Source organism: Narcine bancroftii, chromosome 2 (genome assembly GCF_036971445.1).
Source record: "Narcine bancroftii isolate sNarBan1 chromosome 2, sNarBan1.hap1, whole genome shotgun sequence".
NCBI classification, from domain to species: Eukaryota; Metazoa; Chordata; class Chondrichthyes; order Torpediniformes; family Narcinidae; genus Narcine; species Narcine bancroftii.
This window is the reverse complement of record NC_091470.1, coordinates 242,115,966-242,239,229: the sequence shown is the minus strand read 5'-3', so window position 1 is coordinate 242,239,229 and position 123,264 is coordinate 242,115,966. Positions and strand designations below refer to the sequence as shown.

General features: G+C 41.7%; 1 protein-coding gene across 3 annotated transcripts; it reads right to left on the bottom strand.

The window, feature by feature from the left end:
* Positions 1–56,343: 56,343 nt before the first annotated feature.
* On the bottom strand, positions 56,344–113,943 carry LOC138755171 (activin receptor type-1-like). 3 transcript variants are annotated; one of them, XM_069920617.1, is made up of 11 exons: positions 113,835–113,943; positions 108,924–109,078; positions 105,590–105,660; positions 102,315–102,566; positions 92,615–92,826; positions 87,041–87,140; positions 84,108–84,254; positions 74,227–74,502; positions 73,940–74,137; positions 68,146–68,276; positions 56,344–57,381 (listed from the first exon to the last, which is right to left on the bottom strand). In XM_069920617.1, exons 3-11 carry the CDS (start codon positions 105,645–105,647, stop codon positions 57,373–57,375), a joined length of 1,383 nt encoding a protein of 460 aa, XP_069776718.1. In that variant the 5' UTR covers positions 105,648–105,660; positions 108,924–109,078; positions 113,835–113,943; the 3' UTR covers positions 56,344–57,372. The 3 variants fall into 3 exon arrangements, with proteins under 3 accessions (XP_069776718.1, XP_069776716.1, XP_069776717.1); XM_069920615.1 differs by lacking the exon at positions 56,344–57,381 and adding an exon at positions 64,715–66,493; XM_069920616.1 differs by lacking the exon at positions 56,344–57,381 and adding an exon at positions 66,537–66,786.
* Positions 113,944–123,264: the final 9,321 nt, after the last annotated feature.

The following is a 123,264-nucleotide window of genomic DNA, read 5'->3' as shown; positions in this document are numbered from 1 at the left end:
TTGGACGTCTCGAACAAGCCACCACGGCATCATTGGACAAGCCGGAAAGCGCGTGGTTGGCCGTTGTTCGCCAGTGTCAACAGATGTGCTGATCGGATGCCAGCGCAGGCTCGCCGTGCTTGTTCAAGTGTTTGTTTGTTCACGTCGGCTCCGAAGGCGAAGCGAGCCCGTGGTTATTGGTCGAGCGCGATGCATTGGCCTCAGCCTTTGCTGGTTGCCTCGGCCGCGCGTTCTCTCTCCAAAGCTTTTGTACTTGGTGCCTCTCCTGTCATTGTTCCTTTCGTCATCCCGACGCTCCGGCCTGCCTTTCATTCTGGGCAACAGTGAAGCACGAAAGTCTGCGGACGCTGAGATGATTGCAGCCTGTCTGACGGGTCCTAAACATCTCTCGAGGTTTTTAGTTTTCCCAGCCTTTCTCCACTGAATCGTTTGCTGAATGTGCCCCATAAGAGATTGCAGGTCACCACCTTGCACCGTGACAAAGGGAGCGCAGTCCACCAACTATTAAGGCAACGAAAATACCCGGTGTTGTCAATGTCTTTCTCAAGACAGAGGCGGGAACTTGCAGAGCACTTTTGGCACGTTGGGTTGGGAAGCTGGTAGACTTGCACAAGGCACTGGTGAGAATGAGTTCATTCTCATCCAGACCACTCCCATGGACAGATGCACTGAACGTCGTACTGTTTGCAGCCAAACAGGTACTTTGTTTAAAGAAACACAAGTTGCCAAACAGAAAGCGATAATATAATCAGAATTTATTGTCATGAACATGTCGCAAAAGTTGTTGTTTTGCTGTAGCATCACAGTGCGAACTTTTATAGAAACCACCTTACAAAATAGTGACAGGAAAAGACAAAGTCAGGCAGTTTCAGTGGTTCTGGAATCTGATGGCAGAGGGGAAGAAGCTGTCCTTGTGCTGCTGAGTGTTTGTCTTCAAGCTCCTGGACCTTTTCCCCGATGATAGCAGAGTGAAGAGGGCATGGCCTGGGTGGTGGGGGACGTTGAGGATAGAGGATGCTTTCTTAAGACACCACCTCATGTAGATGTCCTCCATGGAGGGAAGTCTGGTGCCTGTGATATCACAGCCCTCTGGAGATTTTTCTTGTCCAGGCCTTAGACACCTCCATACCAGGCTGTGATACAACCAGCCAGAATGCTCTCTGCAGTGCACCCGTAGAAGTTTTCGAGAGTCTTCACTGAAATATTGAAATCTCCTCAAACTCCTCACAAAGTATAGCAGCTGGCGAGCCTTCTTCATGATTGCATCAGCATGGAGACCACAGGACAGATCCTTGGAATGTTGAAGATCTTGATCCTCTCTTCTGATGATCTCTCATTGAAGACTGGTTCATGTTCTCCTGGTTTCCTTCTGAAGTCTACAATCAACTCCTTGGTTTTGCTAATGTTGAATGCAAGATTTTTGTTGTGACACCACTCAACTAGCTGATCTACCTCCCTCCTGTATGCTTATCTGTGATAAAATATTTACAGTTACGGTGTGAAAAAATTGCTCTTGTAGCGTTTGCACTATGCAAGCGTGGAGAAGAAAGACACACACACACCAAAGCTTTGGAAAACAAGACTGGTTTATTGCTCTAGCCGTCACTCTTATGTGGGCCCCAGGCATTAACATCAGGGCCCTGCGGGCCCTGCCTGGGATTGGCCGGTTCCTGCCAGAGTTCCCCATCTTCCTGCCATGTGGGAGGTCACCTGGGATGTGGTCACCATATTCATCAGACATTTTATGGGCCGGTCCGCATTGCCAAGCGCAAGCAGCTGTATAACCACCCGCCCCCCCACCCCCCCCCCCCATTACTGGCGATCAGGCTATTGTCTGTAGCCTTGTACGGTCTGACCCTGCATCGCAGGGGAGGAGTGGAGACTGGCTCATTACAGTCCAGATATGCTGGTTTCAGGTGGTCGATGGTAAAAGTCTCCTCCTTACCGCCAATATCGAGGATGAAGGTGAAGCCGTTGTCCCTGACAACGCTGTAGGGCCCCTCGAAGGGGCGGCCAGTGTGTGCCCCTTCTCATAAATACATACTGACAAGTCTTTAAGTCCCTTGGGACATTATGTTTAGGCTGGCCATGTGGTGGGGGCTGCACTGGGACCAGGTACTCCAGTTTTAGCTGCAAGTTCTCGAGGGATGCCGTGGGGTCTTCTGGGCATTTATCGGGGGCTAGGAACTCCCCGGGAATGATCAAGTGCACAGCATAGACCATCTCCACCACCAAGGCATTCAAGTCCTTCAGTGCGTTACAAATCCCCAACAGAACCCAAGGCAGTTCGTCCACTCAGTTGGGACCCTTGAGCCAAGTCATCAAGGCTGCCTTGAGGTACCTGTGAAAGCACTCCACCAACCCACTGGCCTGAGGGTGATGCACTGTAATGTGGTGGAGTTGTGTCTCCAGGAAGTTAGCCAGCACAGCCCAGAGGTGAATTGTGCCCCCCTGTCTGAGGTCAGGTGCTCTGGGACCCTGTGCCCTGATGTAGGTTTCTGTAGTGATATCAGCCAGCAGGGTCACCTCAGGAGTGATCAACCATGGTCAAGAGGTATCTCAGCCCACAGGAAACTGGTAATGGCCCCACTATGTTGATGTGTACGTGGCTGAATCTGTACCAGGCTGGTTCAAAAGTCGGTGTGGGCACTCTCACGTGAACCTGCTCTATGGAGGACTGACAGTTCATGCAGGTCTTGGCCCACTGGCTGACTTGTTTATGGAGGCCATGCCAGACAGACCTGCTAGTCACAATTTTGACTGTGGCTCAGAATTCAGGGTGCGCCAGGCTGTGGATGGCATCAAAAACCTGGCTCCTCCATGTGCCTGGAACAATGAGGTGGGGGCTGCTGATAGAGACGTCGCACAGCAGTGTCAGGTTACCTGAGCCGACGGGGTCATCCTCCACCCCAAGGCCAGAGACAGCTGTCCTATGCGCAGGGATCTCAGGGTCCTGCTGCTGCATTTTGGCGAGGGCCACGTAGTCGACCCTCTGGGACAGGGCATGTACTGACTCGATCACAGGGCATGACAAAGCATCAGCTATCACGTTGCTTTTCCGTACAATGTACTGTATGTACTTGGTAAATTCAAAAACGTAGGACAAGTGTCTCTGTTGTCAGGCCAACCACAGATCCGATTCTTTATGGAAGGCAAAGGTCAGCGGCTTGTGATCAGTTAAGACCTTGAATTGCTGGCCTTCCAAAAGTAATGGAAATGTCTTACCACCAGGTACAGTGCCAACAGCTCTCGGTCGAAAGTGCTGTATTTGAGTTCTGGGGGGCAGAGGTGCCTGCTGAAAAAGACCAGGGGTTGCCACTGGCCCTAAATGAGCTGTTCCAGTATGCCCCCCACCACTGTGCTGGAGACGGCGACTGTCAGGGCGGTAGGTGCTTATGGTCTAGGGTGAAGCAGGATGCTTATGGTCTAGGGTGAAGCAGGAGGGTGGCATTGGCCAGTACATCTTTGCATTCTGGAATGCCCTTGAAGACTCATCATCCCAAGTAATGTCTTTTGGCTTGCCCACCATCAGTGTGGAGGGGGTGCAGGATGTGTGTCATTGCTGGTATGAACCTGTGGTAAAAGTTTATCATACCAGCGAATTCCTGTAGCCATTTTACAGTGCATGGCTTAGCAAGGTGCTGGACTGCCTCGACCTTCTCGGAGAGAGGTGTAGCCTCGTGTCTTTTTATCCTGTGCCCTAGGAAGTCAATGGTGTCCAGGCCGAATTGGCACTTAGCAGGGTTGATCGTTGGCCCGAACTCACTCAACCGGGTGCACAGTTGTCTCAGGTTGGCAACGTGGTCTTTGCGGATATGGCTGGTGGTGAGGATATCGTCCAAAGAGATGAACGCAAATGGGAGATCCCAGTCCACTGCTTCCATCAGCCGTGTTCTTTAGACCTAAGGGCATGCAGAGATATTCAAACAAGCCAAAGGGGGTTATAATTGTGGTTTTGGGGACATCCTGGGGGTGAACTGGGATTTGGTGCTATCCCCGGATGAAGTCCACCTTGGAGAACACCCGTGCCCCGTGCAGGTTGGCAGCAAAGTCTTGGATGTGAGCACGGGATATCTGTCGGGTATGGTGGCCTTGTTGAGGGGCTGGTGGTTGCTGCATGGTCTCCAACCACTGCCCCCCCCCCACTGACTTGGGCACCATGTGGAGGGGGAGGCCCAGGGACTGACGGAGCACCGCACAATCCCCAGCTCCTCCATTTTCTTAAATTCCTCCTTCGCTAGGCTGAGCTTCTCAGGAGGGAGTCGGCATGCTCTGGCTTAGACAGGAGGCCCTCCCTCGGTCAAAATATGGTGCCTTACCCCTTGCTTTGGCTCGGCTGTGGAGAACTGTGTCCCCACTATCGAGGGGCACTCTGTCAGGATGCAGGCGAATTTGTTGCCTGGAAGTGTTATAGAGTTCAGGTGGGGGACAGGTAGCTTGGCTTCACCCAGAGGCAGAGAATGAAAAGTTCTGGCAGGCAGCAAGCGCCATCCCTTGAGGTCAACAACCAAGCAGTGGGCATGAAGGAAATCAGCCCCCAAGATCGGTTGAGCCATTGCCGTGAGGGTGAAGGTCCATATAAAGCAGCTGTGGCCGAACCAAAGGGGAATGGTGCAGGTCCCAAAAGTTCGAATGGAGGAGATGTTGGCTGCCGTCAGTGCTGGGCCCTGCTTGCCATTGTGGGTGTTGAGGCCTGCGGGGGGGGTAGGATGCCTATCTCGGCGCCAGTGTCAACCAGGAAACACATGCCTGACAAGGAGGCCCAGACATAGAGGTGGCTGTCACGTGGGCCAATCGCTGCAGTCATCGATGATAGTTGGCCAGGATGTTTCCTGGAAACCTGCAGAGTGGTTAGCATCGAAGGAGCTCTGCACCACATCGCTGATGGTAGTAGCATAGCTGTCCTGGGGTATTAACTTGCCTCTCCGCTGGTCTTAATCTCACAGGTGGCAGTTTGTGGGGTTTGCTGATGTGGTCTACGATGGCACTGGTGCCCTCCTTTGCTTGCCAGAGCACGTTCACCCTGGTCGCTGAAATCCTCATCTGTGAGCAAGAATCCAATATCCTTGAGCAGTTGCTCCAGAAAGATCTCCTCAAAGAGCAGGCAAACTTTGTGGTCCTCAGTTAGAGTGAGCATCTCGCTCATTAGGGCAGATGGGGCCTGTCCCCCAGTCCATCCATATGCAGCAATCAAGCAGCACGCTCGCGCCGGGAGAGCCCAAAAGTGCAGGTTAACAGCTCTTTGAGGGCCACGTATTTGTCTTGCTCCGGAGGCTGCTGTAGGAAATCTATGACCCTTGACACTGTGTCCTGATCAAGGGCACTCACGACGTCAAAGTAGCGGGTGTCGTCGGCGATGATATGCCAAAGCTGAAACTGAGCCTCAGCCTGCTCGAACCACATGTGTGGCTGTGACACCCAAGACATTGGGTGGTCGCTGGCTCCGCTTGATCCGTCATCTACAGGTCCAACTGCCAGTTGGATCTGTCGGGGTCACCAGTGTAGTGTTTGCGCTATGCAAATATGGAGAAGAACAACATGCACACCAAAACCTTGGAAAATAAGACTAGTTTATTGCTCTGGCCATCACGTTTATATGGGCCCCAGGCAGTGACATCAGGCCCCCATATCAACGTAGTGCTGTCCTGGGTTTGGCCAGAGTTCCCCATCTTCCCACCATGCAGGAGATTACCTGGGACAATGCCCAGTGTCACCTCCCAAGTCCATGCAGTTGCCATGTTTGTCAGCCATTTTGTAGGCCGCTCTGTGTCTCCATACGAAGGCTGCTACAGTCTTTCCATTGTGCAGACAGGCCTTTTTGTCGTGCCAGAGAGATTTATGATTAGGGTCATAATGGGACGTTCAAGAGCCTGATAACCATTTGGAAAAAATGCTCTTGAACCTAAAGGTAATGGACTTCAGGCTTCCAAACCTTTCTAAAATTCAAAACTTCAAAGTTCAGGTTTATTGTTAGAGTACATACAAGGTATCAGATATAATCCTGAGATTCTTTTTCCTGTGGGCCAGGCAGAATTTCTACTTATCAGTGTACAAAAAACAGTACTCAAAAAACAAATAAAGAAATCTAAACAACCTGCCTGTCCAATGCAGAATGAAAAAATAAATATTCAGTAATAAATAATGTGCAAACCAAAAGTACTTAAATGAGTCTCTGATTGAGTTTGTTGTTTCAGTGTCTGATGGTGGAGGGGTAGCAACTGTCCCTGAATCTGGTGGTATGAGTTTTGTGGCACCTATATCTCTTTCCTGATGGCAGCAGCGAAACAGAGCATGTCCTGGGTAATGTGATCCTTGATGATTGCTGCTGTTCTCCAATGGCAGCATTCCATGGAGATAATCTCGATGTTTGGGAGTGTTTTGCCTGTGATGTAATGGTCTGTGTCCAGTACTTTTTGAAGGACTTTATGCTCAGGGGTATTGAAGTCCCCATACCAGGCCGTGATGCAGCCGGTCAACACACTTTCCACTACACATCTGTAGAAGTTTGCCAAGGTTTTCAATGTTGGGCCAAACCTCTGCAAATCTATGAGGAAGTAGAGGCACTAACATGCTTTCTTCACGATGACATTAATGTGTTGGGTTCAGAAAAGTTCATCCAAAATAGTGACTCACAGGAATTTAAATTTGCTCCCCCTCCCACCACTGATCCCCCTATAATCACTGGATTGTACACCTCTGTTTTTCCCGTCCACAATTAGCTCTTTAGTTTTGGTGACATTGGGTGCAAGGCTGTTCTTGGTGCACCATTCAGCCAAGTTTTCCATTTCCCCTCTGTATGCTGATTCATTACCCCTTTTTATACAATTTACTACCATGGTATCATCAGAATATTTGTTGATAGTGTTGCTGTCACACTAAGCTACACAGTCATAGCTGTGAATTGAGTAGAGCAGGAAGCTCAGAATGCAGCCCTGTGGTGCTCCGGTACTGATGGAGATTGAGGAGAAGATGTTCTGACCAATCCTTGTAGATTGGGGTCTGGAGGTGAAGAAATCCAGGATCCAATTACACAGTAGGGTATGGAGGCCCAGGTCTTGGAGATCAGTTTTGAGGGGATGATAATGTTGAATACCAAACAGAAGTTGTTAAAGATCACCCTGATGTATGTGACTTTGCTGTCCAGGTGTTCCAGAACGTTTTGAAGAGCCAGTGAGATTTGGGCAGCATCGGCTCATGGGCCAGAATGGCCTGTTGCCGGAAGTATCTCTAAAATAACAAAAATCAATGATAAACTTCAGGTGATCACTTTCACTAATGTATCAGAATTGGTCATTTCTGCTGCAAGTTGTTCATGCACGATATTAACTCCAATCTAATCTCTCTATTATCAGTGTCCGACTACTTAGTAAGTACTGCAGCCCTACATTTGGTATTTTTTCACATTGATTTGGTCATATTCCCCAACTGACCTTGGAGCCTCTGTTTATATAATTTCTCTAACTGTTCCTATTAACCCATCACCCTGACGATCTTGATAACTTATCCGATTGTAGAGCTCGTCGAATGAATCAAAGACTTGTTACACAGGCTTTTATTAGCAAAAGACAGGAGCTCTTCACAGGTGGCCGACCAGTCCGGAATGATCCGACCTGGCTAGGGACACAACCCTTTAAGGCCCAGACAGTAGGCGTGGCTAAGCTCTCAGCCAATCGCTGTAAGCACAGTCTAGATACTGTAACTATATACCTCACTGACAAAAGACAAAGGAGGAAAAACCCAACACCCAACCCCAACCAACCAATTTTCCCCTGCAGCCGCTGCAACCGTGTCTGCCTGTCCCGCATCGGACTTGTCAGCCACAAATGAGCCTGCAGCTGACGTGGACATTTACCCCCTCCATAAATCTTCGTCCGTGAAGCCAAGCCAAAGAAAAATACACTATATACATTGGTGATAGATCTGTACTATCACATTCACCCTTTCTTGGAGAACTGACCCTGGAGAGAAAACAAAAAAAGAGGGAGAGAATGAAAGGAAGGAGTAGGTTAAGGACTGTAGCGGTCAGGGGGTCTGACCATCCGGCGTAGGGTCGCTGGAATGGGGTCGCCAGCGGGCTCGTCGGGTGCTCCTTCGCTCAATTCCCCAGTCGTGTTGTCGGCAGGGTGGCCCAGGTCGTTGGGGTGCTGTTGGTCCTTCTGTTGCGGCACGGGGCCTGGGGAATAAAGAGTTGGGGAAGGTTGGGTTGGAGGGTTTGCTGGGTCTACCGCATCCTGAGCTAGGTCCCGCACCGAAACAGTGTCCTCCCACCCGTCTGGGAACTCAACGTAGGCGTAATGCGGGTTCGCGTGGAGTAGAGTCACTTGGTCGACCAAAGGGTCGTTCTTTGAGTGCCAGATGTGGTGTCGCAAATGGACGGGGCCAGGGACGGTGAGCCATGCTGGTACAGTGGTTCCTGATTCAGATTTCCTCGGGAAAAGGAACATCCTTTCGTGGGGGGTGGTATTTGTTGCGGTACATAGGAGGGAGCGGATGGAGTGTAAGGCACTAGTGAGAACCTCCTGCCAGTGAGAAGTGGGGAGACCTTTAGACCGGAGAGCCAGTGTAACTGCTCTCCATATGGTGGCATTCTCCCTCTTGATCTGGCCGTTACCGCGTGGGTTATAGCTGGTGGCCTGCTTGAAGCGATACCACACTCCAGAAGGTACTGTTGCAGCTCTGCGCTCATGAATGAGGACCCCCTATCACTGTGGATGGAATTGGGGTACCCGAAAATTGAGAAAATACTGTGAAGGGCCTGTATCACTGAGGTGGCAATGGTGTCTGGGCAGGGAACAGCGAACGGGAAGCAGGAGTACTCGTCGATGGCTGAAAGGATGTAGTTATTACGGTTGGTCGATGGTAGGGGCCCCTTAAAGTCTACGCTAAGATGCTCAAAGGGGCGGGTGGCTTTGATAACGTGGGAGTTATCCGAACGGAAGAAGTGGGGCTTGCATTCAGCGCACACCGAACAGGCTTGGGTCATGGAGCGGATCTCCTCAACTGTGTAGGGTAGGTTGTGCGCCTTCACAAAGTGGGCAAACCTAGTGACCCCTGGATGACAGAGCGCCTCATGGAGTTTCTGTAGTCTGTCCATCTGTATACTGGCGCACGTCCCCCTGGAGAGCGTGTCAGGCGGGTCGTTGAGTTTACCAGGCCGGTACAGGAAGTCATAGTTAAAGGTGGAGAGTTCAATTCTCCATCTGGCGATTTTTTCGTTTTTTTATCTTACCACGCTGGGTGTTGCTGAACATGAAGGAGACCGCACGTTGATCGGTCAACAGTGTAAAGCGCCTCCCAGTGAGGTAATGTCTCCAACAACGCACCGCTTTAACTATGGCCTGGGCCTCCTTCTCGATCGAGGAGTGTCTACTCTCTGGACCCTGGAGGGTTCTGGAGAAGAAGGCTACAGGCCGACTGGCCTGGTTCAAGGTGGCTGCCAGGGCGAAGTCGGATGCATCGCTCTCGACTTGAAATGGGACAGACTCATCGATCGCGTGCAGCGTCGCAGCAGCGATGTCGGATTTGATTCGATCGAAAGCCGCTCTGGCTTCGGTCGAGAGGGGAAAGGAGGTGGTCTTGATAAGAGGACGCGCCTTGTCGGCGTAGTGTGGAACCCATTGGGCATAATATGAGTAAAGGCCCAGGCAGCGTTTGAGCGCTTTCTGGGTATGGGTGGGGGGGGGGGGGGTAAGTCCATTAGGGGACACATGCGGTCAGGATCTGGCATGACTATCCCGTTCTCCACCACGCAACCTAGAATCGCGAGTCGTGTGGTCCGGAAGACACACTTGTACAAATTGTGTCAGGTTCAGCCAATGGGCAGTTTGAAGAAATTTGCCTAGGTTGGCATTGTGGTCCTGCATGTCGTGGCCGCAGATGGTGATATTGTCCAGATACGGGAAGGTAGCGGTTAGCCCGTTCTGGTCCACCATCCGGTCCATTTCCCATTGGAAGATCGCGACACCATTCGTGACCCCGAATGGTACCCTGAGAAATTGATACAGCCGCCCATTTGCTTCGAAGGCCGTGAATGGTCGGTCCTCACAGCGGATCGGGAGCTGGTGGTAGGCCGAACGTAGGTCAATGGTGGAGAATATGCGGTATTGGGCGATCTGGTTCACCACATCCGTGATGCGTGGCAGGGGGTACGCATCCAGGGAGCGTGAAGCGGTTAATGTTCTGGCTATAGTTGACCACCATCTGTAGCTTTTCCCCGTTCTTGACAACCACCACCTGGGCTCTCCAGGGACTTGAACTGGGTTCGATGATGCCCTCATCCAGCAATCTACGCACCTCACTCCTAATGAATTGCCTGTTTTCGTAACTATATTGCCGACTTTTGGTGGCCACAGGCTTCCAGCCAGGGGTGAGGTTTGCGAAGAGTGCTGGCGGGGCAATCCGGAGTGTGGAAAGGCCGCAGGATTGGCCCTGGGGCACGGGTCAAGTTGCTCGGGTGCTTCGGGGGTGGGGCGATGGCAGACCAAGAGGGGGGTGTGGGTCCCCCAAAGTGTAGAGACACTGTTCGGAAGTGACACTGAAAGTCTAATCCCAGCAACACTGGGGCGCACAATTGGAGAAGGACGAATAATTTGAAGTGGGTGACCGTTATGCCCTGTACTTCCAACGTGGCGAAGCAATATCCCTTTATCCCGGTCGAGTGCAACCTCGTCACTAATGAGATCTTCTGGGTAGTGGGGATAATGCCAAGTCCCCAACGGAGGGCCAGATCTGGCCGGATAAAACTCAGTTGACCCAGAGTCAAATAAGCAATTGGTGTAGTGTCCATGCACTTTAATCAGTTCCATTGCTTCAGGTGGCCGACCAGTCCGGAATGATCCGACCTGGCTAGGGACACAACCCTTTAAGGCCCAGACAGTAGGCGTGGCTAAGCTCTCAGCCAATCGCTGTAAGCACAGTCTAGATACTGTAACTATACACTATATACATTGGTGATAGATCTGTACTATCACACCGACGCAAACCATAAGATATTACTTATCCCCTCAGTATTTTCTCTGCAACTTAAACTTACTCTGCTTTTTCTCATGTCCAATTTTAATGAACATTTGCTACTCTCCAGTCCTTATGAACCACATCCAAAGAACATTTCCCCTTTACATCCCCCAAAATCTTGAATCCATCTTGTTAGGTCCTGGTGAAAACAAATACAAAGTATTAATTGAATACCTTCATAATGCCATTAATGAGTCCCACTCCACCACAAATGACTTGATCATTCTTGTGCCTATAGAACAATCGTGGATTCCTATTTATGTTGGCAGCAATATGTTCTCATATTCTCTTTGCCTCCTACTTTAATTTTCACTTCCCTCAGATTGTTTTGTAATCAGTCGGTTTCTTTCTGATGTTTACAACCTTCCACTTGTCATAGGCTGTTTTTCTTTGCTGTATCATTCATATAAATCTCTTGTGTCACCGCACGAGCTCTGAATTTGTTTGTTTTTCCTTTACCCTTCTCAAAAAAGTGCCTCGATCTTATCTGAATCGTCCCTTCCCTAAAGTCAGTCCATTGTTCAGTTATCGTTTAGTCTGTTAACCTTTGGTTCTATTTCACTTGGATCAGGTACACCCATCCAACTGAAATTGGCCTTCCTTCAATTGATTATTTTTACTTCAGATAACTCCTCGATTTTTTTTTCACATCTTACACTGTTGTGAATATTATCTCCAAAATATTCCCCAGCCAAAATTTACATTTGATTCAGACCCAACAGTTATTTCTTCCTTGATGGACCAGAAACCTGCTGCTCTCAGCATAATATATCGTGGATATATTTTAAAAATCTTCCACTCTCTCTGCTCTCAGCATAATTCTGACTACAGTTCACAATAAGATAATTAAAGTCCTCTATTATTACTCTGGTGTAATCATTGCATTTCTCTGTAACATCCATAAATGTTTGTTTCTCTACATCTCTCTCATTCAATGGTGGCCTATAAAATGCACCCAGCAACGTGAAGTTTCCTCTATTGTTTTGGCTGCAAAAAAGGTAAAGGTCCAAAGAGGTTCTATCTTTGACCCCTCTTGTACACTAATGCTCTCTTGTCTTTACTGTGTGAGCAAGGTATAAACGATAAAGGTGACCACTTGACTTGACATTTGCTCTCTCAGTATTTTGATTTTGATTTTTTTTAACCAATACTGTCACCCATCCTCCTTTTTTTTTCTTCTTAATCCAAGAATATTTGATACAGTTTTGCCCTTCTTTGAGCCAGTATTCTGGTATCACCCTCACATTACGTTCCCATTTGTCTACCAGTCCTACGATTCACCAGACCAACTTGCCATATTCTACATGTTCACATAGAGTAAACCATATTTAATTGGCATTTTATTTTCATTCCGACTCCAGCTAAAATTTGTGTGCTAAAGTAGTGTCAACTGTCGTCCTAGTTTCTTTTTACCTCTTATTTTATTTCCTCATGTTTCTTTACTCACTTATTTGCGAGTGCCCTTTTATGCTCTCTCCAGCACACTATGGTTATCATTATCCTTACGACAGAAGGTATTTCCACAACATGCTAGTACTAGTTTAACAGAACTTACCCAGTGACCTATATATTTTAAAAGGACCATCAGAAAATGATCTAGAAATATTGACATTTCCAGGTCATGAGACTTCATGTATTATTTAGATCAACCTTGCCTTTTCTTCAGAGAGACTACATCTGTCAGATTATGGGACCACTTTTTTTCCAGAAGAATTACAGCACTTCTCAGGGAAACTATGGATAAATAATATCTGACAAGAATGGTATTTTGGATTACATCATACAATTCTTAGCTTTGGCCTCATCAGCAACAATGATGAGTCACTCTACAGAGGAGAGGTGGAAAGTCTCGTGAAATGGTGTGAGAGTAACAAGCTGAATGTCAATGTGGACAAGATGAAGGCGATGGTCAAGGACTTCAGGAGGGCCAGGAACAAACACTTCCACTATACATCAACAACTCTGTAATTGAGTGAAGAGCACCAAGTTCTTTGGAGTTCACCGATCATGAACACTCAGGATCTCCTCACTTGTCAGGAAGGCACTACAATGACTACATTTTGTGACAAGACTGAAGCAGGCAAGGCTATCAGCCACCATTATGTCAAACTTCTATAGAGCTCTATCGAGAGTTTCCTGGCCGGCTGCATCATGGTTTGGTTGCTGCAGAGAAACGGATCAGAGGTCAATCCAAAGGACCATACGAGTGGCCAAGAGGATCACTGGAGTCTCTCTCCCTACCATCGATGTGATCTAGCAGGAATGTTGTCTGAAGAGGGTGTGCAAAATCATTGAGGGTCCCTTCCACCTTGCATATAGCATCTTTCAGCTGCTCCCATCGGGAAAGAGAAAGAAGAGTATCAGAGCTGTGTCCTATGAGCAATGAGAATGTTGAACAACCAAAGGAATTGCGCACACTAACCATCCGTGACTCTCATATTCATGAATTAGCATTTATTTGTATAGATAAAGTACTTGTCCTGCATATGTGTAGTTTGGCCATATGTGTGTTACGTCTGGTTGTATGGCTGCAGATTTTGCACCGAGGATCGGAGTACGCTGTTTCATCGGTTGTACATGTACAATCATATCACAATAAACATGATGACTTGATTTCAGTTTCAGCAGAAGCTGTATTCACACAATTGTACAGTTAGAGTTTACAATTATAGCTGTCACTCGCAACTGAGAATTATTTACATGTTCAGCTACAGCTGTTGATATGGTGCCATATCAATTGCAGCTGAAACTGTACAGTGCCTTTACAACTGAGTTGTAAAAGTTCAGGTAAGAGCTATTTAAAATGAACAGTTAGCTAGTGTATTGTGTGGCTTTCAACAGAGTCATAAACTGTGTCCTGCATTGACTATCCTGACCTGGGTGTATCATTCTTCCCCGCCCGTCATGCACGGTCAACCTTCCTTCCCAATGCCCAGTGACCACATAATTATTCTCCAATGTCCATTGACATGTCATACTTCTCCAATGTCCATTGACCATGTGATTATTTCCCATTGCCCATTAACCACATTAATCCTTTGGCTCTCTTCCTTTCTCAGATTGGATGGGGCTCCCCATGATTGGTTCTATTCTTATCCATCTAGTTCAGCAGTGGTTTTCAAACTTTTTCTTTCCACTCACATACCACATTAAGTAATCCCTATGCCATAGATGCTCCGTAATGGGTTACTTAAGGTGGTATGTGAGTGGGGAGAAAGGTTGAGAACCACTGCTCTTGACCCAATTGTTACTGAAATATTTTGCTTGAGAAAAATTCTCATTGGCCCATTTCCTTTGGAGTTATGAAACCATGCACATAACAAGTTAATTAAGTACAATTAAAACAGTGGTTTTCAAATGTTTTCTTTCCACTCACATACCGCCTTAAGCAATCCTTTACTAATCACAGAGCATAGGGATTACTTAAGGTGGCATGTGAGTGGAAAGAAAATATTTGAAAACCACTGATCTAGTTCTACCTACTAGCAAATCACCTAGGACACTTTATATTCACAATCCCATGCGATTAATTTAGGTATCCTCCCACTCCCCATGCAACTGTCCCTGGCTCCTCTTATAATCTACATGCTGCTCCTCTGAGTCCCTTAATATTATCAGCCAAAAACCATGCTAGGTTTGTAATGAGTTCTGTTTTTTTTCCAGCAAGCCTATTTTCATTCATTGAGTATAGCCACCACCTTTGATTCACCACGCTGCTTATCCAATATTCAGTATGAATGAGCTGAAATTTCACCCATTCAGATACCTGAAATACTTTTAGTTATTGTCATTAGTCAGCGTCACATGCTTTCAATAGCCGTGGACTCCATTCCTCTCTCTCTCTGATTTCTTGCAATGTTCATGTGACATTGACATGGGTTTCTGATCACCTATCCATTTCAATCCAGGAATACTCTTTCATTCTCCACAAAATTGTATGACTCCACCTGGATATCAATTTATCTTCTGATGTAATCTCTGTGCCTGTCTTTGGAATTCACATATTTGACTATTCCAATGTTCAACTCTTTCACATAAAAAACTCCTCCACTATTCTGCTGCTCCCATCTTAGGTGACATAGTATTGCACACATACACTGGCTCTCAATATGACTACCTTGCATCTTTCCTATCAGTGAATTTTCTTCCATCCATGGAAATCTAACATTCTTCATTCTTCATTCTTCCAAACTATCCACAGTAATATTTGCTCTGATATTAATAATCATGCCTCCAGCTATCTCGATCTTGAGCTCTAGAATTCTCCTTTCAACACTCCCATGTCACTACCTGCCTTCACCTTTAAACTATTTCTTTAAATCTATCTATTTTAATAGTATTTGAATATTTTTGAATGCTAGATCTTTGGTTAAACTACAGTTGGAGTCCTGTGTACAGTTTCAGTCTCTGTGGTGAAGGAAGTTTACACTTTTGTAACATTGGTCGGTCAGTTAGGTAATGATTCATCAGCTATTTCATGTTTAATTTCCAGACGGCTGACTTTGCCCAACTCGTAGGACTTCCACATTTGAGTAATTTCTTTTTAGACACAATAATTGTTTACTGAGTGGATGGTGGTGGATGCATTAAGCAGAGTGTTAGTCTTGGATTATCTATGCAAATTATGATAAGCTGCAAAGAACCACACTTGTCTCTCTCTATGTCAGTATATTCTCTTAATGACAAACTAACCATTTTCGGATGAATACTGGATGCATGAATATTTACAACCAAAGTTTTCAGTGGCTTCCAAAAGACTCGGTGCATGTGTAACTTCTGCATTTCTCAAACAATTCTGGAACATGATTCTGGAAACAGAAAATGGACATGTTCATTACTCACAAGAAAGCCACTGAAATACGCAAAGTAGCATTGTCAGAGGGTGGATGTGCAGGTTTGTTTTTCATATTGGAGGACTGTGACCATTTAAGTGTCTTCGCGATTAGTCCTGGGTCCACTGTTGTTTATCATCTTTATTAACAATTTGAATGACAAAGTAGTTAATATGGTTAGTTCATTTTTGACACCAATGTTTGTCACATTATGGACAGTGAAGGAGGTTATCCAAGAATATAGGGGCAAAGAATGGCAGATGAAATTTAACTCAGAAAAATGCAAGGTGTTGTACTTTATTAAGTTACACTAGGGCAGGACGTGCACAGTAAATGGTGAGGTCCTGGAGTGTATTGTTGAACAAACAGACCGAGGGGTACAGGTATATAGTTCCCTGAAAGCTGCAAAAACAGGTAAAAAGGATGTTGAAGAAGGCTTGTTTGCCTTCATCAGTGAGGGAATTAAGTGCAGGTGTTGGGAAGTCATGTTACAACTGCACAAAAGTCATTGATGAAACCACATGGAGTATTTTTTGTAGTTCTGCTTGCCCAGTGTTTCGAGCCCAAAGGACCCCAAAACCCAGCAGCAATAGATATTCACCACGACAAATAGTTACTTAAATAAAAGTTGTTTTTATTTATCTTTAAACATGAAAACAGAATCAAACTTTAACTTAACTCTATTTTTAACTTACTTAACCCAACTTAACCTCCTTCTAATGTGTGTATAAATTTAAGAAAGTTCTTTGGTCCACAGTCCAATCTCACTTCTCATTCCTCCAAGTTCACTGGTTGCAGGCTATTCTTATACTGTGCACAGAATTTAACATGTATAAAGTTCACCAGGCTTTGGTACTCAAAAGGTAAATGGTTACCACTCAGGAAGGTTCTTGTAGGTTTTGTAGAGAGAGATGTGTTGTTCCAGGATTTCCACCACTGAGGTACCACCATTAGTCAACTCAAGGTCTCACTGATGAAACTTGCCCCATCAGGGTTCTCCAGATAACAATCTTTCTTTCAGGCGACCACAGAGTTCTTTTCTATTCTACTTATTCCACTAGACAGCTCATTTTCTCCTCTTGCATGACACACAAGAGTGTGCTTCAGTTCCAACAAGCTTCTCCTGGCTTACACTGTTCAGTCTCCCTCTCTCTCTGAGACACTCACTCTCAAACTGCCAGAAAGCCTGTGTGACCCCCCCCCCCCCCCTCACTTGTAAAAAAACACCTGACCTTGTCTGGCAAACAATAGAAGTCAGTCTTCTGGTTCATATGTTGTTTTTAAGTAAACAAGAACCCTTTAATGACCTTTGAGCACTTTTGTCAAAAGGTCTGCAAAGAGGTATCAATAGACATCATGACTCCTGCTTGTTGCTGTAAAGACAGTAGTTCATTCATTCCACGTCAATTCAATTAACACCTATTTGTGAAATCTCCATAGACATTCTTCACAATTTCTGCAAATTCACTGTGGATATAAATTCTTCAGTATTTCATATAAGATCTGTTTTAAAGTGTGTGTATGTATGTAACCTACTCTACTTTTCCCAATTTATCTCCCAAAAATATTTCTATATATTCTGTCACACCAGCTATAGGGAGCACATCATTAAGCAGAAAAGGATTTAGAAAAGATTCATGAAAAGGGTGCCAGGAATGGAAGACTTGAGCTATCAGGAGAGACTATTTAGGCTGGAATTTTTATTTCCCCTGGAGAATAGAAGGTTGAAGATTGACTTTATGAAGTGTGTTTGAAATCAAAAGGGACATAGATAAGGTGAATTGTATGGAAGCCTAAAATTAGATGGCATAGGATCAATGTGAGAGGGAGATAGATTTAAAAGGCACCTGAGGGCCAACTACATATCATAAAATTATTTCCACGAGTTGGAAGATACTTAATAAAATTAATCTGGAAAGAAATGTGAGGGAAATATTCAGAAAGCCTGTGCATGTTTCTCTGATTCTATAAACAATTTTACAGACATCTGAAAGCAAAGGTTCAGCTGAAAGCCCATGAGCTAAGAAACACATGATGGATGAAGAGAGTGAAGGAGTCCAAAGAAATCACCGACACTCATTGATTAACATGGGTTCTTTAACCTTGTGAAAACATTTTTGGCCAAATATCCAAGGCTGAGGACCAATCGGGAGAAAGAGGCAATGAACACCTGCTGGAAAGAACATCTCAAAGACCTGCTTAAATTTGTCAATAATCCTTCAGTAACTTATTTAGGCCTTTGGCAATGGACACCACTCTCTAATCTTGTGTCCCTCTCCCCACCTGACTCCATTTTTTTTCTCATATGTTTCCACATATCACCCACTTGTCCCACCCCTCCCTCTCCTTATAGTGACCTTCCCTATCTTCCTTTTACACTTCCAGTCCTGATGTGGGGTCAAAACTCAAAATGTTGGCCATCCTTTGCTTCCACAGATGATGGTCAACTCACTGAGTTCCTACACCAGTTTATCATCCTTAGGTCCCATTGATGATTTGTATAAAGCTAATGTCTTTGAGCCTGCCATTCAATTTACACCTGTCGCTCCTCACAATTTTCTATGCTTAGATCAATGAAGAGTGACAGAAAATATATTGTAGCTTTACTACCATCCCTGTTCCCAAAAGTAATTCCCCCTTTTTCAGTGCAAGAGAATTACATTAACGTTTACTTTTCTTTTCCTTTTGCATATCTATAACAGCTTTCATTGTCTTTTCATACTTTTCATTTATGTTAATTGAACATAAATCCTAATTATACCATATATGATATTTATTTTGATTGGAAATACTATATCATTTGATCTTACAACAAACTTTTATAATGATCTTTAATCTTTGCACAAACACTGAATGGTTCTATAAATTCCTTCAGCAGAGGCTTAGAATAGCTGATCTGGGACAAGAAACTGAAGGTGAAGGTGTGGCTAAAGTTAGGGATGGGTGTAGTGTAGTGCCTTTTCAAGCATTCTTTTCCATCAACAAAATAATCTTCTCATTAGAACTCTATGAATCACTCTCCCTGTCCTATATGTGTAATGCCAACAACCACTGGCATTTAAGCCGTTGTGGCGGGGTGGGGGGGGGGTGGGGGCTGAGACTTGAAAGCAGACAACCACTCCAGACCTTCCAGGAAACCAGGCTGCAAGTTGGGAATGCATCTAATACAACCCTTGATAAAATATCCCTCTGGTATTCAAGTATATTCACTTGCAAGCTATTTACTAACACTAAAAATACTCAGGGACTGGAGGTCTGAAATCTTGAGCAAACAAAGAATTGTTGGAGAAACTCTGTGGGTTAGACAGAATCCATTGGTATAAATAGTCATCGTTTTGGTCTGGACCCTTCATTGATGCCTATTACTTCTAGGCTAGATCTTATGCAGTCCTAGGTGCCCTCACACAGTTTATTTTCCATAAATTTGAAATCATCCAAATCTTTGTTCCTTATGTGGTAATTCAAACCATCCCATTCATCTGTCTGCGCTGATATCCATTAAAGCAGCATCACAAGTCTCACTCTTATTTTCAAATTTGATCATTGTATCACCTTTTTCCATGTCCATGATCACGTGGCCGAGGGTGCCCTGGCAAAATCAATCAATGGACATCAAGGAAAAAATATTTCAAAAGTTTGAATCATACCTCATGCAAAGAAAGATGGTTGCAGTTGTTAGAGGTCAATCATCCCAGTATCAGGATATTATTCAAGAACTTTTCAGAGGAGTGATGCAAGGCTAACCATCTTGATAATGTTAATATACATTATTATCATACACATTGTACAATGTTCATACGTATGCATCAAAATTCTTGCTTGCTGCAGTCGAACAAGTACTTTGTTTTAAAAAAAACTACAATGGTATACATTAGGTTAACTGACAAAGAGATCATAAATACAAAAGATAGATAATAAATATTCATAGTTGTGACTATGCAATAAAAAAGTTACAATGGTGCAGACAGAGCTTTTTGTGTAGTCGAAGCAGTCCATGATTAATGTGACAAGAGGGAGGTTCAAGAACCTGATAACTGTTGGAAAGAAACTGTTTGTTTTTAGGCTTCTGTACCTCTTTCCAAAGATAGCAATGAGAAGAGGATGTGACCAAGGCGATAGGTGTCCTTCATGATAGTAGCCATGAGGCAACACCTCACATCCTTCCTATAATGAAGAGCCCAGAACTGAACACAATGTTCCAAGTGTGGTCTTACAGAGATTTGTAGAGTTGCAGTATAGTCTCTCTACTCTTGAACTCAATCCCCCATTAATGAAGCCTTCTTCTATCAACTTGGGCAGCAACCTTGAGAGATGTATGGATTTGGTCCCCAAAGTCCATCTGTTCCTCCACACTGTTAAGTATTTGACCATTAACCCTAAGTACTAAGTCCCCTACTACTCTCTGCTTTCTACATGCAAGCTAATTTGTAATCCACACACCCAAGGTTCCATGGATCCCAAGCCTCCTGACTTTCTAAATGAGTCTCTCATGGGAAACCTAGTCAAATGCCTTACTAAAATCCATAGAGATCCCATCTACCATCCTCCCTTCATCAAGTTATTATGTTACCTCCTCAAAAAATTCAATTAGGCTTGTGAGACTTGATATTCTCCTTTATCTTTAAACAGCCCCACCTTCACTGTCATCATCTTTCTGTTCTCCAAGTACGCATAGAATGCCTTGGGGTTCTCTTTAATCTTACTTGCCAAGAGCTTTGAGCTCTCCTAAATCCTCTCTTAACTTCCTTTCTGGCTACCATATAATTCTTTTTTTTATATTTTTATTGAGTTTAACATATAAGCATACATAATAAATGATGATTACATAATTAATCAATTGTATACAAATAAATATATACAAAAGGGAGAAAAAAGTAATGGGTAAATAACAAAATAAGCATAACTACATTAATAGTTACTTGTAATAACTCAGTCTAGTGATAAACATAATGCATGCAACCATGTCAGACCCATTTATTGGATTGTTATATTAAAAAAGATATAAAAAGACAGAATAAAAACTAATGAACTGATCTAATTAAATCTATACCCTCCCTCTAAACAAGGTTACTTTTTTTTAAATAAAAAATCAATAATGATGTGGAATCACTGGCAACCCCCAGAGAACTACCATATAATTCTCGTGAACCCTTCCATTTTCCTGCCTCGTAAATCTAATCCCTGCTTCCTTCTTCCTCTTAACTAGCTGTCTCACCTGTTTGGACAACTATGGTTCCCTTTTCCTACCATATTTTTCTCGTCTCAGTGAGACAAACCTATCCAGAACCCAGCACAAGTGGTCCCTAAACATCCTTTACATTACTTCTGTGCTTTCTCCCATGAAAGTCTGTTCCCAATTTACTCTCCCTAGTTTTTGCCTCATTGCATTATAATTATTAGCCCTTCCCCAATTAAGCACGTACCCATTTTGTCTGCTTTTATCCTTCTCCACAGCTATGCTAAAGCTCAGGGAGTTATGCTCACTGTCACTGAAATGTTCTCCCAACGAGAGGTCTGCCACCTGACCAGGTTCATTAACCAGTACTAGATCCATATGGCCTCTCCTCTAGTCAGTTGGTCCACATACCGTCAGGAATCTTTCTTGGACTCACCTTACAAATTCTGCCCCATCTACCCCTCTTGCAGTCAGGAAGTGCCAGTCAATATTTGGGAAGTTGAAGTCTCCCATAACAAGAACCCTGAGATTTCTGCTCCATTCCAAAATCTGCCTACTTACTGTATCTGTTCTTTGGTTATTTGGGGGCCTAGAGACTACTCCCAGTACAGTGATTGCTCCCTTCCTATTTCTGACTTTCACACACACCGACACAGTGGACATTCCCTCTGCAGCATCCTCCCTTTCTAAAGCCATGATACTATCATTCACCAATAATGCCACTCCCCCACCCAGATCCTCTTACCTCCCATTCTATTCCTTTTAAAAGACCTAAATCCCAGTGCCTGCATCAGTCAATCCTGTCCATCCACCAACCTCTGAGATGGCCACAACATTGTAATTCCACATATTGATCCTTGCTCTAAGTTCAACTCTTTTATTCCTGTAAAGTGTCTGATTGCACTCAAAGACTTGAGAGGAGTACAAACATGCTTTTAATAGCTTACAATCAATGGCCGGTAGATACAATAGTCCTCAGGTGAATCTGAGATAAGGCAGGAAAACCAGGGTTTATATTGGGGTAGGTGAGGGTGGAGCCAAGGGAGGAGCCAGTCATCTGAACAACACACAGTGAATTCCAGTTCTCTGCATTCACCCCTTCCTTCAAAATAGAACCTGCAGGTGAAAAACAGAGACCATACATTAAAAAAAAACTAATGGTTTACAAATATTTACAAGTTGAATCTGTCAGGAGGTCTGATTATTCTGGTTGAGCGTCTCAGTACTGGAGGATTTTGGGCTTCAAGAACTTCCTGGACCCTGTGGTGCAGAGATACTGGATCACAAGGGCTCTGACTCTGATCACGGAGTGGATTGACCCACTTCCCAAGCAGTGTCTTCTGGAACCCTGGGTGGGGTACTTGGTAGCTCCTGGCTTGTTTGAGTCGTCAGATCCTCAGTTCCGGGGGGGTGCCAGGTCACTGATCGAGACGGTGTCCTCTCTGCCGTCAGCGTATACCACGTAGGCATACTTAGGGTTGGCGTGCAGCAGGTACACCTTCTCGATCAGGGATCTGTCTTGCTCGTCCTTACATGCTTTCTCAGCAGGATTGGCCCTGGTGCCTTTGATTTCAGTGACATCCTCAATGCACGTACTGATGTAACCAGTCACTGAACACATGACCATTGTAGGTGGCTGCCTTCCTGAAACAGCTCCAGTCTGTGGTCTCAAAGTAGTCTTCTAGAGCTTCTGTGCCTCTCCTCCCACCCTGGCCATGTCCCAATCTCCCTGCAAACTTGGTTTCATTTGTTTTGCTAGAGGTCTGTATACCTGGGTTAGCAGGATGGCTATGTGATCCAAGTAACCAAGGTGGGAGCAAGGGGCAATCTTGTTTGCCTCAGAGACATTGGTGTACATCCAACCCAGGGTGTTCTCTCCTCTGGTGGGGAAGTTGACATACTGTTGAAACCGTGATAGAACAGTTTTCAGGTTGGTATGGCTGAAATTGTCAGCTACAATCATGACACCGTCAGGGTGGGATGTTTTGGCTTTGCAGATGGCACCATAAAGCTCTGTCATTGCTTCACTCTCATTCGCCGAAGGTGGAACGTAAGTTGCAGTAATCTGCATGGCCATGAATTCCCTGGGCAGGTAGAAGGGTCTGCATTTCACATTCAGGTACTCTCTCTGCTGAGTAGAAGGTCTTTACCACAGGGACATTTGTGCCCAAGTTCTCACTATCCACAGACTCCACCCCCTTCCCCTCCCCACCTCAAGCTTTGCCAGAAGCAGCAGCTTCTCTGTTTGCTCAAAGAGAAATAAGGCCACTGAGCCTAGAATGGAATCCTTTCTGTAATCACCAGAGAGAGCACAGCAGCCCTGCAGTTCTCTGGCTCAGATGCAGTCCCATGTAATCCATTTTCTTCTCCAATGATCTTACATTTGCGAGTAAGGTCATTGTCAGCATGGGTCTGAAGGGGTTAATTCTTTGTCTAACTCCAATGCTGGCCCGCTTGCAGCACTTCTGCCTTCTCGCACAGCAGTTCTGCCGGCCTTCTTCACATCTTCAATGGCCTATCTCGTGTCTCCAGCAGTTTGTTCCGCGATTAACCACAGACCAGCTCTCTTGCTTCAACAAGTTAAAACCACTCAATATCTTGTCAGTCCAATCCTCAATGCAGTGATTCTACTTTTCTTGAGTTTTTGATGTTCAGAAACAAAACTTGGAGGGTAGGGGATTTTACCGTTAAATGTTTACCGCCATTTTGTGTGGCACCATTTAAAAAAAAAGATTGAGAATGGAGTTCCCGAATTGTGTCCCAGTTACAATCATATATGATGTGTGATTTGGAGGGGATCTGTAGGTGTTGGTGTTCCTCTGAATCTGAAGTCCTTGCCCTTCTTATGATAAAGAGGTCTGGCAGGGTAGCCGAGCTGAGCAAACGCTGTGCATTTGTGCATGGTACACATTCCAGCTACTGCGTGTCAGTGGCGAAAGGAAGTATTTGGTGTGGTGGATGGGTACAGCCAAGTATGTTGCTTTTTCCGGAACAGTGCCAAGCTTCTTGCTGGATCTGCTCTCATCTGGGCACATCGAGAGCATTTGATCATACTTCTGACTTGGGTCTTGTAGTTGGCAGAAAGGTTTTAGGCTGCAAGGAGTTAAGTCACTCACCACAGCCTACACAGTCACTCACCACAGCCTACCCTGCCACTGACCTTCTGCTGTAGTCAGAAAATATATATGTTAGTACTTTTATGAATTTTTCTGAAAAATGGTGGTCCTCTCGAGATGGAGGTGGGGGGTAGAATCTGCAGCAGGCCACGTCACTGAATGTCAAGAATTGGTGGTGAGACTCTCTTTTATTGCAGATAGTAACTGCCTGGCACGTCAGTTACTACTTACACTGGATAATGAAGACTTTGCTTCCTGAACACTTTTGGGTGTATAGTATCGAATTTCGGCAGTTGATCATGAAAAATCACCATAACATTTTTCTATCATGTGCTGATGTTTAGATATAACTTATTTTTGTGATTTTCTGTCATATTCCTTGACAAAACTATGAGGTGCAACATTCCATTAAAAATTCATTTTCTGCATTCACACTTGGACGTCTTCCCTGCTAATCTTGGTGCAGTCAGTGACAAACACGGTGAAAGGTTTCATCGGGACATTGCGACCATGGAAAAGTAGAATCAGGGCAAGTATCAGGCCAAGTATTGTTGGAAAAATTACACACCGAATAGCTGAAGGATCTCGGCCAGTCTTGTCAACGTCCATAGGAACCTGAGCCCTTCTTCAAGAAATAAGCAGAATGAGAGAGAAGCAGGAAATCTCAAAGTCTCAGAATTCAGATGGTGCTGGCTGGGGGAGGAATCCAGACCAACAAAAGGTGTTAAATAGATATGATAAGGGACAAGATAAGAATTGATCATGTTTGTGCAAAAGGAGGTAGAATGGAGAGACAGCGATCGGAAAAGGCAACAGGGAAAGGGAGGGGGGGAGTTTTTACAAAAGCCAGAGTAGTCAAAATTAATGCCATCTGGTTAGAGGGTGCCCAGTCAGAAGATGAGGAGTTGTTCTTCCAATTTGCAGGTGGTTTCAGCCTGGCAGTGCATGAAACCATGGACAGACATGTCAGCAACGGAATGGGATGGCAAATTGAAACGTGTGGCCACTGGGAGGTCCACGCTATTGCGGCAGACAGAGCCAAGGTGCTCAATGAAGCAATCTCCCAGTTTGCGTCCAGTCTCTCCAATATATAGGAACCTACAACGGAACCCTTGATGCAGTAGATGACCCCTGAAGGTTCACAAGTAAAATGTTGCTTCCCTTGAAAGGACTGCTTGAGGCCCCAAATGGCGATGAGGGAGGTGTGGGCACAAGTGGACCATCTCCTGCAGTCATATAGGTAGGTACCAACGGGACGATTGGTGGGGAGGAAGGAGTGGACAAGAGAGTCACAGAGGGGATGGTCCCTGCGGAAGGCAGAGAGAGGAGGAGAGAAAAATATATGTTCAGCAATGGGATTATATTGTAGGTGGTGGAAATGGTGGTCAAGGATTTGTTGGATGCAGAGGCTGGTGGGGAGGTAGGCCTGTCATGAGATTACAAGATAAAGGAACAGACTCTACCCTCAGCTGAACTATATTCACACCTAGTTCCAATTGCCAGCATTTTCCCCATATACCCTGATGCCCCAACCAATTAGATATTTATCAATCTCCTGCTTAAACTCTCCCAGAGATCGGGCCTCCCCCACTGTATGCAGCAATGAGTTCCACAAATCCACGCCTCTCTGACTAAAGAAGTTTTTTCTCATCTCTGTTTTAATTGGATAACTTCTAATTTTAAGATTGCTCTCTTGTCCTTGATTCACCCATCAAGGAAAACATCTTATCTACATCCACTCTGACGAAACCTTTCAAAATTTGAAATGTTTTTATGAGATCCCCTCTCATTCTTCTATACTGCAATGAATACAATTCAAGAGTTGCCAAACATTCCTCATGCCCTTACATTCCAGGAATCATCTTAGTAAATCTTCTCTGCACTCTCTCCAACAACATCATATCCTTTCTAAGATAAGGAGCTCAAAACTGCACACCGTACTCCAAATGAAGTCTCACCAGTGCCTCATAGCCCCATCCACACCCCTTTACTCATACACTATTCCTCTTGAAATGAATCCCAACATAGCATTCGATGTTTTACTACCAATCAAACCTGGTCATTTCCCTGCATGAGGACACCCAGGTCCCTTTGCACTTTCTGAGGTTTGAATTTTCTCCCCATCCAAATAGTTCTCTGCCTGTTTATTTCCACAACCAAAATGTAGAACCGTACATTTCTCAACATTGTATCTCATCTGCCATATTTTTGCCCATTCCCCTAAACTGTCTATATCCTTCTGCAACTTTTTGGATTCTTCAACACTTCCTGCTCCGCCACCTATCTTGTTGTCATCTGTCCTTGTTGCACATGGGGTTGGAGTGGGCCAGGGCAGATGTGTGGGTAATGGAGAATAAGCAGGTGAGCACTGAGTTGATGGTGGTAGAGGTAAAGCCATGTTGTTTGAAGGAGGACATTTCTGATGATCTGACATGGAAATCCTCATCCTGTGTGCGAATGTGATGGAGACAGAGGAATTAAGAGAATGGAATGGAATCCTTACAGGAGTTAGGGTGGGAAGTGGTGTAGTTGTGGGAGTTTGTGGATTTATAGAAGATGTTTATCAAAAGTTTGTCTCCCAAGATGGAGACAGAGAGATCAAGGAAAGGAGAGTATTGCTAAAGATGGACCAAGTGAATTTGAAGTCAGGGTGGAAGTTGGCAGCAAAATGGATGAAGTTAACGAGCTCATCAAGAGTACATGAGGCAGCACCAAAGTAGTCATCGATGTAACAGAGGAAGAGTTGAGTAGGCTTGTAGCATGGATTGTTCCACATAGCTCACAAAAAGGCAGGCATAGCTGAGGCCCATTCAGGTTCCCATGGCTACCCCTTTAACCTGAAGAAAGTGGAATGAGTCAAAGGAGAAATTATTAAGGGTGAGGACAAGTTCTGCTAGCAGTAGAGGGTGGTGATGGAGGGGGACTGGTTGGTTCTATTGTCCAGAAGAAATAAAGGGCTTTGAGGTCTTCAGTATGGGGATTGAGGTGTATGGGGATTGGATATCCATAGTAAGTATGAGGTGATACAGAGTTCAGGGAACTGAAAGTTGTTAAAGTGATGGAGGGTATGTGAAGTCTCCCTGATGTAGGTGGGAATGGACTGGACAAAACAGAGTTGAGGAAAGTGAAGACCAATTTGGTGGGGCAGGAGAATGCAGAGATGATGGGTCTTGCAGGGCAATTGGGTCTGTGGATCTTGGGTAGGAAGTAGAAATGGGCAGTATGGAGTTGCTTGGAGGCCATGCCAGGGAGGTGACCAAAAAGAGGAGGGTGAGGGACCACACAACTGTCTCTATTGGCACAAAGGCAGTGGAGGGGCTTAGTGCTTTCCTGGGTATCCATATATCAGAGGTCCTCTCCGGAGGCCAGCTTATTGAGGCAACCATGAAGAAGGCACATCAAAGCCTCTACATTTTCTGTGGGGATATGGCATGTCATTAAATACTCTATAAAAAGTATACCGACAGTTACATCACGACCTGGTTTGGAAACCCAAGCAAAAGGCTGCAGAAATTGGCAAACCTAGCCAAGTCTATCATGGGCACCAATGCCCCATCCATTGAAGACATATATGACAGAGATTTCCTCAAGAAGGCAGCCAAATTCATAAAGGATCCCCAGTACCCTCTTCAGAATCCCTTTTTACTGCTACATTCAGGGAGAAGGTACAGGAGACTAAAGTCCGGCACCTCAAGGTTCAAGAATGTTTTTTTTCCCCACTGCTATCAAGCTCTTGCATCTCCTTGTATCACCCAAAAGATCATTCACTTTTAAAACAGTACATTTTTGCATTACGGCAACTGCGAATATTATCTATCCTTTTATATTTATTATCTTTTTCATGACTCATTATGTGCACTTAACATACCTATTACTTGTGATCTCTTGGTGCCTGCCACATTGTCCACCGCCAGTGGGCTGATATCGCCTCAAACCGTGCATCTTGGCGTCTCACCAGTTCGGCGGGCAGCAACCTCCTTTGAAGAAGACCGCAGAGCCCACCTCACTGACAAAAGACAAAGGAGGAAAAACCCAACACCCAACCCCAACCCACCAATTTTCCCCTGCAACCGCTGCAACCGTGTCTGCCTGTCCTGCATCGGACTTGTCAGCCACAATTGAGCCTGCAGCTGACGTGGACATTTACCCCCTCCATAAATCTTCGTCCGCGAAGCCAAGCCAAAGATACTTTATTTACCTGTGTAGTCGTAGGAAACAAGGATTTCCATGTACATTGCACTTATGAATATGACAATAAACTATCACCATCATTGTACTGGTAGGAAAATGGATGAGTGGTGAGGGGTGTCGGAGCAGTTAAAAAGGATTGTTAATGGAAGGTATAATAGCCAGAGTATTGAACACCAACCTTGGTGCCCAAGCAGAATTGTATATACTACATATGTTAATTGATAATGGTAATATCCTTGTTAAAATGAAAGCTAGGTGCAAATGCTTTGGCCTTGATGCCTCAATAAGAATTCTTTGTTTTAACAGACCCCCGCTTCCCCTAATCATACCAACCAATAAGATCAGTAGAGGATGTGTGTTCCTTCATTTCTCCAATTATGGTAAAATATGACACAAAAGCCCAAAGATTTTAAATGTACAAAAAGCATCCTGTTTTTGCCACTGACTTTGAAGTCTGAGCCATTAAGTTTTAGAACAGACATTCATTTGTGGTGCTGTTCATAATGTTTGGTTAATGTAAGGGTTTACACACCAGGACAGCTTTTCCTTAGAAGATTTAGTGGTTACAAATTGATTTATTTCAGTCAGCACTGAGAAATCGATATGGGTGCTTTTTCTGTCAATTTGAAAAGCCAAGCAACAAATATTGACTTCTCTGAGGACAATTGCACAATTTTCTAGTTTGACAGTTCTGTCAAGGTGAAAGTTTTGGCAGCAACATTATGGTAAATACGGGGAAATGTTGAAATCTTTAAATCATTGCAGTGAAATGACAAGATAATGTTATGACACATAGTAAACCGGAGAGAAAATTTAAGAAAAAAATATATTTTGACATTCTAATCAGTTTGGCAGCAATAAGATATGAATTATTCAGAGTCTCTAACAAAATTATTGTTAATTATTATTAATGTTGGATTGTGACCTGCAGTATCTCACAGGGATCTTCATTGTACCCTCAATCTTCAACTATTCAACGTATTCACCGATGACAATTGATCAGCATTTTCAAGTTTTTCAATGGTGTGTGGTATTGTCAAGGGGTAGGGGAGATATGGATGAAATAAGCATTCCTGAATCATTTTAGGGCTCTTGAAGTATTCACATGCAAGGTGAGAAGGACCATGTGAGTACTCCTCCATCATCAATTACCTCTGCCCAATTGCTGGTTACAAACATGCTGTGAAGAGTCAGACTTCAGGCAAGTGAGCTCCTGAATTCAAGTGGACCCTTCACCAGTCTGGTGACGTTGGTATGGGTTCCATGTCACTTTCTTCTCAAAAAGGTTAGTGAGTGTGTTGGAAAATGTGCATTGTGCCTAAATTGATTATACAGCTGTCAATATTTGGAACCCATTGAGACATGGAGAAGTGAAATGAGAGAGGGAGTCACGTGATGGAGTAGTGGTCGGTCGGGGAACTCCAGCCCTCTCCAGAAAAGTAAAAAAAAGACTGAAAAAACAAAGGCACAAACACAAAAACCAAAATAAAGTGAAAGTAAAGGTGTGGAGAAAATGGCAGCGAAGAAAGAAAAGCCAAAAGCAACGGGAAGAAGAGAAGAAGAAAATACGTCAGAAGAAGAAGGTGAAGGCCTTACCTGTCCGAGGAGGCCCGCCGCGGAGAGAGAAGCCAGCTCCCTCAGGTCAGTTGAAGTCCCGAACTCGGGACTACAAAAATGGCTCATGGAGCCAAACAAAAGTGCACAACCGCGCAAGACAAAAATAACACAGGTGGGGGTGGGGGGGGGGGAACACCAGCTGAGGAGTCGATCTCCACAGCTGAAATTGACAACCACAACAAAGCAGCAAGAGGAAAACACAGAAAATAACGAGAACAAGAAAGAGGAGAGTAAAAAGAAATCAAAGAAACAACAGATGACCAACCCAGAGGAAGAAGACCAGCATCAAGACACTTCTAATAAAAATAAGAAGACCAAAAATACCCAACAAAATAAAACAAACAAACCAACAAGAAAACCAGAAGAGACAGAGGTAAAGGACACAGATCCTGGAGTGGACTCAGAAGAAGAAGAGGAAGAACACAGAGAAATGGAAGAAGAAGGGAAAGGCAAGACAATGGATATATTTTTTTTTAAAGAATATATGGAATCAGTAAAAGAATGGCAATCACAAGAATTCAGTGAAATAAAAAGAAGAGTAAAAAGTACAGAAAAAAAAATGAATAGATTAGAGATGATCATGTCAGATATAGGAAAAAGAGTGGACAAGGTGGAAGAACGAGAAACAGCCATAGAAATGGAAGTAGATGACTTAAAAAAGAAATTAGAAGAATCTGATAAAAAAGTTAAAGTGACACAAGAGCTGTTAGCTCAGAAGATAGATATAATGGAAAATTATAATAGAAGAAACAATATAAAGATAGTGGGCCTTAAGGAAGATGAAGAAGGCAAGAATATGAGAGAATATATAAAAGAATGGATCCCCAGGGTCCTAGGAAGACCGGAATTACAGGAAGAAATGGAAATAGAAAGGGCACAGAGAACATTAGCCCCTAAACCACAACCACAACAAAAACCAAGATCCATTCTAGTAAAATTCCTAAGATATACAACAAGAGAAAATATATTGGAGAAAGCAATGAGGAAAATAAGAGAAGACAAAAAAACCACTCGAATACAAAGGTCAAAAATTTTTTTTCTATCTAGATATAAGTTTTGAACTCCTGAAGAAGAGGAAGGAGTTTAATACAGCAAAAATGATCCTATGGAAAAAAGGATATAAATTTATGCTAAAGTATCCAGCGGTACTTAAAATAATTATTCCAGGGCAGCAAAACAGACTATTCTTGGATCCGGAGGAAGCACGAAAATTTGCAGAACAACTACAAAACAGACAGAGAGATGAAGATATGTAACGAGAACAAAAATGACCACAAACCATGTGTATGTGTGTATGTATATATATAAAAAAATAGAGTATAGGTAAGAACTAAGAAGGGGAAGAAAGGAAGTATGGGGGGAATTAAGACAATACCACACACCATTGAAAAACTTGAAAATGCTGATCAATTGTCATTTTCCATTATATCTATCTTCTGAGCTAACAGCTCTTGTGTCTCTTTAACTTTTTTATCAGATTCTTCTAATTTCTTTTTTAAGTCATCTACTTCCATTTCTATGTTATATATGAAGATTAAAATCTTTTCTGGGGGGGGCTGGGTGGGGAAGAGTTACGGTCACTGCGAAATCAGTTGACACTTGCGAGTGAATTTGCAAATCCAAATGGAGAGGGGAGATGTGGTTGCCCGACAAGGGACAGAGGGCAACTCAGGAAGGGGAGGGGATAGTGGGGTTAAAGGAATTTTAGATAGGAGAATAAGGGAAATATTTTATGTTTTAGAAATGATGTCTTATAATGTGTTCAAAAAAAGAAAGCAGTAATGGATAAGAAGGAAAGGTGATGATGAGGAAGCGGAAAGGAAAGATAAACAAAATATGAAATGGTTATGTTGAACTATATGACTTTAAATATTAATAGAATACATAACCAAATCAAACTGAAGAAACTGCTAAATTTACTGAAAAAATAAAAAATTGATATAGCATTCGTACAAGAAACACATTTAACTGAAGTGGAACACAAGAAATTAAAGAGAGATTGGATAGGACATGTAACAGCAGCGTCGTATAATTCAAAAGCCAGAGGAGTAGCTATATTAATCAGTAAAAATGTACCAATCAAAATAGAAGAGGAAATAATAGATCCAGCAGGGAGATATGTAATGATAAAATGTCAGATATATTCAGAGTTTTGGAATTTACCCAATGTATATTCACCTAACGACGAAGATCAAAAATTTATGCAAGATATCTTTTTGAAGATAGCAGACACGCAAGGGAACATACTAATAGGAGGGGATTTCAACCTTAATTTGGATTCAAACATGGATAAAACTGGAAAAAAATTAAGAGAAAGAACAAAGTAACCAAATTTATAATTAAATCGATGCAAGAAATGCAACTTTTGGATATATGGAGGAAACAACACCCAAAGGAAAAGGAATATTCATATTATTCGGGTAGACATAAAACATACTCAAGAATAGACCTATTCCTGTTATCAGCTCATATGCAAGACAGAGTAAGAAAAACAGAATATAAAGCTAGAATATTATCGGACCACTCACCCCTGATATTGACAATAGAGTTAGAGGACATCCCTCCAAGAATGTATAGATGGAGATTAAACTCCATGCTACTTAAAAGGCAGGATTTTAGAGAATTCATTGAAAGACAAATTAAAATGTACTTTGAAATAAATATGGAATCAGTGAAAGATAAGTTTATACTATGGGACACAATGAAAGCGTTCATCAGAGGGCAAATAATAAGTTATGTAACCAAGATGAAGAAGGACTACAATCAGGAAACAGAGCAGTTGGAAAGGGAAATAGCAAATATAGAAAAAGAATTAGCAATGAAGGAAGACACAACTAAAAGAAGAGAATTGGCAGATAAAAAAATAAAATATGAAACACTACAAACATATAAGGTGGAGAAGAACATAATGAAGACAAAACAGAAATATTATGAATTAGGAGAAAAAACGCACAAAATTCTAGCGTGGCAGCTTAAGACAGGACAAACTAAGAGAATGGTATTGGCATTAAGGAAAAAAGACAAGCAAATCACATATAATCCATCGGAGATTAATGAAAACTTCAGAGAATTCTACGAACAATTATATCAAACTGAAAACGAAGGGAAAGAAGACAAAATAGATGAATTTTTAACTAAAATTGAACTACCGAAATTACAAACAGAGGAACAAAATAAATTAACAGAACCATTTGAAATAGTAGAAATACAAGAGATAATAAAAAAAACTATTGAATAATAAAACACCAGGAGAGGATGGATTCCCAATAGAATTCTATAAAACATTTAAAGATTTATTAATTCCTCCCCTTCTGGAAGTAATCAGCCAGACTGATAAAACACAAAGCTTACCAGATTCATGCAAGACAGCAATAATTACAGTAATACCAAAGACAGGGAAAGATCCACTTGCATCAGCATCATATAGACCAATATCTTTACTTAACACAGATTATAAGATAATAGCTAAACTATTAGCAAACAGATTAGCCGACTATGTACCAAAAATAGTAAATCTAGACTAAACTGAATTTATTAAAAAAAGACGAACAACAGACAATATATGTAAATTTATTAACTTAATTCATGCAGTAGAAGGAAATAAAGCTCCAACAGTAGCGGTTGCTTTAGACGCAGAGAAGGCCTTTGACAGAGTAGAATGGAATTATTTATTCAAAGTACTACAAAATTTCAGCTTACCAGAGAAATAGATTATTTGGATTAAAGCATTATATAAGGGGCCATTGGCGAAAGTGACAGCAAATGGATATATATCAAAACAATTTAACTAAAGCAGATCAACAAGGCAGGGATGCCCACTATTTCCCTTATTGTTCGTGTTAGTCATAGAACCACTAGCAGAACTGATAAGAACAGAAAATAAAATAAAAGGGATAAAAATAAAAGACAAGGAATATAAAATCAGTCTATTTGCAGATGACATTATAGTATACTTAGCAGAACCAGAAATAGCAATAAAAGAATTACATAGGAAATTGAAGGAATATGGAGAAGTGTCGGGGTACAAGATTAACGCAAATAAAAGTGAAGCAATGCCAATGAATAATGCGAATTTCTCAAAATTTAAGAAAGAATCACCATTCAGATGGCAAACGCAAGCAATGCAATACCTAGGTATACAAATAAATAAAAACCTCGACCATCTATATAAACTCAATTATTATCCACTAATGAAAAAAATTACAAGACAACTTAGAGCATTGGAAAGACTTACCACTAACACTGATAGGAAGAATAAACTGTATTAAAATGAACATTTTCCCAAGGATACAATACCTATTTCAGACATTACCAATACGCTTAACACAGAAATTCTTCAAGGAGTTAAAGAAAATAATAAGGAAATTTTTATGGAAAGGGGGGAAACCGAGGATAGCACTAGATAAATTAACAGAATGGTATAAACAAGGAGGCTTACAACTACCAAACTTTAAAAATTATTATAGAGCCGTACAATTAAGATACCTATCAGATTTTTACCAAACAAGGGAAAAGCCAGATTGGACTAGATTAGAATTAGATAAAATAGGGGAGAAGATACCTGAACATATATTATATAAATGGGATGAAAAATTGGTACAACGTAGGAATTCTCCAGTATTGCATCATCTGCTCAACATTTGGAAGAAGATTCATGTAGAAAGGAATAAAACAAATTACCAACTACCAAAACTAATACTGACGCAAAATCAGCTAATCCCGTTTACAATAGATAACCTTTCCTTTAGAGAATGGGAGAAAAAAGGGATCAAAAGAATAGAAAATTGTTTTTCGGGAAATAAATTATTATCCTTTGAACAAATGAAGGATAAATATAATATAACTCAAGATACAGTGTTGGCATACTACCAACTGAAATCCTACTTGAAGGACAAATTGGGAGGCAGTCTAAGGTTACCAGAGGGAAGTAATTTTGAATATGTGATTACAGACACAATGATAATCAAAAAATTTGTAACAAACATGTATATTAAACTACAAGAAAAGGAGAATGAGGAAACAAATGGTAAAACTAAACAAAAATGGGAACAAGATTTAAACATAAGATAAAGAATGAAACATGGGAGAAATTATGCTCAGGAACTATGAGAAATTCAATAAACACGAGGTTACGTATGATACAATATAACTGGATGCACAGGCTATACATTACACTTCAAAAGTTAACTAAATGGGACCCAACAGTATCTGACAGATGTTTTCGCTGTAAAAAGGAAATGGGAACAACAATTCATGCAATTTGGACATGTGAGAAAGTGAAAAGATTTTGGGAAGATCTAAACCAGATATTAAATAAAATCACAAAAAGCAATATACCAAAAAACCCAGAGATCTTCCTCCTAAGTAACATAAAAAACAAAGAATTTGGACTCGATTTGGATGGAGCACAAAAAAGATTTGTTATGATAGCCCTAGCTGTAGCAAAAAAATGTATTATATCAACCTGGAAATTAGAAGATAACTTGAGAATACAACAATGGTATGTAGAAATGAATAAATGTATTCCATTAGAAAAAATAACATATAATTTAAGAAATAACATTACAATATTTGAACAAATATGGGAGCCATACATGAAACACAATAGAGAAAACCTACCGTGGACATCTACCACCTAAAATGACAGAAGGAGAAGAGAATGAAAAGAACTGACTCAGTGGAATTTCTTGTTTATTTTTATTGTTTAACGGGTTTAATGTATCTTATATTCTGAACTTTAAATAAATGGGAGGGGAGGTGAGGGAGGGAGGGAGGGGAGGAGGGAAGGGGGGAGAAAAAGACACTATATATTTAAGAAGGAAAATGTATGTATCTTGATCAATATGGTTTATAGTGTGAAAAATAAAAAATTTAAAAAGAGAATTGAAATGAGTGTGTAGCTCATCGTGCTATAAATGTTAAGCAAGAATCTTGACAAATAGTGAGCTTATCTATTCTATACACTTCTATAAGGTTCCTCTTTAGCCTCCCAAGTTCCAAGGAAACTAGTCCCAACCTATCCAGCCACACCTTATAATTTAAGCCTACCAGTCCCAGCAACAATCTCGTGTATATTTTCTGAACCCTTTCCAGTTTATGATATCTGTTTTACAGTTGGGTGGTCTGAACTGTACCCAATACTCCAAGTGCCGTCTCACCATGCACAATTGTTGTCTCTGCTTCTGTACTCAGTGCCCTCCCTGACTGATGAAGACAAGCACGCCAAACACCTTTACCACCCTGTTCATTTGTTTTGTCACGTTCATGGAACTAAGCAGCTGTACTCCAAGTCTCTTTGTTCTACAACCCTCTCCAGGACCCCAACATTAGCCTAAGTTCTGCGATATCTCACACTTAGAACCATAGAACATTACAGCATGGAAAACAGGCCATTTGGCCCTTCTAGTCTGTACTAAACTATTATTCTGCCTAGTCCCACTGACCTGCACCCATTTAATAGCCCTCCAAACCCCTTGCATACATGTACATGTCCAAATTTTTCTTCATGTAAAAATTGAGCCCACATTCACCACTTCAGTAAGTAGCTCATTCCACACTCCCACTATTCCCTATCTGTAGAAGATTCCCCCTTAATCTTTTGCCTGAGCTGTTCCCCTTTCACCCTTAACCCATGCTCTCTGGTTTGTATCTCACCTCTCATCAGTGTAAAAAGCCTTCTTGCACTTATTCTGTCTATACCCCTCATAATTTTAAATACCTCTATGAAATCTCCCCTCATTCTTCTACACTGCAGGGAATAAAGTCCTAACCTGTTTAATCTTTCCCTATAACTCTGTTCCTGAAGTCTGGGTAACATCCAGTAAATCTTCTCTGCACACTTTCAATCTTATTGATATCTTTCCTGTAGATAGGTGTCCAAAACTTCACACCATACTCCAAATTTGGCCTGATCAATGTCTTATACAACTTTGCTATAATATCCTAACTCTTGTACTCAATTCTTTGATTTATGGCCAATAGGCCAATAGGCTAAAAGGTCTCTTTACGACCCAATCCACCTGTGATGTCACTTTCAGGGAATTATGTATCTGTATTTCCAGATCCTTCTGTTCTACCACAATCCTTAGTGCCAAAACATTTACCGTGTCTGTCCTTTCTTGTTTTGTCTTTCCAAAATGCGACACCTCACACTTGCCTGCATTTAATTACATCAGCCATTTTTCATCCCATTTTTCCAGTTGGTCCTGATCCCTCTGCAAGCTTTGAAAGCCTTCTTCGTTGTCCACAACAATTTTAGTGTCATTGGCAAACTTGTCTGAGTTAAATTCCATCTGCCATTTCTTAGTTAACTTTCCAAGTTCATCTATAATCTGTTGCAGGGGACATCACGAGATGCCGTGAGGAACACCACACAACCTACTGACTCCCAAGGGATTTACTGAAAAAAGTGCATATTAAGCAAAGTTAAATTTACAAAAACTATTTTAAAGTGTTTAACAGAAGAAAAAAAGATGTCATCAAAAAAGAAAAAGCTGCAAAAGCTACACTAAAAGAAAAATCAGAAGAGAAGAAGGAAAGAGAACTCGGGCCTACTTCGTCCTTGAAGCAGGCCACTGAAGTTGGTTCTGGATCTACTGGTGAGGGCCCTATTGAAGGACCATCCTCCGGAGCTTTCTTTGCGGTGCCCGCAAAGATGGCAGCACTGGAAAAGTTAAGATTGCACCGCGCTTCCATGAGAAGACAGCCATGTGCGCAGCAGAGGAAAAAAAATTTGGAAAACAACTCAAGTCTTTTAAAGAGCTACTCAGCCATCTCCACTTCTGAACAGGAGGGGATACATCTTCCATGGAAGCAGACTATGGAAGCAAAGAAGAAACAAGTTCAGAAGAAGGATCTAAAGGCAAGAACAAAGACTTAATAAGAAAATGGATAAAATTGAAGTTAAAATAGATAGACTTTCTGATGCTTTGGAGAGTCATTTTAAACTTTAAACTGTAGAACTGAAGCAAGTCAGAACAGATATGACTAAATTGATAAATAATGTTTCACAAAGAGTTGATAAAGTGAAGAGAAAATTCAAGTTAAACATCAATCCAGTCATGTTATGGTTCATCTGTTCAGTTACCTTGGGAAATGTTTATTCAGTTACACTATAGAATGTATCTCTTTGGCTTGGCTTCGCGGACGAAGATTTATGGAGGGGGTAAAAAGTCCACGTCAGCTGCAGGCTCGTTTGTGGCTGACAAGTCCGATGCGGGACAGGCAGACACGGTTGCAGCGGTTGCAGGGGAAAATTGGTTGGTTGGGGTTGGGTGTTGGGTTTTTCCTCCTTTGCCTTTTGTCAGTGAGGTGGGCTCTGCGGTCTTCTTCAAAGGAGGTTGCTGCCCGCCAAACTGTGAGGCGCCAAGATGCACGGTTTGAGGCGTTATCAGCCCACTGGCGGTGGTCAATGTGGCAGGCACCAAGAGATTTCTTTAGGCAGTCCTTGTACCTTTTCTTTGGTGCACCTCTGTCACGGTGGCCAGTGGAGAGCTCGCCATATAACACGATCTTAGGAAGGCGATGGTCCTCCATTCTGGAGACGTGACCCATCCAGCGCAGCTGGATCTTCAGCAGCGTGGACTCGATGCTGTCGACCTCTGCCATCTCGAGTACTTCGACGTTAGGGATGAAAGCGCTCCAATGGATGTTGAGGATGGAGCGGAGACAACGCTGGTGGAAGCGTTCTAGGAGCCGTAGGTGGTGCCGGTAGAGGACCCATGATTCGGAGCCGAACAGGAGAGTGGGTATGACAACGGCTCTGTATACACTTATCTTTGTGAGGTTTTTCAGTTGGTTGTTTTTCCAGACTCTTTTGTGTAGTCTTCCAAAGGCGCTATTTGCCTTGGCGAGTCTGTTGTCTATCTCATTGTCGATCCTTGCATCTGATGAAATGGTGCAGCCGAGATAGGTAAACTGGTTGACCGTTTTGAGTTTTGTGTGCCCGATGGAGATGTGGGGGGGCTGGTAGTCATGGTGGGGATGTATCTACAGGTACATTATATATACATTCTGTAACTGATATATCCAGTAATGCTATGTTATACATGCATTCTCAATCTAGCTAATACATTCAGTTACATGTAGAATTATTGCTATTTTTGCTGTGCGCATATGTATCTATTTATAGTTCTGTACATATAGTGTCATTTATAAATTTTTGCATTATATTTCTAGTTATGCAGTGGTAGGCCTGTGTTCCATTTGTTTACTATCTATTTATATCCATGCTTGGACTAAATAATTTTATTGATACTGACGGAGATATCTGAATTCAATGAAGAAAGAACACCAGTTGATATTCTGAGTGTTACTGTTAATACTGATGTATTATGACGTACTGATCTGCACTTATCAATGACTCCAAAGTCTGAGTGAGGAATGATAGGCTTTAATATACATTAGATTTCAGCTGGCCCGACTCCATGTGCTCGAATGAATGGAAACGGGTAGGGAGGTTGACCTTTATGGCCAGGCCACAGTGGGAGGGGTTACAGGGGATTGAGTCATCAGTGGGCAGGCCAGCCACTTATACACAGGACAGAACAGAACAGTATATACATATCCCCACACGTCCATATCCAACTCCTTCTAGGAGCTTCATCAGCTTGTAGAGTAGAAGAATTTTCAGTTTTATTATGTTTGATATATTGCTTTGGTAGATGTGACCAGTTATTCCCTGGAAAGTAAACCCAGTCTTACAAGGGCAAAAGTCCATTTCTGGAGAGTTTAAAAGTGCAGGGAGGAGTGGTCACTTGAGTATCAAAGGAGAAGTGGGGGAGAGGAGTCAGGAACAGGCTCCAAGGGCACAGAGAAAGGAAACAAGAATTCAAAAGGATGATGGAACAAGAGGAGCCATGAGTTTGAAGAGCAGGAAGAAGTGAGAACCAAAATGCATCAGCAGTGTGGAAGAGAGATCCAGGAGTATAAAGGGAGCAGAGAGGGAGAGCTTTAAAGGAATAATGACTGAAATAAAGAGGCAGCCAATAAGAGGATTACTAAAGGATGAGGTTGCAGAAGATATCAGAGAGTTGCTTTCACAGCCCCAGAAAGTTAGGTTAATGTTACAGCTTCATTTTACTGCATTTATTTGACAGCATTTTAACCAAGAGGTAAGAACCTTAATTTGTTATCTATTTATCAAATTAAGGACTTTAAGTGGAAAAACTGTTTAGGGAAACTGGAAATATTTGAATGAAACTTATTTGATATAATCATTTATACACAGGCAAGTATATCCATTTATAATGCACAAAGTATAAATGTTACATTGTGGAAAATACTCTCATTTGAATTGTGGATAATATTTAACTACACCTGTTCAGTATATCAAATAAATATTGTGCTTATTTCATTTATTTACTCTTGGGAACATTTATCTCTGCACTGTGAAAGGAAAATCCATTTGGAGCAGATTTTTCAAATAATTTTCTTGTCAATTTAAGTGGAAGAAAGAAACATTAATATTTTATATGTATTGATTTGATTCAATGACATACTTATTGATCTATTGTGAAATAAGATATCTATTAATATTACTGTACATTTGTTAGTTTATTCTAATAGCCTGAAGTACGCCTGAGATCGTCTGGTCTTGGAAGCTAAGCAGGCTCAGGCCTGGTCAGTACTTGGAGGGGAGACTGCCTTAGGAACACTAGGTGCTGTAGGTTTCTGTGAGGGGCATTGGACAAAGTTAAAGAATGTATGTTACTTTCTTAATGTGGTATTACTTGACAATAATGGAAACTAATAATGGAAACTTTCCCTTTCTTTATTCTGTGTTACAACCAAGTAAATTGTGGCTGGTCATTCCACTGTGCTATTGATATCCAATTATATACTGATAGGCAATCCAGTAAATAGACATATTGGTGTGTGGATGTTGTTTTAACAAGTTCACATTAAGTTTATTATCATCTGATTGTCTAATTACAACCTGACCAAACAGTTTCCTCCAGTCCTTGGTGCAAAAACATGCAAACATACAGGCATAAAACATGTACAGACAAACAATACATATGCAGTACATAGAAACATAAATAAAAATAAATAACAGTATTTATTTTAAAATAAATAGTAGAGTCTTGGAGGGTTTGCAGAGCAGTTCATCAATCATTCAGCATTTTCAATGCCAGAGGGAAGAAGCTGTTCCTCATTTTGGTGATTCTGACTCTGATATTTTCTGTATCTCCTTCCCGATGGGAGTAACTGGAAGATGCTGTGTGGAGCATGATAGGGTTCCTCAAAGATTTTGTGAGCCATCTTTAGACAACAATCCCATTGGATCACGTTGATGGTAGGGGAGGGGGGTGGAAGGAGACCCCAGTTTTCCTCTCTGCCGCTCTTATGGTCCTGTGGATTGACCTCCGATCCAATACTCTACAGCAACTGTACAGGTACCACACTGTGATGCAGCCAGCAGCAAGCTCTCAATAGAGCCACTGTGGAAAGTTGACAGGATAGCGGTCAATTATAGAGAGGGGTGTTAAGTCCCAGTTTGGGTAGCTTCTCCACTCGTGTCTGGGGAATGATCATATTAAACACAGAGCTGAAGTCAATGAACAGCAACCTGGTGTATGAGGTCACATTCTCCAGGTGGGTCAGGAAGGAGTAGAAGGACAAGACTATAGCATCATTAGTGGAATGGTTTCATCTGTAGCCAAAATGAAATGGGTCCAGTGTCTCTGGGAGGTGTGCTTTGATGTGTTCCATAAATGTTGGAGGTCAGTGCAAAAGGGCAGTAGTCATTGAGACTGTTTCTGTCGCCTTCTTTGGTACTGAGATGATGCTGGCTGTCTTGAAACCCACAGGGACGATGGACTGTTGCAGTGACATATTAAAGATGTTCGTAAGGAACTCCGCCAGTACCTGACTAGGTATGATGTCTGGTCCCGTCGCCTTGTGGGGGTTCACCTTGGATAAGGTTCTCCTCACCTTGACTGCAGTTATGCAGGGGGCCCTTTCATCAGGGGAACACAGAGCTTTCTTCGATGTCAGCCTGTTGTTATCGAACCATGCATAGAACATGTTCAGTCTGTCCTGAAGGAAGGCTGAGATGGTGAGATACATATCAGGTACAACCTATAGGTAACATTTGAGGCATCCTCTGATGGCCTGTAGCATTCTGGAATGTATAACCATGTTGTAGCTGAACAAGATGTTGTTTAGACCACATCTGGAATACCAAATGCACTTCTGGACACCAGCAATACATTCACAGATCTGCAATATTTGTTGAATACAGTATTACCTTTATTTTATTGTCTGATTGAAGGAAGTGATGTGCACTTAGATGTGGATATTATACATTGCTATCTTTATATTAAATTGGTAATTTAAAATAGGGAACTATTCATTACAACAAAAAACAGGCCTTATATATCCATTCAGGTTCTTATACTTATCTTGTTTTGTCATAAAATAATTATATCCATTATGTTGCTGCGCACATTTGATCGATAATGTGGTGGACATTTCCATTTAACCTGTGATTGGTAGAACCAATAACAACTGATTATTTTCTATTATACTTTTGAAGATTTTGTTAGACTCTGCTCAGCCTTTAACGTAATTCTTTTGTCAATGTCCATATATTATCACTTTGTGAGCAGATCATTAAATTAGAGTAGACTGGCTGATTTAACCTGTGGTACATATTTGGTCAGAGCTTTAGGCCTCCGTTGTTACGTGAAAGATGTATTTATGATATTCTATGATATATTTATACTCTCCAACCCTGTTTTTGGTATATTCACTAATACTTTTGTATGCCCAGTTACATTCTGGAATAAGACTTGCTCACATTTAAAAAGCACAGGAAGGTGGGGGGAAAAGGGGGAGTGGGGTTTGGCTGAGAATGTAAGAGTGAGAGGACCCAGTGTTTTAGAAATAAGCATCAGAAAATGGCTCATGAATCAACAAGGTTACAAACAAATTCAAACAATGGAAACCCAGATCAGCAAGTCAATAAATTTTGAAGTGTATTAGTTTTACACTTGTCTCTCTTCTTTAAGGTTAGACGTGGAAGCTACGGCTGTCCCTTGTTTTATTCAAGTAATTACTTAGAAGTGGAAATAAAGTAAATACAAGCAGTTACACAGGGTTGAATCTATCCATTGGTATAGCAATAGCTATACCAAGTTACTCTATGATATGCAGCAACAATTAAACTGGTGATATTATCCAATTTCTTCAGGTGGAAGATGAGATGCAAGGAAGCATTTACATTGGCCTTCCGTGGAAAGTACAACCTGACGAAACAGCATCCTCCGGTCCTCAGTGCAAAACACACTGACATACAACCAGTCATAACACACATACCAACAAACAATACAGGACAAGTATTCATATGTACAAATAAGTTTTTAAAATATTATCTCATGAATATGGGAGCCTCGGATGGTTAGTGCTCACTCACCTTCATGTGGCCCTCATCCATGAGAATGAGTTGCAATAATAGCTATTTTACCTCATCTCCTCCCACCCACTCAGGGACCCAAATGAAATTTACTTGCCCTTCTTCCAACCCAAGTGGGGTGCTTACAATGTGATGATCTATTCTACATTGAAGAGACCAATTGGAGACCGGGAGACCACTCTGCAGAACACTTCCATACCATCTACAAGGTTGATCCTGACTTCTCATTCCCTTATCACTTTAGTTCTCTATCCCATGAGATCATAAGATGTAGGACCAGACATGCCATTCAGCCCATTTAATCTGCTATGCCATTTGAATCATGGCTGATATATTTTTCCTCTCGACTCCATTGTCCTGCCTTTTCCCCATAATCCTTGATACCCTCACTAATCAAGAACCTAACAACCTCCACCCAATGACTTGGCCTCCACAGCCACCTGTGTTAAATAATTTCACAGATTTGTCACCCTCTGGCTGAAGAAACTTCTCCTCATCTTTATTCTAAAGGGAAGTCCTTTTATTCCATTCTCTCTCTGACCATCCAGTCTTGGCTTTCTGGAATCTTCAATCAAAACCCAATGTAAGGTCAAGGAACAGCACTGTATTTTCTACCTGAGCACATTACAACCATTGGGAGCAACAATTTCAAAAAAAAAGCTTTTCCTATCTGTTTCAGATGTTGAATAGATCCTCTGTTTGACTCCTCACAGTTCCAACGTGTTCTTATGTTCTTTTTCTCATTCTCTAACTGTCCTCATTCACCTATTATCTAGATGTTTCCAAAAGTACGCAAGGTACAAAAACACCAAAATTTTTACTTACTGCAGCTACACAGATATACAAGATATACCAACTTTAATAGTACACCAACCTCAAGATGTACCAACCTCAATAATTTGAGCTGCACAGATGGCATAGCGGTTAGCGCAATGGCTTTACACTGCCAGCAATTGAGACTTGGGTTTGCATCCTGTGCTGTCTGCAAGGAGTTCTCCCTGTGTCTGCATGGGTTTTTCCCAGAGGCTCCAGTTTTCTAGTTCAAAACGTACTATAGGTTAATTGGGTATAATTTGGCAGCACGGTCTCGAGGGCCAAAATGGCCTGTTAGCGTGCTGTATGTCTAAATTTAAATTTTTAAAAGTTTAAAAATTAAATTTAAATTTAAAAAGTATAAATAGAGTACCACAATGTGCCAATACAGAAAAAAAGATATTAAATATTCACAATGACAGTTAGTGGACAAAAGAGATGGATTAATAGGAAATTTTTGGTGCCCCCAGAGTAGCTTACAGTTAGGGCATTGCATGGAAGTTCAAGAGCCTGACAGCTGTTGGAAAAACTGTTCTTGAACCTCGATGTGCTAAATATCAGGCTGACGAGAGCAGTGAGAGGAGGTTGAGGCCAGGGTGATGGGGATCCTTTATGAAGTTGGCTGCCTTCATGAGGCACCACCTCAGTTGGACAGGTCAGTGCCCATGATGAACTTGATTAGGCTACAACCTTTTGCATTCCTGTGCATTCAGCTCCAAACCAAGCCGTGATGCAACCAGTGAATCTGTAGAAGTTTGATAGACTATTTAACAATGAGCAAAATCTCCCCAGACTTCTTAGAAAGTAGAGGTATTGATGTGCCTTCTTCATGGTTGATTTGATGTACTGGCCCCAGGAGTGGTCCTCTGATATGGTCTCATAGAATCATAAAACTACTAACTGTTTCTGCTGCAATCCTGCCACTGAAGACGGGTGTGTGGTTCCTCACCTCCCTTTCCTAAAGCCCTCAATTATCTCATTGGCCTTGATGATATTGAGTGTAAGATTGTTGTCCTGGTGGCACACAATGAGATTCACAATCTCCATCCTTTCTCTAACTCATCATTCCCTGTTATTCGGCCAACAGCAGTGATGCCATTGGTGAATTTATGGATTGCACTGGACCCAGATTTGGCCACACAATCGTGAGTGTAGAGGGAATAGAGCAAGGGATTAAACATTCAACCTTCAGCTATGTTGCTGATCAGCATGGAGAAGATGATGTGCCAATCCATACTGATTGGGGTTTGCTGACGAGGAATACAGATACTTAATTCCCTGAAGGTGGCATCATAGATAGACAGGGTTGTAAAGAAAGTTCTTGGCATCTTTGCCTTTATAAATTAAAGTTTTGAGTATGGGAATTGAGATGTTGCGTTGAAGTTATTAAGACATTGGTAAGGCCAAATTTGGAGTATTGTGTGTAATTCTGGTTGCCTAACTACAGGAAGGATATCAATAAGATTGAAAAAGCGCAGAAAAGATTTACTAGGATGTTGCTGGGTCTTCAGAAGTTGCGTTACAGGGAAAGATTAAACAGGTTAGGACTTTATTCGTTGGAGTGAAGAAGAATGAAGGGAGATTTGATAAAGTTTACAAGATTATGAGAGGTAGAGACAGAGTGGATGCGAGTAGAGGTTTTCCACAGATTGGGGGAGATAAATATGAGAGGTCATAGTTTTAAGCTGAAATGGGAAAGATTTATGAGAATATTAGGGGAAAGTTCTTAACTCAGAGAGTGGTGGGAGTGTGGAATGAGCTGCCATCTGATGTGTTAAAAGCAGGCTCAATCAAGTTTTAAGAATAAATTGGATAAATACATGGAAGGGAGAGGTCTGGAGAGTTAAGGAATGGGAGCAGGTGAATGGGACTAGCTGAATGATGGTTGCCACAGACGAGAAGGGCTCAATGGCCTGTTTTCTGTGGTGTAGCATTCTGTGGATCATGATAGAGGGAATTGATCACAGAATAAATAAACATTAACACAGCAAATATTAATAGCTATAATTATTCTACAATAAATCAATACATGCACCACTGAATCAAATGGACATACATACAATATTAATGGTTTTCTTGAACATATAACCAAATATATCAACCAGCAAATGACTTGATACAGCAGCCACAAAATGGATGTGCCTTTCATACCAAAACAAGATAAATGTTCCCATGTGTAATAAATCCAATAACCACAATATTTGTTTGATATACTTAACAGTAGTGTATTTTCATGTGACCCAGGGTTGGACCTTTATTTTTGCTACATTACAGTTACCTGGAGGACGAATGCACACCATGTATTTTGTTTAACATGTTAGCCATTGTCTAATTTCTGTCAACTCTATAGTGTGCTTTCCCCATCACTACACGTACCTGTGCTCAGTGCTGGTTCTGAGACCGCAATCCAATCTCTACAAGAAGTCCAGGTATGACCTGTGGAAGTCTGTATCTCCAGTGGCAATTCCGGAAGAAGCTAGAGAGAGAGAAAGATACACACCAGCTATGGCAGGGAGTGCAGGCCATTACAGTGAGGGCAAACACCATAGAGGGATGTGATGCTTTGATGCTTCATTACCCAATAAACTAAACTCCTTCTATACTCACTTTGAGAAGGAGAACCCAACAGTGCCTATGACATTCCTTGCAAAGGCTGATGACCCTGTCCCTATCACTGAGCCTAATGTCAGAATATCATTCAAGAGGAGAACCCTCACAAGGCATCAGGCCCTGATGGCGAATCTGGCAGGGGACTGAAAATCTGCACCGAACAACCAGCTGAAGTGTTTACAGACATTTTCAATCTCACATTGCTGCAGTCAAAGGTTCCCACCTGCTTTAAAAGGGCATCAAATCCCGGTGCCCAAGAAGAGCTGTGTGAGCTGCCTCATTGCCTATTCCCCATAACACTAATATCTGCTGTGACTAAATGCTTTGAGAGGTTGGTCAATGCCAGAATTAATACGAACCTAAGTAAAAGACTTGGCCCACTGCAATTCACCTATCGTCACAATCGCTTCACAGAAGACTCAATATCACCACCTCTCCACTCAGCTCTGGATCACCTCGAAAACAGCAACTCATACATACAGATGTTCTGCATCAAGTCCAGCTCAGCCTTCCACACCATTATTCCCTCAGTGCTGGTCAAAAAGCTCCAAACCTTGGACCCCTGCACCCACCTCTGCAATTAGGTCCTTGATTTCCTCATTGGAAGACCACAGTCGATATAAATTGGAAATAATGACTACTCCTCACTGACTATCAATACTGGTGCACCCCAAGTATGCGTGCTTAGCCCAGCACTCTACTCACTGTACATCTATGACTGTGTGGTCAGGCACAATTCCAACGCCATCTACAAATTTGCCAATGACACCATGGTTGTCAGTAGAATCACAAATGAGAATGTGGAAGCGGACAGGAGGGAGATAGATCAGCTCATTCAGTGGTGTCACACCAATAATCTTGCACTCAATTTTAGCAAAACCAAGGAGATGATTGTGGACTTCAGGAGTGCAGTGATACACCATTAAATACTGTTACTTGGTTATTGGCACTGTGTATGTGTTTGGTTCATATGTATGGCTAGCCCTCCCTCCCTCAGTGATTCCATCCTGGAATCCCCTAATAAAGGTCATTAAGCAAAGTCCCTCCCTCAGTATGAGTCCTGGGATCGGGCCATAACAAGAATATGGTCCAAGTCTTATGGTATTAAAAGCCTGCCATCCTGCAAATCCAGCCTTTTGGTATTATTGATAGTGTATCAAGGAAGTCAGGAGAACATGATCCAGTCCTCATCGAGGACTCAGTAGTGGAGAGGGTCAAGAACTTCAAATTCCTGGGTGTTCACCAAGGATCTGTCCTGGAGCCTCCATGTTGAAGTAATTATGAAGAAGGCTTACCCGTGGCTATACTTCGTGAGGTGCTTGAGTAGATTTGGTATGTGACCGAAGACTCTCAAACTTCTGGAGAGCATTCTGGCTGGTTGCATCACTGCCTGTTGTGGAGGTGCCAATTGTGACTGTGATAGTACATCTATCACCAATGTACATAGTGTATATAGTTACTGTATCTAGACTGTGCTTACAGTGATTGGCTGAGAGCTAAGCCACACCTATTGTCTGGGCTTTAAAGGGTTGTGTCTCTAGCCAGGTCGGATCATTCCGGACTGGTCGGCCACCTGTGAAGAGCTCCGGTCTTTTGCTAATAAAATCCTTGGTTTGGATCAACAAGTCTTTGGTTCTTTCGACGAGCTCTACAGTGACAGAATATGTTGTGTTTTATATTGTATATAGATATGATTTTAGGAGATAAAGTGTGGCAGGTTTTTTTAGTGCAGATCACATACAAACATTTCAAAACAGATCTCATTTAAAATACTGGAGCTCTGCTCAAGCTAGACAGGCTGGCTCTGAGAGCCTTTGCAAAAACTTTGAAGAGTGCCCAAGGGGCTTCACTAATGTTGTTTTGAAAATCAACAGATGAAAGAACTCAGAGGAGTCGCAGGCTGTTTGAGGGCTTTTTGCTGTTTTAAGAGGGTCATATGGTTTCGCAAGCAGAGAGAGTCAAACAGGCTCTCTCTGGGTAAGTGAGTAACAGAGAGAGAGAGAGAGAGAGAATTCAGTTCTGAAGTGCTCGAGTTCAGCAGCAGCAGTTGGGACTGGAACAGGACAAATGGCAAGCTTGTGGAAAAACCCCATTTGGAAGATGGGTTGTGACTTAGTTCAGCCTGGTCAAAGCCCTTGTGGTTCATACAAGAGGAAAGGACTGGCTGCCTAATGTTTCACTTGAAATAAGAGAAACTAAAAAGAGGAAAGAAAGAGGTTATCATCTGGAAAACCCTGATGGGGCAAGTTTCTTTGGCAAGACACTGAAGTGGCTGATTAAAAGGGATCAGTTTGTGTCCAGGAACAACAAATCTCTCTCTGAAAACTGACAAGAACCTTCCTGAATGGTAACCATTTACCTTTCAAGCACTAAAGCCTGGTAAAATTCATAAATGTTAAATTCTGTGCACAGTATAAGAATTGCCTGCAACCAGTGAAGTTGGAGGAGTGAGAAGTGAGATTAGACTATTAATCAAATAACTTTTCTGAACTTACACACACACATTACATGCACGTGCACTTAGAATTGGAAGAGGATAAGTTAAAGTTTGATCCTGGTTTCATGTTTAAAGATAATTAAAATCAACTTTTGTTTAAGTAACCATTTGTCTTGGTGAATTTCTATTGCTGCTGGGTTTTAGGGCCCTCTGGGCTCATAACACAACACTCAGGACAAAAAAAAAACTCCAGAGGGTTGTTAACTCGGCCTGCGGCATCATGGACATCAGACTTCACTCCATCAAGGACATCTAATAGAAGCAGTGTCTTAAGAAAGCAACCTCTATTCTCAAGGATCCCCACCACCCAGGCCATGCCCTCTTCACTCTGCTAACATCAGGGAAAAGGTACAGGAGCCTGAAGCAGCACAAAGACAGTTTCTTCCCCACTGTAATCAGCTTCCTGAATGATCAATGAACAAAGACACTGCCTGACTTTGACTTTTTGTAAGGTGGATTATATAAATGTTTGCATGGTGATACACCGAATTTCATGACTAGTTAATGACAATAAGTTCTGATTCCGATTCTGAATCCTCAACATGGTGAGGATGGTGGTGGGCTGAGGGAGCATGACACAGGCTCATCTCTATCTATGTAGCATGATGGCGGTGGTAGCGCCTGGACCTGTTCCACCATCAGTCCCGTGGCACTGCTCGGCACTCCTCCCTCCTACTACCAAGATCTTACAGTATGGTGGAGGGATTCAAACTGGGTTTGAGTGGTGGTCTCATCTATGGTGGAGGCTGAAGTGGTGGTGGTTGCAACAACCACAGGAGAGGCAACAGATATTGGGAGAATGAGAGGACCGGGTGTGACAGCAGAGTTCAGCATGGCCAGGGAGATTGTGACACCTACTCAGGTGAATACTGAGACCAGGACAGGTATGGTCTTGCCAGGGCAACAGCAGATGGCCACTGTTTGTGCTGGGTTCCCATTCACCCAGAGACCTGCTGTTATTTTAAAGCGCTGAACCCCAGTTTGACCAATGTCATGTCTAATGTTGTCTCTTTGCTTTTACAAGGTGGTTTCCAGCAGATTTTTAAACGTGGCGTTGGAGCTTGGCGACTTCTTGCAACATCTAGATGGCTCACAATATGAAGCTTTTCACTGTATTTCAGTACACATGGTAATAAACCAAACTAAATGAAACATAGCCACTCTCCAGATGGTCCCTCAATATTCAGATTTAGAAATCCATTTCATATCTATTCCAGGAATTCAACCTCTACATTCTTAAGGACAATTTCACTTACTCAGTCTGCATGAAGATTCAGACCTCCCATGATGACTCTATTATCCATTTACAAACATCTCTAATTTTCTCATTTATTGCCAGCCTGATATCACAACTACTGTTTAGAGGTCGAACAAGAACTCCCGTCAATGCTTTCAGCCCCTGCTGCTTCTTAGCTCCACTAAATTGATCCTAATTATAACTTGTAATCTGCCAAGCTAAAGCCTTTTTAATTACCACTGATATTATCCTTTATTCACTTTGCGACAACCCCTCCCACCTTATCTCTTTTTGCCTGTCCTTCTGAAGTATATACTTTAGAATAAGATAGTTGCCAGCTATATTCAAATATATTGGTGAACACTTATCCATTTAAACTGTGTTAAGTAGATTAATTTTGTGATTGAGGTGCATTGGTATGTATATATTTAACCCTCAGGTTGATACACTAATTTAAAGGTAGGAAGTACAGTACTGATATTTTAACTGTGCCTATCTCTTTATGCAGCTTGTATGTCATATTCAGTGAACAGTACAGCACAATACATGCCCTTTGGCTGATGATGTTGAGCCACTTTGGCCCACAATATATAAAGCCAATCTATCCCTTCCCAACCTCACAGCCCAACATCCTCTAATTTTCTCACATCCATGTGGCTATCTAAGAGTCTTTTACACGTCCCTATTGCTGCAGACTTCATGACCACCCCAGCAAAGCATTTCAGGCACTGCCATCTCTCTGTGTAAAAACACTTACCCTTGACATCCTCCCTAAACTTTCCTCCACTCACTTTAAATAGACGTCCTCTGGTTTTTAAAATTGTTGCCCTGGGAAAAAGATGCTGGCTGTCCACTCCATTCATGCTTCTCATAATCCTGTACACCCCATGTCCATCTTTACTGCTTTAATTTGCTGATTGGAGTGATTTAAGATCAGAAGTCAGATTGATAACTTAGTGTTTATTAAATAAATGAACCAATAACTAAAAGTGCTGAACATTTATCCATTTATGACCTTGTATACATATTGATTTATCCCACTCACGTTGCTCCACATTACGAATGCCTGTAAATATAAGTCCTGTAACATTATTAAATTCAGAAGTCAAGTCCGAAGTGCATTTGTAGTGGATTGTATACAAAAACTGTGCTCTATACTCTATGTCTATTTATACCCATGTTGGGACAATGTGGTTAAACAGTATTGTGGTACATATTTTGATTGAAACAAAAGCCAATATATCCAATTATGCTTTGTTGACTATATCCATGTCTACTCTAGAATTGTTTTTTGTTGTTATACTGTGATTCATATTTATGTTCAACAAGATATATTTATATGTTGAATGATACATTTCGATACACTACGATATCTTTATGTTGTGGTAGAGACGATAATGTCAGTCCTCCCAAAGCACTTGATTCTTCAAAAATGGCTTAGCAGGCAACATAGTTCAGAGTGAAATTAAAATGGGCATGAAATGCTGGCATTGGAAGCAACATCCACCTCCTGTTCATAAATAAAAACAGATAAATCTAGTTATTTATGAATATTATTTACACTTTATTGTCAGTAAAGCTAATTCAGTTGTGAAAGCTATGCCTGTTTATATAGTGTTTTGTTGATCTAGTTATAGTATGGTTGGTATATCTGGCTACACAATGCAAGGTATATCAAGCACTTTGTAAAGATACAAATTAATGAGTACTTTGATATTTATATCTAGTTAGACTATGATAGATGTTATATATTGGTAGGTAGATCTAGTTGTACTGTGGATGGTACATACCAAAATGAACCACCTTTATCCAGTTAGGGTGAAGTAGGAATATCTATTTGCACCACTGTAATGTAGCCTTTGCCAAATTTGCCATTGATTTACAAGACTCGTTTGTGACTACATCAAAACTGATAGACACAGTGATGTACTCAATGCAACAAACTTAAGTCTCTGAGCACAATAGATCAGTTAATTGCCTCCAATACAGAGAAGCACACAAATATTTTAAAAAATTCTTTATCTCTTTTTCTGTCTGGTAGCATATTGCTGTGATTTAATTGATTCTATTGTTGTTGATGCATCTGTGTGGCTGGAGCAGATTTGAACTCATGTATATGACAATAAACTCTCATAATACTCAAAAGAGAAATATCTAACAATGACTGTAGTCACAGTCTGTTCCCTGAAACCTTTCTCACTGAGTGACTGCAGCACTGGCCTATTCTTGCAGTGCCCAGTCAACTGCTTCTGCTCTCGCCTTGCTTCCACTCTCTTTCTCTCTCTCTCTCTCTCTCCTATGGTTGGGGAGCCTGGGACAAGAAGGCACTGCCTCAGAATACAAAAACATGTGGAGGAATTTATTTACTCAGAGAGTGGTGAATTTGTGGAATTCATTGCCATGGACAGCTATAAGGGAGAAGGTAGATACTGTACATTCTTGATCAGGAAGGGAATCAAGGGATATGGGGAAAGGGCAGGAGAATAGGTTTGAAAAGGATACTAATTAAGCCATGATAGAATGGCAGGGCAGACATGATGGGGAAAATGGCCTAAAATGCTCCTATGCCTTATGCCTCTCTTTCTCTCTCTCTCTCTCACACACACACACACACACACACACACACACACACACACACACACACACACACACACACACACACAGTATTTTATACATTTTTCTTCTATTACCTACTAATTACCAATGCCAAGAACTATTTTAAGATTGTTCTTTACCAAAATAAAGTTTTTGCACTTCATTTTATACTTGCCATGTTTCTTCTTTTGCAGTGGGGCCATTCCCTACCATCTTTGTTTACTTTCTTGCAGATTAAGTAATTCCTTCAATACTATTATTCCATTTGTCTAGAAATCTGTGACAAACATTATTTGCTTCAGCAACTTCACCCTCTGGATGTATCAACTGCTCTGCTCTCTATCCCTGAATCATTCTCTGACCATACAATATTGGCATGTTTCTGGTAGATTTAATGTTCTGCACTGCCTCTCAGTTTCCAAAACACAATTGTCCCATAAATGAAAATAACATTCTGGCTTTCATATTTGTCAAGTTTTAAATTAATGTTGGTTTCTGCAGAAACTTTGAGGTTAACATTATATTTGTCATAATTGGGCCTTCGTGTTTTGTTTCTTGATCTTGCACTTTTTTTTGGAAAATTTTATTTACAAACAATAATAAATCCTACAATCAGAATACAGTCCAATACATAATATTTATTCTCTATAAAGCCTCCCCCCACCTCTCCCAACTCCCCTCTAAATGACCCCAAAAAAAATGAAAAGAAGAAAAAGAGATCTACTAAAACAATAACATTCAGTTATTTGCCACGGATTGGGATTGCATCACCAACGTATGGGAAAGAAAATATTAATAATTTAGTCGCATCTGTTCCATATATGGGCTCCAAGTTTTAATAAAAAAGAAATTAATTATTTTGTAAATTATATGTTATTTTTTCCAAGGCAATACATGATCTCATCTCCACATGCCATCGTTGGATATTCAATTTGGTCTCATTTTTCCATGTAAATGCAAGGCATTTCCTAGCCACTGCTAAAGCGAGTCTAGTTTTAATTCCAAACTCAATGTTTTGATATAACCCAACAAAAATATCTTAGGGTCAAGTGAAATTTTAAATTTGAACATAATCTCCAAAAATTCTTTCATTTTGTTCCAAAAAGGTTTAACCATCTCACATAACCAAACCGAATGTAAAAAGGTACCCACTTCCTTATGACATCCAAAACATAAATTGGAAGAAATCTTGCACTATTTTTAATAGACTAAATACAGTACCAGTCATCTTTGTTATAACAATCTTCAGATTACTGTACCATTGAAGAAACAATATTAAATACTGAGACAGTTCAGGAATATTTTAACTTGTCCCTTTGCAAGTATAATACTATTTGCTTCAGTTATCTCTTCCAGTCTGAATATCCAATTTCACTGTTGCTAGTGTGCCTGGATTTGAGAAACATCATGGAGGAGGTGCTGTCACCAATCCTAACTGATTGCAGCCTGCACGACAGGAAATCATGGATCCAATTGTAGAAGGGGATGCTGAGGCCAAGGTCACAGACCTTGGGATGAGTTTTTTTGGCACTACTGCGACGAAGGTGCCTAGCATAAGTGACCTTGTTATCCAGATGTTTCAGGGTCAGGTAGAGCGTCTCAGAGTTGAGGACAGGGAATGGATCATGTGCACCCCTGAGGGCATGGAGAAGAGGGCAGAAATGACTGAAGATTCAACAATGCTTTCAAAGCATGTTTATTCCCTTTCACCATCAACCAGTTATTGTATTTCATCCACTAAAATAAAATGTATTTTGTAAAAGTATGCTCTCCTTAGATTCACCTGGACTCCTGCAGGTGAGAATTTTTTAACAGATGAGCCTCACCATTCTTGTCACCGTTCTCCTGGTGCTGGCGTCTGTCCTTGGATAATGGCTTGTCCGTGCTGCACTGTGGAATAAGTAACAGGCTACTTACGGTCAACTTCCAGCTGGCGCAGGCTGCAACATAGTGTAATGGATGTGTTGGCAATATTTGAAGTTAACATATCTTAGGTTATGTAGTGGACTTGGTTACAGGGATACACACACCACATTTGACAAACACTATGACACTATGAGAGAACAAGAACAAGAGGAGATTCAATGGGCTGAATGGTCTACTTCCATTCCTTTCTCTTATCTTGTGAATATGTTAGTTTGGAAATGCTGAGTATAGCAGACAAGCCAATAATGAAATTAAAATGGATCACAGTTGATGTCAAGATAATGTGTGCTTTAAGGGAACAGTATTGGATACATCCAGCCCTGTGCTGGCATTGCTACAAACCCCAGATCCATTTCTTTGCAAAAATCAAATATTGGAACAGGAGAGGTTTTGTAAAACAGACTGAAGCTGTGTGATGCCCGGTCACATTGGAAGAGAGGCAGAATAAAGAAGGCTGGAGGACATTTTTTTGGAGCTGAGCACACAGACCTGAAGAAAACTTTTCCTTTGTGAAAGGCAGGGTAAAAAGGAGTTGAGAAGAAAATCCTGTGGCACACACAGGAGTAAAACTGTAATCTCGAGAAAGAGAGGGAGATGCCTTCATAAATCATAGTATAGAGTATAGGAGCTGGGAAGTGACGCTCAGCTGTTTAAGGCATTGGTGAGGCCTGGTTTGGAATACTGTGCTCAGTTCTGGTCTCCAAATTATAGAAAGGATATAGATAAGGTGGAGAGGGTGCAAAGAAGATTTACAAGGACGTTGCCTGACTTACAGCATCTGGATTACAGGGAGAGATTAAGGAGACTGGGACTTTATTCATTGGAACGTAGATGACTGAGAGGGGATTTGATAGATGTATTTAAAATTATGAAAGGAATAGATAGACTAGACATAAACAGACTCTTTCCCCTGAGGGCAGGGGAGGCTGGAACAAGAGCACATGAGTTAAAAGTAAGGGGGCAAAAGTCCTTAGTCAGATGGGGGTGAGTTGGAGGCCACAACTAGTGGTGGAGAATGCCTTTGGTCGGCTCAAGGGGCGATGGGGGTATTTGAACAAGTGGTTGGACATCAGTACGTTGCTCGTGTTGCATGTTGCCATTGCCTGCTGTGTCCTGCATACCTTTTAAGAGATTAACAAGGATAACTATGTGCCTGAGTGAAACATCACTCCAGAGCAGGAGCTCCCTCAGCCAAAGAGAAATCCTTTGCGTGGTTCGACAGCGTGAGTCGCCCATGCTTTCCTTGATGTCACTGTGTCAACTATGTAAGCATTGGACATTGCAGACTGTGAGATAATGTCAAAGTTCAGCTTTATTGGATTACGTAGCAAGACGTGTAGTGCCAAGTTATTATGCAGCAAATTTCAACATAACTCAATAAAAAGTTGTACAGGCACGCAGTCTTAAAAGTAACAATGCAAATGTACAATCATCAAGTGGCCTGGCTGTAGCCATTCACCATGAATTACTGCCACGTGCATTTAACATCTGATGTAAACATATGCTGATTTAATACCTTAAATTCAGTACTTGTGCCTCGATAATGTTACAAATCTAATAAAAACATTGTACCTGACACCAGTGCATATCAGTCATTTAACGAGACCAGCATGTGAACCATTTCCTGGCAGTCATGCTCCATGCAGAACATCGGTAAAAAGTAGTAACACAAGTCAAACATAACACAAAACACAGCGTTCATCTGTCAACTGTCCCACTGCAGCAATGGGACATGGCAGAAGAACACATTTGTTTTGCCCACACCCTTGCATGTCTATGTCCCCACATAAATATATTACGTGGTAGTAATGTGCAACACTGTGCGTCAAGCATTTTGAAATGCAAAAATCTAATTTACTGACCACAATGGCACTGCTGAGCGGATGGGGACATAAACAATCTCCCCTTGGGACTAGTGGGTAACCACACTAGTGAGAATGACCTGCTGTGGGGTGGCCTGCAGGTAATGGGTGAATTGAAGTTGAGACTGCCTCGGGACATGGTGGGGGGGCACTGGGAGGGGGCATGAGAAGAGGACGCAGCAAAGATCTGGACATATATGCACTGGAGGATTTCATTAGGCGCAGCCTTTCACATATGACTGAGGTCTGCTCCTGCTTGACATCCTGCAGGTTGGTCAGGATCCCCTCAACACTGTCCAGGCTGCACCTCATCATACCCTGTTGTTCAGTCTGCAGACACCTGTACTCCTGCAGTCTCATCTCCTGCCGTACATGGTCATGCTTCTCTTCCTTCTGCGCCATCTCCCTCACGAAGCTCCGCATCGCCTTGGTAATGCACTGCTCCTGGGTTGTTCTCGTCCTTTTCCCCCTCAAGAATCCTGCAGTGAAAAGGAACAGAATTTACAGAGAACATGAATTGGGTGCAATTAGCAAGGTGACAAACACATCCGAATGAAATACTTGAAGGACACCAGCATGGAATGCTGCACCTGCATGCTCTGTTCAAGCTTACCATGCTGGGACAGCACAGGGTGTCCATGGGCATTTCTGCCTGCAATGGTCACAGCTCCAAGCTCATCACACTGTCATGTGCCTGGCTGCTGGGGTCCTCCTCCATGGTGGCCTCCAACTCACCCACTTCTGACTGAGGACTTGGCTCGTAGGGGGCCAGGAGTGAATGTCTCAATGGGACCTTCCAGCTGGGTGCATGCCTTGCTGGCATGGGGGCTATCAGCTGTTGGTGGGCTATCCAGGTTTGCAATCAGGAAATAGGAGTTGCAGATGGGCTGATGCCCCAGATATTAAATGCCTACTGAATATAGGGTCAGTCCAAGCCCCCTTTTCCACCATGGCTGTTGCGGTCAGTGACCTGCATAAATCTCTTGCGCAGATTTTTCAGTTTGTTTATTACGTGCGTTTTTGTCTTCCCGTAACCAGCCTCTCTCAGCCTCAGCACAATGAGGTCGTACATATGACCGTTTTTCACAGTGCAAGATAAAAGTTGACTTGCTTCGGGATCTCACATAATGGAGAGCAGCTCTCTCTGACCTCAGCTTCCAACCAAGAGCCAGCCATTACGCTAATCAGCAGAATTAACTTTTTCCTGCACAATCCACACAATGATCTGCACTCAGGTGGAATAGACTGCAGGTTAAAGGCTGGAATAAAGTCCCTTTCCCTAAATGAGCACACAACACAATGCCCACGACAGCTGAAACTATCACCAGGGATGAAGTAAAACATTTGAGCCTTACAATTACTGAGAAACATGTTTTAACCACGTTCTAATATCCCCTTTCACTGACCTGCACTTCTGAGTTGATTTTCTACATTTGAACTTGGTGCCAACATGCAGCCTGGTGATGTACGCACGCAAGCGCTGACATCACTGGAACAACCAGGTCGGCCATTTCATTTTCAAGCCGCCGGTGGACTCTTCCTAGGTAAGTTTTTCTGCGTTTCCTGACTACTTCTCAGGTAGGTCAGGGACTCAGTTGGATTTGGACCACGCTGACTGGGTCAGACCCTTTCAACCTGCTGCGTGAGTGGGGTGCTAACCGGGAAAATTGTTTGGTTAACCCCATTTTACATGGCAGCTTGAAAGGGCCTAGTGTTAACACTTCATTACTGCTTTAAGCAACAATTTAAAGGATGTTTCGTAATTCACTTATGAACTACAACTTAATAGACCTTTAAGTTCAACATGATTTAAAACACTTTTCAGACTCAAGTTTAAACTGAAATAGTTTGGACTTTAATACACACACGTTTATACAATTATATTTGCTCATAGTGGGGTTTAAGCTTAGAGTTAAGTAAGTTTAGAGTTAAGTGGTAACTGTTATGTGATTAATAGTTTAAGAAGAAACTATAATTTTGAATTTACCACAGTCTGGCAAATCTTCCATTGCTGTTCCTGTGTTAGGACTCACGGGAATTAGTCAGTTCGTAATAGCCCCAGAGAAGCACATCTAATTTTGGGGAGCCTTCTCATCTTTTCCACTGAGCCCTCAGTGATGCTGATCATCTCATAACGGTGCTCGGTGTGGCACTCTTGCCACTGATGTTCAATTTCATGTCTTTCAGCAGAAGGGTAAAGTGTAAACAAAAACTTTTGAAGCAAAGTTTTGTGCAACAACGTCTGTGAACATATCAGTAAACAACCTCTGTGTAGAATATGCAAAGGGCTACAGAACAGTAGCCCTTTAAACAGTGGTATTCCGAGGGAAACTGTACTGGTAAAAGCTGGTCAGTCAATGAACTGTAAGGCTAAAAACATTGTTACACCATTGTTAATGTCATTGATGTATGTTGAAACTGGAACAACTCTTTCAAGTGCTAATGAAAATCCCCATAGCAAATCATGGGTTAGGGTTAGGGTTAGGGTAGAACGAAGCAGAAATGGTTATAATTTTATTCTGCTCCTTATTAAAGCTATTTTCATCTGCTCTCTGTGGTCAGGACTACCATCAGAACTCAGTTGGCCTGCTGAGCATGGAGTCACCCTGGTTGGTGTGTCCAGCGAAACCTGCACTTTGAAGTTAAGTCTTTGAACTCCTGATTATTTTTGCAACACATGATCTGTGAAACCAGTTTGCCTTTGATCTCTCAGCAAAACTGGCCTTTTTTCCCAAATGCTGCAAACTTTATCAAATCTTTATTGCTTTGAATAAATTGCAAGTGTTTCACATTTCCAATGTACATGTGAACCACAGGATCAATGGCAGATTTGAAAAGTCATAACCTACATTTCTTGTTCCCATGACTGTCAAAAAACAAAATACTGACTTTACAAGGAGATAAGCACAATTTACATTCTTTAATTTTCCTGGTGATATTTAAACTGTTTACGAGTGAATTGAAAAGTCAAGTTTATAAGCTGTGTTTGGTGGGATCTCTGTACTCTTATTGATATTGGAGAAGAACACTTCTGGGAGAGACAGAATAGTTCTTATCAAGGTCAAGGAAGACATATTTGATAATGAACTTGAGATTGCTAATAATTCCTAATACAGCACAAGAACAGGCCATTCGGCCCAATGTCCACACTAACCAAGTTGCCTTCTCAAGCTAGTCCCATTTGCCTGCATTCAGCCCATGAACATATGACCATTTCCTATCCATGTAAATGTCAAAAGGCCTTTTACATGTTACAATTGTACTCATCTCTACCAATAGTTCTGGCTACATTCCATACACTCATCACTTTCTGAATAGGTAAAAGTGCCCCCCCACCCCCCAGTCCTTTTTAAACCTTTCCCTCTTACCTTAAACCCATGCCCTCTAATTTCAGATTCCCCTTCTCTGGAGAAAAGATTATGAACATACTGAATAACAATTTTTTTTTCCAGAAGGATTGCTTCCTAAAACAAAATTGGGGATTATGATAGACAACTTCAATCTCAACACAAAGATCTTTTCAGTTTTGTTGCATCACGTAGGATGACGCAAACACCTTGCGTTAGTTCTTCTGACCTAAAAATGCTCTGCTGCTGGTTTTTGTTTGTATTCAGGATCTGATGCCTCTCATTCAATGACAAATAGTTGGCCAGCATTGATAGATTCCAGTTGCCCTGATACCACTTTTCCATAGTCACAATGTCCTTGAAGTCGTGAACCAAGTTGTTCTGCTTTTGCTTTTGAGAAATCGAAGTCCCTGACCAGGTCATTTAATTCTGCCTTCGTTGTCAGATGAGACTAACCTTGCATAAATGGTTCAATATCTGGTTCATGCATTGTGGCATCTTCATCTGTCTCATCTAGGCTACATGTCACTGGTGGTTTCAGAACTGTCTTCATGTGACACTGGTCTCATGGCTGAAGGAAGATTGGGGTATTCAATATATTTCTTACTTTTGGCAGAGAAGCCAGATACATCAGTCAGACTGAAGTCTGTCACATGATCCTTTTGTTCTCGCCAAATTATTGGGACTGCAAATGGCATCAACTTCCGAGTACCTCGGAGCCAAACTCTCTCAGGTTGACCATACATGTTGCACAACAAATGTGAGGAACCAGGGTTTGTCTTCATCACCAATTTTACAATCTAAGTAGACCTCATAGGCTTTCTTAATAAATGCAGTCATGCCTTGTCTTTGAGCCTTAAACATATACTCACCATAAAGGTAACAGAATGTATCACAGCTGTTGTGACATTGATATTTCTGCAGCATTGAATCTTCTTGAAGACAATAAATGCTTTTAAGTACACTCACTATGCTATTGTCTGAAGAACATGCATTCAATCTATATCATTATAATGTACAGCATTTGTATATGTGGGCTGCTTTTATAGCGTGTCTGCATCTATCCTGACTAAGTATGCCTCGGCCCCAAATAACATTTGCACAGCACCTTTACTGACTGCATGACTGCAAAACAGCTCAATTTGTGGGCAATAGATTTAAAATATGACAGGAAATCTCAAAAATAGGATGTATCTAAGAACAGTGTGTGTTAGGAATATTTTAAGTTGATTTTCCTGATCAGCAGTCCAAACCCATAAAATATTCCCCAGTGTTCAAGCAAAATCTTCATTGTCCAGTGTTATTTATAATGAGTCCCTCATTATTTTAAAGCCTATATAACATCATCCCTCCACCTCTTGCAATCCAGGGACAAAAGTCCTAACCTATTTAATTTCTACTTCAAATTGAAACTCACCAGTCCTGATAGGCATTCTTGTGAATCTTTACTCTCCCTTTTCAGCTTACTATTTTTCTACGTGACCAAAACTGAGTTCAATATTCCTAGTATAGTCTTGCTCATAATTTTGTAACTTGATGTCCCAGCTTCTGCAGTGAACAGTGGAGTAAAATGAACAGGAGAGTTATTTAACTGAATGCATTGAATTGATCAAGATCGCCATAGAAGTATGGGTTATCTTCTTGTGTCATTATTATAGAACTCAAAAATAATGTAGAACAGTAGCATACAAACTGAACTGCAGAGATAAATCAGCTCATTACAGGCCAGTGAATCTTACATCAGCAATATGGAAGTCATAGGTCGAAATTCTGAGGCACCCTTTTAATCTACACCAACAAGATGGGTTAATCAAAGGTTGCATGGCTTTTACTGGGGAATTGAAATTTTCAGAGGTTACAGAGAATTGATGAGGGCTGAGTAGTTGCACTCTTAAAGCACTTCAGTGAGGATTTTTTAAAAGCCCCACAGGAAGATTTGTCTATATAATTACAGTGTGGGTAGTGTAAAGCAAGATGGTAAACCAAAACTGGATTAGCAATAGGAAGCAGGTAACAACAGAGGCAGTTTGTTTTTGATACTGGAAGTTTGTAGCCAGTGATGTGCCATTGGTAATGAATGATGTTATAAGCAGAATGATTTGGATATGAATGAGGAAACACAGTTAGCAAAGTCATGCACTAAATTACATATGTGATGTTGAAACTGAGCTGGTGCCAAAATGGACAAAACAAGGGCAGATAGACTTTAATCCTTATCAGTATGAGGCATTTGAGAGGGGGGGGGGGGGGGGGGGGGAGAATCAGGCTAGGTCATACACAATGGAACAATAGGACCCAAGGGAATACTGAGGAATTGGGATGACCTTGGTATACATGTCCAAAGAGCCTGAAGGTGGCAGTATGGTAGATAAAGGGAACACATGCAATAATTTTGAGGTTCTAAACAAGAACTTGAAGCACTGAAACACAGAAGGCTATGCATTAATTGCATCATATTTGGATGGTTGATGACCAGCATGGACAAAGTCAGGCACACCATTCATCGTGCATTAAGGTTGCCAGGGCTACCAACAAAGGCCGGAGGAATTTCTACATCCACATAGGAAGGCAGTTGAGGGTTTTGTTTAACATCTTCAGGCACATCAGTGTATATAATTCAATGATATCTCAACACTGCAAGCTGAATCCATAATCCCTTGAAGCAAACATGTTACCACCAGGCCAAAAACTTGAGAGGATAATTTATTTATGGTGCACATCAGTGATTTAAATCCACATGAACATAGCTGAAAATGGCGACGCTACCGGAGCTGCTGTAACGGAAGTGCTGCTGGTGGTGAGGACACACAGAGAGCAAGGAGCGGAGAAACAGTCATCAGCTCTGCACAGGCTTTGAACAGCTCGTTGAAGGAGCCAATGGTAGTTTTATTTAAAATCCTGCAACTGCGGGGTCTGCGCCTGAGATCGGCAGTAGCCATGAGAGTTTGCAGACTCCAGGGGAGTGAAGGACTGGTGTAGGGCACCAGAAAAGAGATCAACCTCCCACCAGAGGGTCTGAGAAGAAGCAGATGACCCACGGGACTAGTTAGGGGCTCTAAGGCTGAAAGACCCACACGTGGCGGGTTGCTGGTGACTCAAGGCAAGGAACCTTGGAGGCCGTGGGCCACTGTCGGGGGACTCGTGCCAAGCTGCAGACTGACTCAAAATTGGTGAAGGGGTACCAGGTATCAGAACCTGGAAACGAGGGGATGCCGAAGGGTTCCTGATCATGGCGGAGATTCGGATCTGGAACTCAGGATGCCAATGGTTTGGACTGGTCTCTGTGTGGCTGCGGGAGAACTGGAGGCAAATCCATAGACACTCGGGGACTCTCTTTTGCTTCTCTTTCTCTAAATGTAATAGGTGCTTCAGGCAATTTCTAGCTGATTGCGAATCTGTCTGTCGTACAGAAGGCAGAAGCAATTCTATGTAATATGACACTGTTCTATTACTTGACAATAAATTGAATCTTGATCCAAAGAATTTCATTAAAATAAGACAGGACATCCACAGATGAGCCAAATCTCTAATGGAGCAATAGTGAAAGCATTAAATAGTTGATCTAAAATTCAGGATTACGCAGTCCTCACATTCCATCTTGTGAATGATACTGAAACTCTCAATTTGCTGCAAGTACACATTGAGGTCAGATTTGGATCTGGCAGCTCAAGATGGTCAAGTAATCCTTTCTAGAATTCAACTTTTAGCCACGACTGAATTACTGGACCATTATTACAGGGGGTGAGCAACTGTGAAAAGGCAAAGGTATCTCCACAGTACCATTCAGTAGAGTTCTTGGATTTTTACCCAGAGACAAAGAAACAGTGAAATGTTTTCAAGTGAGGTCACATTGAATCTGACAGCTGGCATTCATTTTATCCGATGGTGAAAATGTAGGATTTGCTGCAGCAACTTTTGAAAATTATACTTGCTGCTGTTATGGTGCATGATTGATAACGTGTCAATTCAAACAATCTGCCTCATCTTTTTGTTTTAGCTGAATGCAAGTGAGTAGTCTGCTTTGTGGATGGAGAAAATCACTAAAGAAATCAAGGAGGAGGCAGTCGCTGCAGAATATCCAACACACTACTTACTTCTATAGCCACAACATTGATGACCGGTTATCATCTCTCTAGGCTTTATGCAACACCTTCGCACACAGCACTTTCCAACCTATCATCACCACTTTAAGCTGTAGTCTGCTTATTGGAACCGCGACTTTTCATGCCCTCCCTATAGAGGCTTGGCTATGACTAATCAGGATAACATCTAATGTTTGCTTCAGATCTCCAATTCTATTTTATCCGATAGAAACTCACTGCTCTGATATTAATGGTACAAAGCATTTCTCCTGGAACGGTTTTTACTGTCACCATATAAACATTTATTAACCCCAAATTAGCTCTTCAAACATCTTCAAGTTGCTAAATTAGTGTTGTGCAATGTAAGCAAAGACTAATGTGACTAACACACAGGACATACTTTTATTAGTGATTTCTGAATTAAATGAAAAAACATTGAAATTGGCGTATTTTTTAAATAGCAAAATTATACCAGTCCTAAAAATTAAGGCTTAAATAATATTTCTTAAGTATGAATACTGAATCATGAACCATCATTGTTGCATCTTATATGCAGCACAAAATAAATGTGGTGTAGTAGATAATATTGCTGAAATGTTACATTGAAGTTTTTAATGGATCCATAAGCAACCAGGTTACAAAGCATGGTGTGGGACATTAATTTAGGCTGCAGTTATGTCTGTGCACAAATTTACAGGAATATTAATTTTTAAAATGTAATTATTGCTTTTTGAAAGCAAATATACTTTAGTGACAAGTATTACAGTACAGAATGCTACTTGTGGCACAATTCACCAAGTGGTAAAGCACCTCATGTCCCAAGTGAAATTAACCTGTTTACTAATGCAAATTATTTCATATAAAATAACCCAGTAAGCCCTTTGTTTAAAACGACACGATACATTGAGTGCTGTGAGCCCCATTGCACAAATTAAAACACAATAATAAAGGCAACACAGCAGGCTGCATACAATTACATTGAAGACCAGATCAGTGTTCGATTACAGTATTTCAGGGAAACAGTTCTCATCAATGAGATCATTTTTTTCCTTTAAGTATTCATGACTACCTTCCTTATTTTCCATCATCTATAAAAGGAAGAAATGGTTGTGGACTCTTGTCCCTTCCTATTAGCGCTGTCACTTTGCACAAGATGGAAATTAATCATTTCCTTTACTTACCATGGTCAATATTTTTCAAGAAGACAAATTGCAGGAGTGTTTTAACCATGATTAAGTTAAATAATTGAGCACTTACATGAAGACAAACTATAATTTTGTTACTTGTAGTGAACAAGAAAAATCAGAGGGCCATTCAAGTCTCTGGGCATATTTGTGTATAAAAGAAATAGAACAAGTTCTAAACTGTAACTCAAAAAACTTCCTAATGATGAAAATATAAAAAATAATTTTAAATCTTGGATACAGCACCAAAGGCAAAACACACAATCTGCATGAACATTAGCTTTAAAATGATACACATACTACTGTGCTCATTTGCGTAACTTAACCTCAAACAACTATCTCAAGTGTCAAGGCACCACCACTATTAGCTGGTGAATAGGTCCTCCTTTCACATTAAAACAGAAGGACCACTGTAGCTCTATATTTAAAGTCCAATAACCATTATATGGTTTAAGTGTCTCCTGTAATAAAGCTGTAATGTCTTGCTATTCAGAATGAAAACCTGCATGCTATTTTTACGGACTGAATATAAATACACGTGTCAGAGCTATTGCAGCCTATTTGATAATTGTACAGCAATGCAAAAAAAAAATTAGTGCAAAACTTCCCCTTCCAAATAGAACTCAAATTAGAGTACGGCCAATGAATATGCAACCATTGTCTGATTTTATTTGTATCAAGAGGAACAGCCATGGCTGAGAGATTGGCCTACCACAAAACCATGGTGCCCTTGCTGACACTCTGATACTGCCATACGTTTAACTGTAAAGACAGAATAATGGGCAGTTTGAGATCTGCTCTTCATCGTAGCCAAAAGATCTCATTTGTTGACAGTGATAAATATTAGTACTCATTTTTCACTTTCTCTAATGAGTTGCTTATTTTCCCCAAAGTCTTTTTGATACGTAACGCAGTTAGCCGCGCAGAAGGGTTCTGGTACCAACACTCCTTCATCAGCTTGGCCAGAGCAGACAAGGTCTGAAACAGAAATTAATAATGTTATAATGCAACCAAATTGTTTTTAAATTCAAATTCAGTCTCTCGTATTCTGCACAGTCTTGCTCTTCACATCATCTCCATCCAGAAATTTAAGATACTGTGCTCCAGTTGCTCTGTGCATCGACCTTTATAGTTCCAGGTCCCCTCAACTTAAATGAAGCAGAGGGAGCATGTGCACAAGCTCCAGTACTTAGAGGAAGGCAGAAGAGTTGCCAGGATTGGTGCTGCTCTGTCCCACACTAGCTGTGAAGTTGGGAAGACAATCCCTGTTCCTTCATTTCATCCCAAAGAGAAAAACATTGCATTATTTCCAATTTTCAAGTTCTTCAGTAGAAGTGATCACAATATTGACATAAATTAGTTACAAGATCTTATTTGATATCCAATGCATCCACTTTTCAAGCAAGGCAAAATGGACAGGTTCTTTCCACTGCAGTCCAAATAATTTCTATCATGTCTTGTGTTTGGATGTCAAATCAGGTCTACTATGTTAACTTGTGTTTGACATCCCTGTGTAAATCTGTACAAGGATGGAAATCTGTAACTCTTTCTCATCACTTTGGAAAGACTAACCAAGATAGGATATACATAGTAAATATTAGGGTGCTGAGGAGTGCAGTAGAACAGAGGGATCTGGGAATACAGATATTTAATTCCATGAAAATGGTGTCACAGGTAGAGGTCATGAAGGGAGCTTTTGGCACGTTAGCCTTCAGAAATCAAAGTACTGATCTAGGAATTGGGATGTTATGGTGAAGTTGTACAAGACATTGGTGAGGCCAAATGTGAAGTATATTGTGCAGTTTTGGTCACAAGATATCAATAAGATTGAAAGAATGCAGAAGGATGTTGTTGGGACTTGAGGAACTGAGTCACAGGGAAAGATTAAACAGGTTAGTACTTTATTCCCTGGAGCATAGAAAAATAAGGGGAGATTTGATAGAGGTATACAAAATTTTGAGGGTATAGATAGAGTAAATGTAAGGAGGCTTTTCCCACTGAGGTTAGGCGAGACAAGAGCTAGAGGATATGGTTTAAGGGTGAAAGGCGAAATGGTTAAAGGGAACATTAGGGTGAACTCCTTAATGCAGAGTGGCGAGAGGGTGGAATGAATTACCAGCTGAAGTGCAAATTTTGGCATTCATGAAAAATTTGAATAGGTACATGGATGGGATTGGTATAAAGTGCAAGTCATTGGGACCAGGCAGAATAATAGTTCAATATAGACTATTGAAGAGTCTGTTTTCTGCCCTGCAGTGCTCTATGCTTCTAATGCACCCCAGGCTCCTCTCCTCTTCATGCTTGACTTTGACCCCCCCCCCCCCCACCCCCACACCAGTTCTCTGACTCAATTCTTTATCACTTCATCAACCACCATTGTGGCGATCCAACAGTTTAATCATGTAGTCCCAAACTCTTCCCTTCTTTATCTGCTCCCTTGGGCAGAGCCAGATGGTGCATATCAGTGTCTTAGGCAGAGGTTGTGTGAGAGGACAGCGAGAGAGAGAGAGACAAGAACAGACAAGCACCAAATGCATTTGTTAAACATTTTGCAAGTGCAATACAACCAAATACCTTGGAATGAAATTAGGAATTGAATTATTATTCAAAACAATGGGCATTGAACTCACAGGGTCAGAGAACCATCTGTTAGGAATATTTGGTCTTTGCTGTTCCACACACACAATTTTTCGCATATCTTCAAAGCTAGGGTCATTCGGCACCAGATCATAGAATGGAGGTTTATATTCTTCTGCAATTCCTGCAAATAAAAAGAACGTGAATTCTAAGCAAATGAAATGTAAATTTCACAATGTAAAATTATTCACAATAAATCTGACAATTCAGAAATGATTAAATTGATTGGAACGTAGAAAGCTACAGCGCAGTACAGGCCCTCCAGCCCCTGATATTGTGCTGACCTACACAGAAAATAGGCTTTTTGTTGCTTTAAGAAAGAGACGTTTCCCTGAACCCGTGGTGCTACGTAACAACTATAAACAGCGTAGGAACAGAAGCACCACGTCCCGAAGAGGCCTCTGTGAGCGACTGCTGCACTGCCATCTTGGGCCTTAGCCACCACTATCCCCCCGCAGGACAGTGAAATATCATTAAATTAAACATTCTCTGTTACACACACATCTCCAATTACACACAAATTACTTAAAAGGTATTTTTTTTTAAAAAGTGCCACAATACATTAATTTTCTGAGGCTGGGCAATAGTTACAGAATAGACTGGTCGAAATATGTCTTTAGATTTTTTAAATGTCCACTAGCACAATTGAAGAGACCATTCACCCAATCCAAAGAGACTGCTGCGGGCTACTACCGCACCGCTATCAAGACCAGGTTTACCGGTATCTGCTGGACTCTGGATGTTAAATTGTACGGCAGCAATATTTTTTTTTAAAGGGAAACCACCTCACTGTTCACCACCTCTCAAGATCGAAGCCACGACATCATCCACTACGAGATTTCAGCGATCCTGGACACGCATCCTCAGGATCCCTGAACTTGGCCCATGACTCTGTCAATTTGGACACCTCCTCCAGCTCTGCTGCTCTGAACACCTCGGGACAACTCCGCCATACAGTCTCCACGATCCCCAGCAACAGGCAATGTCAACTCCGGCGCCAAAGACTGAAGGCCACATCGTCCCAACAGAAGCCTCAATCCCCTCAGCCATCGTCTGCAATGGAAGCTCCGCCTCTCAGCAGTCAAGTCTGTACACTTTGTGGCCTCTTTCAGAGATCTGCTCTTGCTTCGCATTCCCCAAATTTCAATGTCCATCCTCGTCTGCTCAAAGATTGTGCACAGCGCCTACTTGGGGGAGTTCCTGTTGCATTCGGTCCGGAGATACTGCTGCAGACTACAGCTGCACTGCCATCTTCGATTAATTACAACCAACCAAAAAAACAAAACCCTTCCTACCTTATAATCCTCTATTTTTCTTTCATTCATGTGCCTGCCCAAGAGCCTCTTAAATGCTCCTAATGTTTCAGCCTCCATCATCATCCCAGCAAGGCATTCCAGACATCCATAACTCTGTGCAAAAAAAAAAACTTACCCCTGATGTCTTCCCAAAATTTCATCCCTTCAATCTGTAAAATGTCCTTTGGTGTTCGTTATTCCCAACCTGGGAAAAAGGCACTGGCTGTCTGGCTTATCTCTGCCTTCAGAATCATGTATTCCTTTATGAAATCACCTCTCATTCTTCTTTGCTCCAGAGAGAAATGTTCTAGCTCTGCTAATCTTATCTCATATGGCTTATTTTCTAATCCAGGCAACATCTTGCTAAATCTCCTCTGCACCCTCTCCATGGCTTCCACATCCTTCCTAAAATGAGGTGATCAAGAACTGGACACAATACATGAAATTTATAGAGTTGCAATGACCTCTCGACTAGATAAGAGTCTATGGCCAGGATATTGTAAGCTTGGGTGGGGTGGGGGTGCGGCCAGGAGCTCAGATGGGCAGGCAGCCTGGATCACACTTACACTCCGCTAATCCCACTGCCCGTAACACAGCCACATGTGCCACAATCATGCAATCACAAGCCACACCCACTAACACTACACAGCCAAATACCTCTGCAAGCCACACATTCATGTCAAAGAATCGCATGTGGTTCGCGAGCCACGGTTTGTCTACTCCTGTTCTATTTTCTAATTAGGCTCATGACACACATTCCTCCCTTAATAAATTCATGTTGACAATCCCTGACAAGAATGTACGCCTCCAAATTCTCATAAATCCTGCTCTTAAAATTCCTCTCCAATAGTTTGCACACCACTGACAAAGACTCTATAGTTCCCAGGATTCTCACTATTACCTTTTGTTTTTAAAGAAAAAAGGGGACCACAATTGCCATTCTCCAATCTTCCAGCACCTGCCCTGGGGCCAAGGAGAATGCAAGGATCATAGCCAACACCCCAGCTATCTCTTTCCTCCCTTCCCACAGCTACCTGGGGTATATCCTGTCCAGCCCCAATGTTATGTTTTTCAGAAGATCACAAGGTTGAAGCCATGATATCATCCACCACGAGACCTCAGCGATCCTGGACATGCATTCTCATGATCCCTGAACTGGGCCCATGACTCTGTCAATCCGGACACCTTGGGATACCTCCTCCAGCTCTGAACACCTCAGGTCAACTCCACCACTTTCCTAACAACCACACAAGCTTTTATTCTGACCTCACCTTGATCAAGGTCCTTTTCTCTGCTAATTAATAAAGCAAAGTTATTCATTTCGGACCTTTCCAATCTCAAGGGACATGTTGCCTCCTTTAAGCTTAAGCAGCCCTATCTTCACTCTCATCATCCTTCTGTTCGTCACATCTTGGGGTTTTCCTTAATCCTTCTTGCTAAGGTCTTCCCATGCCCCCTTCGAGCTCTCCCAAGAGTTTTCTTAAGCTCCTTCTGGCAATGATGCAATTTTCATGAACCTTCCTTTAATGCCTGCTTCCTTCTTCCTCTTAAGCAGCTGCCGCAACTGTTTTCTCAACCACAATTCCCTTTTCCTACCATCTTTTCCCTGTATCAGTGGGACAAACCTATTCAGAATCCTGCGCAAATGGTCTTCAAACATTCTCCACATTACTTCTGTGCTTTCTCCCATGAACACCTGTTTCCAATTTGCTCTTCCTCATCCCATCATAATTAGCTCTTCCCCGATTAAATACTTTCCCATTTTGTCTGCTATTATCCTTGTCCATAGCCATGCTAAACCACAGGGAGTTCTGGTCATTCTCACCGAAATGCTCCCCCACTGAGAGGTCTGTCACCTGACCAGGTTCATTAACCAACACTAGATCCAGTGTGCCTGTTCCAAATACAGTATCAGGAATCCTTCTTGGACACACCTGACAAATTCTGCCCCACCTATCTCTTTTGGCGTCAGGAGGTGCCAGTTAATATTTGGGAAGTTTAAGACTCCTGCAACAACAACCCTGTAATTTCTGCACCATTCCAAAATCTGCCTACTAATCTGTTCCTCAGTGTCCCGAGGGCTGCTTGGCAGCCTATAGATTACTTCCAGTATAGAGATTGCTCCCTTATTTCTGACCCACCTACACCGACTCAGTAGACACTGTCTCTCGAGCATCCTCCATTTCTATAGCCGTGATACTATCTCTGTCCACTAATGCTACTCCCCCCACCACTCTCTTACCTCCCATCCTATTCCTTTTAGTACACCTAAACCCCAGTACCTGCATCAGCCAATCATGTCCTTCCACCAGCCAAGTCTCCATAACAGCTACAAGTTCATCTCCGTTATTCCGAACAAGTCTTGCATTCAAACAAACACATTTCAAACTCTCCAAATCACGACATTTATGCTCCCTGCACTGTCTGTTCTTCCACAACACATTGCATCATTCTTTCCGCCTTCACCTCTGCACTCACATTCTGGTTCCTATCACTCTGCCAAATTAGTTTAAATTGTCCCCAATAGCTCAAGTAAACTTGCACACCAGGATGTTTGTCCCTTTCCGGTCCATTTTGTACAGGTCAGACCTCGCTCAGAAGAGATCCCAATGATCCACAAATTTCTCAATTTTCCCTAGCCTCAGGAATGACATGCTCATAATTGTGCCCAAAAATAGTTTTTTTTTATAAAACCACTGAGCATCTGATTTGTTCAGCACAGTGCAGAGAAATCCCAAAAAGATTTGCACTCTGCATGGAATTACTGGTCGCTAATCTCATCAAGGCCACAACAGAGATGCTATAATTGATATTGGGATGCAGAGAAAATGAGGTGAGCATTTCAGTCATTGACTTCACAAAATGCATAAGAACGAACAGAGAAAGGGTTTCTACGACCAATTGCTCGAGTACTCACCGATATTTATCCCTCAACCACATTCCTATGACAGCTCATTTCAGCTTTGCTAGTTTTCTAATTGTGGGAACTCCCCATGTACAAATCGATTACTTTCTACATGACAAAATAACTATATTTTTTATTAACTGTCAGTGAAGAACTCTGGGACATCCCAAGAATGTTGGAAAGTGTAGGCAGTCTTGGAGTGCATGATGGTGTACAACTCCCCAGGGTATGACCATGTGCCTCCTTGGAACGTGGAAAGGAAGTGGTGGCTCTGTCAGAGACAGTAGCATCATCTTTAGCCACAGGTAAAGACTGCATGGTATCTAATGTACTTTTTTTAAAAAAAAAAGAGATGGGCAGTGAGGCTTCAACTGCATGTTCGGATCCATATTCCAGGAGGTACAGCATGTCCAGAACATAAAACAGTACAGCACAGGAAGACTCTTCTGCATAGGATGTGCTGACCATAACACTACATGAAACCATTCCCATTTGCCTTGCATGGTCCATAATCTCGACATTCCCCATTTGTTCGCATCCTTGTAAATGTTCTTACACAATGCAATCCTTTCAAGGTATGAACAAAAAGCAGGCATGCCAAGCCATGTGAGATGACCTCACATTCTTCTAAATTCTAGAGGCTACGCCTGCTTAATTTCTCACATCAGGTGCATCCATATTCAAGAAATTGTTGCACTCATTCCATTACAAGTATACTTTTCATGTTGGGACACTCGCTCTCGAAAAATATTCCAGGTCAGGTCTTTTCAGAGTCTAATGTAATAGTAATATGTCTTTACTCTTGTAGTCAATCCTCTTGGAATAAAGATCATGCTAATTACATTTGTATCTGATTAATGTTAATTTATGTGTTTTAATTTTTTACTATTTAAAAAAAATAATTTTTCTATCATTTCTGCCAAAGTGAATCACTTCATATCTATCACACTATTTCCACCCCCTTGTTCTCCCCAATTACATGGATTCTATTGAATATATTGCATTTTCATCTCCTTATCCATAGATTGTTAACAGCTGTGGAATTCATCTTTGTAACACCCCACTAGCCACAGTCTCCCTGTCGACAGTTCCTACAGTTTTATGTCCATTAACCAATCCTCAATTCATGCACTTCAATTCTGTATAACCTTTTGCGTGATATCTTATTGAAGGTCTTCTGAAAGCTTAAATACACCACATATATTGCTTCTCCTTCATCTATTATATTACAACTTCAAGCAACTGATAGGTTCATGAAATGTAATTTTTCTTTCATAGTTGCTCATTCCTACTTTTATTTTGTGTGTCCTGTTATCATTCTTTAAGAACTTATTGCAGCATTTCCTTCACTATTGGTATCAGGTTAACTGGTCTCGAACAGCAGTGTTATACTTGTTATCTTCCAGCCTATGGGAATCATTCTAGAATCAATGCACTTTATATACCGCACTTTTGGATACTATATAAAGGTTAAACATATTATTAAAAAATGCATTATTTGTACAAATTTTTCTAGTAATTTACTTTTCTTAAATTCAATTTGATTAAAAATACCCCAAAAAAGATATCTATTGTAGTAATACTTACCATTACTGAATGTTCTTCTAGTTACTTCCCACAATACAAGTCCAAATGCCCAAATGTCCACACGTTTGTAAGCATCAAAGCAGTCAACCTGAATAGATTCCTCAAGTACTTCTGGTGCCATATAACGTTTTGTGCCCACTTTAGGATTATTTCCAACATCCAGTTGATTATTGGTCTGTGAATGCATCACTGCTAACCCTAAAGAGAGAGATTCTGATGAATAGTTACTGTCATTTAGAGTCCCTTTCTTCAAAAGTGTTGATAATGTGGCACTTTTATGGACTCACCTAGGTCAGCAATGCAACAATGCAGGTTCTTTTTAACTAAGATATTTTTGCTTTTCAAATCTCTGTGAGCAATTGCAGGTTTTCCCTCAGTTCCAAAAATTTCATTGTGGAGGTGCACTAAACCATTGGCTATAGATAAGGCAAAATTCAGACAGACTACAGTATCCACAGTGTTACGTTGTAAATAGTCATAAAGTGAACCATTTTCATGATAATGGGTGATGAGCCATAGTTGAGTGCTAGAATTCCTCGACGTCATATCTGAAGCAATGAAACCTTCAACAAAATCAAAATATGTACTATCAATAATAAGAACATGAAACAAGATACAAGACATTAAGGCATAAAGAGGAAATTAATAACATAGAAATACACCACATATATTGCTTCTCCTTGTGAGCTGCTATGTTCAAAGCATTCTAAGTTACCACATCTTGTTCATTTATTTTAACTTAGATATACAGCACTTTAACAGGACCTTTTGGCCCACGAGCACATGCTACCCAATTACACCTCATTGACCAACCCTGGTACGTTTGGAAGAGGAGGAGGAAACTGGAGCCCCCGGAGGAAACCCAAGCAGACACAGGGGAATGTACAAACTCCTTACAGTCAGTGCCAGATTCAAACCTCAGTCACTGGCGCTGTACAGCTAACTCTGCCACCCCCTAGGGTTTAAAACACCTTTTCCCTGCCTCTTTGGTTTGCATTAATTGGATATTTCCAAAACAAACTCATCATTCCAAATAATATTTTATCATTCTTATTTTTTTTTATTTTACATATTGTCCACATTTTTAAAACAACCAATGATGGTAAATCGGACCATAATTCTGAAAACAGCATTAAGATTTTTTTTAATAGACTGACTAACTGGAACAAACTACAATGTAATTTATATCTGAGCAATTAGAAATTTCAAAAACTGAAGTGAAGAAACTGTTCACTTAAACCTTTTAACCATTTTTTGTGTAATTTTTCCATCTTTTTCACCATACAAATAAAGCTTTACATTATTTTTCTCTAACCTGAAAAAACTGCCATTTGAGAATATAGACACAATTCAGAAGGTTCTTTAGATTTCAGAATTTTTTTCTTGCCAGCTCTATTACATCTAATCATTTTTTCCAACCTTCTTTATTAGATAGGGCTTTTAAAGACCTTTTTATTCAAATCAATTTTGCTTCCCTTGAACAATTGGTAGTAAAATTGAACTTGCAGAACTCATTATTTTTAGATATTTACAAATTATACATTTTGTTCAAACAGCCCGGATTTTCCATGAATTCCTGAGGCAAATATTTTTGATTTACAGCTTTCCCATAAAGGTTGAATATCTATTATTTATAATAACTTGCTATATTTAAGAATAGCTTTGCTAGTTAAGATCAAGAACGATTGGGAACAAGATTTGAATCTATCATTTTTGGATGTTGTTTGGAACTCTATATGTAATTTGATTAATACGACCTCCTTTTGTGCACAACGGTGTTTGTTGCAATTTAAAGTGGTTGATAGAGTACATATGTCCAAAGTTAAATGATCTCATTTTTATTCAGATATAAATCCACTATGTGATAAATGCAAAATTGCTGATGCTTTGATCCACATGTTCTGGATTTGCTCCAATTTAGAAACATTTTTGAAAGATATTTTTCAAACATATCAGTGATTCTTAAGGTCAAATCCTCGCCCTTTAATTGCTCTATTCAGACCATTTCAAGAAGATGAAGTCTTATTGACCCAACGCAAAGCTGAATTTTAGCTTTACTTGATAGCCAGATGTGCAATTCTGATTAAATGGAAAGACATTACTCCACCTTCACACACACAATGTCTAAATGATGGGTCTTATCTAAGTTTAGAAAAAAATATTGTAGCAACTGCTGCAAGGAGACGTCCACACAGTCCGAGGGTGAACCAAAAACTGATTTTACTATTTGAATTTGTTGCGTTGCCCCATGGGGAACGCCCTCTTCTGGAGATGTATGCGTCGGCTTCCAGGAGTGATGTCAGCATGTCACTGCGCCACTCCTCAGCTGGCAGTGCATGACACAGAAACGGGGAGTTTCCTTTAGCTCGCACGTGGGCTTATTCTCAGTAGTGAATGAGGGCCCACGCCATTTTGGGATGGCTGACTGTTGCAGCGATTCAGCCCATTCACCCGCGCAGTTGCTTGGCCCGCTACACCTCCCCCCAGAATAGCCACCGCCCCCCAGAATAGCCACCGCCCCCCAGAATAGCCACCGCCCCCCAGAATAGCCACCGCCCCCCCGAGCATCCGACCTGGGGGTCCGGAGTCGAGGTGCGTGGCTTTGAGGTGGTCGAATGTGAATCTGTCCTATTGGCTGCCGATGTCCAGTGTAAACACATCGTCTCTCTGTAGTACCTTGAACAGGCCTTCTTACGGGCACTGTAGGGGTGTTCCTTGCTGACCTCTCCTTATGAAAACATAGTGGGTGGACTGCAAGTCAGTGGGAATGTAGCTGCGCAGCGAGCCATGTCAAGACAGTGGTGGAGGAGCCATTCACCCACTTACACCCTCAACCTCTGGAGGATGTCTAAGGCACTGGGCTGTGGGCCGGGGTTTTGGGGGGGTGAAATGGATGTCCCCGGGAATGGTGAGTGGGAAACCATATACCATCTCTGCAAACGAGGCTGGCAGGTCCTCCTTCAGTGCCATGTGAATGCCTAGGAGTACCCATGGGAGCTCATCCACCTAGTTTGGGCCATGCAGCTGGATTTCAAGGAAGCCTTCAGATGGCGATGGAAATGCTCAACCAGGCTGTTTGCTTGGGGGTGGTAGGCCATGGTGCGGTGTACTTGACTGCCGCAAAATTTAGTCAGGTTGGACCAGAGTGAGGAGGTGAACTGTGCCCCTCAGTCCAAGGTGATGTGGGTCAGGACTCCGAAGCGCGCAACCCAGGTGGATAGGAAAGCCCTCGCACACTTCTCTGTATTCCACACAGGTATAGGTATTGCCTCCGGCCAGCAGGTCAAACAGTCAATCGTCGCGACTACCACATTTCCTGGCTCATGTCTTCGTGGACATGCTTGAACCGGCATTGCGCCAGCTCAACAGTCTGGAATGGGGCTTTCGTGTGCTGGTGTACCTTGGCACGCAGACACTGTAAACAGGTTCGGCCCCACAGGGTCACGTCTCAGTGGAGGCCACGTCACATGAACTTGTCGGACAGTAGGTGGACCGTGGACTTTATGGAAGGGTGGGATAGGCCGTGGATCTGGTTGAAAACTCTCCATCGCCAGGTCACAGGTAGGATAGGTCTGGGAAACTCTGTGGAGATGTCGCATAGCAGGGACGGGCCTCCTGGTGAGGGGAAGAAATCGCTGACCTTCAGGTTGGCGATGGCTATCCTGTGGGCCTGGTCGTCTGCGTCCTCCGTCTGGTCCTTGGCAAGCTGAGCAATGTCGAGCCCTCCTGAGGCTGCAGCGATCGTGGGTCTGGACAGCCCGTCGGCCACCATGTTGGACTTGCCTGTGACGTGACAAATGTCCATGGCATACTCTGAGATGTAGGAGAGGTGCTGCTGTTGCCTCACCGACCACGGGTCCAGGACCTTGCCGAGTGCGTAGGTGAGTGGTTTGTGGTCTGTGTAGGTGGTACCAGAAATGCCGTATCGCCAGGTATAGGGACAACAGTTCACAGTTGAACGTGCTGTATTTTAGCTCTGGCAATCGAAGGTGCTTACTGAAGGCGGCTAGGGGGCACCAGGCTCATTGCTCCAGCACTGTGCCTACTGCATCTGTTGTAAGGGCTGGGGGGAGGTGGAGTCAGGGTGCGCCAGTGTCACCTTCATGGCGTGGAAAGCTTCTGTGGCATCCAGTGTCCACTGAAGCATTTTTGGCAGAGTTTGACGAGAACGAACAGGGGCTGCATGAGGGTGGCCGCTCCCAGTAGGAAGGGTTGGTAAACATTAACCATCTCCATGAACTCCTGCATGCCTTTGGTCGTGCTCGGATTGGAGAAATTTTGAATGGCTTCTACCTTGTCAGGCAGTGGCGTGGCTCCCTCTGGGGTGATGCGGTGTCCCAAGAAGTCTATTGTCTCTGAGCCAAATTGGCACTGTCAAACAGGAGGGTCAGATGCTTCCTGTGAGTGCTGATGGCGGGCCTGCCAATAAGGATGTTGTCTAAATAGACGAAGATAAAATTGAGGTCCCTACTGACCACATCCATCAGTCGCAGGAATGTCTGGGCAGCAGTTTTTTAGTCCAAAGGGCATCGGCAGGAACTCAAAGGCTGAAGGGTGTGATGATTGCCATTTTCAGAATATTGCTGGGGTGTACCGGGATCTGGTGGTATCCTTTGACAAGGTCCTCCTTGGAGAAAATATGCCAGTCCTGTAGCCTCATGGCAAAGTCCTGGATGTGCAAGATGGGGTACCTGTCTGGGACTGTCACATTGTTCACCCTAATGTAGTCGCCGCATGGGCGGCAACCACCAGAGTTCTTCTGCACCATGTGGAGTGGGAAGGCCCAGGGGCTGTTTGAACGGCGGACAATCCCCAGCTCCTCCATGGCAGCGAACTCGGCCTTGGCATGTTGGAGCTTGTCTTGTGGGAGGCACCGGGCCCGTGCATGCACTAGGGGCCTGGCATTCTCTATGTGGAGCTCCATGCAATGTGGCGGGTTAGAGTCATGGAGGTTTGGGGCCAGTGAGGCTGGGTACCTGGCCAGTAGGCAGGTGAACTCATCTCGGTCCAGGGCGTGGATTGCTAATGGTCGGAAGGAATGTTGCCTCAGGGTGAGGGGGAAAGACTGGAATGTGGTAGCATTCACTAACCAGCTTCTTGTCATGTCCACCAGCAGTTCATGTGCCCATAGGAAGTCCGCTCCGAGAAGCGCCTGTCCCACGGCCGTAATTGCAGACACAATCTTCTAATGGGAGTGCACAATGTGGATGGTGACCAGATGGGTCCTGTAGCTCAGGATGGAGGATCCATTGGCCGCTTGCAGGGGAAGGCTCTTGGGGTTGATTCTGCCTTGACATACGTTGGCGGGATGAGGCTGATTTCTGCGCTCGTGCCAACTTGGAAGTCCCTCTTCGACTTTTGGTCTCTGAGGTAGAGTAGGCCTTTCAGGGCACCAACCGCTAAGACCACTATCGGCAGCTGGCTTGCCTGTTTCCTGTTGCCATGTTAGGTTTGGTAGTGGGGTATGAGCACGTTGGGGTGCACCGGGCATTTCAGTCACATCAGCGGTGTGCTTCTCTATGCACCCGTTGCGTTGCTGCTGTGCCGCAGCCACTATTGGGGTTTCCGGCGGGCTGGTCGTGATGGTGGTGCCAATGGCGTAGCCGGATTGCACGTGGAGGGACCTCTGCAGTGGGGTACGGAGGAGCCTGTCTGCTTCCTTGGCTACCAAGTGTGGGGCGCTGAAATCCATGTCTGAAACAGTGAGGAAACTGGCCGCTGGGAGAGGAACAGGGCCTCGAAGAGGAAACAGTCTGTATGCCCATCTGCTAGGGCCACCATCTCATGCATGAGCTGGGAGGGATTCCTGTCACCTAGGCCCTGCATATTTAAGATCTGAAGTTCTAGGGAGTTGAGGAGGAACCGCCAGAACTGATCGTACTTGCGCTCCATTGGCAGGTTCTCCACAAAGGAGCTTACTTTGGCAGCAGTAGCAGCATCCAAAGCACTGACGACATGCCAGAATTTGGTGTTCTCTCAGACGATTCCCCTGAAGTGGAACTGGGACTCAGCCAGTTGCAGTCTTTGCAACTGTAGTAGTAGTAGTGGATTCTTGTATTTTGATGCATTCAATGCAAGTTCCAAGTCATTGGAACCATTGGGGTCGCCACCTTAGCAAATGCTGCGGCAGCGCTACGAAATGAAGAGATGTCCAGTATGAGGGTGAACCAAAAACTGACTTTAATGTTTCAATTCGCTGTGTTGCCCCGTGGGGGATGCTCACTTCCAATGACGTATGCGCTGGCGCCAAGAAGTGACATCAGCGCGTCACTGCATCACTCCTCGGCCGGCGGTGCGCCACACAGAAGTGGGTTTCCTTTAGCTCACACGTGGTGTGAACCGCTGGCTTCTTCTCAGTAGTGAAGGAGGGCCCGCGGCATCTTGGGATGGCGAACTGTTGCGGCGATTCGGCCCGTCCACCTGCGCTGTCACTCGGCCCACTGCAATATGCTAAAGATTCAAAAATTAACTATAGCTTTGGTGCTTATGCTGTTGAGTTCCAGGTTGATGTCACTTGATTTCCACATATCATTTCTTAACTTTGCTTAGTGGTCGGGGTTTTGGGCTAAAGGGGGGGGGGGGGGGGTCCTTTTTAAATTGGTTTAGGCATTTTTTTTTCTTTCTTTAACTGGATAACAGGTGATGGCTTTGCTCAACCATGAATAATACAACTTTTGATAAAAATTCTTACAGAATGAGAAGAGAAAGACAATTGTATACCTTTTTAAAAAAATTATAATTCATTTCAAAAGAACTTAACATTTTTCCTTTCTCTTTCTTTTGGGTTGGTTTCGATTTTTCTTTTTGTTTTATGTTATATTTTACACTATTACCAATGTGTGTTGGTCCTTTGAATTATGTACATATTCGAAATATTTTTCCTATATTTTTAAATGTATTGCACATTGTATTGTTCAATTGTTTATATATTAAATACCAATAAAAATATTTTAAAAAGAAAAAAACTACCATGTGTAATCTGTCATGGTAAATTTTTTTCATGCCTGTTAGACCTAAATATAATAATTATTAACATTAACCCATTTGATGTCTTGACATTTAATATTCCCACTATTTGTCAACTTTCTCTAAGTTTAGGCAGGTAATTTGCACCACTGCTTGCTTTTGCTCAACTACTTGAGCTATTGCAAAAATTGAAGCCTGCAAACAAGGAGGTTGTTTATCTCTCCATCCTAACATCTCTTTGTGCCCTTGTGCTGGTATATATATCGTTATATACATTAATGATCTAGATGATGGGGTGGTGAATTGGATTAGTAAATATGCAGACGATACTAAGATAGGTGGAATAGTGGATAATAAAGAAGGTTTTCAAGGACTGCAGAGGGATTTGGGCTGCTTAGAAAAGTGGGCTGAAAAATGGCAGATGGAATTTAATGCTGATAAGTGTGAGGTGCTTCATTTTGGCAAGAAGAATCAGAATAGGACATACGTGGTAAATGGGAGAGCATTGAGGAATACAGAAGAGCAGAAAGATTTAGGAGTGACGGTACATCGTTCCCTGAAGGTAGAAACTCACGTGAATAGGGTGGTGAAGAAGGCTTTTAGTATGCTGGCCTTTATCAATCATTGCATGGAATATAGGAGTTGGGAGGTGATGTTGAGATTGTATAAGACGTTGGTGCGGCCTAATTTGGAGTTCTGTGTGCAGTTCTGGTCGCCTAATTATAGGAAGGATATAAACAAGAGTGGAGAGAGTGCAGAGAAGGTTTGCCAGAATGTTACCTGGATTTAAGCATCTAGAGTATAGGGAGAGATTGGACAGATTAGGTCTTTATTCTTTGGAGCGTAGAAGGTTGAGAGGGGATTTGATAGAAGTATTTAAGATTATGAAAGGGATAGACAGAGTGGATGTGGATAGACTATTTCCGTTAAGAGGAGGAAAGATTAAAACAAGAGGACATGAGTTAAGAATTAAGGGGCAGAGGTTTAGAGGTAACATGAGGGGGAACTTCTTTACTCAGAGAGTGGTAGCCGTGTGGAATGATCTTCCGGGAGAAATAGTGGCGGCGGAGTCAATTGTATTATTTAAGAAAAGGTTGGACAGGTATATGGATGAGAAGAAGATGGAGGGTTATGGGCATTGTGCAGGGAGGTGGGACTAGAAAGGGGTGTTTGGTTCGGTACTAGAAGGGCCTAATGGCCTGTTTCCGTGCTGTAATTGTTATGTTATGTTTATGTTACTGCTGTAGCCTTTCCTTGTGCAGTATTTCTTGATAAGCAGACTTGTATTTTCATCAATTCTGAGTTAATTTATATTCCTTCCATTTCAAGCTTTGAGAAGCATGTTGAGAAGCCCATTAGAGTTTCAATACAAAATGCAGATGAAAGATATTTAAAATGAGAAAAAACTCCAGATTGAGAAGCAGATTTTACATGCGAAATGGTAATCAGAGATCTAGCAAAAAATCTTTTACAGACACTCCTCGACTAACGACCCATTCGCACATACGACCAAATTGTATTTTTAAGAAAAAATATAAAATTTACACAGCTTATGTTGTATTTGACAAACTATAACAGGGATATAGGGCATCTAAGAGCCAAAATGTGTGTACTTACCTTGTTAGACGGCATTTCAGGGTCCATAGGTTGGGCGCGGCCATCTTGATTCCTGTGCACACGCACGAGTCTTCAGTTAGCGCATACAGTGGGTTTATGCATTGGTGTTCGTTGGTGCATGTACTGTAGGTTCCTATATTGGAGTTTGGTTGGCACATGCGTGGTGGTTTCGCTCATGGGAGTTCAGTTGGCTCATGCACGATGGGTTCGCCTGTTGGAGTTCGGTTGGCGCATGAGCGGTGGGTTCACGTATTAGAGATTGGTTGGCGCACACATGAGAGTTAAGCACCCTGACAACTTTGAATTTGTGCCTCAACTCTTGTGCATGAGCCAACTGAACTCCAATACACAAGCCAACCGCACATGCACCAATCCATGTCTCACGCATGCACACAAAAATCAAGATGGCTGCACCCCCAGGCTATGGATTCTAGAACACTGACTAACAAAAATCTACAACGAAAAAAAGATTTGATTAAAAAGTTTGCTTTAAGTCTTCAATATTCCATGCGCGCGGGCCAAATTCTGATTTACGTTCATTCCGAGATACGACGGATCCTTTGAGCCCAATTAAGGTTGTAAGTCAGGGACCACCCCTGTAGTTTCTTTTAGCTTCTACACAAACCTAAAGGAAACTTGCCAACCTTGGTAATTAAATTGGCTGGGACTTTTGGTTTTACCGGAGAGAAAGATGAATTGAAATTTAGTGTAAGAACGATTATGTTTTTACTACTTTGAAATTTACTCTTTTGCTTCTCTTTAAAATAGTAGATTTTCACAAATGATTTACAGCTTTGCTTTTTCTTGCTTGTAACAGTGATTCTGGTGTGCCTTCTGATTTATGCCTTAGTGATACTTTTAGCTGATTTTTTTTTGGTGGGGGCTGTTTAGTAGTGTGGTGGGGAAGAGTGCGCCCCCAAGTTTTACATGATTTGTGCATGGAATAGAGATACCATGAGTTCAGAATGTGTGAACATCATGTCCTGTAGGACAATATTCCTTCCACTACAAATGGCACGCAAGAATATGATGCCCCAGCATTCGTTCTCTAGCAGGCAATGACTAGTGCTTGTCTTTGGATTTCTCTTCAGTTTAACAATGCACTGTTGTTGTGAATGGCGGACGACTATTTTGTGATGGTTTTCACCATAGCTTAGGTGTTAATGCCCGAAATCCTAATTCACACAGATGTTTGCCGAATTAATAAATTTGCATATACTGCAGGCTCTCTTCAGAGATGCCTTTGACTTTACAGTATTTCCAGATTTTAGTAGAGAAAACAAATTTAAGAGTAAATACACAAAAGTGCTGGAGAAACTCAGTAGGTCCCACAGCATACATAGGAGGCAAAAATATATAACCAATGTTTCAGGCCAAAGCCCTTTGTCAACCTTGACTACAATCACGGCGTCTCCAGACTTTCTTGTTTCAAACCATTTAAGAGGGTGATTTACAGCATCAGTATATGGTAAGGATATTATTTCATGAATTCTGGAGAATGGTTTCTCCTCTCCGATTCTGATCGTGAACTGAACAATAAAACATAATATGAACTCGCAGGGTGTTTGCATAAATTATTTCTCACCTAATATATTCTCATGACGAAGAAGAACCGTGTTATAAATTTCAGTCTCTCTGAACCAGGATTTCTCATCTCGAGAGGAGAAGATTTTTACAGCAACATTTTCACCTTGCCACTGGCCTCTCCAAACTTCTCCATAACGCCCTTTTCCTGTTTCAGAGGGGTGGGAGAGGGAATAAAGAAAAGTTTTAATTTTGTTTATATATCATATAATGGGGGTAAGAAATGTTTGTTTTTCTTCAAGTTTCTTGGGTGAACATAGAAATCGAAGCACAATAGCCTTAATTAAAAATGTTGTAATGCTGTCAATTTAACTCACATTTTTCATGGTGCCTAGCATAATTACACTGGAATTTAAATTAACAGTGGGTCGCTGAAATCCTCCACCGTGAACAAGAGTCGAATATCCTCGGGTAGCTGCTCTAGAAAGATCTGCTTAAACAACTCATCGATGGCCAGTAGCAACCCCTGGCCTTTTTCAGTAGGCACCTCCACCTCCCAGTGCTCAAATACAGCACTTTCGACAGAGAGCTGTTGGCGCCGTACCTGGCGGTAAGACATTTCCATTACTTTTTGGAAGGCTGGCAATTCAGGGTGTTCACCAATCAAGACACTGACTTTCGCCTTCCATAAAGTATCAGACCTGTGGTTGGCCCGACAACAGAGACACTTGTCCTACGTGTCCAAATTTACCAGGTACATACAGCACATCGTGGGAAAAAGCAATGTGGCAGCCGATGCTCTATCACACCCTGCAATTGAGTTGGTCTGCGCCCTGTCCCAAGGGGTCGACTACATGGCCCTCGCCAAAGCGCAACAATCAGGACTCTGAGATCCCTGCATTTAGGACAGCCAGTTCCGGCCTCGGGGTGGAGGACATCCCCGTCAACCCAAGTAACCTGACACTGCTGTGTGATGTTTCTACCGGCAGCCCCCACCCCATCGCTCCGGCTGCATGGAGGCACCAGGTTAGAGGCCATCCACAACATGACGCACCCCAAAATCTGCACCACGGTCAAAATGGTGGCAGCAGGTTTGTCTGGCATGGCCTCCGCAAACAGGTCAGCCAGTGGGCCAAGACCTGCACGAACTGTCAGTCCTCCAAAGTGCAGGTTCACATGACAGTGCCCAGACAGACTTTTGAGCCGGCTCTGCACAGGTTCAGCCATGTACACATTGACATAGTGGGGCGAGATACCTTTTGACCATGGTTGACTGCTCCAGAAGGTGGCCTGATGTGGTCCCGCTGGCTGATACCACCATAGAAACCTGCGCCAGGGCACTCTTTGACACATGAATGTCCCGATTCGGAGTCCCAGAGCATCTAACCTTGGACAGAGGGCACAATTCACCTCTGGACAGAGCTGGCTAACTTTCTGGTGACACAGTTCCACCACACCATAGTGTATCACCCTCAGGCCAACGGGTTAGTAGAGAGCTTCCACAGTCACCTTAAGGCAGACTCAAGGGTCCCAACTTGGTGGACGAAACACCTTGGGTCCTGTTGGGAATTTGTACCCCACTGAAGGAGGACTTCAATTCCTCAACAATGGAGATGGTCTACAATGCACCTTTAATCATCCCCGGGGAGTTCCTGGCCCCTAATAAATGCTTGGAATACCCCGCGGTGACCCAAGAACTGGGGTCCTTGGTCCCGTGACAACCCCCACCACACAGTCAGCACAAACGTAGCATTCCCAAGGCCTTGTCAGTACGTATTCATGAGAAGGGGCACTCACAAACCACCCTTACAATGACCTTACGAGGGGCCCTACAAGGTCGTTAGGAACAATGGTTCCACCTTTGTCCTTGACATCAGTGGTAAGGAGACTTTTACTGTCGACCATCTGAAATTGGCATATCTGGACTGTGATGAGCTGGTCTCCACTCCTCCCCCTTGATGCAGAGGTAGGCCACCGGTTCTTTGGGATGGGAAATATCGTGTAGCGACCCGCAAAATGGCCAACGAACGCAGCAATTGCACGGACCTGGGGGTGACACCAGCCATCATCCCAGGTGACCTCCACACGACGGGAAGGTGGGAACTCTGGCGGGAACGCCGGCTTATCCCAGGCCAGCGGTCTGATGACACGGGGCCCTGACATCAGCATCAGGGGCCCATATAAGCACAACGGCCAGAGCAATAATTCAGTCTCGTTTTCCAAGGCTTTGGTGAACGTGTCGTTTTTCTCCAAACTTGCTTTGAACGAATTGCTACTCCATCATGTAAACATTTGTCTGCAACATGCTGTTCCTGTACTGTTGCATTGCAACACTTAGTTTTCCAGTGTCAAAAGCTATTCACAAATTCCATTCCAATGCAATGTTTTTGGATGTTCCCAATAGCCTAAATGTTTCTTGGAAGATGGAAATATTAACCAAAGATCAGACATTTCTATGAGCATTCAGGCTGTATGTTTGGCCAGCTTGCAATATAAAGCAAAATCTTTAAGCACTCAATATTAGAAATTCCTGTACACTCTCAGCTAATATACTGTAATTTTAACCCTATACACGTATAAAATTAAGGACAAATTATCAATGCAATTTTAAAAGAAATATTAGGTTTATTAATCCAATTCCAGATCTTAAAACCTGTTGTTTTGGTCTTTTTGCCAGATTTAAAATTATTCTTACTTTTCCATCAGATTTCCTGCTCCTGCAACCCACTTTGGAAGCAATAGCTCAAATAAAGCACTTAAATAATCAAGAGGGAGAGTTTTCTCATCTGTCACATGCCAAATCTGTGAAGACTGAAACCAAATCAATTTGTGAAGATTTTGGCCACTAACGAGGGATATCATTGCTAAATCTCCTCGTGAAAAGTGCATCCAACTAACTTGTTTAAGGCTACTTCTAAAAGTTAAATTGTAATGTTCACTTGACCAAATTGATAAAGGGTGGCGGGGTGAACCATTGTGTTATTTTTAACCTACCTACACATTCCACCAAGGTAATCTGTCTGGCAACTGTGCGTTGTACCAGAAATGGCAAACCAGATCCGCTACCAGATGTACAAGAGTGATCAAGCAAATCCTAAGAATGAAGAATATGAAACATTAATATTAAAACTATAATTAGTATAGTTCAAATGAGGAGTCTGATGAATGAAATAAATTTACTCCCAAGTTAAGCAGTTTTAATTGCATTATTAGATACATAAAAATAAAATACTTTAATGAATACCTCCCTGTGAGCTTGCTCCTCATTTAAGTAACCTGCAACAAAACCAGATCTTGGCACTCCTCCATCTTTGGGCTTACAGATATCTCCTAATTCCAAATATCAAATCAAAAGTGCGCTGTTATCACACACCTTGGTTTCAATTACTGTTAATTCATACAGAAAGTTTTTTCCTTTAATAAGGACTTGTAAAGGAAGAGGAGAGAGAATCTGAGGAGAGCAACAAGGACTATGATTAGTAGATCTGGATTTGATGGCTCTCACTCTGTGTTGGTGGTTAATTCAAAGTCATTTTCAGGTCAATGTGAAGGATGATATTTCATTTAAGACCTGGGTCCTAACTGGTCCAGATGGAGCAACAGATTTAGCATGAAAGTGGTTACCACCAGTTCAACTGCTGTCAAAATGTCTCAGTCCCTGAGCTAATATCCAGAGAATCAACCCACTCTAAGGTTTGTCAGAATCGATATCAAGTAAAAGGATAGACCTTTGCTCCTCAGTTCTCTCTTTCATACTCCTTACTTTGCCCATTACCTAAACGGAACTCCCTCCCAAAATTTCCTCTCTTTCTCAAAACCTATTTGCTCACTTGACATCCTTCAAAAACCCAGTCTTTTAAGTAGACTGTAATGAGGAGCTTACAGGCTACATCAGTTGTGAATACTGAAAAAAAGTGAACTTTGTTCTCATTCCTTTATCATCAGGCTATTCCCATAAAGCGATGAAAGTTATTTAACATCATTGATCCAGCATCTTAATCAGCTAATTTTGATGGAACAAAAACAAAATAGCTGCCAGAGGAACTCAGTAGGTCAAGCAGCATCTATAGACTGATGCTGGGTCTTGACCTGAAAGGTTGTCCAAATCTATCTGACCCACCGAGTTCCTCCAGCAGCTCTTTTTTGTTTGAGAGTCCAGAATCTGCAGCTTTTTGTGTCTCTGCTTTGATTTTGCAGGAATTTTAGTAATGTTTTATAATGCTAAGTGTATGAGGCATAAAACGTTTATAATTAAATTCTAATTAAAGTAAAGAAGACTGGAATCAGTTTTACTTCAATTATGACTAGATTTAGCACTTGGCTATCTCACCTGACCAGATAAAAAGATAATACGGGCATCGAATGTAAAGAGCCAGTAGCAAGGGTGAGGGAAAAGCATCCAGCACATAAGACACTGAGAATTCAAAATTGTAGAATTCTTTATTATACCTGAAACCCAGTTTTCTAAATAAATCCTTTGAGCCCTTTAAAAACATACAAAGAGTATCTCCAATCCTGCACAAATATGACACAGAAACTCAACCACCACTTCTTCCAAGTTCCACAACATTCTAGGGCCATTGACAACATCTGGTTACTCATTAATTTTGAGGGTCACAGACCTTCCAGCTTGATAAAAGATACAAATATTTTTCAACTGATGAACCTGAGACTTAATTAAGTCCATAGAAGCTATTTTACCAGATGCATTTTCTTAGAAAATGAAGAATATTCTGGTCATAAAAATTGATACAACTACTACACAAACTCAATTTCAAATCTAAATTTGTAATCCATTCTCTCTCTACAGCGCATTTCACCAGAGTTACACATCTCGAAAGCCCTAATCACTTTTGTTTGTTTGTTCCCGGTATCAACAGCTTGACTTTTTCGATCAATATAGTGGAGGCCAAAATGTATATTTGCAGAAGAGCTACTGCTTCCAATTTACAGAGATTATAGATGGGGTCAATGACATTGGAATCACTCAAAGGAGGAACAGGGCATGGCTTAGGCTGTGCGACATTGAATGGATCACAAGATATTCATCCTAGCAGTGGATCATACACCAACTTTTGAATTAACCTGGTGGCAACACCTTTTCTGGGAAAACAATCCTAATCTTGACTTGCATTCGGTGCCTCTGCAGTAATGTGGTCTTTTGTACACAGAAGAACTTTTTCGTGCACTATTATTTAAATTTTTTATAGTCATGTTGTCAGATGGTTATAATATGAATGTTTACACTAGGACGCTGCCGCAAAACAACGAATTTCAGGACTTGTTCATGACAATAAATTCTGATACTGAACTCTATTTACTTAAACATTAGTCAAATAAAGCATCTAAATGAAGTGCATCCAGCTAACTTTTTATGGGCTTACACCAAAGTTTCCAATTTCAAATTAATAGTTCCGAGCTGTTGGTCTTTGTTCAAAGTCAGAAAATGTGACTCATATTAATGAAGGCACTGAATTTTAGCAGCAGTTATGCTTTAGGAACAAGTTCAGTCAGACTCAGAAATGCTCAGAGCAAAGTCATTCCACAACCAAAATAACTATTAACTTGAACTGAGCGAATCCAGCCTATAATGGATTGTGCAATGCCTCTATAATTCATCTGGAAATAGTCATCTTGGAGGGGGAGATGCAACTGCTAGATGACTATTTGAGGGTCTAAGCAGATATCATCAACATAGTTTATTTTGATTTCCTTTTTCCATAAACCCCATTTCAATGGCAAAGGACTGAAAATATTGTAAAAAATTACGCATTGTTTTCAAAGAACTTAGACAAAAATTCAGAATGAACCACCAATGCAATTAAAGGATCTCTAAACAGGATTCAAGTTGTTCATTCAGGATCAGGCACATGGTTTACATCCCTGCATTTAACTATTCCGACTACTCCATTAATGGAATTATAATATAGTGGGAACAATAATGTAAATTTCATCTCCAATGGATACATCTGATGGTGTCAAGATCTAGAATCAAAAGTCAGAGTGCCACATTGACCAAATTATTTTCCCAACACTGCCCGTCCCCAAGGATGTATACTCAGTCACTTGCTGTACTATCTCGACACCCATAACTCGACAACCAATTACTGGTCCAAATTCGCCAATGACACCACAGTAGTGGTCTGAATAACAAACCATAAGAGAGAACACAGGAAAGAGATCAAAAGCTAAGATAACGACCTCTCCCTCAACATCAATACGATGAAAGATCATCACTGACTTCAGGAAAGAGGGCAGAGTCCACACCCCTGACCACGTTAATTGCATTGAAGTTGAAAGAGTCAATAGCTTCAAGTTCTAAGGAATAAATATCTTCAATGGCCTTGCCTGGGGCACACATGTGGATGGATAGTCAAGAAAGCACACCAATGCCTTGACCTTTGGGAAATTCATTAATTTTCTAAACAATGTCCAACAACTTCTACACGTCCACCATTGAAAGCATATTCGGTGGATGCATGGTATGGGATCTGTTCTGCTCAAAAGGTAGTAAATGCAGTTCAGAACATAGCAAAAATTTTCCTTCCCTCCATGGACTCCATCTACTTCTATTGCCCTTGGAAAAACAGGCAACATACCGAAAAACACACATTCCAACGCACATCCAATCAGGGAGAAGGCTTAAGAATATGAAAACAAACACCAACAGGCATAAAGACAGTTTATTCCCTGCAGCCATCAGGCTCCTGAATGAATACCACAAAAGCGTTGTCAGGATGTCCTTGCTTGATGCTCATTGATCTTTCTTTTCATTGCAATCCTATACTTTATAATTGTGGTCTTAGTCGGTTATATGAATGTTAGACATAACCTGTTAGTCTGCTCACAGAAGAGCCCCTCTCATTGCACTAAGTATTTTGGACAAATAAACTTAAAACATATTCTGTCCAGTCAACCATTGATGATCACTTAAGTGAACTCTGAAAATAGTTTGGCTGCTAAAAATGTTAGTTGGATATCCAGATTTGAAGTTGACTATGTTTCCAGTAAATTCTAAAATTCATGGGAAAAAAATGAACTAAAGTATAATTTGCTGAATTGGCTTGTATTCGGAAAAGTAGTACACAATACAATCAATACAACAAAGCTTAATCCAGTATTGCACATTTTAATATAGTGGGGAAAATGAGGTGAGAAAATTTAAATTCCTGGGAGTCACCATCTTGGAGGACCCAACATACTAATGCCATTGTGCAGAAAGTACGTCAGTGCCTCTACTTCCTCAGGAGTTTCGGTTTGACATCAGAAACTTGGCAAACTTCTACAGGTGTGTAGTGGAAAGTGTGCTGACCGGATGCATCACAGTTTGGCATGGGAGCATCAATACCTCTGAACGGAAAGGACTGCAAAAGGTAGTGGAAACAGCCCAGTACATCACAGTCAAAAGTCTCCCACCATAGAGAGCAGCAGCAATAATCAAGGATTCCCAATGAAACACTCTCTATTCGCAGCTGCCATCAGGAAAGAAGCATAGGTGACACAAGACGTGTGCCACCAAGTTCAGGAATGGTTGTAACACCTCCACCAGCAAAGTCCGAAACAATAGACTCAATTAAGGATCTTACGTTGCATATCATTCATGACTGAATTTTTTTTTTCTCTGTATTGCAGTTTGTTTACATTTTCCCTCTTGTATTTGTATCTAACTTGTGAGTACAGTTTACACTACCGATACATAGAAATTCTGCGTGGCCAGCAGGAAAAAGAATCTCACGGTTGTATGTGATGTCATATAGGTACTCTGACAATAAATTTGAACAATGAATAATAAATGAACAAAAATGCCCAGGAGGTTCTGTTCATTGGTGAATTGGACTTAGAAACATAAGTAAATAAGATAGAGGAGAATGTATGGTCCTATGAGCCTCCTGTCATTCTATAACAAGGCTGATATGATCTTGGCCTTAATTTCACATGAGGTATGCATTCAAAAGAAAAATTCTAAATATCATTATGTTAGATCATCTCTATATACATAGAGAGAGTGGGGAGGGAAAACGAGACAGCGCAGGAATGAGAAAGAATGTTATTACTCAAAGTTAAAAATTTAGTCACACTGTTAAGGTAATCTAATTACAAACTGAAATTTGGCAGTTGTGGAGATGTTCTATTAAGCTGCCAATCAATGAGAGTACAATTAAAGCAAAAATTTTCTTTTATATAAAAAACTTTATATTTTATGATCTTTACAAGTATAGTAAACACTCATACAAGCAAATAGAAGCTACCTAACTTTTTAAATGATATGCTATACAGCAAAACCCCTGTAATCCAGAATTCAAGGAACAAGCAGCCTCAGGCAAGCTGCAAAAGAAATTATGGAAAATAGGTTAAAAAAAAAACTTAAGTTTAAAATTGGCACACCTCGCTGCTAGTCGGCCAATCACACAATCGCAAGCGCCCGGAAAATACATTTATCCAGCATCAACCAGGTGTTGGATGCCAGCGGTTTTACTGTATATTCAATATCATCCACGCTAACCTTTACAACATATACTCATATTAATACAATTTTAGAAAATTAAAAACACAGTAAAAATTAATTACCGCAAGTGTGCTATCTCCCACATTAGAAGCTATTAGACCATCAATTGCTCCGTTTTCTGCATCACGAGCATGCAACCTTTCCATCCTATTTTGGTGAATTTTGCGACAAACCAGTACAGCAACGAGTGACAAAACTATCAGCACTACGATTGTACTAACAACAAAAATGATCAGTGTCTCCACGCTGTACTCAATTGGCTCTCCTTTTGGTGCTGAAACAAAAAAAAATCCAGTTCATTGTCACTATTTGCAGACAGCTTGAACATTTTTCATAACTTTCTTGCTTAAAAAAAAAATCACACAATTACATGCAAACAAGGAGATCTCAGTGCATTTTTATGTTTTATCTGCATTTTAGAATAGCTCCTTATGAGATTTTTGTCAAAAGGTAAAATGTAAATTCAGTGCAGGAAGACAACGAGAAGGAAGAAGGAGCAATACCATTGTTGCTTGTCACCATATCTACTGTGAAATGAAAATCCCAAATCAATATGATTTACAGACTAGCATTTGAATCTCCTACAGGTATCCAATGTATTCATTATTGTACGGTAAAAGTCCCAAAATCCAGAAGCCAGAAATCAGGACCAGCCAAGGATCCAGACTTCTTGAAAACTATCAAACTTTTTAAATTTAGGGGGCTTTTGTGTGCATGCATGTCAAAGTGTCACAGATGCACTTAAGTAGTTGAAATTAACAAATAAATATTTATTTGGTTGTTTTATACTTTGTATTTCATATGAAAAAAACGTTTTGCTAATAAACCATCATATGCCCCTGTTCATCTCCATTATTCTTAAATTTTAAAAGTATTGCTCGAGAATCCAAAAATCTGAACGGATCCAGTCCCTGAGCAATCCGGATTTTAGGACTTTTACTGTACTACAATCGAATAAAGCTGACAGTTTCTGGTTGGTAGGATTTAGACAAGAGAAGGTAGGAACAAGAGAAAAATTTTCTATAGCGCCTGCTCTCCCATTCAGTCAAATTGTGGCTCATCATCTCCTTTTCAATTAACTTTGATTCCAATTCCGAGACAAAGATCAACTGAGAAAAAACATGTAGGCCACTTGCCTGACCTATAAACAGAATCTTAATCACCCACTCATCAAATATTTCTGAATCTTTCACCTATTTTCCACAGGAACTATTTTGCTCCCATAAACTCACCACCTCCGATCTGGAAAATGGACTTCCCTTAAACTTGATTGGAAGCTACTCAAAATAGGAGGTGTGTGTCACTTAGCCCCTCAAGACTGTCCTGAATTCAATGCAATATTGGAAATTAATTTCAGGTGACACCTTTTTAGAGCCAGCTCCCCATCATCCAGATTTCTTTGATCTTTCAAAAAAATGTTGCTCCTTTCATCTCCCCAATGATCTCGCCTCCACAACCTTCTGGGGTAGAAATGCCAGAAAAATAACCATCTTCTGTGAAAAATCAAACACACCAGTTTTAAATGTCCACTGTCTTATAAATGTCCACTTCCTTCATTTAATGGAAACAAGTTGACACCTACCCTGTTCTTCCCCTGAAGGATCTTTCAATAAGATGACCCTCATTCCCCAAAACTTCAAAGAATGTTTGTGACAAGTCAATGACATCATCACAGGAATTAGCCAAGTGAAGTGCACCGAAGTGCTGGAGAAAAACAACAACCACAAAGTTAAAAAAAAAGCCCTTCTTCAAGAGTGCTGAAAATCAGGCAGGTGTGGCGGCACACCACTAGGCAGGCAAACCGGCCCCGCTTGTAAGCCACACAGCAGAGCAGCTGGCCAAAATGGCGCCATCGGAGATTTTCCCTTCCTCCCAGCACGGGGCTCAGAAGCTTGCGCTGGGGGACCACGTGATGCCCGGGTGACGTCAGCACGGTTCTCAGCCAGGTCCAGGCTGGGAATATAAGTGCAGCACAGCAGCCTGCAATAAACTAGTCTGCTCACTGAGCTCAACCCATCTGGTTGTTTGTGTGCGTTATTGCAGGAGCAGTGGAGCCGCCACTACAATTGGTGACCCCAACTGGTTCAAACATCTTTGAACCCATCATGAGCGAGCCTGGGATCAGCGCTATAGCCGTGAAACTGCCTGAATTCTGGGTTCAGGAGTCGGAGACCTGGTTCGGCCACACGGAGGCTCAGTTTCACCTCCGCCAGATTTTGTCGGACACGACCAAATTCCACCATGTGGTCGCTGCCCTTGACCAGGCCACCGCCAGACGTGTGCTGCACCTCGCTCAGCACCCTCCTGCCGAAGACAAATACGAGACCATCAAGCAAGTGCATACTGGATCCCTTGGACTATCCAGGCACCAGCGTGCCTCTCAGATGCTGCACCTCGACGTCCTGGGGTACTGGCCCCCGATGGAGCTGATGGACGAGATACTCACACACATGGGTGATCACACCAACTACCTACTCTTTGAGCACATTTTTCTCGAGCATATGCCCGGGGACATCTGGCTGCTGCTGGTCCAGGAGTGCTTCACCGAGCCGAGAAAGGTCGCCCAGAAGGCCCAAGAGCTATGGCTCGCACGATTCACGGAGGGCTCAGCGGTCCAGCAGGTCACGAGGCACGGGCACGACCACGTCAAGCCCGCCCCTAGCGCTGTGGTAGAGTATCTGGCCCCTGCAGGGGCCCCCAAGAGCATAATCAAGGCCACAGCATCCGCTCCAGGTCTCTGGTGCCCAGTAACTCACGGTCGAAGGTACTATACTTGCGTTCCGATAGGCGGAGCAGGCAGCTGAAGAATGCCAGCGGCTTCCAATGTCCATTCACCTACTGCTTCACAACAGCACCGAAGGCTGTGACAGAGGCATCAAATGAGAGTGCCATATGGAGGTCGGTGTGCGGGTGGGCGAGCATGGTGGCCTTCGCGAGGGCATCCTTGGTGACCTCGAAAGCGGTACAGGCTTCTGGGTTCCAAGTGAGCATTTTGTGCTTGGCTGAGATGAAGGCGAATAGTGGCTGCATGATGCACGCAGCTCCTGGGATGAAGCGGTTGTAAAAGTTGACCAGCGCTGGGGAGCCAAGGCTCAAAAGTGTTGTCAGCCCTGCTCATTCCAGGGAAACGATCAAGCCGGTCGCTGTTAATGGCTGTGGCGACTGGCCAAGGACAGAGCCTCTTCTACCTGCGGGACTCCGTCAGCGGCCGGCGGTTCCTCGTTGACATTGGAGCCCAGATCAGCGTCATCCAGGCCACGAACGTCGAGTCCAGGAACCATCCCCGTGGACCTCCCCTCCGTGCGGCCAACGCAACAGAAATCCGGACGTATGGAGACAAGACAGTCCAGTTCCAGATCGGCCAACAAAATTTCGTGTGGAGGTTCACTGCCTCGTTCCTTCTGACCACCATCCTGGGTGCAGACTTCATCCTTGCACACAAGTTTCTGGTGGACATTCGAGGTAGGCATCTGGTAGACGTCCGTACCTTCCAGGCCGTTCGCCTCGACGCCTCCCGCTAGGAGCAACTGCAGATGCCACGATCAGCACGCCCAGAGATGAGTTCCAGCGAATCCTGGATGAGTTCCTGACACTCCTCAAGCCACAGTTCTCCACTGCCTTGCCACACCATAGGGTATTCCACCACATCCCCACCCAGGGCCCACTGGTTCACACCAAGGCACGCCGGCTCCCACCTGACAAGCTCCAGGTGGCGAAGGAGGAGTTTTCGCACCTGTTGAAAGTGGGGATCATTTGGCGGTCCGACAGCCTGTGGGCTGCAACTGGCCCCGAAAGCCTCCGGCGCCTGGCGACCCTGCGGAGACTACAGACGGCTCAATGAGGCAACAGTTCCTAACCGTTACCCCATCCCTCACATCCAATACTTTACGGCCAACCTGCACGGTGCGAGGGTTTTCTCCAAGGTTGACCTGGTGTGCTGTTATCACCAGATCCCAATGCAACATGAGGACATACCCAAGATGGCCATCATCACCCCCTTTGGCTTGTTCAAATTCCTGCGCATACCGTTCGGGCTCAAGAACGCCGCTCAGACCTTCCAGCGCCTCATGGACTCTGTGGGCAGGGACTTGGATTTCATCTTTATTTATTTGGACGACATCCTTGTTGTCAACAAGGACCAGGCACAACACAAGGCCCACCAACGCGCCCTTTTCTCCCGGCTGGCTGACTTCGGCCTTACCATCAACCCGGCCAAGTGCCAGATCGGGAAAGAGTCCATGCAGTTCCTGGGTCATACCATCACTACCAAAGGAGCTACGCCCGCCGCTGCGAAGGTCGCCTCTATCAGGAGGTTCCCACGCCCGGACAGCCTCAAGGGGCTGCAGGAGTTCGTGGGTATGGTCAATTTTTACAACCGCTTCATCCCGGGAGCTGCGTGCATCATGCAGCCACTATTCGCCTTCATCGCAGCCAAGCACAAAATGCTCACTTGGAACCCAGAAGCCTGTACCGCTTTCGAGGTCACCAAGGATGCCCTCACGAAGGCCATCATGCTCGCCTACCCGCACACCGACCTCCATATGGCACTCTCTGTCGATGCCTCTGTCACAGCCTTCGGTGCCGTCGTGAAGCAGCAGGTGAATGGACATTGGAAGCCGCTGGCATTCTTTAGCTGCCTGCTCCGCCCATCGGAACGCAAGTATAGTACCTTCGACCGTGAGTTACTGGGCATGTACCTGGTGGTGCGTCATTTCCGCTCTTTTTTGGAGAGGAGGACTTTTACCATCTTCGCTGACCACAAATCCCTCACCCAGGCACTCGCGATGGCAAAGGATCCCTGGTCGGCCCACCAGCAGCATCACCTCTCTTTCACGTCGGAATTTACCACCGACATTTGACACAAGACGGGGAAGGACAATGTGGTTGCTGATGCCCTCTCACGACTGGCGATCTGCGCGCTGACGCCCGACCTTGACTTCGACCAGCTCACCCGGGACCAGAAGTCTGATGAGGAGACGAGGGCCTTCAAGACTGCCATACCAAGTCTGCGGTTCTGAGACCTCCCGACTCCGAGCGGCGAAGGCACCATCCTGTGCGATATCTCCATGGGCACCCCGTGACCAGTGGTTCCCCAGTAGTGGTGCAGGCAGGTCTTCCGTCACATCCACGACCTTTCACATCCGTCCATCAGGTCCACGGTCCGGATGGTAGCAGAATGGTTTGTATGGCATGGGCTGCAGAAGCAGATCGTGGGCTGGGCCAGAACATGCACCCATTGCCAGAAATCCAAGGTGCACAGGCACACCAGAGAACCCTTACAGGAGTTTGAGCACTTCCGGTAATGGTTCAGCCACATTCACGTGGACATCGTCGGGACCCTACCTGTTTCCCGGGGCAACCATTGCCTGTTTACGATGGTGGACCGTACCACTCGCTGGCCCGAGGTGATCCCCATGCCAGACGCCTCGAATGACTCCTGCTTCCAAGCACTGTTGCAGTTGGGTCACCCGGTTCGGTGTTCCGGCTCACCTCACTAGCGATCGGGGCATCCAGTTCACATCTGTGCTCTGGGCACAGCTCGCCAACAGGTTGGAGATCCAGCTACACTGCACCATGGCCTACCACCTGCAGGCCAATGGACTGGTCAAACGTCTGCACCGCCACCTTAAGTCGGCACTCATAGCCCGCTTCACCGGTCCCAACTGGGTGGACGAACTGCCTTAGGTGCTCCTGGGCATCCTCTCCACTCCCAAGGAAGATCTGCAGGCATCATCAGCTGAGCTGGTCTACAGTGCGCCGCTGGCACTACCTGGTGCCTTCGTCAATGCACCTCACAATCCCCAGCGGTCGCCGCACGAACTACTTTCTCACCTCAGGGCATACCTGGACTTGGTAGGCGAACCGGCCCTACTTATAAGCCATGCGGCGGGGCAGCTGGCCAAAATGGCACCGTCGGGGGTTTTCCCTTCCTCCCAGCACAGGGCTCAGAAGCCCGCGCTGGGGGACCACGTGATGCCTGGGTGACATCAGTGCGGTTCTCAGCCAGGTTCGGGCTGGGAGTATAAGTGCAGCCCAGCAGCCTGCAATAAACTAGTCTGCTCACTGATCTCAACCCGTCTGGTTGTGTGTGTTCTTTCAGGAGCAGGGTAGCTGCCTCTACACAGGCATCTAAATAAAAATGTTGGGGAATGAACACAAGCTAACAGGCAAGAATTAATAATTTGGTACAAGAGGGAGAGAAAAAGAGAAAGATGCTGACGTGATGGGGGGCGGGGGGGGGGCGGGGGGAAGAGGCCTAAAAAAGATAGATCTCTAAATCAGAGAAGGAAAGGAATGGTTTGTTAGAAGGACGGATTGATTAATCTCTTTTGAATTTACTCCAATGTCAATACATCCTTTTTTAAATAATTGGGCCAAATTGTGCACAGAACTGCAGGCATGTTCTTCCCTTTTCCCAGTCCAATAACACTTCCCCATTCTGAACATTCACCCCCTTACAATAAAACCTACAAGTTTCTGGGATCAAGTTTAGCACTGAGTATTTCCACATTACATCGGGACTGTGCTGCTGGAAGATGTCCATATTGTGATTTTCCATAATGCCAACCTTTTTACCCCATTGAATCCCTCTTTACATGTGGAGGAAGTTTCTATTTCAAAAGTAATGTCTCTTGTGGGTGCAAGGACTAAACAACAGGATATGGAGTTGGGCATAAAAGTAAAAATTGGAGTTCAATCCACTGCGTGAAGTGATGCACATTAGAAAGTTAAACTTAAAAGGCAGAATACATGGTTAATAGCAGGATTTTAAACAGTGTGAAAGAATCCATACATCTCTCAAGGTTGTCAGGGGAAGTTGATAGGTTAGTTAAAAAGGCTTCATTCACTGGGGGATTGAGCAAAAGATAATGTTGCAGTTCTCTGAAACTCTGGTTAGACCACACTTGAAATATTGTGTTTGATTCTGGTAACCTCTTTACAAGAAGCATGTGGAAGTTATGGAGAGGGTGCAGAGAAGACTTACCAGAATGAAACCTGGATTAGAGAACATGTCTTATGAGGCAAAGTTAATAGAGCAAGTGCTTTTCTCTTTAGAGCAGTGGCTCTCAACCTTTTTCTTTCCATTCACATTAAGTAATCCCTATGCCATCAGCGCTCTGTGATTAGTAAGGGATTGCTTAAGGTGGTATGTGAGTGGGAAGGGAAAGTTGAGAATCACCGCTCTAGACCCAATTGTCACTGAAATATTTTGCTTGAGAAAAATGGTCAGTGGCCTATTCCCTTTGGAGTTATGAAACCATGCACATAACGATTCAGTTAGGTACGATTAAAACAGTGGTTTTCAAACTTTTTCTTTCCATTCACATACCACCTTAAGCAATCCCTTACTAATCACAGAGCACCTATGGCATAGGGAATACTTAAAGTGGTATGTGAGTGGAGAGGTTGAGAACCACTGCTTTAGAGCAAAGGATGAGAGATCTATCATAGGGATAGATAGGGTGGACAGCGGGCACCTTTTTCCCTGGACAGAGTACCAAATCCCAGAGGACATCTTTACAAGGTGAGGGGAGGAAAGTTTAGTGGAGATGACAAGAGCAAGTTTTATTTTTACATAGAGAGTAATGGGTGCTTGGAATGCATTGCCAAGGGTGGTAGTGAAGGCTGATGTAGGGACTTTTAAAAGACTCTTAGTCAGGCATATGTATACAAAAAAGAGGGTAATGGGAAGATTTGTTTGTTGAGTAGGTTTCCATTGGTCAGAAAAACATTGAGAGCCGCAGGGCTTGTACTGTGCAGTAATGTTTTATGTTCTACAAATCCTCAAAACTATTTGTCTTCAACAAAATTCGATCCACACAGCTAAAGGTCTTCCCCCACACTATCCATTTAGCCATTCACCTGGCCTGTGCCTCAGCATGTGGCATCAGAAGTAACCCATGTATTACAACCTTTTCTTTAATTTGCTACCGAGACCCCCCCCCCACCCCCAAAAATTCATGCTGAATATCCTTATTTTTCTTTGACCAATGGTGACAGGGCCAAAGTGAACTATGACCTTCAGCTGTTTGGCCCTCCCTCCCAAATGCCATGTCACCCCAGCGCCACACCAGCTTGGATTCATTCTACAGCTGAAGTGTCATCTATTTTCTTCAATGTCAAGTTTCCTACTGCTATTATTCCTTGGACTCTTGCTCCTCCCTCTTTGAAGTTGAACCACTGAAAATCTCAGATGGGGTGAAATTATTAAAATACATCCTGTGAACATTCTCATCCAGTACATATATTGGCCCACTAGAGAAAGGGCAATATTGGACCTAATGTTAGAGAATGTAACCACACAGATACCTGAAATGTCAGCGAGACAGCATTTTGGAGTTTGTGACCAATATTCTAAATTGCAAGATTATTAAATCTTTTGAGTTGCCAGCTGAATGAACAATAAAATCTGCCTGACTAATTGAACTTAATTTTTCAGAGCAGTAGCAAAGACTATTGATAAGGACAGTGCAGTCACTTGACAATGGACTTCAGACGATCAACATGGATTTTGTCAAAGTCCCCCATAGTTTCAGGTCCTTGGATGCAGAGCAGATTGGCTCCAAAATTTGCTTTGGATGATTGTGGGGTGGGGCTGTTATTATAATTGGAAGTCCATGATGAGAAGTAGTACTGGGAACCTTATGATTTGTTGTATTCCGAAGGGCTTATTTTTGTGCTCTAGGGGTCTTTCAACACGCTAATATGAAAAATAAAAAATAAAGGGCCAAGGAAATCTTTCCTGTCTATAAAAAGCCTATTTATTGATTAATTACCTCCACCTCAGAAGTAAAGATCCTATGTTTACAGTGTAGTCTAGACTGTTTATACCGCACACGTTCAAAATTGCCACTTTCTTGTTACATTTAACAGCTAATCTAACAAATCGGTGTCCATTTTGTAATCTAGTTTCACAAACATTAGGAGCTGCGATTGATGTCTAACACAATTTCACTTTTCTCCACTCATTAACAGTGCATCAATACCAAAAATACCAAAGCCGTTCTATTATACAGCACACGTAGAATCCACCCCATTATTTATACATTCTGTATATCCTTTTCATTCCTGGATTTTGAATTTAAATATAATGTTTTGTTTCCCCTGTGTACAGCTTGACCTTCATCGGTTGTTACTTAGTACTCAAACATTTCTTTGGGGATTGAACTATCACATATTGTGCATGAAGAGCTTACAAAATACCTATTTTTTTTTTAAATCACCAGTTTTAAAGGTGACTCAAAGTGAATAACTTTGCACAAACTTTCTTCTCCAAAAATTGGTGTGAAGATCCTATTAGCAATAATTTTAAAATTATATTGACGCTTACAACATCTTGATCAGATGAACATTTTAAATTGCAGAATTAACGAATAAGATCTATTTTTAAACAGTTTTTGAAAGAATTTGCAGGTTTCCTTCAGGCTTCTCGAGCACTTCTCTGTGGGTTAATTTGTGTCTCAATCCCTCCTTCTAAACTTAAGGGGGCACATTGTTTCTTGTAGTGAGCCTACAGGACTTGTTGCACACATCCCATTCCTTAAAATGGAAACTGGCTATTTTCTTCCATTCGAAGAATGTCATATTTCCTTCAAGGCTTGACCAAGATGGGAGCCCAACTCAGGGATGCATTTTCTTTATTAACATATTGGTGCAGCAATTACTACTTTGTGGACATTAAGTGATGCTTAAACATAATGCAAAAACACAGTTAAAATTAAGAAGAAAGTACACACACCAAAATTCATGATTTTTTTTTACCTTGAGAAAGAAGTGGCATTGCTGTCATATTCCTATTGCACAGATTTCCATTGCAACACTGCACAACTTGTGTTTCCGAGGGTGGGGTCTTGCACATTAGTCCACTTTGGTCATCATTGAAGCAACCTTTTCTGTACACAGGAACCTCTCCATTTTGTATCACTGAAGCAAAACATGGTTGGCCATAGCATACAGGCCTCCCACATGAATTACCCTCACAGACACATTGAAACTGGCTTGGATTGTCGTTATCTATGCACATACAAAAAAATTACAATTTATACAACACCCAAAAGATAACAAGCATCTTTAAAATTCAACATAAAATCATATTTATCAATTTTTTTAAAAAAGTGTAAAAGCCTACCACATTGCCACTTACTATAAATGGCAATTTTCCCAACTGGGGAAAGGACTATTTTGATGAATCCACCATTCCCTGCCAATGTCAGCCTAACCAAACAACATTATCCCAATAAAACACCTGTTCAAGTATACCCTGCTTCATGAAGGTAGAGCATTCCTGACAAACCATTCGTAAACCGAAAATTCATAAAGCAAAGACCCATTGACTACTATCGGAGGCAATGTTCGTAAAAGGAAAAAACGAACACTGGTTTCTTTGTACAAGCTAATTTTTGTAGAGTATTCATAAAGCGGGGTTTGCTTGTATTACTTAATGAGACAAAACCACTTTATACAAAACAAGCAATATTTTGGGGACCACATGCAGTTATCTTGCATAGTTCCACACTAGCTCTGGAGAGATTTTTATTTATTTAAGTGACTTTGTTTTTGTCCTCTCAATAAGCCATGCCAAAAACACACCATTTAATCTTTTTTTTGTCAATGTTTCCACAGCCATCAAGTTGATAAAATCCTCAGTAAAACTGGTTGTCCCATTGACATTTGGACTTCAGAAGAAGAAATACTTTGTTATATTTTTAACAAAGTCAAATTTCACACATAAGAAATTAGGTAATTTATTAATGGGTAAAAAGACACAGTAAACAAAATGGCAGATGAGATTAAATATTGAGAAATGTACAATTGTACATTTTGGAAGAAGATATAAACAGGCATATTATTATTTGGATGGGGAGAAAATTGAAAATTCAAAATTCAGAAGTGCATAGGGACATGGGGGTCCTCGTGCAGGATACCCACCAGGTTAGAATGGCACTAAAGAAAATGTTGGCAATCATTTCAAGAGGAACAGTGTATAAGAGTAAAGAGGTGTTGATGAGTCTCTATGGGGCACTGGTGAGACCTCATTTGGAATATTGCATGTGGTTTTCGGGCCCTTATCTTCGAACGGATGGACTGATGTTGGAGAGAGTTCAGAGAAGATTTACAAGGATGATTCCTGGAATGCAAAATCTAACATATAAGGAGCATTTATCGGCTCTTGCACTTTATTCATTGGAGTATAGAAGAATGAGGGGATTTCACAGAAACCTTTTGAATGCTGAAAGGATTGGACAGAGAAGAAGTGAATACGTTGTTTCCCTTGGAGGGTGAGCCCAGGACAAGACAGTACAGTCTTAGAATTAGAGGGTGCCCATTTAAAACAGAAATGAGGAGAAATTTCTTTAGTCAGAGGGTCGTGGATTTGTGGAATTCTTTACCACTTACAGCTGTGGAGGCCCGATCATTGGATGAGATTGATAGGTATCTAATTAGTCAAGGTATCAAGGGATATGGGGAAAAGGCCGGAAATTGGAACTATATATGAGAATGGTTTAGCTCATAGTGGAGTAGACTTGATAGGCCAAATCTATCTTGTGATTTGACCAGCAATTCAGTGGTCAGAGATTCAAATCCCACCCAAGTTGTGAAAATGAATTCAATACATTTAGATACATGTAGTTCAGCAGAAAAACATGTTGGCCATGAAATTTTGCTGGAAAATGGGTCTACATTTATTGTCCACAATAGAAAAGACCTGATCTGCCCCAACACGACTCCAGTTTAATGCAATATGGTTGTCTCTGCTTTCCTTAAGGTGATGAAGGATGAGCAATATTATTTGTATTCTTCTCCCACCTTCCCCCTCCAAAGTGCTGTGGGAAGATTTTTATTATCCCAATTGGTTTTTTGTTGCAGAATTTTCCCATTTTTTCCTTCAAACATTGGTAAGAAACTAACAAAAAATAACATTCCACAAAAGGGGAGAATTCTATTGAAAAGAAAAATAATTGTTAGGGCACACACAAAGCCATATTAAAAATAAATACACCAGCAACTAGAAATAGAGATGATTACTTGAAGCTAAAGTAGGGGTCATAAAGCATAAGGCAGACCCTTTCATCCAATTAATGGCCCTGCCAATCCATGAATACCCATTTATACAGGTACATAATCTTTCATCCAAAATTCTGAAAACCAAACATTTTTTCCATGGATGTTGTCTGCACGCCAAAGCTCGTGCTTGGCTCCAATGCAACCCACCCCCATCCAGCACCGTGTCTCAGTGCTCCTACCAGTCAGATGTGCCTCTGCTGCTCAGTCTTTGAAGACTGAAAATGTGAAAAAAAGCTGCAGAGTCCCCTACGGGTAATGGAGAGAAGCAGAAAAGAAACCATCTGTTATTATCAATAGCGCAGAAAGTAGAGTTATTGCAGAAGCTTGATCGTGGTGTATCTGTGCGGCATCTTACTGAAGATTATGGTGTGGGAACTACCACCATATATGACTTAAAGAAGCAGAAAGATAAGTTGTTAAAGTTTTATAGTGATAGTGATGACCAGAAACTAATGAAAAGTAGGAAGACATTGCATAGGGCAAAAAAACCTCAGATCTTGATCACGTTCTGATTGAGTGGGTTTGACAACGAAGAAGTGAACGAATACCACTGACTGGTTTGATTGTTATGAAACATAATAGAAAATTCCATGAAGAACTGAACTTTGAAAGTGAGCGTGAATATTCCGCACCCCCCCCCCCCCCCCCCGCCCCGGGTCCAGGGACCCCTCTAGTTGGAGTTTGTCTTTGTTTTGCATGAATCTGAAATCAGTGCAATTACTTAACGTACCACCATTACTATTATTCCATTACCCAAAAAAAATCCAAATTCCAAAAAGTGGCTGGTCCCAAGAGTTTCAGATAAAAGATTATGTACCTGTACCAATATTGGTGAGTTACAATTTAATGTGTCCAATGGCCTAAATATAACATTTTTAAAACAGGAAAAATAACAATTTGTACACATTTGACAAACCCACAGTGGGGGAAAAAATGGAAGCAATGATTACTTAATTTTGTATTTAACTTGCCTTCAGCTCCACATTGAAAGACCAGAAATAGCAGAATGAAAATGCTGCATGTGGCCATCAGGAAAAGGTGGCTGAAAAACAAAAGTAGTTATTTCACATTCTTCCCGACTTATTAAAACAGGTTCTTTCCACTCTCTTTTGGAGTCCCTTAAATAATAATGTCCCTCATTCATTGTGTTGCCATGGTGTCAAGTTCCATGTTTTTGCTAATGGCACTCTGGTCTATCTAGTTTATCTAATTTTAAATACACACAGGATTTCCCTCCCCTCCAACTAAACATTTCAGGGCTCAAGTTGATATTCTGACAAATACAATTGCTTGTTAACAAATAAGAAACTAACACCACAGAAATTGAATAGGATGAAATCAGATAGATCAGATCAATGAAGAGATACTTTTTTTGCATTCAACTTGGTCATGTCCTAAGGTGGAAAACCTTTCTGGATTTACGAGTTTTTAGGACAAGTTACAGGTACACTATTTCCATTAAACCTAGATTTATTTCTATTGGGAAACAAAAAGAACAACATCCAAATTAAAATTGTCAACATATCAAATAAAATTTGTTAAAATAGCATTGACAGTAGCAAGGAAATGCATTGCAGTGACTTGGAAATCAGATTTATATATAGATGTGGGAAGATGGAATGCAAAACTCCAAAGCTGTATCCCTTTAGAAAAAAAATTCCCTATATTTTTGCAAATTTGGAGCCCGTATACACAAATTTTGGGTATAAATATGTCGAAATGTTCTTCCAGCCTCTTTGTCCTGTGTTAACCTTCTTCCTTAAAATGAAAATGTTCATATAAAATCTGTTGAGTTCCAGTCTGTTGGGGGGGGGGGGGGGGGGATACTCTGAACAATCCAAGATACTACATTATCTGCAATGAATGAAAATTTCTGTAGTTTGAACACTTATTTTATTGCATAGTGATATATCAATTAAATGTATGGAATTTTAAAAAAATATTCCAAATAAAAACTTACAAATTAGATAAATTAGCACTTGTTTTTTAATGCACAAACTGAACATAAAGATTACTTAACCTGTCAGAGATTGCGATATCAATTATTTCCAAGAAAAAAAGATAAATTGGAGCAGAGACTCCCTGCAGAATTAACGTTGCTGCATCTGATGTCCTGGTATCAGTTGCGTGCAGCATATTTTCTCCAATAAACTCAAGATTCTGGATCCAAGCTACAACTGCCATTGAACAGTTCATAGGACAACTGGAAGAACTGTATGCCCCTTTATGGGTTTCATATCTGCTAAAAGGACTCTCTAAGATTAGGAGGCATGACTGGGCAGCTTCAAAATTGACACCTTCCAATTGACAAAGTGCACTTTAATGAAAAGGGAACGTTCTTTTTGAGCATTCAACAGCTGAGATATTCATAAAAGTGCCCTAGTGGTTACATCACTGGTAGCTTCCCATTATCATAAGAATTGATATAACAATAAACGACAAAGGGCGAGTTGGGAATCTTGAAGAAAATAACCCCATCTACCTTGGGGGACATCACATCCTTTCTGGATCCATCTGATGAACAATGTGTTTCAAAGTCAGCTTTTCCAAGGCTATCACAAAAGTGTGCATTGTTCTGTGGGAATACTTTCTAGACTGCTCTCTCTATGGGTTCAAAATCACAATAACTCAACTTTATTTCCACTGAATCTTTGCAAGCTACTCTCAATGAGTTGCACCACTGCTGAGGTATACAAGAAGCAGACGGCATCTCAGGCACTGGGATCTGCAAGCTTTGCTGCCTATGAGAATGCCTAATAACAACATAGGCCATTTCAACAAAGGGAAAGGTTTCCTCCTGAAGAAGGGTTCAGGCCTAAAACATCCATTGCCTTTTACCTTCTATGGATGCTGCATGAGCTTCTGAGTATCTCCAACACTTTTGGGTACCTCGACAGGTGCTAAACAGCTATATTGAGAGCCACATTATCACAAGAATGGCTATCAAAATCATGACTCACTCTGAAAATGAAATTTTGGTCCCTGCAATGATCCAGGTGCACCCAGCTGTTTACATGGAGTAGGTGAGGAAACTATGCTGTTGTGTGTCATATGCTGCATGATTTAACATGGCCAGCAGCAAGTGTCAGAGAAAAAGTAGCATGCAGATCAGGAAACTTGGGGACTAAAGGCTTGGATGAAGAACTGCCAAAGTTTAAGAACAAAGTTAGCTACTAAGTCCTACCACTAGCCTCGTTTCCCAAAAGAGCAGAAGGAGCGAGAAAGTAACAGGACATGCAACAAGGGATCGCTGATAAAGAAACGTTCTCCTGAGAAGCCAAGTAAATCATAGTTCTTAATCAAAACAAAGTGACCCCCTCCAGACTCCAATCCTTAAAACCAATATAGTTCATCCAAGTCAGCCCAGAGAGCCTGGGTGAGGGACAACAATCCATCACATCATCCCTTTCACTGATCACAACACATCCATGAATGAATGCCAGAGGTTCCCAATTGACTGCTGCTCACCTTGACAAATCTCATGAGGACATGACATTCATTTCTGCACTGTTCAAATGAATGGGCATTCTCACTACATGTAATCCCAAAGACGGCTAGTGACTACCTCTCGCAGGCCCCTTCCACGCACCTTTAGCAAACCTGTTGGCTGTTCTATTACACAAGACACTTTGATTAACAATGACCACTTAGAAGAATGTCTGATCTCTTTCAGTAAATATAGAGTTGCTCCTCTTTCCTGCAGTTTCCCTTGCAAAGACAGCTGTAACATATGTGCTGCTGTCCGGCAGTGCTGAGGGCTGTTTAAGATGGGTGCAGAGTAAAATTGTTAGGAGCTGCATTCAACTAAGCCTGATTTCGTCAGAGGACACACAAATACTATTTTTTAAGTCCATGATGCTGGTACAAATCACAAATCTATTAGACAAAGAGGATTTTTAAAAATAAACAATAAGACATACAACGTGTTAACAGGCCCTTCCAGCCTAGGACCCCATGCCACTCAAATACCTTAATTAAGCTACAGCTCCCGTATGTTTTTGAAAGCTGTGAGGAAACCTGAGCACCCAGAGGAAACCCACAGACACAGGAAGCATATACAAACTCCTTAGACAACGCCAGATTTGAACCTAGGTCATCGGTGCTGTCATAGCTTTGCACTAACCTGTGCCGCCCCCCTTTTTTTAAAGCTAATACTAGTTTTTGTTTTGAGGGGATCCTATTCAGTATTAATATCTCACGGATATCATTAACACTCCTAAAATTAATTTCTAGACAAGTGTTCTTTATATGTCCTGTACAAGTCCTGAACTTTTATTAATGAAAATGCCAAGATCAGGTACTTACTTGAGAAGGAAGAATTTCCAGAGCTATGCACAAGTACAGTAGCTAAGTACAAAGCTCTTGCTAAGAGCCACCCCAGGGACAATGGGTCGAATGGCTCCTTCTGCAGTGCACGATTTCAGAGATGGTGACATTTGATTTCTATTGCAGCTGAAAGTCTAAATCAAAAGACAAGCGAAATCAGTAAAAATCCTTTCTATTTAAGACCACGAATTGTATAAATAAAAGCACTCCTGAAATGCAGACAATTTATGACAGACACCAAGTTATTCATAAAGTATCTTAATTTTTAGCGTTCACTTCAAAAACAGTTCAAATATTCAAGCAAATTGGTCATGCCTCACTGAATATATAACTCAAACAGTTCACTGGAAATTGAGGGTACCGACAAAAGAGCTCAACTCTGAGGACTTTACCACAAGGACTTGACCAAATCATTCATATTTTAATTCCAACGTTAATTTTCCTTTAATACACCATGCCAAAAGAGAACTGTACTCCATAAAGTAAAAACACAATGATTGAGAAACTCAGCAGGTCAGTGTACTTTATATAGAAAAGATAAAGATATAGAACCAACGTTTCAGGCTTGAGTCCTTTATCAACCTTGATGAAGGGCTCAAGCTGAAAAAGGGTGCTCCTCAACTTACGATGGGGTTGCGTTTCAGCAAACCCATCGTAAGTTGAAAAAAATCATGTCAAAAAAGAATATTGCACCTACCATTTTTTATAGTTAAATTTTGAATTCCTTTATTCCACACTGAAAAAAAAGCCATTAATGTACACAGCTGAAAGCACAGTGGACATGAAGAATGTTTGAAGCATTGAACTAAACTTAATTGCTGGATGGCGAGGATGCTAAGTCAACAGGGTCATCAATTTCACTCTCGTCTGATGACGATCATGATGGGTTGTTTACAGTGCACTTATTCGCGAGATCGCTACAGAGACTTCAAGCATGGTTGAGTCAGCATCGGGAAATAGTATGCTGTACGATACTCTCACGCGATGTTGCCACCACCCAGCACTGTGAGAGTAGCGTACCGCATATCGCAAGCGTGGAATCAGATTGGAAGTCAAAATTGAAAGAACAAATTCAAATCATCATAACTTTGAAAATTCATAAGTCGGACCATCACAAGTAAGGGAGCACCTGTACGCTGTTTGACCTGCTAAGTTTCTCCAGCATTATGTTTTCACTTCAATCACGGTGTCTGCAGACTTTCGTGTTTTTCTGCTTTATTCCAAAAAGATTGCCTTATCAACATATTTAGTACACTAGTCATAACATCGTAGTTCATCCATGCACTAAATGTCTCACCACAACATCTCTTACTACTTCTGCTTACTAATATCATTCTTAAGCACACCAGCACATTTTTTAATACACAGACCTAGAGCCCCACCTCCCTGTTCCAAATCAGTTTGCAACTATCCTATAACAGGTTTTAAACAAAGAACCTCCTTCAGACTACCATGCTTCTTGTAATTTGATCTCATCAGTAGGTGACAGAACTTACATGGTGGACACATATTAAAACATTTTTTTTACAATTAATACAAACTTGGCTAACCATCTTGGAATGACAAACCAATTTCCTCCCTTTCTAACAGAAACAAGCCCAGAATGTGGTTTGTCAACGGCCTTTGAGCCTGTCCAGGTTCATCACTGCCATTTACAGACTTGATGTTTTTTTTGTTCATACAGCACTGTTTCCAAGTTTGTTTCTAAAAAAAAATCACCAAACAGTCAAAAAAAATTAGACCTTTTTTTCCCCCAAACATTGGAGAAATCAAATGCACATTGGGTGAACCAATGCAAGATGAAGAACAAATCTAATTTTCTGTCTGGACAATTTTCAACCTCCTAAACTCAATTCTGAATGCAACAATTTTTTGCTATCTGTATCAGAACTGGCAATTTTTGCTGCAAATCATCTTTCTCTCTCCATTAGTTCAGCCTATCCCACTGGACATGTTACTCAGCTCAGCTATTAGCAACAACTAGTACAGGAAATGCAATTCCATCCAAGTTATGTCTACCCATTTAACCAGATAACAACTCCCAGCCTGACCCAATCACAAATATTCCCTTGCACACAAATATCCAACTCAACATCACCTTCTTCACCACGTAAAAAAAATAACTTTCTTTCACCTATTTCCCAGTTCCTTCTTCAGTGTTAATTCTGTTAATCTTTCTACACCTTCTGTCTAACCCTTGAGTATGCTATGTTTAGACATACAACATGGAAACAGGCCCTTGCAGCCCACAAGTCCATTCCCCCCCCATAGCATTTCCAGTAGTTTATGTTCAGTAGTTTATGTTCGGTGGGCAGCAATCTCCTTTGAAGAAGACCGCAAAGCCCACCTCACTGACAAAAGAGGAAAAACCCAACCCCAGCCAACCAATTTTCCCTTGCAACCGCTGCAACCGTGTCTGCCTGTCCCGCATTAGACTTGTCAGCCACAAACGAGCCTGCAGCTGACGTGGACATTACCCCTCCATAAAAAAAATTGTTCAGATAGTTCAGATTTTCAGCTTTTATGTTTTTGTTTTGGAGGATCCACAGTGAGGAATTTTCGCAGTGAGGCAAGGGGGGACAGTCACGTGGACATTACCCCTCCATAAAAAAAAAATATTCAGATAGTTCAGATTTTCAGCATTTATGTTTTTGTTTTGGAGGATCTGCAGTGAGGCGGGGGGGGGGGGGAAGAGTCACTAAGAACAGAAAATTAAGGAAACCCTAGCTCAAGAGGATGACTCGAATCATCCAGAAGCTACACACAGGGTAGAATTTACCTTTCAGACCTTTAGTATTTGTATAGAGTCAATGCATGGTAAAACTCTTACATGTTAAATAAACACAATATTGCTTTTTACAACAGCTTTAATGACCTGCAACAAGTGCTCCATGTGGATGAATGTGCTGGAAATACTATTGGCCCACAGTCTTCTGCACCCATCCACTTTTATTGCCCTAACATCTGGGTACCTCATCTAAGCTACACTTAGGATGCAGCAATAGTTGAGTCTTCTGTTGTCTTTCAGAAAATATGTTGAATCAATGCCCTATGATTGCCATCTTTCTCAAGGTTTTGTCCTAATTATATTAAATCCATCCCTATTTTTTAATTTTTGAAAATGTTTTCAATGCTATGAGTGATTCTTTTCAATCCTTGGATAAAGAATTACATGCACCAAAACTGATTCACAATCAGAGGAAGTCATTTATCTCCTCTGTTTGGTGATGTTAAAATTCATAACATGCACAATCCCACAGGAACAAAGTAAAATACTGTGGATGTTGAAAATATGAAATGCTGAAAACACTGGATCAGGCAACATCTGTGGAGCAAAACATTCGGTCACTTTTTAACATTGATGACCTTTCAATAGAAACAGAAGACAATGCAGGTGAAAAGCATTTAATCAAAAAAAGTCACAGAAACAAATCTGCCTCAATATCTGATATTTTAGTTCATCGTCTGGATGACAGACAAACAGCTTAAAAACAGGAAAGACAATACTGAAAAAAACTATTAATGCAGAACATCATACAATGAACAAAAACATGGAACCTCTTTCTTTCCTGTCCAACAACATTTACATCTCCTCTCTCACCATGAATACTTGTTTCCAATTCCTACAATTGTTGCAATTCACACTCAACCCCATCTGAGCCGAATGTCCATTTATCCCCTCATCCAACATCTCTCCACACACACTGTGTCTGCAGATTTTTGTGTTTTACCTGTCTTTCTCCTGATTCACTCCCTGTCCCACTCTTTTGCATCACTCCCCCCATGTTCAACTCCTTCTCCCCATTCCCTGCCTCATCCCCCTTCCCCACCTCTCATTCCTGCCATTCATCTCCCTATTGCCCCATCCCTTTCTTGCTCCAGCCCCTTTCACTCCCTGTCCCACTCTTGTTCCCCATCCCTCTCTACCCACTGTCCTTCTCCCTCTTTCCATCCTATCCATCTGCTCATTCCCTCTTCCCCTTTGCATCTCTCCCCATCCCCATTCACTTCCATCCCTCTTTCATGTCTCCCCAGTCTCTCATTGCCCCTCATCCCGCAACAGCTCCTCCCCGTACCCCTCTCTATTTCTTCCCCCACTCCCCTTTCACTCTCTGTCCCACTCTTGCTCCCCATCCCGCTCTACCCACTGTCCTCCTCCCTCTTTCCATCCTATCCATCTGCTCATTCCCTCTTCCCCCTTGCATCTCTCCCCAGCCCCATTCACTTCCTTCCCTCTTTCATGTCTCCCCAGTCTTTCATCGCCCCTCATCCCGCAACAGCTCTTCCCCGTCCCCCTCTCTATTCCTTCCCTCTCTCCCCATTCCCTCCCTACCCCCTCTCTCCCATTCCCTCCCTCCCCTCCTATTCCCTCTGCAACCCCCTCTTGTCCCCATTCCCTCCCTTCCCATCCCCTCTCCCCATTCCCTCCTCTCTACCCATGTCCCCACATTCCCTCCATCTCCCCTATTCCCCATCCCTCCCTCCCCCATTCCCCTCTCTCCCTCCCCATCCTTCCCTCCCTACCCCCATTGCCATCCCCTCTCCCCATTCCCTCCTCTCTTCCCATACGTCCCTGCATTCCCTCCACCACCCCCCTTCCCTCTCCGTCCCTCTCTCCCCCTATTCCCTGTCCCTCCCTCTCCCTATTCCCCCCTCACCATTCCCTCCCCGTCCCCCCTCACCATTCCCTCCCCGTCCCCCCTCCCTATTCCCTCTCCTCCATTCCCTCCCCGTCTGCCGCTACTCTTTCCCCCCTGATGCCGCTCCCTGCCGTCTCCCCATCTCAACATTTCTCTCCCTTCTCCAACCCGCGCTCCGGACGTGCTTTATTCCGTGGGTCGTGGAGTTGTGTTCGGGTGGGCTCCTTCGGTTTGAGCGAACGCTTTTTACCTTGTGGCGCGGCAAGGCCCAGGGTTCGGGATCCGCCAATCGATCCTTTCTCTCCGGATCCAGCCCAAACTTTAGGTCCGCACCGAACGTCACAGCGTAGCCCACGCACACAGCATCACTCCGTGACGCGTCATCGCGCATCCCGCCACGCACTCCGGCGCTGCCCGGCGTGGAGTGCATTACTCTGCGCACGCGCAGTGGCCTCACACGATCAACCCCCCCCCATCAGAATCACAGAATGGAAAAATGGTCCATGGCAAATCGTACAAAACCAGCATCAAACACTTTTTGTTCGGGCGCCTGCCTACATTTTGCTCGATGAAGGGCTCAAGCCCGTAACATTGGTTATGTATCTTGACAAAACATGAAAGTTTGCAGATGCTGTGATTGCAGTAAAAACACAGGGAAATGCTGGAACAACTTAGCCAGTCTTTTCATTGCTGACTTTCGGGCCTCAGCCCCTCTTCAAGGAATAAGCGGAATAAATCAGAAGCAAGAAATCTCAGAATTCAAACAATGGGGGAGGAATGAAAACTAACAAAATGTGTTAATTGGATAGAAGGGACAAGGATACAGAATTAACGCCATCCAGTTGGAGGTTATTGACATTTCTGGCTTTCATTAAACCATTAGCTGCTGAGTTCCTCCAGCACTGTATTTATTTTTAGTGAAAATGCTGAACACCCAGCAGCTGGGGTAGAATCTGTTGAAGGTAAACAGTTACCGTTTCAAAGAGAGATGGCAGATAGACCCTTCAGCCCAGAGACCCTGTACAAATTCAACCACGGTTTTATGCTTCCCACATCAACCACCACATTTTACCAGCATGAGCAAGTTAAAGTGGCCAATCAACCTAGCAACTAACGCACTGAAGGAATTACAAGCACTTGGAGAAAACTTAAGGAATGAGGGAGAATATCCAAATTTTACACAAACAGCACTGGAGGTCTGAATTATGTTGCTGTGAGGCCGCAGCTTTACTAACTGCATCAATGTGCTGCCCCAAATTACTGGGTTCAAGGTCCGACCCACAGCCTTGGCATTGTATTTTTTTATTGGGATGTCACTTGATGCTCCAGGGTGGAACCTGGGAAAACTTTAAAAAAAGTTAAACTAAGCAATGTTCTGAACATTTAAAAGTTACTGAAGTAAATTTAAATACATTTCCAACACCTTTAAACATGTCTCCAAAACAATACTACTGCAGCCTTACCTGGCGCCCGACGCAAGGCGAAGAGAAGAAGAGACTTGACACCTCCTGTTGATGAGAAGCAGGGAGCTACCATTCGAGCTGCTCCTCGGGTGAGTGATCCACTTGTGGGACCTTCATTTGATGTCGCTCTCCCGTAGCGATGGAGAGTAGTGGTCCAAGAAGGAACCGGAAGTGATCTGCAGATGCGCAAACAATGGGGGCCTTCAGCAATGCTATCGGAGGAAGAAGACTCAGCTCACAGGCATCTAGCAGCGAAGAGGATGGAGACCAAGATGGAGAGCAGCAGCAGGAAGAAGAGGTAATGAAAAAGAGTTAAAATTGTTAAAAGCAGAACCAAAAGTAAAGCTAAAGATATATCTAGTATTGAATTACTGTCAAATGTAAAGGGAGAAATAAATAAAGTTTGGAGGCAATTAATAAAATGAAGAAAAAACTGGACAAATTAGAAGGCTCAATGAAAAAATGCAACAAGTGAAGTTCCAAAGATAAACATAGGCAACTAATGAATAAAAAAAACTTCAATATAATACATTACAAACCTATAGAACAGAAAAAAAATGATTACAAGAACTAAACAGAGGTACTATGAATTTGGTGATACAACATGTGGAAGACAGAATGACTATAGTGGAAGATACTACCATGGTTTTAACAATGGAGAATAAGAAGCTACAGCAAAAGGTGGATATACTGGGAAATTTCAGTAGGAGAAACAATATTAAGATAATGGGTCTTAAAAAAAAATGTAGAAAAACAAGGCCTAATTGGCTTTTTTTCAGAATGATTTCCTGAAATGTTGGGGGCTGAATATTTTGAACATCCTATAGAGATTGAAACAGCACATACAACTCTTAGAGGAAAACTGCTTCCAACTCAATCCACGATCTGTGTTAACTAAATTTCTTCAATACCAAGGTAAGAAGATTTCATCTTTGGTAGGCAGGAAGGCAAGGTTAACAGGAGGCCTGCTTGAGTGTGAAGAGGCCAAAGTTTTATTTTATGCTGATATAAGCACCGATTTATTAAAAAGAAGAGAATTTAATCTGGTAAAGAAGATTTTATGGGAGAAAGGATATCGGTTTGTATTACACCATCCAGCAACCTTGAAGATCTTCATACCTGATGGAGAAAATAAGTTCTTTTCGAGCTTTGTGGAAGCTGAAGATTTTGCATAAAATCTGCCAATTCAGGAAGAATGAAGAGTAAAAAGATTTGTTGATGTTTTTGTTTCTTTGATGGACTTAATTCCTTTGGTAGTTTTCATAAGGCAAAGTAATTTAGAATATTGTATACTAAATACCTTTTCTTTATCTTTATTATCTTTGTTTAGTCTATGGGTTTTTTAAAATAAATGTTTCAGAAAGATTTAAGGAGGGAAGGAAAATGTACTAGGGAGTTTGAGGAGGGTATGAGGTTCTGACTTCTACTGGATCATGTGGGCAGCTGTGACTCCAGTCACAGCCCGTAAAATAGAGGGAGGTGGTGTTGGATTTTATTATTATAACACCTATTGGGGAGGATTAATTTTGTTTATATATAGTTACAAGCTTTGTCATAAGTATTTTTTAATTGTATTTTTCTTTATTTTTTCTTTTTATCTGGATTGCCAAGGAGGTTTATGCAAACACGTTGGGTTTAGAATGATAAGAGTTGTGGGAGGGAGGTTCACAGACAAAAGCTGAGGAATTAATGATCTATTAAGATGAGTAATACCATTAAATCTATAAATTATAATGTTAATGGGATAAACAGAACTAAGAAAAGGAAAAGAGTATTAATATACATTAAGAAGATGAGAGTGGAGCTACAGCAAATACCTTGGATGCTCTTAATGACTGTTTAATTCAAATCCTGTGTGTGCCCCTTTAAGGGCAGCGTGAGGTTGGCCACCGCATGATCGGTGACATCTCAACAACTGCCTGAAGCGCGTGCTGGGCTGGAACCACAGGGTAAGGAGGACCCCTGATGGCACCCTCTTCTCATGGCTTCCCCACCACGCAGTGGAACAAAGTGGTGCCAGTATGCCATGAGAGAGTGCGCTGCCACAAGAGTAGATAGAGCTCTTTTTTTGCAAGAAACTCATTTAACTGAAAAAGAACATTTGAAGTAAAATAGAGATTGGGTTGGACATGTAGTAGCTTCTTATTTTAATTCCAAGGCAAGAATAGTGGCAATTTTAGTGAAAAAGCATATTCCAATTAAAAAGATGTAGTAACATTTCCTGCTGGGAGATATGTGATGATATATTGTCAAATATTTTTCAAATTATGGACACTTCTAAACCTGTATGCACCAAATGTAGATGATGAGAGATTTATTCAAGAAACCTTTTTGAACTTAGAAGAGGTACTTGAAAATATTTTGATAGGAGGAGACTTTAATTTTTGTTTAGATCCAATTATGGATAGAACTACAGTAGTAAGAACTAAAGCAGCAAAAGCTACATTGGTATAAATGAGGGATATGAATTCAATAGATGTATGCAGGAAAAGTCATCCTAGAGAAAGAGACTATTTGATCCAAATAGATGCAATTCTTATTCCAGAATTGATTTGTTTTTGTTATCTGCACGAATACAAAGCAGGATATTAGATGTTGAATACAAAATGAGAATTTTATCTGATCACTCACCTTTGATAATGACTTTTGTAATGCCAGGTATAGAGAAATTGGTATATAGATGGAGATTGAATTCAATTTTATTCAAAAGAAAACACTTTTGCGACTTTATAAGAAGAAAAGTTCCCTTATTTTTTTAACACACATTTGAAATCAGTGAATAATAAATTTGTAATATGGGATAACTTAAGAGAACAAATTATGTTTTACCTCTAAAATTAGGAAAGAAGTAGATCAATTGGAGCAAGAAATAAAGCTTTTGGAAAAATAGCTTCAGAAGTGATGTTCCAAAGATAAACATAGGCAACTAATTAATAAAAACTTCAATATAATACATTACAAACCTATAGAATGGAAAAAAAATGATTACAAGAACTAAACAGAGGTACTATGAATTAGGTGAATGAGCACATAAGGTACTTTGCATAGCAATTGAAATTGGAACAGACTTCAAGAATGATTAATGCAATTAAAAATTATTTTAATATGATCAATTATAAACCTCGAGAAATAAATTAAACTTTATAAAGCTTTTATTCCAAACTATACAGCTCAGAGTCCTTAAAATATGATAATAAAATAGTCAGATATTTATCAAGAATAAATTTACCTAGATTAAATTTGGAAGAGCAAGCAGAATTGAGTGCATGCTTTACAAAATTAGAAGGAAGCATTAAGTTCATTATAAAGTAATAAATCCCCAGGGGAAGATGGTTTCCCATCTGAATTTTATAAAGAATTTAAAGATATATTGATTCCTATTTTCATAGAAATGTTAGATCAGTGGTTCTCAACCTTTTTCTTCCCAATCACATACCACTTTAAGTAGTCCCTATGCGATAGGTGCTCTGTCATAGGTAAGGGATTACTTAAGGTGGTATGTAAGTGGGATGGAAGGTTGAGAATCACTGCTCTGGATCCAATTTAACTAAAATATTTTGCTTGAGAAAAATTGTTATTGGCTCATTTCCTTTGGAGTTATGAAACCGTGCACAAAACGAGTCAATTAGATATGATTAAAGCAGTGGTTTTCAAACTTTTTCTTTCCACCCACATAAGGGAAATAAGGGAAACAAAAAGGAACTCTGTGGTGACTTGCAGAAGAAGAAAATAACACGGTCCTTTAATGTTTTGGAGCAATGGAATTTTTTTAATGCAGATTTGAATCAAACCATTGTTTTTTTTTAAACTTTATTTATTCGTTCAAAAAACAAATAATATATGACATATGCAGCAATTAAACATAAACATGAACTTTTTTTATATAAAAAAGAAAAGAAAAGAACCCCTCTTCAGCCAACTCTCCAAAGGAGAGCCATAAAAAAGAAAAAAGAAAGAATATTAAAGAAAAAGTTAAATCTACATATTAAAATCTAATCAATATAAATTGAAATGTAAATATTCTGAGTATAACAGCCACTTATTAATAAAAAAATTATAATTATCATGTGAAACATAGGTAATTTTTTCCATTATTAAACAATATTTCATCTCATTTGTATCTTTCAACTTACTAGCAATACATTTTTTCGCTACGGATAATGCTAATATACAAAAGCAAGCTGGAACATCTAATCCCAAACCTTTCAGAGGTTGCAAACTACCCAATAAAAATACTGTTGGATCTAAAACTATTTTAATCTTATACAGGTATTCTAAAAATGATTGAATTTTCTTCCAAAAAGATTGTATGTGTATACATAACCAAACAGGATGAAAAAAGTTCCAACCGTATCACCACATCTAAAACACCAATCTGATTCATGAAAACCATATTTTTTAAATTTTTCAGGTATCAAATATAATTGATGTAAAAAATTGTAATTAATCATTGCATAACGTGCATTTATCAATCTAGTTACACTATCATAACAGATATCTAACCAATCATCTTTAGAAAAAATAAAACCAATATCCACTTCCCATTTAATTTTAGATCTATCCCAACCCTTTTTATCCATACCATCCTTAATATTTGATACATAGATGAAATATAACCCTTCTCTGGTACCTTCATAAGAAGTCTAAAATTTAGTCATTTTAGATAAAATCATATCTCTACCAAACATACATTTTACCAAAGATCAAATTTGATAATAAAGAAATAAAGAGTTCTTATCAATACCAAAACCTTCCCTCATCTGATTAAAAGATAAAAACACGCTCTTTAAAACAATCTTCCAAATTTTTCACACCTTTAAATCTCCAATCCAATTTTGATTATGTATTGAAAAAGAAATAAGTTGATTATTATACAACGGAGTCAAAACCGATAATTTATCCCTAGAGCCTGTCATTTTATTTTTCTTTATCCATAACTTCATTAAATGTTTTAGTATAGGCACATTATATTGTTGTAACAAATTTATATTCCATCTAAACAAAAATTGATGTATTTCAAATTCAGAAATACTTGCCATCTCAATTTTAGACCAACTAGGAGGCCGTACCAAATCCATCAATGAACTAATAAATTTAAGTTGGGCTGCTTCATAATAATTTTGAAAATGTGGTAAACATAGTCCCCTAACTCATATTTCCAAGTTAATTTATTCAAAGCTACTCTCAAAAATTTACCCCTCCATAAAAACTCCCTAACCATTTTATTCAAATCTCGAAAAAAAATTTTATCATGTAAATACGGAATAGATTGAAACAAATATTGTATACGCGGAAAGATATTCATCTTAATTGTGTTTATCCCACCCATTAAATTAATAGGTAAATCTTTCCATTTAATCAAATCAGTTTTAATTTTTTTCATTAACAGAGCATAATTTAATTTATATAGATTGATAATTAACATTCAAAATTATACCCAAATATTTAATTCAATCAATCCACTTCAAATTAATAATATTCTTATAAACTGAATAATCTCCTTCACTTACTGCTAATATTTCACTTTTTTCCCAATTAACTTTATATCCAGAAAGACATCCATATTGTATTAAACATTCCTTCGTGCAAAAGTGACTGAGCTAGGTTTCTTTTTTTTTCTTCTTTGGCTTGGCTTTGCGGACGAAGATTTATGGAGGGGGTAAAAAGTCCACGTCAGCTGCAGGCTCGTTTGTGGCTGACAAGTCCGATGCGGGACAGGCAGACACGGTTGCAGCGGTTGCAGGGGAAAATTGGTTGGTTGGGGTTGGGTGTTGGGTTTTTCCTCCTTTGCCTTTTGTCAGTGAGGTGGGCTCTGCGGTCTTCTTCAAAGGAGGTTGCTGCCCGCCAAACTGTGAGGCGCCAAGATGCACGGTTTGAGGCGTTATCAGCCCACTGGCGGTGGTCAATGTGTCAGGCACCAAGAGATTTCTTTAGGCAGTCCTTGTACCTTTTCTTTGGTGCACCTCTGTCACGGTGGCCAGTGGAGAGCTCGCCATATAACACGATCTTGGGAAGGCGATGTTCCTCCATTCTGGAGACGTGACCCATCCAGCGCAGCTGGATCTTCAGCAGCGTGGACTCGATGCTGTCGACCTCTGCCATCTCGAGTACTTCGACGTTAGGGATGAAAGCGCTCCAATGGATGTTGAGGATGGAGCGGAGACAACGCTGGTGGAAGCGTTCTAGGAGCCGTAGGTGGTGCCGGTAGAGGACCCATGATTCGGAGCCGAACAGGAGTGTGGGTATGACAACGGCTCTGTATACGCTTATCTTTGTGAGGTTTATTAAATACACCAATACATCATCAGCAAATAAATTAATTTTATACTCCTCATCTAAAACCTTCATACCTTGTATCTGTGTATTTTGTTTTATCAACCGTGCTAAAGGTTCAATCACTAACACAAACAAAGCTGGTGATAAAGGACAACCTTGACGAGTTGATCGAGTTAACTTAAAAGATTCTAAAATCAAACCATTCGTCAATATTCTAGCTACTCGTTTACTATATAGAGTCCTAATCCAACCAATAAAAGAAGGACCAAAGTTAAATTTCTCCAAAACTTTAAACAAAGAAATCCATTCAACTCTATCAAATGTTTTTTCTGCATCTAAGGATATCACCATAGGGTGATCTGAAGATTGTCTATTAATCAAACTAATCAAGTGCAAAATGTTATCTGAAGCATATCTATTCTTTATAAAACCTGTTTGATCAATATGAATCAACTTGGGTAAAAATTTAGCCAATCTATTTGCTAATATTTTAACTATTATTTTATAATCTACATTTAACAATGAAATTGGTCTATATGAAGATACTTTCAAAGGATCTCTATCTTTTTTTAGGAATTACTGTAATTAAAACACTAGAACAGGACTCAGGTAATTCATAATGTTCTCCAACTTGACATAATACATCCCCAAACACTGTAGATAAATCATCATAAAAAATTTTATAAAATTCAACCAAACATCCATCATCACCAGGTGATTTACCATTCGGCATTTCCAGCATAGCCATTTTAATTTCTGCATCAGTAAATGGTTCTTCTAACTCCTGTATATCTGTATCCTCTAATATCGGTAAATTCAACTGTGATAAAAAAAGATCAATCGATCCAGTTTCTTGTTTTCCTTCAGATGTATATAACTTTTTATAAAATGAATAAAATTCATTATTAATCTCACGAGGTTTATAAGTAATAAGAGAATTCCGTCTAACAGCATTAATAGTCCTCAAAAGCTGTTTTTTCTTTAATTGCCACGCCAATACCTTATGTGCTTTCTCTCCCCATTCGTAATACCGTTTAGTCCTATCAATCACACATTCAAATTGATAAGATTGCAAAGTATTATATTCCAATTTCAACCTAGATAATTCTATTTTCTGATCTTCTGTAGCATCTTTCTGAAATTCCTTTTCTAACTCATCAATCTGTTTCTCTAATTCAAGACTCTGATTTAATCGATTATTTTTTATTTTAGAAGTATAACTAATTATTTGTCCTCTCAAATAGGCTTTCATAGCATCCCATAATACAAACTTACTTTGAACAGAATTAGGTTTCTTTCAAAAAAAATTAATTTGTTTTTTCAAAAAATCAATAAATTCCATATTTTAACAACATTGTATTAAACCTCCAACGATAAGCCATTTGAATTTTCTCAGAAGTTGCATATGTAAAATATAACAAGGAGTGATCTGAAATCACCCTACTTTTATATTCCTCTTGTATTTTCCCTTGTAAATGTGCCAATACTAAAAAGAAGTCAATCCTTGAAAACGATTCATGTCTAGATGAATAAAAGGAAAAATCTTTCTCTGTCAGATTAAGATGTCTACAAATATCTACTAAATTAAGATCTTTCATCAATGCTTGGACCTGAATTGCCACCTTGGATTTTTTAACTTTCTTCGGAGATTTATCTAATAAAGGTTCCAAAACACAATTAAAATCATCACCAACTAAAATATTATCATTAGCCTGACCCAAACATAAAAATGCATCTGAAATAAATATTTCATCATCTGCATTTGGGGCATAAATATTAAGTAAAGTCCAAAATTCACTAAAAATCTTACAATTCAATTTAAGAATACATCCTGCCTTTGCCTCCATTGATTGTAATTCAAAAGATAAATTTTTATGTATCAAAATTGCTACACCTTTAGCCCTAGAATTAAATGAAGAAGAATATACATGCCCAATCCAG

Excerpts from the sequence above, each read along its gene's own strand:
- LOC138755171 (XM_069920615.1), bottom strand. The coding sequence starts at position 105,647 with ATGGCCACATGCAGCATTTTCATTCTGCTATTTCTGGTCTTTCAATGT. Across the intron at positions 92,827-102,314 it reads AATGCCACTTCTTTCTCAAG|CACCAAAAGGAGAGCCAATT; the intron begins GTAAAAAAAAAT and ends TTTTTGTTTCAG. Across the intron at positions 74,138-74,226 it reads TTGTTGCATTGCTGACCTAG|GGTTAGCAGTGATGCATTCA; the intron begins GTGAGTCCATAA and ends CTCTCTCTTTAG.